Below are 144179 nucleotides of genomic sequence, written 5' to 3' on the forward strand. Positions count from 1 at the left end.
GTCGAGCAGGGTGCTGGTGTTGTGGTCGTTGTTGTTCTCCAGATGGAAGTTGAGGTCTCCCAGGAGGATGTAGTCGGCGGAGGGGAGGGCATGCGGGCTGATAAAGTCGGCGATGTCCTCGCTGAATTGCGTGCGTGGTCCAGGGGGTCGGTAGATCAGGGTGCCTCTGAGGGTGGTGTTCGGGTTGGTGTGGATCTGGAAATGTAGGTGTTCGGCGCTGGTCAGGGTGTTGTCGGTGCTGGTCGTGAGACGGATGGTGCTCCTGTGGATGATGGCGATGCCTCCTCCCATCTGGTTGGCGTTTCGGTCCCTCCGGACGATCTTGTAGCCCTCTGGGATGGCGATGGCGATGTCGGGAGCTGAAGAGGCGTTCATCCAGGTCTCCGTGAGGAAGGCAACGTCTGGAGCTGTGGTGTCAAGGAGGTTCCAGAGTTCGATGGCATGTCTGTGGACGGAGCGGGTGTTGATCAGGATGCACTTGAGGTGGGTGCTGCTGGTGTTCGGCTTGGCGGGTGCTGGTGCGAGGCAGGTCCGGATGCAGGTGAACTTGCAGGCGTGGCAGCTGAAGGGTCCGTGGGTGCGTCTTGGGGTGGCTTGGTGGCATTCTGGGAGTCGGCCGGTGTTGAGAGCGAAGAGGGTGGCGGCAGAGTACGTCAGGCGGGTAGGTCGGGGTCTTCGAGGTCGAGGTCCAGGGGTCCTGGCGCTGGGCGCGGCTCGGTCGCGGACGGGCGCAGACGGACTTACCTTTGGCGCGCCTTCGGCGCACAATCGGCGCGCCCGCTGCGCGTTACCGCTGCGCGTTCGCACGGTCGCCATTTAAGGCGAAGTGCGCGGGTGGGCGGGGCAGCTGGGAGGCGGGAGCGGGGAGGGTTACAGAAGTCAAAAAGGGGCGGGGACAAGCGGCGGTGGCGGGAAGGGAGGGCGGGGGGCGACGAGGTAGGCGGACAACAAGGAAGGAGAGCAAACACTGGGTCTTTACTGTTTCCAGGTAGCTCCGAGATACCCTGCACACCACCCACTACCTTCTTTCTGGCTCCCTTCCCTGCGTCCATCTCATCCCTGCTGGGTCCTACTGTCCACAAGGGTCAGGTGGGTACAGGGGCGGGCGCTCTTGTCGTCTCTGCGGAATTGCTTCACAAGCAGAGGTAAGTCTTGTGGGGCACTTGACAGTGAGTGGATGGGTGTGTAGACCTAAGAATCAGTAAGTGGGTATGTAGTTTTTGGTGTTGGAGTGTCTATGGTTTTGAGAATGGCAGACTGTAATTTAGAGTGGGTGTATCAAAGGTTATATTAGGGTGAGAAGATGCATCAAATTATCACATGGATGATGTCATCAGTGATGTCATTTGAGATGTCATCAGTGATGTCATCAGTGATGTCACTGACCATGTCATGAGTGATGTAATATGTGACGTCATCAGCAGTGCATTGCGGGGGTGCGAGTTATAGTTAGCTGAACTATCTATAACGGGGGAATTTCACTGGTTTTGTACGAGTGAAATGTCCAACTAACTATAACGCCCCTGAAACCTATGTTTTTTTTCTGTGAATTTCTAAGGTTTTTTTAAATGCTAGTTTCTAACTAATTTGCAGAGAATTCACTTACTTTTTGCTCCTTTTTCCAAGTGAAGCCTCTATCCTAACTGAAGGAAATTAAAAGGAAAAAAGGACTTTCGGACTTCCTGTTAAGTGAGCTAAAGGAAACTAAAAGAAAGAAAGGACTTTCAAACTTATGTTTTATGAAACAAACAACAAACTATCAAACTATTTTTCTAAAAGCAACATGCAAAAAATACTCAGATGAACAAGCAAAAGACCTCTTACTAAACCTTGTAGGTGATGATGTTGAAGACTTAATAACTACATTTCCAGAAGAAGAAAAAAACACCTATGAAGGAATTATGAGATGTCTGAATGCAAAATTTGATCCTCAGAGAAATTTAGATTTTGAAAGGTATAATTTTAATATAGCATGCCAGCAAGAGAATGAAACAATGGACAATTTTGTCACGAGACTAAAAAAATTGGTTACATTTTGTGAATTTGAAAAATTTAATAACGAAGAAGCTATTCGACTAAGAGTGATACAAGAATGTAACTCAATACAATTTTGAAAAAAACTCTTGGAAAAAAAAATGATTTACAAGAAATAATTTGCATGGCAAGAACAGAAACACAAGCTCAAAAACATGCTACAAACATGGAAGAAGGAAGAATCAAAGCAATTGAACAAATTAGAGAAATGACAAAAAAAACAACGGTTGAAAAAAGAAATGAAACACAATTCAAAGGTAAAAGATCGTGCTACAGGTGTGGATTTCAGTTCCCACATCAAAAAAAATGTCCAGCAATAGGACAGCAATGTAAAGAATGCAAAGGATACAATCACTTTGCAAGCGTCTGCGGATTTAAAAAAGAAAACAGAGAGAGTTGGAAACAAGTTAATCCAATTAAAAAGAAAATTAGTAGCGCCACATATATAAGACATATGGAAGAAATTGAAGGAGAGTCTGAAGAAGAAATTGAGCAATCAGAAAAATTATATATGATGCAAGAAGGTAACATAATGCAAGAAAACAACATTTGTCAACAAATCAATATGATTAAAAGAGAAAATATTTTAAAAAACTACATCTGTAAATCTATTAGTTCGGTCACAGGAAGTCCCTTTTGTATTGGACAGCGGAGCAACATGTAACATAATGTGCGTAACTGAATATATGAAATTGAAAAAACAACCTATTTTAATGCCATCAAATGTTAGCATTTTTCAATGGGCTGCCAAGCATCCAGTTCTGTGCCTGGGAAAGTTGAAGAAATCCTAAAATATGGAAATACAACAAGCAAAGAAGATGTGCATGTATTGCAAGGTGAAGTACCAGGTCCTTGTTTATTAAGCAATGTAACTGCTCAACTAATGGGTTTATTAGCAATGAATTGTAGAATTTCAACAGGTCATCTAATTTTTTTTAAAAATCCAAAATTATTTGAAGGACTAGGTAAATTCAAAGGAAAGGAAATTACCCTACACATAAATGAAATAGTAAAGCCAGTAGCACAAACGCATAGAAGAGTACAAATCCATATGCAAGGAAAAGTTGAAAAAGAAATAAAATCACTACTTGAGCAAGACATAATTGAAGAGGTAAAAGGACCAACGCCTTGGGTAAGTCCTATTGTCATAGTTCCAAAAAAGGATACTGATGACATCAGGATATGTGTGGACATGAGGATTCCTAATACTGCTATCGAAAGAGAACGTTATCCAGGTCCTCATTTAAATAATATGATAAGTACCATAAATGGAGCAACAGTAATTTCAAAACTTGACCTATGTAAAGGATATCATCAGTTAGTAATTGATAACCAGTCAAGGTACATAACAACATTTTCAACGCACCTGGGATTATTTAGGTATAAGCGATTAAACTTTGGAATTTGTTTTGCAGCAGAAATTTTTCAAGAAATCATAAAGAATGTCATAAGACCAATACAAAATTGTATGAATAACAGTGATGATATTTTAGTGTTTGGAAAAACGCAAGAACATGATCAAACATTAGAGAAAGTATGCCAACAACTGGAAGAAGCTGGATTAACCTTGAATGAAAAGAAATGTGAAATAAATAAGAATGAATTAACATTTTTTGGCCACATATTTTCAGAAAAGGGGATGAGTCCAGATCCTATCAAAATAACAGCACTGAATGCAATGCAAAGACCAAAAGATATAGCAGAAGGGAGATCTTTTCTTGGAATGGCAAGTTACTGCGCAAGATATATAAAGAATTTTGTGACCATAGGTTCACCTCTGAGAGAGTTAACAAAGAAAGGAAAAAAAATTCACTGGAATATTGACTGTGATCAAGCATTTGAAAAAATAAAGTTGGAAATAACGAACGCAGCAAATTTAAAATATTTTGACCCACATCTATGTACAGAACTAATAGTGGATGCCAGTTCTGTAGGTTTAGGTGCGATTTTGGTACAGCATAAAACTGGAAGAGAAAGTCCGAGATATGTAGTCTCACATGCCAGTAAAAGTTTATCTGAAGTAGAACAAAGGTATTCACAACCAGAGAAAGAAAGTTTAGCTGTTGTGTGGGCATGTGAACATTTTCATGATTTCATCTATGGAAAGTCATTTGTGATTGTCACTGATCATCAGGCACTAGTCTCTATCTTTGTAAATCCTAAAACGAAAATGCCCCCGAGAATTGAAAGATGGGGAATGAGGCTCATGGATTCTGACTTCAAAATTATCCATAAACCAGGTAAAGAACACAATCCAGCGGATTATTTATCAAGGTATCCAACCAAAACAATAGATGAAGACCAGTTAGAGGTGGAAGAATATATACATTTCATAATAAGGTCTGCAGTTCCAGGAATTGTTAAAGAAAGTGAACTAATAGAAGAAACAGAAAAAGACAGTACTCTCCAAGAAGTAAAAAAAGTCTTACATGAAAACAAGTGGAGATTAATAACAAATGGAAGTCAATTTCATAGAAATGTAAAGAAAAATGATATACTAGCGTTCAAAAACATAGGTTCAGAACTGTCCATAACCTCATCAGGAATACTACTCAGAGGAACTAAAATAATAATACCAGAGAGTCTGCAAGGCTGTGTGATTGATCTAGCTCATAAAAGCCATCGGGGTATCTCAGCTAAAAAAACTTTCTAAGAGAAAAATTATGGTTTCCCGGATTAGACAAACAGGTAGCAGAAAATATTCAATCTTGTCATGTCTGTCAATGCACAGTAAAAGAAAAAGGTGTTGAAGAGTTACATATGTCAGATCTACCAGATACTGTGTGGTCAAATTTAGCAGCAGATTTTTATGGACCATTAGACTCTGGACATTATTTTCTAGCAATAGTAGATGAGTATTCTCGTTTTCCAATTGTAAAATGTATATCTTCCACTTCAACGGTACTTCCAGTACTAGATGAAATATTCTCAACATGGGGAATACCTAATATGTTAAAGACAGACAATGGGCCACCGTTTAACGGAGAAGAATTTGGAAAATGTATGAATTATTTAGGAATAATACACAGAAAAGTAACTCCAATGTGGCCTAGAGCAAATGGAATGGTAGAAAGATTGATGGCAACTATTAAAAAAGCAGCACAAAGAGCGAAACTTTCACAAATTTCTATAAATCAAGCATTATGCCAAATTTTAAGAGATTATAGGAATACTCTGCATCCATCAACTGGAAAATGCCCATCAGATTTAATGTTTGGGCAAACAAGACGAACACGTCTACAACAGTTACCTTCAATTCCTCCAAAAGTACACAATGAAGTCCTGGAAAAGGACAAAGAAGCAAAAAAGAAAATGAAATACTACGCAGAAAAAGGAAAAAAATGTCAAAGTCAAGATTATCAAGTTGGTGACCTGGTATAAGTTCGACAACAGCAGGTTAAAAAAAACACAAACCAGATTTCACCCTACGCCTTTGGAAATTACAAGAATACGAGGTACAGCAATGACCGCAGAAAATGATAACAGAACAATAACAAGAAATAAATCTTTCTTCAGGAAAACTACACCACAAGGAATTACACACCCAAACAACCAACAGGATGAATGGATACAGAGAAAATCAGAAAGAATTTCAAAAAGACCGAAAAGATTTATTGAACAATGTTGATCTATTTACTTTATCTATGTTATTTATTTATTTATTTTTCTTTTCGCTCTGGTTTTAGGTGGGAGGGGGGAGAATGTAGTAATGTGTGAATGACATTATGATGTCATTAGTTCCAAAAGAATGTTAGGACTTAAGAAATGCTCAAGGGGCATTCAACTGATATGCTAGGATTGAGATAGGAGCTGATTTACAAGCTCCATTAACCCCTTCAGTGCCCATGACGAGCTGGACTCGTCATGGGCTGCGGTGGCGCTGTGCCCATGACGAGACCAGCTCGTCATGAACTCCGCCCGCTAATGGAAGGCGCGGCACTGGGCGGGGAAAGGGGCGGGCATGCAAGGGGTTAAAAGACATTGATAAACTATATTTATTGTCTCTGGATGACTCTTTTACAGATGTAAAAAGGGGCGTGGCCTCTGAACATCTCTCTGCAACGCAGCTCCCTGGCGCATACTGGAGGTTCCTGGTGGGCTAGTTGGCCCCCAGGGACCCCCAGTATTCAAGGGGAATTAGTTGTCCATCTGCAAATGCGCCAAGGGGGCGCATTTTCAGAGTGCTGCAGGGAGGGGACGGGGCCTCCGGCGCGATGCCGGTCTTTTAAAAAAAATAATAATAATTAAGAAGGGGGGCTGTGGGGCCCCCCTTCTTTTCCTATTTTATTGGCCCTGGGGACCCCATCCCCCAGGGCCTGACCTCTATTTTATTTATTTTATTAATTGGAAGGGGGCCGCGTGGCACCCCTCCCGAGGCCATAATCGGCCCCGGTGACCCCATCCCCTAGGGCATGGCCATTTTTTTAGGTCTCGCTAGCGTTGCAGCGCAAAAGCGCTGCCATCGCTTTGCGAGGCATGCAGTATACACTATAGTGTGGAAGCTTCATGGAAGCTCCACCCACTCTCCCACCCATCTTCTTCATTGGCTTAGGTTATAAATGCTGCATTCCGATTGGTTTTAAGATAGTCCCACCCCATGACAGCCATGTCAGTCATTTGTGTCCTTCCACGGCTATTGGCCCCTTTACTGCACAGACTACTTTCTTCCCATGTCCACACCCTTCCCGTAGTCCAATGCCCCCAACCTACATTGTAATGCTCTGTGTTTTTATCTCTCTCTATTTGTCTCGACCCACCCCGAGATCTCGTTTATTTATTTATCATTAAGTGATATAGCCCACGCGAATCCTGCTCCTCAGCTGCAAAGTCGGCAGCGTTATATGCTGAGCCATCTCCTTGCTTAAAGACAAGCCCCTTAAAGGGCTTTATTGCTGTTTCCCCTTCACCGAGTCACACGCCCACCCACCTTTAACCCTTTCCTCCCTCCCGCTTTCCCTGACCTCCCCCTTAAGCTATGAGAAGTGTGTTCCCTTCATTCCACAGAAGTGTAGAAGCGCTTTCACTTTCAATGTAAACAGCCTCTGAGCTTAACTCTCTTCCAGAGCCGCTCGCTGCCAGCCCTTGCAACATCCACGCATGGTGCATTAGAAAATGTAATGGTTTTAGTGTCCCAGAGTGTTCGGTTCGTTCATCGGGTGTCTTGTCCCTGGACTGATGTGCCTGTGGTGAGTATCAGCATCTCACCGAAGATTTATATAGTGCGAACTCGACCCATAGGTATTGTTCCAGTGGCCCTCAAAATATGCTTATCAGCTGGAAATTGTGAGGTAATGCTACTTATGCTGTGTGGTCACAGGTTAGCCCCAAGGAGGTGCAGGACATTGTATGGTCACTCAAAATGCCTTTATTGTGTTTATATCTATAACCACCGAGAGAGCGCCGGGCAACACGCTCCGAACGCTTCCCTCGCGCCGCGCGAACTCAAACATGCGCAGTAGCGTCCAATATGGCCGCTACGCGCATTCGCGTCCTGACGTAGTGCGCGTCAACTACATATCTCCCCCTTTTATACCATACAATACAATGTACCCCAACCGGATGGTCAGTCCATTTCATAGTCTCTAAACTTGGATGGTCTCACCACTGCTCGCCCAACCCGGGTGTGTCTTACCGGGGTGGTATGTCCTTCTTGGCCTCTTTCTGCGACCAGGCTTCCTCTGCTTCCTTCCAGAGTGCCTTGGCCCTCTCTCTCTCCATTCTCACCGTCTTCCCAGGTCTTTTCCTCCATGGTCCATCCTTCCACTATGTCTCTCTCACCGTTTTGTTCTTCACCCATGTTCTCTCCACACTCTCCCTTAGGGGCTCCTGTTTCCCTTGTCGCCCCTTCTATCAGTGTTGCCCCTTCCGTGTCCTCTCGGGGCCATTGTAAGATTTTGTTGCACTTGGCCATGCGATCGTGGGACCACACGTTTCCATCACTGAGCAACGCTGCTCGGTCGTACACTTCTTCCACTCTTAGGGGAGGGGAGTACTTGCTCTCTCCCTTTCGCTTCAGAACAGCCAGCTTCACTCTGACCCACTCCCCTTTTTCCAATACTGTCTCCTTCACCTTCCTGTTGCAGTTGTAATGTTCAGTGTAAATGCGTTGTGCCTTCTCTAGGTTGTGTTGTACCACCGCTGGAGACCACTTGCTGGTGATTGTCTTCTCTTGCCAAGCAACATTGTCTCTGGTGAAGGGTTGCCTTCCTCGTAAGATTTGGAAGGGGCTGTACCCCGTACCGGTGGGGGTGATGCGATATGCCCAGATTGTGCTTTGTACTTCTTTTTCCCAGTCTTTGCCCCTCGTGATGGCAGCCTGTATGGAGCCCATGAGCACCCTGTTGAACCTTTCTACTTGTCCGTTACTGGCCGGATGATATATCGACGTGTGTCTGAGTATGATGCCGTTCCTTTCTGCAAATTTGGACCATTTGTCCGAGGTGAATTGGGGACCATTGTCACTGATTATGGTTCTGGGGATGCCTTCCCTGAGGAATACTGCCTTGAGGAAGCGCAGTATTTCGTCTGTGTCCATGACCTCGTGGATGTGTACCTCTGGCCACTTTGAGTACTTGTCCACTAACACGCATAGGTATTTGGGTATCCCCTGATCATCCAGTATAGGTCCTAAGATGTCCACTGCCACCTCTTCCCATGGGTTACTGGGATTCGTGAACTTCCCTAGAGCCGGCCTCATAGGTTTTAGTATCTTGTCCGCTCCTTGGCACTGCGCACAGTCTCTTACGTGCCTCTCTACTTGCATATCCATCCACGGCCACCAATACGTTTGTTTGGTCCTGGCTTTCGTCTTCACGATTCCCAGGTGTCCTTCGTGTATTATGGATAGTAGATCTGGTATTATGTTCTCCGGTGGCACCACTCTGTTTCCTCTGTATATGAACACCCCGTCGTTCCCCACCGACAGCTCCTCTCTAACCTCATAGAACTGCCGGACGTTGGGACTCTGTCGTCTCCTCTCTGGCCACCCTTGTACAATGTACTTCTTGATGTCGTCCAGATCTCCATCCGCTGCATACGCGTCTTTCCATTCCTGTCTACTGATGGCCTTTTCTGGGTCGTCCGTCAGGGCTACCATCTCGTCTTCTTCCTCAGTGCCGCTAGAGGCGCTTTCCATTGCGGACGCCTTGCTGAGGTAATCTGCTATCTTGTTTCTCGAGCCCGGTATGTACTCTACGTCGTACCGATACTCCAGGAGTTTAAGCGTCATTTTCGCTATCCGGGGTGTGGCGCTAGCATGGCCGCAGGACGTCAATACCTTCACCAGAGGTTTGTGGTCCGTTTTCACTTGGAATTGTGTGCCCCACAGGAACTGGCGGTATTTTCCCATGGCCCATACCACCGCTAGCATCTCTTTTTCGATCACACTGAACCTTTGTTCCGATGACGTCAATGTCCTGGATGCAAAGCTGATCGTCTCCATCCCGCCTTCTGGTCTTTCTTGAATGAGCACCGCTCCTAACCCTTTTTCGCTTGCATCCGTCATCAATATGGATCTCCCCAGGGGATCGTATCCATGCAGCGGGATCGCCTGGCTGATTTCACGCTTCACCCTGTCAAACTCTTCTTGCGCCTTCTTCTGTCCATGCGAACGCCGTCTTGTCCCTCGTGAGTTGTCTCATGTTGTGTGTTTTCGTGGCGAAATGGTGGACAAACTTGCTGTAGTATTCCGCCATCCCTAGAAATGACCTTACTTCCTCCTTGGATGTGGGCGGGGGTGCATCGCAGATGGCCTTCACGTTCCCTTTCTTCGGTGTAATCCGTGTTCTCCTATCTCATGCCCCAGGTATGTGACTGATGTCATTCCGAAGTGACACTTCTCCCACTCAGCCGTCAGGCCGTTTTCTTCCAAGATCTTTAATACCGCTTCCAGCTTCTCGTCGTGGTCTTCTAGCTCCTTCCCCATTACTAGGATATCATCCTGGAAGTACTGCACTCCCTCTATACCCTTGAATAGGCGGGCCATCAGCTTTTGGAACACAGCCGCTGCAGATGCTAGTCCGAAGGGCATGCGGCAGAACTGATAACATCCAAACGGCGTTATGAATGACGTCAGTTTCTTGCTCGTGGGATGCAGCACCACCTGGTGGTATGCCGATTGTAGGTCTATGGTGGAGAACCATTTCACGCCTTTCGTGCGGGCCAACATTTCCTCTATGCGTGGTAATGGGAATTTTTCTACCACGATGCACTTGTTTAATTCTCGGAGATCCACACATAAGCGCACCTTGCCTGACGGTTTCATGGCCACTACCAGTGGCGCCAACCACTGCGCGCTGTCGATCGGTTCGATGATTCCCCCGTCCTCCAGTCGGTGTAGTTCATGTTGCACTGCCTCTCTCACTGCGATCGGTATGTTCCTTACTCTGTGTGCAACGGGGCTGACGTTCTCCTTGAGGACGATCTTGTGGGTAAACTTCCCTAGTTTACCGATTTTGCCGCCAAATACTTTCGGGTGTCCGCTCCGCCATTTCGCTGCCGTCGACTCTTCTCCGTCTAAAGTCACCAGCACTTGGGTGTCCCCTCCTGGATTCAGCTGTACGCCCAACTCTCCTTGGTCCATCCACCCTAGGACTGATGGTCCCTTCTCCGCGACGTACAGTTTACAGTGGGCGCTACGTTCTTTGAACTGGAACAGTAGTCTCCTGAATCCTACCATCGGAATGGGTTCCCCTGTGTAGGTGACCGGTCGTATGTCGGGTGGTTCCAAACGTGTGCCAAGTGTGGGTTTGAACCTCTCGTTCCACACCGATCTCTGGACGATCGTGTAAGGAGACCCCGAATCTGCCACTATAGTGATTCCTACTCCGCCAATGAGCATGTCGCACTGGGGCTTGCGCGCTCTCCTCTCATCGATGCCCAGTACCTGGTCTTCCACGCACAGGACTTCGTCATCTACCTCCTGGCCGTCGTCCTCTTCTCCTATGTCCTGCGCCACGAATTTCACCGCGCGTTGTTTCCCTTTCCTTCGACACACCTTCTCATAATGGCCGACCAGGCCGCAGAACGCACACTTGGCTCTGAAGGCGGGGCACCGTTTGTCGTGCGCCGCGTGGCTCGGGCTTCCACATCTGTAGCACCTCGCCGTTTCTCCCTTTTCTTGTTTCCACGTTTGTCCCGGTTTTCCTTTCCCTTTGTATGTTCCTTTGTATTCTCCAGGCGCTGTTTTTTTTTTTCCGCCCTGGTCCGTGTCGTCCACCTTATTTACCGTGAGTCTCGGGGCTTGGTCTCTCTTTGCTGCCTCTGCGCAGCGCTTGGTCAGTTCTGCCCTCTTCACTATGGCAATTACTTCTTTCAGCGTCGCGTCTCCGCTCGCCCACAGTTTATCTTGCACTGTCTTGCTTGTTGTATGCATTACAATTTGGTCCTTAATGAATTCGTCCTGAAACGCTCCATATTTGCATGTTATCGCCAGTTTCCTCAGCGCCGCCACGTAGTCATCTATCGTTTCCCCCGCTTCTTGCGTCCTCTGCTGGAAATTGTAGCGGTCGATGGAGGTGCACACTGCGGGACGATAGTGGGTGTCTAAATCTTCAATGGCGTGTTTGAACACGTCGGTGTCCGCTGCCTGTCTGGTGACCGGTGTTAGGTTTTGGAATACCCGTATGCCTTCTGGTCCCAGATTGTGTAAGAGTATCCTCTTCCTCCTGGCACTAGAGAACGCCTCCTCGTTCTCGTCTTCCAATGCTTCTAGGTAATTCTTGAAGTACTCCCTCCAGTCTTCCCATTTCATTTGGGGTTCTCCTGGCCTTGGAAGGAACGGGATTGGCGTCGTTAATGCCGATGCCTGCGCACTCATCTTGGTTTCCACCTGTTTCCTCGGGCTACCTGGCGCTTCTGTCCTCTCCCCCCTTCTTCGGGTCACCGGGATCTCGTCGGAGCTGCCTGCGCCGTCTCCGCCCGATTCCGCCAGGGTCTCTGCTGCCTCACTGCGGGTTGCCTTTGACGTTCCTCTACCTCATGGCCGGCACACTCCCTGCTCACGTGCCTCCCTCTGGTGTCCGTCTGCCTCTGCCGCGCTCTCCCGGTGCGTTGGTGTCCGTCCGTGACCTCCCCGGTCTGCTTACCGCGTGGGGTGTCTTCCCCCTGTGTAGGTCTTCCTCCTATGTGCAGGGTGGGGGGCACCTCCTTCCTGGGTATCACAGGGTTCCTCTCCTTCCGAGCCTCGTCGCCACTGTGGTAATGCTACTTATGCTGTGTGGTCACAGGTTAGCCCCAAGGAGGTGCAGGACATTGTATGGTCACTCAAAATGCCTTTATTGTGTTTATATCTATAACCACCGAGAGAGCGCCGGGCAACACGCTCCGAACGCTTCCAGCGTCCACTATGGCCGCTACGCGCATTCGCGTCCTGACGTAGTGCACGTCAACTAGACCGCGACACTACAAATTGTTAGAAATGTAACCTTAAAATACGATCACAGACATTATTCGCGTCAATTTTTTTTTTTTCCAGTTTTATATTGCAGGAACTCGACCCATATAGATTGGAGCGCTTTACATGAGCACCAGTTACGTAACATAAAGACACACAATCATTTTTGATGGGCACGGGGAGAATTAAGGTTTTGCCCAGAATCACAGGACGTTCAGCGTCATTGCCGAGACTCGAACCCAGTTCCCCAGCTTCTAAGTCAACAGCTCCGGCCGCAAGGCCACAAACTCTCGTTGTTAGTACTTACTGCAGTTTTTATGTTGATCTATACAATGGAGCTAACGAAAGAACACAATTTTAAACCTCCCATAAGATTGTTTATAATTGTGAAATACGTGTTTATTGTAGGCTTGTGAAGTATGTTTAACAAATATTAGCATTTTAATACAATAAAGACGCTGATATCCCAAATATAGAACATTCTTTGATAAAACTTAAGTTGTTCAAACTCAAAGAGCCAGTCATCTGCCTGCCTATAGGGCTGTGCTGTTTTTTAAAAAAAATATTTATTTACGCAAATTTGACATGTGCATTAAAACGCGTTATAATAGAACCAGACGCTACAGGTAAGGCACATTGATATTGAGTGATTTGCCCAGGATCACAGAATGCGGAGTCGATCCCGGGATTCAAACCTGTTTCCTAGTTTCAAAGTCTCAAAATTTGGACGCCCCTAGGACAACACAGAAGCCCTTGAAACACAGCAACCACACCGTCCATCTTTACTGGTAGCAAGAGTATTTAGCATTTAGGTTACAATTAAAAATACATATAACTGTTTCTCCCTGCATCGTTATAAAGAATCCCAATTTCAAGAAACCCCTAACTTTTCTTAAGTATAGTTTTTTTGCAGTTTCATATAGCCTGAACTCTCCCCTAACGTATTGGAGCGCTTTAGCTGAGCACAAGTTACATTACATTACACTGCCCAAGGACACATTAATTTTTGGTAAACACGGGGAGATTAAGCAATTTAACCAGAATACAGGATGCTGAGCCGACGCCAAGACTTGAGTCTGATTGCCCACTTCCAAAGTCCGCAGCTTTGGTCTGCCGATCTGATAATATTTAAATAGCTATTACCTCAATAGACAGTTCCCTGAAAATGCGACTAAATGTGAGTATACAGCCAGTGTCTGATTGAGTGATTGTGAGAGAAATGCTCACTTCGGGTGGTCATGACTCCTGAGGGCTGACAGCAGCTTCATTAATCACCTCCACTTCCACCTCTGCACGGGGAGGGCTCTGCGATGTCCGGTGTCTGTATCCTCCATTCTCTCTTCCATCACAGGGCACCGCATCCCACCAGTGGGAAAACCAGCATTCAGAAAAGAAATGATGGCTTGGCACTCAACAGAGAAGGCGAGTGGTGACGCTTCCCGCCTTACAATTCTGCCAAATGGCCCCTCCTTGCCAGCCCTGTTTTTCCAGCCAGCACGAGTTTGCTTTCTGGGTGTTGTAGTTCGAGTTTCCGTTATAGAAGTTTGGCTTTAGAAGTCCCGGTGTGCAAAATCTAGTTAAAAAACAATTTCTCCATAGCAGTTGATGTATCAGATTTAACTGTCCATGTGCAAGATAGGAATATATGCATTAATGTAGGTCCTATAGTCTATTACTATATACAGTGAGATAATGATTCTGCTATAGTGACCTGTCTGGGAACATCTCCAGAGCTCCCAAGTGTCTCCATGTCGTCTGGTATTTTCAGCCATTGGTGACAATTTATCCAACATAATTAGTCATGCTGTGTTCTTGAGGCTATGTTTACAGTGTCACAAGTTCCACTATGCAGCATATCTTGGAAAAAAGCTCGGCCTAAATGAAGAGGCCACGCATGCATGGCCACTGAACACCGTGTCTTTGGCGAAATTCATATTCCTGCAGGACCGGCTCAGCCATGTATAATTCTAAGGTAAATGAACTAGCATTAGAGCCAGTGCTTGTCCTATGATGGATACAGGACCATCAAGATTTTGAGTCTGCCCTGTGATATTTCATAATATGCGAGAGGATGTAACCCCATGAAGTAAATTCTAAAGATGTAGCAAGTCTTCAAAGAATCGTGTCCTTCCTTAGGGCATAGAACTCTAATGCAACTAGTAATACTTTTCCACGTAAGAGGGCGGTATTTTATTTACTGGGTCACACCTTCAACCAAGTCCCTGTCCCCTATGCGATCCTTGGTCCCTTTAACTTTTCTTGTCAAGAGCTGCTCTTGTTGCAGGTAACCTGTAATGCACGTTAGATGTGCTGTACATATAAGCACGCCAACGAGTAACTTGGTATTTACTGCAAACACTTGTAAGCTGTTCAGTTCACTCCGTCAAATGTTCTGCTGGTGAGGTGCACTTTCCTCCCTGTCTGCTGGCTCTGTGTGTATATGGGATTTGTAAAGCACCAACCTAGACAAAAGGCACTGGAGCGCTGTACATGGGCAAACGCAAGTTAATGGAAGGGTAGCTGAGATCAGAGGGTGGAAGTGACTACTTCATCCTGATGAAGTGTCCTTTAAAAAAACTGCATCACCCTGTAGTTCCTAAAATGGAGCATGGCTGGGACGGGTCTCGAAATCCATAGGGTAGACTATGTTATTTCTTCTGGTTTGTATTACATTACTTATGTAGTGTTGCCGTTTCTGCTCTGTTCTGCACACGGGGCACAGGTAACACTGCTATAGCAGCCGTGCTCTGCATGCGAGATAAAGTTAACACTGGCACTGTCACACCGTTGCTGCAGGTAACACTGCGCCTTTCACCCTTTGCTCTGTGTCTAATGCTGGTTGTTATTTTCATGTCACTTTATTGCTGCACAAAATACTCGGGCAGTACCTCTGTTGTCACACTGTTCTCGGCTGGCATGAATATACTGCCTGTGTTTTGCTGTTTGCATTCGCCTGGTGCAACACTACAGTGGTGTAACATTTGTACATTATAAAATAAGATGATGTGCAACAAATGCAACATGAGAGCTATTTGAACCTTAGAGTCCGAGTGCTAAACCTCTGTTCAGCTACATCAATGTTTTTCAAGAAAAAGCGGCGCCAGTAAAAATACAAATCCTACACCTTTCCTTTTTTTAAATGTATTATAAAAACCATACTCTTAGATAGCTAAATGAAGATGTCCTTCATTTTTCTAAAACACCTTAAGTAAACCTTCACTGCAGTGCTTCAGGTGAGTACCATGGATTGCCGACCAGCCCTTCATTCCTGATAGAGATCTGGCAGGTTTTCAGCTAGTTAAATGGTCAACTGCAAGCAGACATTGTGATTTGTTAGTGCGATGCACTGAACAGGACTGAAAACACTAGAACACAGTGTAGCCCTTTGCTGTGTCCCAAATACAAGTAGAGTGCATCAGCGGGAGAAGAGCCCATGTATTTCTGAACACCGCCACATCTGACATGTAGTTCGAGGTCCTGCCTGCCATCCTCCGTTGTTGTCCTCACACTCCTCCCATGTTATGTTGCTTTCCCCGTTCTCACCTGTGTACTGCACTGTATGCCAGGTCATGATCTCCTTGTTTTCTATTGCAGTGTTTCAGAGCAGCCTTTGCACAGCACTAGCAGTATCCCCATTCCTAAAGCAATTCTGAGTTGTCTGCTAAGGCACAGCACCATACTTGCTGCCTTTTTAGGGCGACCCTATACAGCGCTTGCGCTGTTAGTCTAGCTGTTGTCTGTACTTTTTGGGGTCTGACTCCTCCCACACTTTGAGTTGGCTTTTGTGTGCATCTTTAAAAATTGTAGCCTTCAAATAGCTAACGGTAGGTGCATGTTCCATCTTTCCTGAGAAGTTCACTCCCATGGAGTATTGCCGTGGGTACGAGCAGGGACGCGCACGTAGTCCCTGCATGCAGTCTGGTGCATTATTACTGCTGCGGTTCCGATCGTTATCAGGATCGTGATCAGGAAGCAGTGCTGAAGCTGTTTAACCCCTCCCAACCCGGCCCATACTACAGCTTCTTCCCTCTCTGCCTACAGCTTTTATTTCCTTCACAAATGTGAACTTTATCAATTGACAGCTAAATAATACAGGAACAAGAATCAAGCGAATGAAGCTTTCAAATCCAATGAATTAGTTACACTGGTTGGTTGGTTACTTTCATTGCCGCGCTATGCTGATGGCATTATTCTCTCTGAAACACACACGGCATTCACATTTTTTTCCCCATATACAGGCAAGTGTTAAACCCCGCCCAAGCTCTCACAAAAACATGGAATCAGCACCCATCAATAGTATATATATTTAGAGTTCATTAAAAATTAGTTGTCCATGATGATCTGAAGAATATGCCAGGCCCAAATTTTCTTATGATCTCAAAAATTCCTTTATTGATGAACATACAAAGTTGTTAAAATCCACTATTCAAAATTCATTTAGCCAATGCGTTTCATCTCAAAAGAGACTTCTTCAGGGCTTAAAATTAAGAGCACGTTATATGTTCGTATTCTAATAACCGAGAAAAGTCCAAAGACACAAATAAGTATAGTGTATTTATAATCACCTTGATACGACGATAATTGTGCAAGCATTAACATTGAAAGGCAGGGCGGCCAGAAGTAGTCGTTTCTGCGTCCCAAGCTCTGTTATCACTGTCCAATCAGAGCATCCTTTGTTTTAGGGAGCAAGCTTTGTTATTTAATAACAAGTGTATCACTTAATCTGGTTATATTTATACATAGTTTTTGACTCCGCTTACGTGTGCGGTTTTCCTTAATAGCGAAAACAAGCACATGAAAAGGCATTTTTATTAGTGCACATCCGCTAAGCTCCTATATTCACCCCACTGAACTTTCACTCTTTTATAACTACCATCTTTCTTCTCTAGTATTTCAGATTTTTATTTCTGACATTACCTACACTGTTAGTTCTCAAACATTCTCCTTATTTTATTTTGAAACAATACGTTCGCAATTTGTTTCACAACAACTTTTCACATTCTACCCTCCACTTCTTTCTCTTATTCCCTAATTTTCATATATTTTCCTACAATTCACAATATCTGTAATATTCATTTCTATCCCTTTTGCACTTCCTCTATCACCCTTTCTCTTCCTCCACTTTCTCTCCTCTGTCTCTTTCCAATAATCCTCTCACCATGCTTTTCCGGAATACTACTCTTTTTCCTCTCAGTCTCTACTCTTCTACCTTCTCTCTTTCTGTATGTCACATTTACCAACACTCGTCCTCTATTTCAATTCATATCCCCTACATTTATTCTAAATATAACACACACTATTTATTCCCTCCTTCATTTTTAATAATTCTTGCTGTTGCTTACTTCAGTGACGTCAACTTCCATCTTGCTATCAACACACACACACACACACACACACACACACACAACCAACTCCTTACTCATTCTCTCTCGTTTCAAAACAGGCTGACATAGTTGACAGCAGCCACACTGCTCTACATCATAGCTTAAACACGTTGGCTAAGTCAAGAACTCAAGCTAAACACTTATAAGGACCCAAAGGCGAAACCTATTGGCTATGCCAATGCTTGTATATGTTACACACACTTTACTATGGAGTGTTCACACCTCATGATACATAATAGAAGGGAGCTACACAATGGAGACAGACCTGCTGGGACAAGAGGCAGTATTCCAAAAGTGTGTCTGGCTACCAGCCTGCTTTGTTATATCAAGCAGTAATTTAGATTTTATCAAGCTGGGCGCACCTTGGCCTGCTTTTGTTTCTTATAATTAAACTAGACCTGCAAGCATCCTCCCATAGCCCAATCTTTCTCCCCCTCATCCTCCCCTCAAACACCCACAAGGTGAGTATCCTTAGCAGTCCAGAATTCATCACCAGGGTGACCACTTCCTACCCAGGGGACATATTTGAGGCCTCAAGCTCCACATAAACTGCTGTACCGCAAGCTTCCTCTCACATATCCTCAAACACAAAATAAGCGAGCTTAGCAGTCCAGAGCTCTTCTGTCAGGTGACCTCTCCCCAGCCCATCTTACATGTCTTGGTTTCTCTTGCTTTTTCTCTCTCTCCCTATCTCTCTCTTTCTCTCTCTCTCTAAACATTATTTCTTTTTCTTCACTCTTTCTCTCACTAATCTCCACCTCTCTCTACCTTTCCCTATACACCATCTTATTCTTCAATCCGTGCAGCACAGCTTTATTTTCAGCTTGCGTTTTTAACACTTAACTATAAAACAATAAAAAAAACTTCCACATAAGTACATTAACACATGTACCCTGATGCCACACATAAAAACTGCATTAAAAAAACCTTCAGTTTCTGTGATAGTTTACACTATAATCACATGTATGCTGCCATGGCAATGGCGTTTTAAATTGGTTTAAAAAACAACAATCTCCTTTATTTGGTCACAGTTAATTAGCAAATCTTTTTTTTTCAAGACGATGTGTTTTGTTGATTTACAATTTGAAAAAGCACCTGTCCTATCTTATTTTTTCATTATAATGTGACCTTAACAGTCCGGAGCTCTACAACAGAGAGACCTCGCCCCAGCCCTGCTCGCATATCTCAGGCCTACACCTGCAAACATACTACCATGGCACAAGCTTCTTCCCCTCATCCTCTCCCACACATCACCCACAAGGTGTGCGTTCTTAGTAGTCCAAAACTCTCCTCCAAGGTGACCTCTCCCCACCCCAGGGCATATCAAAGACTTGGACCTATAGAGGTTTCTGAACAAGGGCAAGCTTCATCCCCTCATCCGTTGGTACAAATCATCACAGTCCCACAAAATAACCGTCCTTACCAGGCCACAGCTCTGCTGCACGGTGACTTCTCCCCAGTCCAGCAAACATACCTAAAGCCTAAATCTGCAGAAATCTCTTAAGAAGTCCCCTCATCCTTCTCCTCAGCTTCTAAACCACACTTAAGTTAAGCATCCTCAGCAGTCAAACGTTCTTCTCCAGGATCACCACTCCCCACCCTGCGGACATGTTTCAGGCCTCAAACTCAATGCATCTTACCAGAAACTTCCTTCCTTCATCCTTTCCCACATGTCCTCAGAATACCACAAAAAAAGCATCCTTAGCAGTCCAGTGCTTTTCTCCAAGGTGACCTCTTCCCAGCCCACCTCGCATGTCTTTCTCTCTCTCTCTTTCTTTCTGTAACTTTCTCTTTTTCCCTATCTATACCTTATTTCTCTCTCTTCACTCTCTCACTTTATTACTAATTCATATTTGTACAAAAATAAATTGTTTATGGTTAACAAGACTTTCGCACTTTATCTTCCATGCGCACATTAGTCTGAGTCTGTTTGCTACAATTAAACTTTGTGTGCTCTGGCACTTCTCTGGTTGATGTGTTTTTGGATAGCTTGTAGTCAAATATTAAATATATTAGCATTTATGCGATTTCGGACAATGTGTTTTTGGTTCCACAACCAGTCAGCATGATCTTTTTATATTTCAATGTTATACACAACTAGTCATTTTTAGGTCGACCATTCGAGACCTCTTGTATATACTTTAGTATATACTTATATATTAGTATATACATATATGTGTATGTACTTTGTGGGCTCTGGAGATCAGCCCTAGAACTTGTCTGCTTCCGCTTAAGGACTTTTTCTTTTTCTGTTCAACTGCCTCTATTTAACTGTCTTAATAAAATAGGACCAGTAGAGGTCAGTAAAATACTAGAATTGCTTTCTGCTGAGGGACTTTCTTTTTTTAATATTTCTGGCAACTGCCCTTATTTAACTTTCTTAAAAGAAAACGACCAGCAGAGGTCAGTAAAATACCAGAATCACTTTAGCATACTCTAGATTCCAGTCCATAGAAATTGTCTTCCACAAGCACCCGTAGACAATACTATAATTTTCAAATCTTGTATTTTCAGTGATATGACCACCGAAGGCACTGATTTTATATTAAAAACAGAGCTTTGGACTATACCATTTCCCATGGAAAGGCAATATTTCTCTTAGTGTGTTCCCATACCTGGCGTGTCACACAGTTTGGTGCTTACATCTTAAAGAACAGTAGATGTTTCAGCGCCCAGGCTAATGTGCTGCATAGCTAAATATATATGAGGTCCCAAAGGCGAGACCGATAGCATTGCAAATGCTTGTTTTTACTGTATCATCAAAGATTGTCTCCTTCTCACCATCACCGTGGCCCCCGTCCACTGCCTGAGTAACTTGGACTGCTTCCAACTCTATCATTTAGGACCTTACCATCCTGGGAGTAGATCCGACTCGGGTCGTGCCCTAGTGCATTCTGATTCAGGCCTCTTTAATGGCTGCTGTGCTGCCAGAATGAGGGGACACGTGACTCCAATGTGGCCTAGAGCAAATGGAATGGTAGAAAGATTGATGGCAACTATTAAAAAAGCAGCACAAAGAGCGAAACCTTCACAAATTTCTATAAATCAAGCATTATGCCAAATTTTAAGAGATTATAGGAATACTCTGCATCCAACAACTGGAAAATGCCCATCAGATTTAATGTTTGGGCAAACAAGACGAACACGTCTACCACAGTTACCTTCAATTCCTCCAAAAGTACACAATGAAGTCCTGGAAAAGGACAAAGAAGCAAAAAAGAAAATGAAATACTACGCAGAAAAAGGAAAAAAATGTCAAAGTCAAGATTATCAAGTTGGTGACCTGGTATTAGTTCGACAACAGCAGGTTAAAAAAAACACAAACCAGATTTCACCCTATGCCTTTGGAAATTACAAGAATACGAGGTACAGCAATGACCGCAGAAAATGATAACAAAACAATAACAAGAAATAAATCTTTCTTCAGGAAAACTACACCACAAGGAATTACACACCCAAACAACCAACAGGATGAATGGATACAGAGAAAATCAGAAAGAATTTCAAAAAGACCGAAAAGATTTATTGAACAATGTTGATCTATTTACTTTATCTATGTTATTTATTTATTTATTTTTCTTTTCGCTCTGGTTTTAGGGAGGAGGGGGGAGAATGTAGTAATGTGTGAATGACATTATGATGTCATTAGTTCCAAAAGAATGTTAGGACTTAAGAAATGCTCAAGGGGCATTCAACTGATATGCTAGGATTGAAATAGGAGCTGATTTACAAGCTCCATTAAAAGACATTGATAAACTATATTTATTGTCTCTGGATGACTCTTTTACAGATGTAAAAAGGGGCGTGGCCTCTGAACATCTCTCTGCAACGCAGCTCCCTGGCGCATACTGGAGGTTCCTGGTGGGCTAGTTGGCCCCCAGGGACCAAGCACAGAACTTCTGTCTCTGATGTAAGAAGGGAGCTGGTGAACATTAAGCAAGCACCACAGTCTCATATTCGCGGTCATCCGACCCTCTACAAAAACCGGGACATCTATTTATTTTTTTAAAAAGTGATGGGACCCCGGAAAAGTCCGTGAAAAACTGGTCTGTCCGGGAAAATCCGGGATATCTGGTCACCCTAGACTGAATGCCACGATACTAGAAGTCATGCATGGGCGGCTGGTGACATTTGAAAGTGGTGAGGCGTAAAATCATTGTCATACTGCACTGTAGCGAGCGAGCTCAGCGAGCGCGCACAACCTAAGCGGGTTTCGGGGGGGATTCCCCGTGAGGAAATTTTGAAAAAAGAGTGGCCAAATGGTGTCTTTTCAAGCAAATTTGAGAAAGCAGGAAGGTTAATAAAGCAATTGTGAAAGTGCAGTTATTACATGAATAAAGAGATGTCATAACATAGGTAGCTGCTTATTCAGTATAACCACAGAGCTTCATAACATACTATGAGATACAATGCATTTCTGAATACAATGTTCAAAATGTGCACCCACCCCAACCACCATGTATAGTGACCACACACATAGCCCTAACTGCAATCTAAAAAAATATTGTAGCCGGGGTGAAAGCGCAGCCAAGGAAGTTGGGGCCTCTTGTTCTTCGCCCAAAAATTGCCCAAAAATGATGGTATTGGTGGTCAGGCTTTACCAGGTGCTGACAATAAAAATATAACAATTTATATTTGAAACATTAGGATAATCAAACAAAGACTGCGGGTAAAACATATTAACGCTGTCATTTTTACCTTGCAGTTTGCATGTATTTCTTAGATGACAGTTAATAGCTCACTGTTCTATGTTAGGATTTTAACTTACAAACTGCAAGTAACACAAGGATCTCTCTGACAAAAGCAGTGACTTACTGACCTATTTACATCAGGTGAATTTTGTGATCTGCATCAGGTACATGTTCTTTACAGCAGGCACATTAACCTTCTGCGCTACCTTTCCATGAGTCAAAACTTCCACTAGACAAAACTCTGATCTCTCTCTAGGAAAAACATTAACCATCAGCGTTATCGTGACATTTTTATTGTTTCTGAAAATTGCTAGATTTAGAACCATAATATACTTGCAACTACTCCATTCAAATTACGCACTAGACAAGACAGAGAGCAATATGCTGCCTAAATAAAAAGTACCACATCCTGGAAAAAGCAAAGTAAAGCATGTGAAATGTAAGCAGGAAGAACATGGTTACCAATCCACCCATCAATCAGTCATTGCAGTACCCCACGATTGGTGCACTTCCCCACCCGGGAAAACAATGCTGTTCAAAAAAAGACAAGAAAACAAAACAAAAGTACTGCTTCACTGGCAAACTCTAAATGCATAAAACCTACCCTGCTGCACAACGAGATGGGACATGTCGCTGTATTCTATGTTAGTGAGGCATAAAAAATTTAGTGTAAATCCAAGTGCATCCGCCCTAGTGTTGACTCTAGAAACCCCTCTATTGCGCAAATCCCAGTAATGCACTCACATGTAGTATCGGGCCCAGGTGTCACGGAGCCCTTAGCTAGGGTCGCAGACAGATTCCATACTTGCCACTTTAGTTTTGAGTCAGATAACTGTGCACTTTGCCAAAACGCAATACGCTTTTATAAAATCTGCCACCAGTGATACTAAGAAAACGCCTTCTGTGATTTTCATCTCGCAAGAGCAGAATCGGATTGTTCTTTCTAACTGTAACGCCACATGGCGTGAAGCTTACTCCACAATAGAACGCAATGAAAAGCACTGTCTTCACTAAGACAACAAGCAAAGACTGTAGTTCTGGCTTATGACTGAAAATGCCTATGTATTGTATTGCAGATGGATGAATGCAACCATGAGTAAATGGACAGATGAATGCATGCGTACGTGAAACAATGAGTGACACAGTACATGCATGTTTCTTTTACAGGCACCTCAAAGGAGAACTAATTAAATATTCCACGACACCATTCTGCCACCGTATCAGGAAATACTCTTTTTTAGTCAGATTTTGCCAGTGAACAGCTCCCTCTGTGAAGGGAAGTTTAAAGACTAATAAATGAAGTGAGAATGAAAAGTGTCCAGACTCACATTGTCCCGTGTCCTACAAATCCGAGTATTCAAGAAAGAGGCACACGTGATCCGCTGTAATTCATTTCTAGGCAGCCCTGGTGTTTGGCAGTGCTTGCATTTCGCGGCAGAGGGATTCTAACAACAAGCATTTACAATGCAATGGTCTCGGCATTGTTAAAGTTAGAGCTGTTGCCATTGCTCATGACATTATTTTTGTTTATGTTTTTGTTATTAAAACATTTAAAGAAACGGCATTGTTATTTACAATGTCAATAGCTTAATCCCTCTCAAATGCGAGACCTATTGCATTTGCACCCACACACAGAGCCACACACACAAAGCCACCCACACACACACAGAGCCACCCACACTGGAGCGGGAGACTACCGATTTCGGGGTTTCAGCAGCCAGGGCTTGGTATTGTGTAATGTGCTAATTCTTCCAGCAATAGTCAGTGGCGATGCAGGGGCTCTAGAAGGGGTGAAAAACCAACAAAGCCCCATTAACGAGCGAATGGTCTTTTAAAGACCTGAGAAGTACTCGGGGTGGCTCTGTGTGTGCCCGGGGTGCCACACACGGTGGGGGGGGGGAGGGGGTTGGTGTATGCACTGCCAGCAACCTTCCAGGCCAGTGCACAACACTTGCATCACCCTCTCTCTGCCTGCCATTGCGTTCCATGCTTCTAAAAGGTAAGAAAAAAACGTGCATTTGCGTTTCAAATGTCGACAAGAAGCGAAGCTTCCAATGAGAGAAAGTGAAAGGTCATGTTCTATTGAATGCGGTAATATGCTGAGTGACAGCCAAATGTGGAAACGTGGCGTCCTACCCACCTGGGGTGATCTGGTAACGCTGGGAGCCGCACGCACAGCGTCTGCCGCAGACGCCTCCTCATTCATTCATTCATTGAAGAATGAAGCGCGCCCCAAAAACGTGTGCCTTATCGCAGGAACTCCAAAGAATTCTAAAGTCAAACACCCCTTCCGGGTGGCCAAACCCATTCCTCGCAGCTCGGCTGCCATCTAGATAGACAGAGGCGTAGTTGTTATTCGTGCAGCAGGTGCAGTAATACCGGACACAGGAGTTTAAGGGGCCCACTTCACCCATTTAGTGGCTGTTTTTCCAGCATAACGAGGACAGAGACCTGATGTAATGCTTATGTCATCCTTGCTACGGCTCGGGAGGCTGCTAGGTCCAGGCCCTTGGTATTTTCCAGATCTCTCGGTGCCCCCAGCATTTTAGTTTTGTGAGCCCTGTTAGAAAGTGTGCAGGGCGTTTTTTGCTGCGGCCTAGGGCGGGTGCTCGCGGGGACAAAGTATAGTTTCGATTTATAAAGGCGCGCAGGTGCACTGCAGCTTTGCTTCGTACATTTTGAGCCCATTAGTGAAGTCCGTGTTGGTGGAAGCGGTGTGTAAAATTGCAGTTAAACCGAAGCAACTCAGCAAAATGCACTGTAAATGGATGATGGTCGGGGAAAACATGGCGGCCAGCTGGTCTGCGGTTCGCGGGTGAGCATCGGAAATCACAAGCGTTGGTTGATGTGAACGAAAGATAATAAGGAGGAAACTCACCAGTACACGGCGAGATATGGGGAAATCCAGGAGCTAAGTGTGGTCACCGGCAGCTGCTGCTTCTTGGGGACGCAGTGATCAGGTTCGGCAATACGGCGGCAGAACAGCCGTGGGCGAGCGCGGCGCAGGAGCTGCACAGGGGGCAACGTGCTGCTACCAGAATTCTCTTCCGGGGCAGAGGAGGGGGAGGCAGGGACGGGGCAATCCACTATGGGGGAGCCTGCAGCTGTGAGCAGGCAGAGATTGGCTCAAGCAACAGGGATAGTGCAGAGTCCCCGATACAACCGCCAGAGCTACTCCAGGAAGGGGGTCCAGCGACGGATTACACAAGAGGAACAAGCACACCACTGCCTTTCTCCGAGGCGAAGCAGAAATGCCTCGGAGAAAGGCAGCGGCGCTTTCGGATTCGGGGGCATGTTCTCCTCTTGCCATTGGCTGGAGGAGATAATTAGAAAAGTTGAAAAAAACACGCCCCCGAATCCAAAAAGGACGGGGCCTGTTCGGAGTGACGAACCTCTTCTCCAATGGCTGGCCAGCATTCAAGAGGCCAGCCAATGGAGAAGAGGGGAGAAGAGGGGCGGGTTCAAGCCCCTCTTCTCCAAGTCATTAAATCTCGCGAGCGAGACTGCGCAAGCGCAGCCTTCGCTAGCCGAGACCTAAAAACGGGGCAGGCACAATTGGACATAGGGAGGAGAAGTATGAAACATCCATCGTTTGTGGAATTGTTTTTTTATTTGTGAGCTTCTTGTGTTGAGTGTTTAGCTTGCAAGAGTCAGAGACATTGATTTTACAGGAAACACCACAAAACATATCCAGCTGACATACTGATAACAAGAGATGGCCCGACAACCTAACATAACGTGGTATTTCGAGAACGTTTTCACATGACATCAGACGTGTGTTAATTTAGCCCTGTTTATGCCCCTTGGCCTTCAGGTTCGGCCTTGTCTTGCACTGCAAGAGGTGCCTTTGCTACTCAGCGGAATGTTACAGCTATAAACGTATTAACAATACAGCAATAACCTTTAACCGCGTGCACAAATTAAGCGCTGTCCAAATGACTGTATGAACAGGGATTTGTGTGTGGTTCCGACACTACAAAAACCGGGGGCAGACTTTTCTCTGAGCTGTTACCAGGATAGTCCCTTATGAGGGCCTGTCTCGGCGCAGGTGATTAGTAGAGGAGATATTGTGTACAACTACTATCCCTCGAGCTACGATTGATTTTACACAGTGCGCAGGGGCATGGAGAGAAAAGGCTTGTGGCGACAGGAGGTTTGAAGTTCAGTGGCAATGCTCCAACTTCCGGGGGAAATTATAAAACTGGGTTAGAGTCCAGACCACCATTGCACTTTCCTTATGGATGGTGCAGTAGAGGAAACTGCAGGGTCTCACGGTACCCCCGGATTTACTTATGTCCAACCCACCCCCCAAAACAGAGGATGAAACGTCTAATTCGCAGATGCTTGGAAAAAGCACCAAAAAAAACTTTAATGGGCAGAATGGCATTACATTAGTGAGAGAAAAACACCCCAGCAGGAGGCACTTTCACATAGCGCTATTTATCTTATTTACACAAGAGCACAAGCAGTGTCTGAGGTACTCACATGACTTCTAGATTTTTGCAATGAGCCCCGCTCTGGATGAGCTCCACATTCTGAATGTGCTTGGGGTGGATGAAATTAGACTCCGTCTTTATGCACTGGCAGCGCAGCTCCGTTCCCATTCTTGCCAATGACATGCCTAGAAGAAAATGGTAGGATTCCAAGTGTTAACATAAATCACGATTCAGAAAGCGCACATCAGATTGAGGTTTCTAGGCATGTACTACAAGCCCCAGCATGCTTACTGGATGAATGAAAGTCTTTGAATGGGTGAAGCTCGCCCTCGTGATATGGAGCATGCTGACAAATATGCACTTTATTGAATATATTTAAAAATTGCAAGACTGTCCGTAACTCTCATGGGTGCGAGTGCCCAGTCGCGGCTCGCAGTACTCGCAGGGGGGTCACGCGGGGCTGGGGGGGCCGAGGGAGAATACAAATTTCGAAAACTTACCTGACCGCCTCTGCTCCTGGTCTGCGTTGGCACCTCTTCAAACAGGAACAGCACTGGAGTGGCAACCCCTCAGTCAATCCTGGCGCTGCTGCAGCGCCAGGATTGGCTTAGGGCACGGTTACTCTGCCCGCCGCCTGCCCGTTAGGAGACCGAGGGGCTCCTAATGGGCATGCGCAAGCCAGTGCAAACACAAGTGCGCATGACTAGGCACGGGCGAAAAATTCGCTCACCTTCCCCACTCATGCGCACTTGTGCTGCTGCCTGTCCCTGGCTGGTCTGACAATGCATGTCAGTCAACATGACGCGGGACCGCCCACCCCCTTCAGACTCAGAAGGGGGGGGGCGGTGGGACGTCATGCTGACTGACATGATTGTCCGTTGTCCCTCGGTGTCTCTGAACTTAAGTAAACTGAGTCAGTTTACTTACGTTTTTTTTTGTTGTTGTTGCATATTTATATAGCGCGAACTCGACCCGAAGGTATTGGAGCGTTGTACATGAGCACCGTATTTACATTTCACATTCTGGCATGGGGAGATTAAGTGATTTGCCCAGAATCACAGGATGTGGACGCGACCCCGAGGCTCGAACCCTGGTTTCCAGCACCGAAGTCGGCAGTTTAGCCGATGGACCACATCCTCTTCCCAAGTTCAGAGACGCCGAGGCAGCTGCGGGCAAGGGGGGGGGGGGGCAACGCCCCAGTAGACACACCGCGCATGTAAACAACATTCATCCCAAAAGGTTTTAGAATGTTGTGTTGCTCACCTGGCGTTAACTTCTCTAGTAGTGAGCACGCGCAGATCTTTTTAACACCTGTGCGCATGCTCAACCCTAGACAGTACCTCAACACCGTGACTTTAATGCAATTTAGGGTGACCAGACGTCCCGGTTTTGCCCGGACGGTCCCCGTTTTTTGTGAAATGTCCCCGTGTCCCGACACTGTACTCCAATGGAGTCAAATGTCCCCGTTTTAGAACAGTGTCCGGGTTGAACAAAGAAATGTCCCGGTTTTTTACTGTTCCGGTTGCGCGCATGCTCTGTTTGCACAGCTTGGTGACGTCACTGAGGTGAGCGCTGTAGCAGGAAGGGAAATCCTTTGAAGAGAGACATGTTCTCTCGGGATTTCCCTTCTCTTTGTCTACACAGCGCCACCTACGTCATCATGCAGCTGGTTAGAACCACCTGTGACCGGCATGACCCTGATTTTACAGCCTGCAGCAATCCACCGTGACCCTGCTCTGCCTTAAAGCGAGCGAGGGTCGGACAGTCTCAAACTACAGCAGAATCCAGCAGCAGCTTCGTGACGCCTCCCCAGCCCTACCAGCACCGTCGGGACACTGCCTTGCATCAGAGCTGCATCATCCAGGAATCCTTGCCCTCCCAGCCAGCAAGCCCGCAACGTGTATTTTAACCCTGAGAGTTTTATCCGCACCAGTGCTGGCTTCCTGGGGGCGCCGTGTAGCGTTTCTTTCCCCCAGCAATTACCAGGCCTCACATAAATGTCAAGAGTGTGATTAATTATCTTCCTGGAGACAGATCAGCATTTTGTATAGTTGAGGTTTTGACTTGGCTGAAGTTAGTGCAGAGGGTTAATATGCCTGCTGCAAAGAACGTGTACCAAGTAGATTACAGAGTGTGTATGATGTAAACAGATCAGCAGGGTTACTGCTTTCAAAAGAGACATTTTTTTGCTACTTGCAATTTATAACTTAAAGTCCTAATATAGAATAGTGAGCTATTAACTTTCATCCTAGAACTGCATACACACTGCAAGGTATACATTATTAGAACATTGATTAATGTTTCAAAAAGGGTTAATCTGGCTAGAAATCGATTCTTAATATTAAAGAAAACTCCCAACTATGCTGTTTCTTTTTCGACTCTGCGTTTGTGCTTCTCCACACCAAGCACTCTTAAACTATACTGCCTACCAGTATGGATGACATGTGACTCCTACACTTTCAGTCCTTTGGCTTATGTAACATTTCCTATACACTGATTTACACACGTATGATTGATTGTCTCTGTGTAATGTGTGTGTGATGCAAAGTGCTTGGACACCCTACACTGGTATGAGTGGCGCTATATATAATGCATCTGATAGAGTGTGGTTATGGTGACTTGGTCACTGTTAAAGGGTGCTAGTGAGAGAATCCGTGGTGGAGGTGGTCATTGGGGGGGGGGGCGCCAACAAACACTGTCGCACAGGGCGCCACCAGCACTAAAGCCAGCCCTGTCTTATATGTTCTAAACTATTTACTATGCTAATGTGCGTAAATGTTTCCACGTAAATAAAGCAAACATTATTTATATTTCAGTCAACTGCGCTGAACGAAGGGGGAGTGCTTTATGGGAAGGAGTATTCTACAAACAGCAGTATCTGATTTTGACGATGACAGAATGTGTGTGTGTGTATATGTGTGTATATATATATCTATCAAACTCGCTAGCGATGCACTCGTTCACTTCCTCGTGGCAAAAACAAGAACACAAACTCCTCTTCGATTGTGCAATTTTCTTTATTGTTCAGTTAACAATCCCAATATATATACTTATCTAATAAGAAAACAAACTTGGACTAAAGCAAATGTTGAGGCAAAGTCTGTTTAAATGGAATTAATGCTTACTGCCGATAAAAGACCTCTGATTTGTCATCTGTAATGCTTCATCTCGGTCTTGGAGGGAGCTGTCGTAGTCCTTTTTCTATGTTTATCACAGCTGTCAAATAGTCCTACTTTTATGTCGGTGGTTACTGCAAATCGTAGTCCTACTTCTATGTCTATGACCTGTCCCCGTTTTTTGTTTTGAGAATCTGGTCACCCTAATGCAATTTGGTAAAAAGTGTCGGGAAACTTCTCCAAAAACCGACACCGTCCGGAAAAACCGGGACGTTTGGACACCCTATCGCAGCACCATCACGAATTTGTGGAAGAATTTTTGGAAATGAGCGGTGTCGTCGAGTCACTGCTGCAGTTAACAGAAAAGAGTATGTCGGCAAAAGGAGTTCCCACCAACACCAGTAAGTATCCATGCTTCTCTTTCAGTGCGCCCCTCTTGGGCGTGGATCTTCCCCCACCCAACGCTTTTTATTAATTGTTGGCCATCTTTTTGCCCAGCCAACGCTTTCTATTAATTGTTAGCTTGCTTTTAGCGGTGTATGGGCACAGATCCACCCCTCCCCCTTTTCTGGACGCACAAAAATGGCTGCTTCATAGCACATAGGAGGAGGAGGCATTACGGCTTATAGCACATAGGAGGAGGAGGCATTACGAGCCTGGAAACCGCCATCTTTGTGAGTCCAGCTGAAAGGGCAGGGCGCTCTGCATGTTTTGGGGCGTGGCTATCCACTTATGTTAAAGCCTGTCATTTTGCGTTGGTGTCGCCATATTTGGGAGTACGTGGTAGGGCATGGGGCCAGGACTTGAAAACCACTTTTTAGGCCAGTAATTATTTAAATTTGAGCGTGTTGTGAATCAGAGCGCTATACCGCCAGCCTCCTCTTTAAACTCAAACTGGAATGTTGACATGGGAGAGTAGCTTTTCTCCATACATCGCCCGTGTTATATTCGTCTGGAGGATGTGACGTCACTGGCCAGAGTTGCTAGTTTTGGAAAAGAAGGAACCAGGGTCTCCGCCGAACAGCTGTGATTCTGGGCAAATCACGTAATACTCTGAGCCCAAAACATGAATGTGATCGTATGTAGTATAATTGTTCATGCAAAGTGGTCCAATACCTTCAGGTCGAACTGCGCTATATACAACTGCAAAAAAAAAAAAAAGCATTTAAAATGCAATCGGTCTCGCCTTTGGGAACTTTATTTAGCGATGCAGCCCATTATTGCAATGAGGCTGGTTTTGTTCATGCTTGCCAACTGCTAATAAGGACTATTAATGACAGCATCACCAGCTGTGACAACGCTCCGTGTTGGCCTGGTGATGACATTAATAATTTATGAAAGTCAGGTCTGTTCATGTGATATCAATTTTGGGGATGTCATAATTAATTTGCTATCCTGCATGAACAAACCATTAGAAGGACTACTACCATTATAATAGAAATTGCATTTGAACCCTAATGGTCGATTTAACTTTCGGAATAATTATTTTTGCTGCATGGCTTTAGCTTTTGACCTTGCCCGATTGGAAAACTTTGAACTTTGAAAAGTAGACAAAGTCTTGAGTGAAAAAACTTTGAATAATGTCACCCTCTTGGCTTAATCGGCCCATGCTCCTTCGCAGTTTGCCTGAAATCACAGCTAGGTCCTGTTCAGCTGCGGAATAGTTCTTTAAAATTGCTGCTTTACGTTTTCTAGATATTTTTGCCATTGAACTATAAATATTCATGTCTCTGGATCCCCTTAACCAAATTTGCTTATTTTGTTTTATTTTTGCATGTTTTCATTCATTGAAGTTTTTTTTACTTTATAATTGCTGGTATGATTGAATTTCAAACATATTTCTTGGGCACTGCCTTCTGCTTGTGCCACAGATAGGGGTGAGCAGCTTTTAACCAAGAACTGTGTAGGTTAGGCTGCTGCACCAAATTAATAACCACTTCCCGAATATTAGCAATGGTAACATCTGTGATGGCGCTTGGAAACTGCAGAGGTGCGGTGTGGAACGCTATATATATTAACTACTTTATTGTTGTGCACCAGAAATAAAGGAACCATTTTTTCAACAACGTCAGCAATTTATATTTTGCAACAACAACTAAAATGCACACCGCATGTGCAAATTGTTTTTCTTAATAACATGCAATTACTCTGATGATTAACACGGGCAGCCCACCACAATATACTCTTTCATCAGTATTTCGCCATACAGTTGAAATTGTGAAAACCGAGGCACAGAAAGTCCCCAACGAGAAGCCATCCATTGCCCCAGCTGAACTCGAGAGGCGAATCGCTGCACCACAACCCTGAAAGCCAAGTCACCCACAGGACTTGGGTAGAAAAGAAAATTAAGCGCAAGATTACCTATCATTAAGGAGCCATTTCTTTCACTCAACAGGTTCGTTATATGAAGAAATTGCAGCACAAAGCAACTCAGCAGAAACATTTAGACAAAAGCTTTGGAGTGCTGAAACCACTGCAGAATCCCAATAGCCTGGGGGCAATGAAAGCAAATGGGCTGAAAGGAACAGCTTCTTGTGTTTGCCCACAGAGGAAATGCGTGCTCTTTTGTTAAAACTGAAACCACTGCATCTGACAATTGGGGAACTCAACATGAATATCGGAAACAAGATTGCGCCTTAAGTGATTCCTATAGCAGAGGGGGCAGCCTGCTTGGTTTTCCGTTTGTGGTGGCGGCATTGAGGTCGGCACCATATTTCCAAGCGCCAAGCCCTACCTCTGGGTGTGTGAGGGAGGGCAGGGTCGGCATGGTTGGCATGCAGGCACATGGGGGGAACCGCTCGTGTTTCCTCTTGTGGCGGCGGACCAGTAGGAAAAATGAAAATAGTGCTCACAGTGTAATAAACACGTACTGTGTAACACCAGAAGTAAAGGAGCCAGTAGCCACGGGAGGTTACAAATGAAGAAAAGGCGGCACTAAGGAGGGACTAACAAACCGATTACTGAATCAGAAGCCTGCATTTACAAAGGACAGACAGACAGACGCCTGTGACAAATATGGGCAGAGAGTGGGCGGGGCTTCTGTTCCATACTCCACTACAGCATTTCGCCAGAGCAGCGCATGCAGGTTGACTCAGGCTCAACCTAAAAATGTGTGGAGAGCCAGTAGAACCCTCCCACCCCAGCTTCTACCAGCCTCCTTCTGCTAGTGTTATGTGTCCATGGGCTATAATATAAAGGGGCTAAACTAGCCATATTAAAGTATGTTGCCCAGAGCTACCAAATAGATGGATGGGAGAGAATGTGGCATAAGGGCTAGAGTGGCTGACTTTGAAGCTGGGTAACCTGGTTCGATTCTGGCGGGAGGCTCAACATCCTGTGATTCTGGGCAAATCACACAATCTCCCCGTGCCAAAAAATGAATGCGTCCGTCTGTATTGCAACTGAGGCCCATGTAAAGTGCTCTGATACCTTTTGGATTGAGTTTGTGCTATATAAACATGCAAAAAAAAAAGAGGTGAGAGGGCACTGGGCCGTTATTTCAATCTGCCTCTGGTCAATAGATGTTTATAGTAACCTGAGAGGTAAACATCAATTCAATTTTCAGGTGACAGTCTGATCTCTACAACCACACAATAAGAGTATGAATCAATAAATGTAGTTTTAAAGGTTATTACAGATTCAAAGGCAAGCTGATGTAAATGAGTCTTAGAAACATATTATGACAAACACTTGCAATGCAATAGGTCTCGCATTAGTGCAAGTTTGAGCTATTGGCGTTGCAAATAATATTTGTTAGATTTTTTTTTTGTTGTCAAAAAATATCCCAGTGTAGCATAAGTAATAAAACAAAATCCACGAAGCAAGGAAAGGGTGCAGTACCACAGGCTGTTACTAGGTGTCCGCGTGGTGTTGTAAAGGGACCCCTATTAGCCCTTAGTACAATAATTAAAAAAAGATTGCAGCTGAGCATATGTTCCATTTGTTTTTATCGGAGGTGAGATGCTAAATAAACAACAATGGTGCATTTTTAAAATGCAAGCTAACAAAAATCTAATTTCCAATAAAAACAAATGGAAACATATGCTCAGCTGCAATTTTTCTCTTTATAATCGCATAGAGGGTGCAGTACCTTATGTGGCTAATAGAGATCCCCACAGGGACACCTAGTAACAGCCTGTGGTACTGCACCTTTTCCTTGCTTTGTGAATTTTCTTTTATTACTTATGCTACTGCTGGGATATTTTCACTGGCGGCTGGTGTAAACGAGCGAGGGGGCGTGGCCCTACTAGCAACAGGAGGATACAAAAAAGAGAGAATGAAGACTATGAAGCAGGTTAAAAAAAGGGCTTACTTCTTTGTTTTCCCATATAAAGCAATGACGTTTTTTTGGAGGACGCGGGGAGTCCCCCCCGCGCATGTGCTGGCCGGGCGAGGACTATCGCTCGTCCTCGAGACCGAAGAGAGTGATGCCACCTAGAGGTGAGTGTGGCCACACAATGCTTCAGAGGCTACATTTTAATGGGGTGTTTATACTGTGGCCCGGGGTGGGGTCAGCAGAGCACTATTCGCATACAGGGTAAGGGGCGGTGCAGTGGGTGGCACCAATTGAATCACTCCCTCGCATCCGGGCTACTGTTTATGCTTCCTAATTGGATAATGGAAGCTGGGGGCGTGGGCTGTAGAAGAGATCGGCTGCGCAGCTCCAATTTTGGGGATAATCAGTGCGCTGCAGGTGTGCTGTTGTCCATGTGTTGGCTGTTTAGCGCAGAAAGGTGGCAGTGACGCCTGCCTTGGCTCCACTTCCTGCCTCCTGACAATTGAGGGAGAGGGAGACAGGAACCTTCATGAGGTGCCTGTGTCAAGGTGAGGTGAGAAGCATTAGGCTGCAGTCTACTCTCATAGCCTGGAGACGGCCGACGTTAGGACGGTGCAGCTTGTGCTCGTTTGAGGATCCTGAACGATGGCCCCCATCAACATCAGTGCTCGTGCCTTTCTTCCTTCTTGTTGACCTCCTTTGACCTCCTTCAAGCAGAGGGTCGCTACCTGATAAGGTGTTCCTCTGCCTGCCACACCTGATGATATGGCACTCTTTCCACGTATGTCTTTCATCCAGCTGCTTCATTGCAACGCCAAGGTGCGCTCCTGGGAAGCCACATTTTTGGGTCCACTCCCTAGCTGGAGGGTGGTTGGTTGTAACAAACCACATCCCACTACACCGTAGTTGTGCTTCAATCAGCTTGGTTGCTCTGAAGGTGTTTTGGGGCCTAAAAGGCGCATTGTTGGGGTTGCTGGGTAGCAAGGGAGAGAACTTTAACCTCCTTTTGCCATCAAGGAGTGGTACTTTTTTATTGTAGCCTAGCCACACCTCTGACGTCAACAATTCTTGATACATTTTAAAGTCCTTTATGGCTTAAATGGAGCCCGCGATTTCCCTCAGCCCTTACAGTAACGATTGCAAAAAAAATTGAGATCGGTGAAGTTAATCTCTGCTAGAACTTGCCATAACACTAAATCAAAACCCCATAGAATCTTAATCAAGTTTATTTATTGTGTTAGCCTGACATAGACAGGTCATACAATATACATAGCAAATATAAACATTTTGCGCAGCTTCTCTATATGAAGTAAGGTTCCTGGAGCGTTTTGATCTGAAAACATGTACCACGTGGTCTTCCTTTAGAAACATGCTCTTTGCATGAACACTAAGCTCTCGCCAGTTATAAGGATCTCGCGTACTTAATGCAACAATACAATGTGAAATGTTAGTTTTATTTTAACAGTGATGCTGTTTTTTTAAATCGCAGAATTGTAAGCTTTTGCTATTGGGAATTAGAGGTTGGCCATGCCACCAAACTAAGAGAGCGAGTCAAAGCAAGGCTCTGGCTTGGCTCCAAGAGCAGAGCTGTAATTCTTAAAAATAATTTAATAATTTGCATGTAAATCAAGCAGCAGATAGCATGATAAAGACTGGTCAGAATTCAAAGTAGGGTATTTCATTCGTAAACATAGGAAACATGGCTCCTCAGTACACCAAATTATATCACAACATTGAGAAGCATTTGATAAAAGAGAACTTTTTTAACGATTATTTTTAGAAACCAAGGGCCACATGTATCAAAATTGTAAATTGCGAATTCCTGAGAATCGCAATTAGGTAATCGCAATTTACAATGTATGATACTCAAAGAATTTCAGATAGCGATTCTTAGGGGTTCACAAATCGCTCTACTTCATTAATATTAATGAGGTAGATCGCAGTTTGCGACCCCCTAGGAATCGCAAAAATCATGAGGATGGTTGCCTGCTGGGGTCAGCAGACCACAATGTTCGTGATTGCTTTTAAATAAAGCAATCTTTATTTTTTATTTTTGTAAAGCAGCCCGTTTTCCTTCAAGGAAAACGAGATGCTTTACAAAAAGTAAAATGAAAAGTTATCTTCATTTTTTTTTAGAGTATGCAGTGGTCCTCGGGACCACTGCTTTCTCTTAAAAAACTCTGTAAAAACATTCACAAAGGGGAAGGGGTCCCTTGGGGACCCCTTTCTTAGGGACCCCTTCCTATTTGCGAATGGGTTACCACCTACTTAAAGTAGGTGGTAAAATGCTAATGTTTTGCAATCGCAAAACATTCCTACATACAGATGCGATTCGGTATTAGGAAGGGAGGCCATAAACATGCCCCTGCCTAATAGCGAATCGCAAACCCATTTTACGATTTGGTAACAGGTTACCTAATCACAAAATAGGGGTTGCTCCATCTGAAAAGCATTGTTTGCGTTCACAAACGGGCTGTTTGCGAAAGCAAAAATGCTTGATGCATGTGCCCCTTACCACTAACCGGCAAATCAGTTGTCAAGAGCGGCCTATTTTGGGCCTAGATTGTTATAATAGATAGCAGCACGCATCGTGAACTCATATATTTGAATGTGCTTTCACGTGTGATAGTGAAGAAAAAAGTGAGACACGTTGAAATAATGTTTTTGTCTAGGATCACATAATTTGATCAAACGGGGAAGCCAGGGTTGAGCCCAGGTTTTCTAGTTTCATGCTGTGTAATTCAGCCACAAGATGGGTATCTATACCTCTCTGGTTTTTCTTTCACATCAAACGTCACTGCTTTATTTTTATTTCTTTGTGCATGAAGCCAGCGGGTAGGAGGTTCAGGCAGAGGCCGCAGGAAAGCTCCGTTCGGTTTGGGCTTGAGGGTCTGGCTTGCCCACCTCTACTGAACATTAGGTAATGCAATGTTATGTTTCTTCTAAAGGTTTTCTTGCGTTCTCTAAGACAAAATGCTGCTCTCAAGCAAATCTGCATACCCTCTGGCAATGAATGTGCCCTGAATTGAGGTGCGAACCTTTGGCAAGGGTGACACGAGGTCAGGCCTTTAGGTATAATTTGAAGGGTTTATTTTTATACTAGTGGGACTGGATGCTTTCTCCTATTTCTGCACTCCTAATTGTACGTGGTATTCACCACCTCTCCACGGCCCTTCTCTCCAAGCTTCCCTCCGTCTTCTTCACATCCCAAACAGGGCAAAATGTGTTTAGGATTGCTTAATGACTTTGAGGAATATCCTGATTGTTTTCTCTCCAAAATTAGCTTTAAAATGCATTATTTGACCCTCTGTTCCTCAAGCTTTTCTTGGAGGCTAACACACCAAACCCTCCTTATGTTAGTCATGCTCACTTGCTTCATTTGCTGTTGAAATGCTCTTAAATGAATGCCACCCTGCTGATGCAGAGAAAGTCGCTAATAGATATGCAGAGAGAAAAGCAGAGCGTTAAATAGCTCATTGAGACCAAAGGCTCCTCGATGGAGAGGACTTCCCCTTCGAGCAGCACTCCTCAGATGGAGCATGATGCGGGGACACCTGGAGCATTGATTGGCTGATTTCGAGCCACAATTTGAGGTGGTGAGGCTGAAGTCTGATAAGAGCAGACAATTTGAAGATTGTGAGGTAGCCATGAAATCCCTCTTAGAGTTCTAAGTTGAGAAGTTAGAGAGTGATGCAAAGGCTTGGATTTCAGGGCGGTCGACCCTAACTGATACTAAGAATTTAAAACTAAGTTCAGCAGTTTCTTAACAACGTTTTCATTTTAGTATTTAGTGCTAAACATTGACTGAAATAAGACTAGTACTCTTACCCACAAAAGGCAGTGGTGTGGAGACATTTCTTTGGGACTGTGGGGAGACTGCTGGTTCAAGATGGAGGCCAGACATGTGTTTTCCCATCCTAGAGCAGCAAAGGAATTACTGGACTCGAAAAAGAAGGTCGATGGGTGGTGGAAAGCCATTGTGCGCTGGCTGGAACAGTGTTTTACATACGGCTTGAGCTACTTGGCTTGAGCTACTTTGCCTGAACCCTTCCTTGAACTGTTCAGCAAAATGTAATTTCTTTTTTCTTTTTGGGTGACGCCGAGTAAAACAAGCGAGCCCGAACGAACAGTGATCCCGAGGGAAGCAGGAAATGACGTCACACACAAAACAAGCATTTGCAATGCAATCGGGCTCTCATTTGGGACCTTATATGTATTTAGCTATGCAGCACATATTTAGATATGCAGCCTGGGTGCTGAAACATCTACTGTTCTTTAACATGGAGGGAAAGTAAGCACCAAGCTGCGTGACACGCCAGGTATGGGAACACATGGAGAGAAATCTTGCCTTTCTGCCGGAAATGGTATAGTCCAAAGCTCTGTTTTTAATATAAAATCAGGCCTTCGATGGTCATATCACTGAAACTAAAAGATTTGTGAAAAATTTTATTGTCTACAGGTGCTAGTGGAAGAACATTTCTATGGACTGGAATCTAGAGAATGCTAACGTGATTCTGGTATTTTACTGACCTCTGCTGGTTCTTTTCTATCAAGAAAGTTAAATAGAGGCAGTTGCCATAAAAATTAAAATAAAGAAAGCAGAAAGCAATTCTGGGATTTTACTGACATCTACTGGTCGTTTTCTATCAAAATAGTTAAATAGAGGCAGTTGAACAGGAAAAAAAAGTCCCTAAGCGGAGGCAGACAAGTCCTAGAGCTGATCTCCAGAGCCCACAAAGTACATACACATATAAGTATATACGAAATTATATACAAGAGTCTTTCGTATGCTTAAATCAGCTGTTTGCATCTACCTGCCTGCAGCTATTTTACCTATTTTATTTTAACTAACATCCATCTGTATGTTTGGAACAAGCGATGGTACATAGAATATGGCCCTGCATAGAGTACAAGCACTGTGTTTAGACCTGGCCATTGGCAATGTTGTTTCTAAACAAGGTCCACGGCAGCAAAACAACTTGTTTCTCCAGTACTATACAGAAGTGCTAATGGAGAAGCACTCTAGTAACAAAACAGGGCAACCCAATTATCCCCAAGGAATTAGCTAAAATACATGTATTCTCACAGAATATCCCTTGAGGAATTATTTATGTACTAAGTTTAACTGTTTCTCATGGTCACTAATTTGATACAATATGTTTACTTATAATACAACAAAAGGTTATCATCACGGATGTAGTCAAGTGTTTTTACTTCATTTATCTCATTAAGATTAGTTCATTATACAAAACATACAAACTGTTTTGACGCAAGCATTATATACAAACCGATAACAACACTGACAAGACCCAAACAGTCCCTACAATTTTCAATTAATTTTCTTACAGGGTTGATGGGTGTGTAATCACCCTATTTCCACTTAGGACAATGCCAATAAATCTAACAGTCCATTAGATCAAATAGTCAGATATTTTTACCAATGAATTGTCAATCCATTAACGATCTCTTTCAAAGAAATAAGGATACGTTTGTTGACGTTTCGGTCTTTATGTGGCCAAAGCGGTCTGCAAGAACATCTTCAGGACTCCGCTTTGCACAGGGAAAGATGGCTCCTGAAAACACTTGCCTCCTTAGAAAACTTCAAAATCCATTCTGGGCAAAATATACATCTAATACCGACTCCCAACAAGTTCGAGTCAGCTCATTATTAATTCATTTATGCAGTAATACATCCAACACACCACAGGAGGTGATGATAACCTTTTTTGTATTATAGGTAAACAAATTGGATCATATTTGTGACCATGAGAAATTGTTAAACTCAAGAAATATTCTGCGGGAATAAATGGAGAGGCACAGCACCAAAATCTAAAAATACACAATAAATAATTAAATAAAATAAGTGTTTCAGGCTTCTCTGCCCAAGTCAGGGTGCCATGCCCCTGAAAAACTAACCTTGAGGGTTTGGTGTGAAAATTTAAATGTAAGAAATAAATGAAAAAATATAATGGCATTAAAAACTAAACTTTAGGCAACACCGATGTGCCAACACTCTAAATTTAAAACCGAATTAAAAAACATATTTTAAATGAGGAAGAGTGCATCAAGGTGATATGTTCCGTAATGGCTCTTGTCACACACTACAATAAACAATATTGTTTCAGTTAGCCTTAATAGGAGGCTGGTAAATAATAAAAAAAAAAGCAAAAACATTCAAGCATGGTTAAACAAACTATGCCACTCGACTAGCAGGCACTGAAAACTTAAGGATGGATCATACCAATTTTCTGCTATATGGCCTTTCAAACTCTACATATTTTAAGGTCTAGTCTCAATATAGACACCAATCTATTTTTGAATGCAACAGAAAATAAAGTGCTATTTTGCATAGTTGTAAGGCTACCGTGCAAAGAGTGCACATTGCATTTCACAAGGACGACAAGTTAGAACACGATCAAACTAACGCTCGCGTGCATGCAAAGTACCTACCTTTTAAACATGCAAATAGATTTATTTAATACTAGTTTTCCACGTAAAATCTTCCTTAATACAATGTGTCCTCTTACCAAATGTTCTGTGGTCTTTCTCATCCAAAAAATCCCGAATGCAGAGGCCACGGGCCCACTGTAAGTGTCTGTATATGGTCACCAGAAATCGAAGCGGAGCCCGTGGCCCAAGCTTCGCCCGCTTGGAAATTTAATTTGGCAATCTTTCATGATTAGAGTGTCAGCCACCGGGCACGCTCCAGGCCCCTCCCGGACATCTGCAGCCCTGGTGACCCGGCACACGCCAGCCCCACAACAGAGGCCACTCCAAGGCCACACTCCACTGAGCACGGCCATATGCTTGAAGGGTCTGAGGCACTACACATATTTCAATAACAGGGACATTCAGACAATGATGCCCATGGACCTCCCGGGAGCATATTAGCTGGCCCGACCCATTCATGCTCGCAGCACAAAGGGTGAAAAGGTTTGAGACGGGAAACTTTTACCGGAGACCAAATCCAGTGCTCACATTGCAATTCTTAGTTTAAAAGTCACAATTTTGGGGCAGGGAGTTAAAGTGCAATGGAGAAGGCTGAAATAATGGCGCTCACAAACCCAGTATGTGTTCCCCGTGTCGTGATAAAAAGGAAACCCTGATTAATGTCCCTTGGAGTCGGTCAAGTATATATGTTTGAGTGACGAATTTGGGAGAATTTAAGCAAAAGTCTATTTAAAACAAGTATTTGCAATGCAATAGGACTCGCATTACGCAAGACCTATTGCATTGCAAACGTGAGTGCGGGCACGGGAGTGCAGGTGGGCGGGGGCGAGAAGACACGGACTGCAGGGGGAGGGGTCACGGGAAGTAAATAGTGCTCACAATCTAAACAAAACATACTGTGCAACACTCGAAGTAACAGCCAGTAGCCGTGGAAGGATGCAAAACATGACATGGCCATAATAAGGAGGGACTAACAAGCCTCATAATCAATCAGACGGCAGCATGTAAGAAAGAAATGACAGGAGCCAATTAAAAACGTGGGCGGAGAGTGAGCGGAGCTTCAACAGAGCTTCCACTCCATACTAGATAACTGCATGCCCCGCAAAGAGAGCAGCGCATGCACGCTGCCGCTATAGGCTCAACCTAAACAACGGTCAAACTACTGAGTTGTATGGTTTCGTAAGTGAATACGGGGAGCCACACATAAAGAAAGGGGCAAGGCCACCATTGTAAAAAGTGAAAGCACGGCATGGGGCGCTAAAAAAAAGACTTTGGTATTGTGGCTGGACACAAGTGGCACAAGGCGGAAAACAATGCACGTCTCTAAAGATGCCACACTTTTGGTAACTGTAACAGACATGCTCCCTGAAATAACCATTCTAGATAGCATTCGGAGTAAAAGCTGTTATAAGTATTGTCTTTCATACTGCTAAACAACTGCCGATTTCCAATACAAACATCCAGTGCGAGTCAGGATTACTCCACAAGCAATAGGGAAGTGGGTAGTTTATTGCGGGATGGTGCAGAAACCACCACTGCTATGAGCAGAAGCCACCGCCGAAGGGGGCCTAAAGGGCCGGCGCCATAACCGACGCTGTGCCCCCCCGGACGAAACCAGTTTTTCGCGCCACAGAGCAGGGAGCTCCGGCGTGCCCCTCCACCCCCACCCCCCCCCCTGCTGCAGCCGCCATATAGTCGCCACCCACCCCGGCCAATGGGGGCTCAGGCATAATACAAACCCCAATGGGGGGTACCAAGCCAAGGTGGCCCAGCACCTGGGGGGGGGGGGATATATGCACTGCTCCCCCAGGAATGCTCCTATCTGTTGGGGAGCGGGGGAGCAGCACCGAAAATCATTGTGGGAGAATCGTGTCGAGGGGAAAGCGGCGAAACTCTGCCGGCTAGCAGGGTGAGCGGATTTCTGGAGGACGACCCGGTGAGGCGGCGGACGACCGGGAACCCACCCCAGCCTTCTCGATGCTACTGACACCAGCGCCGCAGCTGAGGATGACCAGGAGCTCACCCCGGCCTCCTCGACACTACCGATCCCAGCGCCGCGGCTGAGGACTACCAGGAGCCCACCCCGGCCTCCTCGACGCAACCGACATCAGCACCGTGGCTGAGGACGACCGGGAACCCACCCCAGCTTCCTCGACGCCCCCAACGACCAGCGCCGTGGCTGAGGACCAACGCAGCAGCTGCAGACGACCGGGAGCCCACCCCGCCACCAAGGACGCTGCTTACAGCACAGGACCGAGAGCCCAACTGCGGCCGCGAGGTAAGCTGCTCGAACTTACTGCAGCGGCAAAGCGGCTGGCGGCTGCACACCGCTCCCGGCTGTCTGTGGCTCCCCCAGCTTGTGTGCAAAGCAGCTGGCAGTCCCCCGCGCTGAGCTGCAGTAAGGGGAGAGACTGGAGCGCACAACTGAAGCGGGCGCCAGGGGAAACCCCTTAAAAGGACAGGCACCAATTGTGGGATAACCCACCAGCGTGGAGCAAAGCCACCAGGAGCGGTGGCAGGGCGATTTTCCAGCAAGAGCAACAACGTCACTGTGGCCTAATGGTTAAGGGCTGAGACTCTTACTCTCAAGCTTACGTGTTCAATCCACGGTGTTTCTATTTCTACAATTAAAGGAGTAAGCCGGTATAACTAACTTGACTAAGGTTTGATTTGTTTTGGACACAAAACAAGGGGTATTGGCCACAGCTGGGATCAAAGGCTGGGCGTGAACTCAGCATATACGGAGATATAAGGGAGCCAACGCTCGCAGGGCACACACTCCACGAGGGCTTGGAGCTCTTAAAACATTACGGTCTTTCATTGCTCAAAGACAGTGTGCTTAGAGTAACTACTGTGGAGGTGTCTTGGTGCATACGCGTGCGGCAGCACCCCGCAGCATAACCAGCAGCGTCCAACCCCACTCAAGGGGTTAGGCAACAGCGTTTTTGGTGCATTTAATTGCGGCAGCACCCCGCACACAGGCAGCAGAGGCAGCGTCCAGAAGGATGGCAAAAAGGGGCAAGAGGCAGCAGGAGGACCTCGACGACTTGATGCGGCTGATCCGGGCGGCTTCCGAGGTCCACGGACACAACTGGCTGCACACCCGCCTACAGGAAGATGGCGAGGAGGGGCCAAGTCACCAGCGCCAGACGGTGCCCATCGCACCAGCGGCCAAACGACAGAGGAGGGTGCCGGCCAAGCTCGCGGAGTCGGGGGCACCTAAGAAGGCCCCCCAAAGGAAGACCCAGCCACCTGTAGCCAGCACAGCGGCGGCGGGGCCGACCAGGTGGTCGACAGACACAGCGACTAACGGTGAGCATATCAGTGCAATTGTACAGGAATGTTTCAAGACTCTGGCACCAATGTTTCTGCAGGGGTTAGGCAGGCAAGCTGAGTCACCAGGCGCGCAGGCACAAGGTGGCATGGGAGGGCCAGATGGGTTGGTGGCCCAGGCAGAGGAAGAGAGCTCGGGGCTACCTTGGCATCTGATAGACCCAGGCCACGTACGCCGGCAGCGATTAGGGGGGCGGAGCTTCATAGAGGGGCAGAGCGAGATAGGGTCTCCCACGGTGGCCTTGGGGAGTACTCCCCCCGGCGCCCATCCCGCCCCCCACACTAGCGGTACCCAATGCATATATGCGCCCCTCACCAGGCCCAGCATCATTAACGACCAGGGCCACAGGGCTAGCTGGCCTCGTACCACTGGTGGTCAAGGAGAGGATTTGGAGGAAGGAGTTCATTGATATTTTTTCACTCCTGGAGATATAGGGCCATATGTATCAAAGGGTTTTACCCATTCTGTGTCTATGGGAAAATGTGTTCATACATATGGCCCATAGTTAGATGGGCTCGACTTGACCACCTGTGATAAGAAGGATGAGGAGAAAAGGGAACGGCGAAAAGAGCGTAAGGAGAGAAGCTTTGATAATTGGCTTGACGCATTCCGGATCATGGCCTGCATTATAGTGGAGAAATTCCCACGCTGCACAGCCGACCTTTGGTTATATGAGTCCAACATCCACAACGCGCAGAGACAGTTCCCAGGTGATGCATGGCTGGAATATGATCAAGGGTTCAGGCTAAAAATGCAGACACACCCAGAGATGGAGTGGAACGAGGAGGATGTTTCAGGATTCATACACAAGATGATGGTGGCGCGGGAGGCCAAAGCATGGGTGGGTAGAAACGAGCAGTCCTTTCGAGGGCCCTTCCACAAGGGGAAGGGGAGGCCATTTCATAAGACCAAACAATTCAGCTTGTGGAAGGCGCCCCACAGTAGCAAAACACCAGCTATCTGCTGAAAGTTCGAGGCCAATGAATGTACCTACGGGGCGGCATGCAAGTTCCAACACATCTGCTCTTCCTGTGGGGGGGGGCACCCAGCGGCGGGGTGCAAGCACAAGAGAGACCACAAGGGGGATAAAAAGGGGAAGCAGAAGCAGTGACTTAGGCGCGGGGGTCAACAGGTGTACAAACTTATAGGCTAGCTCGATCCCCCGTGAATACACACCTATTGCGCAAGCTGGCCAACAGTTACCATATTAAGTCCAACGCCGAGACCTTGGTTCGCGGTTTCGAAGAAGGTTTTCCCATCCCATTTACAGGCCCCCGCCCGCGGAGCAGCAGCAGGAACTTGAAATCAGCGTTGCTGCATCCAGGGGTGGTCACCAAGAAAATAGAGAAAGAGAGGGCACTGGGTAGGATCGAGGGCCCCCTGCCGGACCACATGGCCAAGGAGCTAGTGATCTCTCCATTGGGGGTAGTCCCCAAGAAGGACCAAGGCCAATACCGGCTAATCCATCACCTATCGTTCCCTGACAGAGCTTCAGTGAACGACGGGATTGACGCAGGGGTGTGTTCGGTGTCTTACTCCACAATAGATGATGCCATCGACTTAGTCAGAGCAACGGGCCCATGGGCTCTCATGGCGAAGGCGAACGTCGAGGCTGCCTTCCGCTTACTCCCAGTCCACCCCACAAGTTTTCATCTGCTAGGGTTCCAATGGGAGGGCGAACTATACTTCGACAAAGCTATGCCCATGGGGTGCTCGGTGTCATGTGCCTATTTTGAATTATTCAGAACTTTCTTGGACTGGGCATTACACGTAAGACACCCGGCAGGGGGGAAACTCCACTACCTGGATGATTTTCTGTTCATGGGCCCCGCAGCATCCCCTGAGTGTGGCGACACCCTAGCAGCATTTGTAAAGTTGGCTGGGGAACTAGGGGTACCACGATCAGCTGACAAAACGATAGGCCCAGCAACAACAATCACCTTTCTGGGAATAGAGCTCGATTCCGTCGCTGGCACATCCAGGCTCCCCCCAGAGAAAGGGAACCTTTGCGGGCAGGACAAAGCAACACTGAGGGTAGCAAGGTAGCGAGTAATGGGCTAACTCCGGGACAAAAGCTACACCCCTGCAAGGGAAAATCCAACCGAACGAAGCAACGACCCTGTAGGGCCAATTGACAGTACAAGCCTGCAAATGACCTGTGTAACGAACTGTCAGTCTAATATGCAATTTGTCCAATGTACATATGATTTTTGCAAACACAATGTATAACGAGATGCAAACAAAGCAAGACACAGGATGACTGCTCAGCAATAATGATTTATGGCAGGATGTACAACAGTAGGGAATATGTATATGCAGGTATGCATAATAAACTGCGGCCAACAATGACCACCACAAGAACAAGTCTACGTTGGCTTATTTATGATAAGGAATACAACTATGGAAAGCCGGGAGTGGGGCAAATGCGGGGCTTATGCATTGAATCAGCACAAACAAAAGGAACTGTGAAGGTACGCAGACAGGAAAAGCTAACACTCCTGTGAGAGTCGCATTCTGCATGCAAGTTTATAAGTCATCCAGAAAGAAGTGGAGCTCATGCACACCGCTACTCCAGTATGCTGATTCTTGTGGCCAGAGTAGCGTCTTTCTTTGTACATTATAGTAAAGTGCACTATAAATCTCTGTCCAGGAGCTATGTTTGGATGGCTGCTGGGATTGTCTTTGTGAATGATGCATGCTTTCAGGGCCAGGAGCGGGAGAACATGGAGGCTGCAGCTGTGGCGGAGAGACGCTGTCAGAGAGGAGAGAGAGAAAGAGAGTATAGAGGTAGAGTCGGGTAAGGTGGGGGTAAACACATTTAAGAGGAAAGATCGAGTGCAGAGATGGGAGAGAGAGGAGATGGTAAAAGTGAGTAGGAAAACAGAGACACAGAATCCAGTCGGTAGGAGGTGGGAGGGAGAGCTACAGAGAGAGAGGGGAGAGGTACAGATAGGAAAGGATAGGGACAGGTAAAGGAGAAATCATGGCGGTAGAGTGATTAAAGACACAGCAAAAGATAAACAACCAACGCAGGTACAGGAATAGTGCAGGGTAGAAGCACCCTGTGGGGGAGGGGCATGCGAAAGATACATAGAAAGACCGAGTGATCATTGGACAGAGCGTGAAGGTGGGATGTAAGTCCCTTTTGAGATATATTTATTGCCAGACAAGGAATGGCAACTCACATTAAAGCATCTGATAACCTAATAAATGAGAGGAAAGGCAAATCATGGGGTATCGATTGAAAATACTAATTATTTAAACCTATGTATAGCATATGTCGTGCAAGGAAAGTGAAATAAACTATTTTTCGCTGTTTGTCCGAGATTAAACCCAGCACAGTGCAGGCATGACCCAATGGGGATACCAAATACTCTGTACTTAAACATATTCTGGTGAATGTAAAAAAACAATATCCAAAGATTCCACCTTAATTAGAGTTCAAGCGCCCCATCGGGAAATCACTCCCGTCTCTGCAAGGCTAATAGAATGTTCAGACTTAGCAAAACATCCCTCTCGAATGAGGGGAGAGGTAACTCACCCATGCTTTTAAAGAACCGTCAAAGAATCGGTTGTCTGTAAAAGTAGGGAAAATACATGTCACATTACAACAAACATTACGGCAGTAAAGTGTCAGACGGAATACAAAATGTTCCGCTATCGCGACAAGAATTTTAGATTCTATTAAGGACACGGAGGCGAGGATTATGCTTACTCAATTTCTTTACTGACTCAACAGCAGCCAATGAAAAATAAACTACATTTAGTAAAAACATAATTTCCCATGAGGCTTTGAACCACGCTTCCTCAAACAGCCAATAGCAACACATCATAGTGAACAAAATAGAGAGGCACCCTCCTGGCCTCCTCTTTCTTTGCAAAACCAGTCCATAATGTCTGAACGAAAAACAGTTCCAACTTTCAATGGAGAGACAACAGCAGAGTCCAATTCTCAACGGAGAATATAATCCCAAGAATCCTAGGAGCAGCATCCATCCTCCAACAACGAGGTGGTCCATCTCCAGCTGGAGCAGCAGCTTAGTTCTGTTTAGAATCGTTCCCTGGAACAGAAACAAGTTTGAAACTAGCGAACCCACAAGGTTTGACTTCTCAGGGTGGATATTAACAAATTATGAATATAGAAATCATACAACATAACAGTTGATATTAACTGTACCAACGGGGGGGATAATCCTCGCCTCCTTGTCCTTAATAGAATCGAAAATCCATGTTGCGATAGCTGGAAATTTTGGATTCTATGTCAGGACCAGAGGCTTCTGATTATGCTGGTTCAAAGCTCATCAATAACAACAGATAAAACATGCGAATCGGAAGACCAGTCAGCAGCTTTCAGGATATCTTCTAAACGAGATACTAACATGTATGCTTTAGAGGCCATGGCGCCTCTAACGGAATGAGCACCATACACAGAAATATCAATGCCTGCTTATGACATTACCCATCTGACCCACCTAGCCAAGGAGGCAGCTGAAACCGGTCTAAAAGGTTTTTGAACCGCTAACAACAATTGACCCAACGGTTCAGACCTATGCGCAAGAGTGCGTTCCTCATAAACCTTTAAACATTGCAAAACACATAATTTAACATTGTGTGGAAAAGCAAGATTATCAAACGAACGTGACATTGTTTTTGTCCGGCTCGTAATGATGAAAGAAACACCCTGTGTGGAGAACATTCTTACCACCAGATCCAGAGCGCGCACATCAGACACTCTGTGACATGAGATTAAACATAACAACATGGTGAACTTGGCGGATAACTGTTTCAAAGATAAATCTTTATTATCCGGCCAAGATTCGAGTAAGGAGAGAACCTTAAAGGCGTCCCATAACATTGAATACCTGGGATGAGGTGGATTAGCCACCCTAATACCTTTGAGTAATTTACACACTAGGGGATTCATCCCCACAGGTTTACTATCAATGGACTCGTGGCCTGCCGAGAGTGCTGATCTGAAGTTGTTAACTGACCTCTATGAAAGACCAGATTCAGCACACTCTGACAGAAAATTCAAAACTTCTTTTACATCTGATCCCACGGGATCCACCTGCCATTGAAGGCACCAACCCACCCATCGTTTCCAGGAAGCTGAATATCATTTGCGGATAGATGGAGCCCAAGCTTGGTGTATAAAGCCGGCAGCTGCAGGTGAAAGGCCTTCAATACTCTTGTGTCTCTGGAGAGCGTCCACACCATGAGGGACATTTGGTTCTGCAGGACCAGCGGATGGGGTGCTCCTACTGTGTCCTGGAGAAGCATCGGCAATGCCGGAAGTTGAAAGGGTAGATCCACTAACGACTCCAATAGTGTGGGAAACCAGGACTAAGTCTTCCACAATGGTGTCACCAACACTATCGAAGACGCCTGTCGACGGACCAGGGCCGCCACTCTCAGGATCAGAGCAAATGGAGGAAAAGCATAATTTCTCTGAGACCACCAATGCCGAAGAAACGCGTCCGTTCCCATGGCCATCGGCTCCGGTCTCCAGCTGAAGAATTGCGGGAGATGGGCACTGAGACGAGAGGCAAAGATGTCTATCTTGCAGGGACCTTGCATACTCATGATCTCCACAAACTGGGAAGGATGAAGCCTCCAGTCGCTGTAATCCGTCTGGAATCTGGAGTTCCAATCCGCTACCTGATTGAGTTTGCCGGGCAGGTATTCCGCTATGACATTGATCTTGTGATCCAGGCAGAAATGTCAGAAATCCTTCACAATGTTGGCCAACATACGGGACCTTGTTCCTCCTAGGCGATTGATGTATCTCACCGCCGACACATTGTCCATCCTGAATACGATGCAACAATTGCTCTTCAGAGGAGATATTGATTTTATGGCAAATGATCCTGCTAGTAACTCGAGGCAGTTGATGTGCAACTCTAACTCGTCGGCTGACCAACGTCCGCTGGTGGCAAAGTCTCCACATCGAGCGCCCCAACCCCAGCGGCTTGGATCAGACTCAACATTGACGTCTGGGGAGGCGCCAACATTCGCTCTTCCGTTCCAAGCTGCCATGTGCTCCAGCCACCAGAGAAGCTCCTCTCGAGCATCTGGAGATAAGGGAATTAGGTGAACGTAATGAAACCTCTTTTGTTTGTAATAAATCTTGAGGCACTGTAGGGCCTGGTAGTGTAGAGGACGTGGAAAGATGGCCTGGATGGAGGAGGCCAGGAGGCCCACGAACCTCGCCAATACTCTCTATGAAATCATCTGTTTGAACAGGGTATTCTTGATTTCTCGTTTGATAGATCTGAGCTTGGTCAATGGGAGAAGCAATTGCGCTGCTAGTAAATCTATTTGAAAGCCCAGGAGGTCTATCTCTTGTCTTGGAATGACCATGGATTTTTTTATGTTTATGACGAAGCCCAGTTCCTGTAATAGGGACATCGTCCACTCCAAATGAGTGAGGAGAAGATTCTGATCCTGAGCCAGGAGTAGCATGTTGTCGAGGTAGACAATCATGCGCACTCCCATTTCTCAAAGATGGGTCACAACCGGTTTTAAGAGTTTGGTGAAAACCCACGGGGCTGACGACAGGCCAAAGGGTAGTGTGCGATAACGGTACCATTGCCCTTTCTATTGGAATTGAAGGAATTTCTGATGAGAGGGGGAAATCGGAACTGTGAGATAGGCATCCTTCAGGTCCAAGCGAACCATCCAGTCCTGTTCTAACAGGAGACCTCTCAAAAGATGGATGCCCTCCATCTTGAAATGCCTGTACATAACAAAGGGGTTGAATTCTCTGAGGTTTAAGACCAGTCCCTGACCTCCCTCTTTCTTTTGTACCAGGAAAATGTTGCAGCAAAACCCTCCGGAAATGAAGGGTCCTACGGCAATAGCCTGCTTGGCCAAAAGATCTTGAAGTTCAGAGTCTATAAAATTCTGTTCTTGAAGGGAAAAAAGGAGAGGCCGAGGAGGAATCATCTGACACGGGGATTCTAGAAGTTCTATCTGGTAGCCCTGGACTATGTGAAGGATCTACGCATCTGTGGTCAGACGTGCCCATTTCACAACGAAATGCAACAATCTGCACCCTAGGGGAAACATCGGAAACAAAGGACTTACCAAAGGATTGGGAGTCAAAGTTTTCGTAGCCTCTGTTAACACCCGTGTTGAAGCGTCCCCTGAAGCCTCGAGACCTGGATGGGTAGAAGCCTGCTTGGTCTGGTTTTTGGGTGTATCCCCTGCGCCTGGGAGCGAACCCTCTCTGAGGACTGGGATTGATGTAGCGACTGGTCTAGTGTCCCCTGCCACGCCCGCCCTACCTGAGACCTAATGGAAAACTCTCTTCAAAGAAGATTGTGACTTATCCAGGGAGGCGAAGGTACTCACAATCTTGGCAATGTCTTTAGCAAACTTCTCGCCAAAAAGTTGTCCCTCAGCTAGCGGGCCCGGTTCGGACGAAGCTAACTCCACAAGCTGTGGGTCAATTCTGAGGAGAACGGATTTGCGGCGTTCTAAGGACAAGGCGCAGTTAGCGTTACCAAGGAGACAGAGCGCCCTTTGGGCCCACCCTGCCAAGACCTCGGGGTGAATAGAGACCCCACTCTTCTGCACCTGTAGGTCTAGCTCAAGAATTTTGGCATGCCTGGAGGGCGCAGTCGATCCCTTTTTTCGGATTTTTTTTGTATTTCTTCAAGCAGGTGGTCATTGACGAGTCTATGTCCGGGGTAACTGCCACCTTATGCGCTAAATGAGGGCGTGGAAATTCTGATTTAAGGCGAGCCCTCACATCTTTGTCAAAACTCTTTCGCAAATGAGTTTGCATGTATTCCGCTACTGCAAGAGGAGGGATCCGGTCAGCTGAGAAAGGTTGGACAATGTCGGAAGGGTCGAACAAAAAAGGGGAAGGGTGGACAGGGGAAGAGGAGTGCTTGCGTTTCTTAGCGCATTTACGAGGCCTAGACTCCTGGGATGAGTCAGTGTCGGTAGTGGTATCCGGGATCTGGATAGGTATGAGCATGGGCGGGGGAAGGGCCGGGGTGCCATCTTGAGCCTGCTCTTTGGATTTGTAGAGCTTAGAGTATGTGTGCACATGGGGCCATGGAAGACTGGGGGGTTCCGGGGGAGGGAGGGGCGCCAGTGCAGGAGAAGCACCATAAACGGGAGGATTATTAACCACAAGGAGTTCCAGTCGTGTGATATAGGTAATAAGGCGGAGGAGAGCACCTTATCTAGTTTAGCATCAAGCTTTTTATCTATAATGTCTTCCATGGACTCATCATAATAATATGTGTCCTCATAAGGAGCATCGCACGCAGCTACCTCCTCCTCGTAGTCCTCGCAGTCTGACCTGGTTCAGCAGAAATATATATATATAAATATATATCAGTCAAAATCCCCAGAGGGAAGCACAATTTAACCAACCCAGAACCCTCTGAAGGTCAGGGTGGCAGATGGGAGCAGAGCCGGGGCAGTGGAGCCACAAAGATACCTGGAAAGTTCGAAGCGCAGGACTAATGGAGGGTGGTGAAAACCCCCACGTGCCTGAGCAGAGCAGGGGTGCCAAAAATTGTATCCCAGCAGACCTGGAACAGCAAGGGTTAAGTTCCCCCAACTGCCATCTGAAAAATGCTGCCAGAAATATATAAATATTGGCCCGGTATCCGCTCCAGACTGCCAGCTGCGTAGTCCACGATCCAGCCCGAGGCGTCTGTCCGGCACAATCAAGGTGCTGCACGCGCACACTTATGCTTGCAGGCTCCTGAGACGCATGCAGGCCGGCCGGGCGGGCCTCCGCGAGCGTCTCGCTCCCTATGGGGAGGCCAGTCCCGGCCCGAACTCAGAGCGCGAGCGGGCAGCGACGAAGGTGCTAAAGGCAGCAGCGCACAAAAACAGGGAAAAGAAGGTGAGCCTAGAGCGCAGCACACACTCATAGAGGGAAGCGAGAGTCGCTGGGGGCGCGCTTGAGGAGTAGCGCGAGACAAGCAACAATAAACAAAAATCAACAGCTTCTCTGCAATATCGCTGCGCAGATCATACAAGCGATTAATTAGTCAAATAAATCCATTACAATCACATAATAACAATGCGAGTAGCAAAAAGTAATCAGAAAACAATAATTGGAATGAAGGTAATAGAAAGACACTTATCTCGGCTGCGGAGCAGCAAAGAAAGAGGAAGCCAGGAGGGTGCCTCTCTATTTTGTTCACTATGATGTGTTGCCATTGGCTGTTTGAGGAGGCGTGGTTCAAAGCCTCATGGGAAATTATGTTTTTACTAAATGTATTTTATTTTTCATTGGCTGCTGTTGAGTCAATAAAGAAATGAGTAAGCATAATCAGAAACCTCTGGTCCTGACATAGAATCTCTCTACTCACTAGAACTAGTTTGCGCGCCAGCCGGAAGGAATCCAAGCCTCAGAAGTGCAATGCTATGAATGCATGAGTGTGCACCTGACATGCATGCATTTAGGGGGTTGCGGTTCCCAACTATTGTTTAAAGGCATACTGCCTACCATCTATGCAGCTAGATTATACTTGTGGTGGCCAGAAAGAAAGGATATAGTTTGAACAAGACAAAAAAGCAGAGAGAGGCAAAACTTTATCAAAAAAAAAAAAGTTCCACTAAAGCAGATGTTAACTGATAAGAGAAGAAGATCAGGAACACACATTAGTAAATGGAGGAAAATATGCTACAGCCAATAGAAATGGAGGAAAAGTAAGGAGCATGCACAGGAACCTATGAGAAGCCAGGAAAGAGAGGAAGTGGGATGTAACTCCCTTTTAAGTTTGTAATAAAACAATCAATTTCACGCGCTGTGCAGGGGAAACGTAAAAAGGAAATAGTATCGCCTGGAAAAGCATGTAGCATAAGGACATAAGTAATGCATCTATGCTCCAGGGGATGGGCAAACATACAAAGAGGAAGGAAGCCTACGTAAACTGACACATAAGAAGCAAGCAAACGAGAATGACATTGAAACCATGCAATGGTAAGAACTGGACGGCTTATAATGCAAGCTGTACCTTCAGTATAAACAGTATAACTAGTTAATCATAAATTTAAGCTAAACGAGAACTGTAACTGGTCACATTATAATCAAAGCTTTAAACATACACACTTCATTAACCCTAGTGAACGCACTGCATTAAATGCATTTTAGTGCATCACTTTACATTCTAAATCTATAAGGATTATAATAAATACATATCAAGAATAAAAGTGATTAAATGACTGTCCAAGGTTATAAGTCTAATGAATATAATGAGACACATGGAGTGTATATTATGCCATCACATGTAAATAGAATGTTTCTGTGACGTGTAAGGGTGGAGCCAAAATTACGCAGCTCCTGAGGCACTCTGCCCTCCACCAACCTTCAACCTTTAGAAGCGGAGCTATCACTTCAAATAATTGTCAGCGCTATCCTTAGAGCCAAGACGAGAAAATAGGTTGATAAATTGTACTTTTCAAACATATTGGTAGAACCTAATAGTATAACAGTAAACATGTTTTAGTGGATTTGACAATCTTTATACTGACAAAGATCTTTGGGTGACTGCATTTTGCTCTTTCACAAGGAGCACATCCACACAGAAGCTAGTTCCCTTCTGTGCCAATATTTTTGTTTTTAAGTTATTGCTTTGAGAGAATCAATTTGGAACTGTTCTGTATCAAGTTATCAAAAGCTTGAATGTAATACACGTAAATTCATAAGCAGAAAATCTTCATAATTCCTTTATTCTGGACTCCATTTCACCAGTGATTCTTTAATAAACTTTGCCTAGGAAGGAAATCAGCCTTTATCATGTTTAACTTGCAGCACTTGTAACAATTTTTCGTTCTTTCTTTCTTTCTTTGTTTCTTTCTTGTTTCTTTCTTTTTTGTTTCATTTCCTGTTTTTCTTTCATTCTATCCTCCTTTCCTTCCCTTTTTTCATTACTTCTTTATTTTCTTTCTTTTCCTCTACTTTCAACCCTTTTTTCCTTCTTTCTTGCTCTCTCTCCTTTTTCTTTGGTTTCATTCCTTCTTTCTTGCTTTACTTTTTCTTTCATTCCTTCTTTCTTGCTTTACTTTTTCTTTCATACCTTCTTTCCTGCTTTCATTGTTTTTCTTGCTTTCATCCCTCCTTTCATGCTTTCCTTATTTCTTACCCTTTTCCCTGCCTTTTTCCTTCCCTTTCTTTCTCTATTTGGTTTCTATTTCCTTCTCTTCTTTTTTTTCTTTTGCTTTAATGCCTTCTTTCTTACCTTCCTACTTTCGTCCTTCTTGCCTTCTTTCCTGCCTTCCTTATTTCTTGTCTTCTTTTTAGCTTGTCTGCTTTCTTTTTTCCTGCTTCCTTCCTTCCTTCCTTCTGTTTTTAGGTCAAAGCCTAAAAGACAGCTAAAGACATCTTGGAGATATTCAGAAAGTTTCCCCTAGAATGCATTCTTCCCGTTTCATACCATTGGCTTTGTGGTTTGTAACTCACATTTTATGGCTTTCTATTTGCTGGCTTTATTTGCGTTAGGCTGTCTAGCTTCAGTTCGTCTCTCCAAAGGAGGAAAGCCTTTTCGCACTACCTCTCCTTGTATTCTTCCACAAGTGCTCCTTTCTGTAAAAAGGCCTGTAAATCTTGTTCTTATCTTGTCACATTTTCTGTTCATTCAAAGACAGAGGTCAATGCCAGGCCCTGTCTTCCGAGGGAGTTTGGTGTTTACTTTTCTTTCTCTGACTTCAAAGTTAGAGGATTTAAGTGACGATCTTGCTGGATACTAGGGTTAGGAAAGCGTTCTTTTCTAGCACACAACATTTAAATAAACTGAAAGCATTTCAGAATATATCAGAATTTTTTTAATTATGAAGTATGTTGCGAAACAAATACTTTAATATGATATAGTTTTGTTAGTAAAACTGTATATCTGTGTAAATGTAATGGTAATTTCAATTGAAAATATATAGTCTGTAATGGCAGTATGATACCAGGCCATGCATACTCCACGGTATGCCACTTTACTGTACTCTGCACCACTCCACGCCACAGCATTCTACTCTGCACCACTCCACTTTACACACTTAACTTTACACCACTCCATGCCACTGCACTCTACTCCACTCTCCCCCACTCCCCTCTATGCCACTCTACTCTGCACCACTGCACTCTTTGCCACTGCATTCTACATCACTCCAGTCTAGGTCACTCCACTCTACGCCACTCTGCTACAGTGCACTCTAAGCGACTGCACTCTATGCCAGTACACTCTACGCCAATGCACTCTACTCTCTACCACTCCTATCAATGCCCCTGCACTCTACCAATCGACTGTGTCCCTCTAATCTACTCTGAAACACTCACTCTAAACCACTTTACTCTAGGCCATTACACTCTACACCACTCTAGTTTTCGCCATTACACTCTACCACTCCACTCTATGCCACTGCACTCTACACCACTTTACACTATGCATTTAACTCTTCACCACTCTACTCTACACCAGGGCACTCTACACCACCCTGTACAAATCCACTCTATGTCACTGCACTCCACGCCACATTACTCTACACCACGGCACTGTACTCTGCACCACTGTACTCTATGCCACTACTCTCTATGCCATACTACTTCATGCCACTGCATTCTACACCACTTGTACTCTGACACTCTACTCTGCAACACTGCAGTCTCCGCCACTGAACTCTACACCACACCACTCTGCACTACTGCACTCTAAGCCAATGCACTCTCCTCTGCATCACTGCTCTCTATACCACTGCACTCTGCAGCACCCCACTCTACGGCCCTCCATGCCTCTATACTCTACTCTAGACCACTTTATGCCACTGCACTCTACGCCATCTGACTCACCACTCTGAATACCACTGCACTCTATGCCACTCTACTCTGCTCTGCTGTACTCTACAACGCTGCATTGCACGCCACTGAATTCTATGCGGCTGCACTCTGCACCATTATACTCTGCAATACCAGTGCACTCTACACCGGTCCCCTCTTCTCTACGCCACTCCACTCCACTCTACTATACTCCACTTTAGGCCACTGCGCTCTACTATGCACCCGTCTTCTCTACGCCGCTGCACCCTATGCCAACGCATGCTGTCACTGCACTCTACACCATTCCACTCTACTCTGCACCACTGTACTCCGTGCCACTCTACTCCACACCACTCTACTCAACACCACTCTACTCAACACCGTAATACTCTACTCTGCAGCACTGCACTCAATGCCACTGAAGTCTACGCCACTCTACTGTGCACTACTGCAGCCTACGCCAGCGCAGTCTACGCCACTCTACTCTGCATCACTCACACTACTGCACTCTATGCCACTGCACTCTATGCCACTGCACTCTATGCCACTGCACTCCATGCCACTGCACTCTACTATGCAACACTCTAAACTATGCCACTGCATTCTATGACGCTGCATTGTATGCCACTGAATTCTATGCCGCTGCACTCTGTGCCACTGAACTCTGCAACACTCTATGCCAATGCACTCTACATCCGTCCACTCTACGCCATTCCACCATGTGCCAGTCTCCGCCACTCTCCTCTGCGCCACTAACTTTTAGCCAAGCTGAATAGCAGCCGTGCTGGTGTACAACATGGCTAAGACACATTGGCAAAGCCAATAGCTTTTTTAATGTCTTTCTTTCATTTTTTTCTGCTTTTTTCCCCCTTAAAGGCAAGAGGCTAGCAGCCATTGGCTTTTTAGGTCTGTGTTAGCCAAGATCTTTTGAATTTACTAAATTATGTGTATGACATATTTACTTAGAGTGGGTTTTAGCCACACTTTGTCCATTTGTCTGTGGTTGTGTCATTTTTCTTCAAAACACTTGATCATACATCGAGGGACGATGTGTCACACCACTTTAGGTATTGGCTGACTTCACTGTGAGTTACGGCATGCTGCCCTTTCATAAGGAGCACATCCACACACAAAGTAATTCCTGTGCCAGGGAGTATTATGGCAATGTGTGATTTTTTTAGACCAAAAAAACGTTTGCTTGTAGTCGATTATTTTTAGATTGACAATTGCCCAGCAGCCTCCCAAACAATACTTTTTTTGCAAGGGCCAATACAAAACAAGAATTGCCATGCTTGGTAACATTAGGACAGTCGTAGAAACACGAAATAGCAGCTAAACATAGTTGAAATGTTAATTTGAGACTGTTGGAATCCATATTGCATATAGGAACAGTCTTTGCTCGTGGTCAGCAGGGGCACAGATCAAGACAGGTCATTTATATGTAGCACAGACGTGAAATGAGCTTTGTTTCTTACACTGGGCCCAGGTAAGAACAATAGGCTGCACTCCCGTGTCCCTTGCCTACTTTGGATTATGTTGGTCCCTTTTTGGCCAGACCTGCACTGCTCAGCTTCCCAGCATCCTGAGGTGGGGTTCAAGTGATCTCCTTTAGAGTCACAGAGCCGAATAGGGAACTACAGTCTTAAACATGGAGGGATTTCCAGATGCTGATGCTGGTCTGCAATCTTGTTGTTTTATCAACCACTGAGTGTTGTTCTTTTCTTTAGGTCAGAAACACCCACTAAAGAGATTGGGAATTCTCCTGGCGGTTATTTTGGCATTTTTGCTTGTCTTAATCATTGCCTTGTCAGCGGCCCTTGGAGGTGAGTTGTAGTAATAGCTTATTGTATAGATTATATATTCATTTACAATGCAGTCCATCAAATTTGACATAACAATAAAAATGTTAAAATAGATTAAACTTAATCACCTGTTAACCTAAAAGATTTAATAAATAACAGCATCTGAAATAGACTGTTAATCATGACCCCATAATAGTAAAACATTATAAAATTATCAGTGAAGTGCATAATGTGAAATACTTTTCCATAGAAGCTTTCCCAATTTTTTTTCCCATCAGTGTGGTATACTTTAAAGTAATTAACATCAAATTACATTACAAAAGCATAAGAATGTGTTACAAGTCAGTAGTTTAATATTTCTCCTAAAACACTATTCCAGAGAGATTCGATTCCATAGTAATATGTCTGTTACGTTCACCTTTAATGCAGATTGTTATTATAGAACTCTACAGTTCAACACCGATATGTAGGGTATCAAGCACTTAATGTTTTCCCATAGTACAAGTAAGTCTGGGCATTTACATGTTATATGCTGGGTTTTTTATCAAGCGATTTCGTTCAAAGCTAGCACTTTTCTTTCAGTGGAGTCAGGCCATACCCTGCTGCTGTTAATTGCAACAAGGAAGTGTATAGTAGGCGAAACTGTAGAAAATGAGACTTGACAAGAATTCTTTATAAGGAATCTAAATAAACTTGTCACCCATTGAATAGGAGCTTTACAGACATCTTACATTTATGTACACTGCTTTTGTTTCAGATCCCTATTCTAGGCAGTTTGTCTTATTCTTTTTGAAGTACCTATAATGTAAAGCTGTTTCTGAAGCAAGTTTAGTTAGGTTAATACTTGGTGCACACACACTTCCATGTTAACTATAAATTAACCTGCTCACACGTTTCTCTTTAGTAACTCAAGGCTGCTTACAAAAGTTAGTAACTACTAAGTGGAATCTTTTCTCCTGTTGGATACGTTTTCTGTAGAAACAAAAACTTGTTACACTCGCGACACATGGTCAGGCTGCTCCCGGGGCAGACTCGCGACACAAGTGCAGGCTGCTCCTGGGTCAGACTCGGGACACAAGGGGCCGACTGTTCCACAGTCACACTCGCGACACAAGGGCAGGCTGCTCCCGGGTCACACTCAGGACACAAGGGCAGGCTGCTCCCGGGTCAGACTCGGGACACAAGGGCAGGCTGCTCCCGGGTCACACTCAGGACACAAGGGTAGGCTGCTCCTGGGCCAGACTCGAGACACAAGGGCAGGCTGTTCCCCAGTCACACTCTGGACACAAGGGCAGGCTGCTCCCGGGTCACACTCAGGACACAAGGGCAGGCTGCTCCCCGGTCAGACTCTGGACACAAGGTCAGGCTGCTCCCGGGTCAGACTCGGGACACAGGGGCAGGCTGCTCCCGGGTCACACTCAGGACACAAGGGCAGGCTGCTCCTGGGTCAGACTCGGGACACAAGGGGCCGACTGTTCCACAGTCACACTCGCGACACAAGGGCAGGCTGCTCCCGGGTCACACTCAGGACACAAGGGTAGGCTGCTCCTGGGCCAGACTCGAGACACAAGGGCAGGCTGTTCCCCAGTCACACTCTGGACACAAGGGCAGGCTGCTCCCGGGTCACACTCAGGACACAAGGGCAGGCTGCTCCCCGGTCAGACTCTGGACACAAGGTCAGGCTGCTCCCGGGTCAGACTCGGGACTCAGGGGCAGGCTGCTTTCGGGTCACACTCAGGACAAAAGGGCAGGCTGCTCCTGGGTCAGACTCGGGACACAAGGGGCCGACTGTTCCACAGTCACACTCGCGACACAAGGGCAGGCTGCTCCCGGGTCACACTCAGGACACAAGGGCAGGCTGCTCCTAGGTCAGACTCGCGACACATGGGCAGGATGCTCCCGGTTCATACTCGGGACACAAGGGCAGGCTGCTCCTGGGTCATACTCGGGACACAAGGGCAGGCTGCTCCTGGGTCAGACTCGGGACACAAGGGCAGGCTGCTCCCGGGTCAGACTTGGGACACAAGGGCAGGCTGCTCCTGGGTCAGACTCGCGACACATGGGCAGGCTGCTCCCGGGACAGACTCGCGACTCAAGTGCAGGCTGCTCCCTGGTCATACTCGGGACACAAGAGCAGGCTGCTCCCGGGTCAGACTCGGGACACAAGGGCAGGCTGCTCCCCGGTCACACTCTGGAAACAAGGGCAGGCTGCTCCCGGGTCAGACTCAGGACACAAAGGCAGGCTGTTCCCCAGTCACACTCGGGACACAAGGGCAGGCTGCTCCTGTGTCACACTCAGGACACAAGGGCAGGCTGCTCTCGGGTCACACTCGGGACACAAGGGCAGGCTGCTCCTGAGTATGACTCGGAAGCAGCCTCTCTTTGTGTCCTAAGTGTGACTAGAGGGCAGCCTGTCCTTATTTCCCAAGTGCAACCCGTGAGTAGCCTGTCGTTGTGTCCAGAGTGTTAACCTTAAGAACAGCATGCTCGCTTGTCCTGAGTGTGTCCTACAAGCAGTGACTTCATGCCCTGAGAGTCACTCAGATGCCGCAAGGCCTTGTTGGTGTGACCCAGCGGCAGTGATATGATTTGTGCTGACGGCAACTCAGAAGCAGCCTGCCCTTGTGTCCTGAGAGAGACCTACTTTCTGGGGTGTCTCACTGAAGCAGTCTGCCCTTGTGCCCTGAGAGAGGCCTTGCTTCAGGAGTGTCACACAGCAGCAGCCGGTCCTTCTATCCTGAGTGTGACCAGTAGCAGCCTGCCATTATGTTTCGACTATGACCCGGGAAAAGCCTGCCCTTGTGTCTGTAGGGAGACCTTGTTTCTGGAGTGTCACACAAAAGTGGCCCACCTCTGTGTCCTGAGAGAGACCTTGTTTCTGGGTGTCACACAGTAGCAGCCTGCCGTTGTCTCTGAGAGAGACCTTGTTTCTGGGTGTCACACAGTAGCAGCCTGCCGTTGTCTCTGAGAGAGACCTTGTTTCTGGGTGTCACACAGTAGCAGCCTGCCCTTGTTTCTGGAGGGAGACCTTGTTTCTGGGTGTCACACAGTAGCAGCCTGCACTTGTGTCTGGCGAGAGACCTTGTTTCTGGGGTGTCACATAGTAGCAGCCTGCCCTTGTGTCTGGCGAGAGACCTTGTTTCTGGGGTGTCACACAGTAGCAGTCTGCCCTTGTGTCTGGCGAGAGACCTTGTTTCTGGGGTGTCACACAGTAGCAGCCTGCCCTTGTGTCTGGAGAGACCTGGTTTCTGGGGTTCACACAGTAGTAGCCTGCTCTCTCTGAGGTGCAAGGCTCACTTCCTTCCAGACCGTTCAAGCACCTGTCTTTGCACAGGTCACACACTCATTAGCAGTGATCATTGTATCATGTGCTTCTTATCATAAATAATTCTAGTTGTATCCCTGATTTATAATTCAGTTTCTGCTTTAACAGTTCTACACACAAAGCAAAACTCTGCTCAGCACATCCTGACCGACTGTGTACAAAGCAGCGTGGCAAAGAACGGAAAGGACAGTAAAGTGCCGCCCCCTTGTGGCGATGACTCGATCTGGTACCAGAACAAGTGTTACTACTTTTCTGAAGCTGAAGGAAACTGGACGGTGGCCAAGGACTCGTGCGCTGTATTGAACTCCTCCCTGGCGATGATTGACACCCGGAAGGAACTGGTAAGAGCACACTGTCTGCTGTGAACCTCTGTTATCTTCCAAATGCTGAATTGTCAACCTTCTTGTTTCCCTATGCCTGCTGAAGCTGCTCTATTTCCCACTGTGGCCTTCCCTGAGGAGAGGGAGGCACAGATACTGCGTTCATATGATTAGTTCTCAGGGCATGGGGCTGGGACGTTTTTAAAATAAGAGGTCAAGGATTTAGGGCACGGGGGGGCGTTTAGGGCTCAGGGCAGAGTGGGGCTGGGGTGTTTTTAGTGTTGGAGTGGGATTTGTTTTTAGGAGTTATGGCAGGGTGTTGGGCTATTTTTAGTGCTGGGGTCTGGGTAGAACCCAGGGCAGGTGGCTGGGTTTTAGGACTCAGGGCTGCTGTTAGGGCATAATCTTAACCACACATACGATTTTACCAATTGTGCCATTACAATTAAATTCGTTGTAAAGGCATGCATGGTAAAGGTATGCGTGGTTAAGACACTGTCGTTATTACGACTGCTGCGTTAAGGCAGGCGTGGTTAGGGAATTCGTAGTTCCGACATGCAACCTTTTAAGCTACTAGGTGCCCACTCTCCCATTACTGGCAGGATGGGAGGGAGGAGCTTGGCCCAGCCTCACTTACACTTGATTAGGCTGTTTCTTGTTCCCACACAAAGCGCTTAATGACCCTGCGTTGTCACTTCAGTCAACTTGCATGCAGGGCATGTGAGGTAGGGAATACCATGCATTTCAAAGACACTGTCTAGAAGCTTCTCCCACCTTCCAGAACCAGGGCACCAGTGTATAAAAGAAGGACCTCAGCCACCCCCACTTCAGTGCACTTCTGGACCCTCTCCAGCGTAAACGAGACTCTTGGCACAAAACCTGAGAAGGTAAACCACCAGCAGGACTAATCTGGGACTGTATCCGACCCACAGTCAATCGTGGTCGGCTTGAACTTTTGACTTCGATCAGGTCCAGCGCGATCAGATGGCGGCGGTTGGTGCTTTATGTTTTAGGCGCAATATTGCAGTTTATTCTTGAAAAATTCCTAACTCCGGCCTACTGATTGGATTTTTGTCATTGTTGTCTTGTTTTATTCATTAAATTAAGCTCTATTTTTAAAGCTGGTGTGGGATCTTTTTGTGTGGTGTTTACACTGTTTTACTGTTTACCTTACACTTTATTTCTAAGTTAAGCCTGACTGCTCTGTGCCAACATACCAAGAGGTTGAGCACCTGTTTATTTGGAGTTTGCTTGAGCCTTACACTGACTAATATTGTGGTTGCTGCTTGACCCGGGCTCACGCCCTAGTTAACCAGTAACCCAATTTCTAACTCTAGCATTTGATTTCACATTATATTTTGAACATAAACTTACCTTTCACATTTTCGCTTTCAGGGTTTCATTGTGCGTCTCAAAGGGCAATTCGATTACTGGATTGGCTTAAGGAAGGCCCCAGATGACACATGGAAATGGACAAATGGCAGTGAATTTAAGAAGCTGTAAGTTATAATTAGTGTGCAACAGCATCAAGTATATTTCATTGCCACCATTTTTAGATAAATATGATCTTCTCACTATTGACACCTACGTTTTGTGTGTTCAATGCATCGAAATCATGTCAGTAATGTAGTATTGAAAGACACACAAATGATGGACGGAATGCAGAGCAAATCAAACATTCACCCTCAATCAAGAGATCTGGGTTAAATCCATCATTCTTTTGCTCACCATACCACCCCAGTTTAGAGCCAGCCATATGCATATCAGTCTTGATGCTGTGCCTCATTGGAACAGTCCAGCCTGAACTGGCAAGTCAGGTCCTCCTGGGACCGAAACAAGCATCCTGGGATCGATTTTGGGGCTTTAGGCTTCATCAGGCAGGCTAGCTTGAATCCAGTAGCACAGTAAGCCTGGGACCTACGTCTGGGCATACCCGGTGCACTTAGGGCAAGAAAGCAAAAGACACACAGATAATGGATTGAATGCAGAGCAAATCAAACATTCACCCCCAGTCAAGAGATCTGCGTAAAATCCATTGTTCTTATGCTCACCATGGCACACCAGTTTAGACCCAGCCATATACAAATCACTCTTGACCCTGTGCCTCATGGGAACAGTTCAGCCCGAACTGCCAAGCCAGGTCCTCCCTAGACCGGAAACAAGCATCCTGGGACCGGTTTCGGGGCATCATCCTTGATCAGCCAGGCTAGTTTGAATCCAGTTGGCACAGTGAGCCCGGGACCCACGTCTGGGTATACCCAGTGCAGTTAGGGCGAGAATGCAAAAGACACACAGATGATGGATGGAATGCAGAGCAAATCAAACATTCACCCCCATTCAAGATATCTTGGTTAAATCCATAGTTCTTTTGCTCACCAAGACTGATTTGCATATGGCTGGGTCTAAACTGTGGTGACCCAAGTAAGGCCTCAAAAGGTATAGTTATATATGTATGGCACAGTGAATTTTAAAGCATTGAACTAGTTTTGTCGAATAAATCTGGGAAACTTAATGCCCTGGACCATAAAAGATGATGGAATCCAGCAATGCAGGGGTAAAATAGTAAATGCTTCCCCCCTCTCTCTCCTGTCCCAGTAAGTACCACCCATATGTTCAGAGTTTCACTGGGAATACATACAGGGCAGCGGTCATGTTCTGTTCTGTGTCCTAAAGTCTCTTTGTCTGTCAATCATAAAAAGTAGATTGCTCTATTTTTTCAATATGTTGTTAGGCGGTGTCCTGCACTACTTACAAAAAACGTACTGTATTGAAAAATTAGAGTTTGGTGAGTCGCGCAGAAGAAAAGAAATGCGTGGCTCGCCAAACTCTTTTTTCCAATATTGTACGTTTTTCGTAAGCAGCGCAGCTCGCCGCTGTGCCACACTGCCTACTAAAAGTATATAATATTGACAAATAGAGTTTGGCGAGCCGCGCCATAGAAAAGAAAAGTGCTGCCGCCGTTGTTAAAGATAGAGGCGTGCCTCGCTATGTGTGCAGGGTGAAGCAGGAGAGCTTGTCGTGCCTGCAACAGCAGCGAGGAGAAAGCCTTTAATAAAATAGTGCTCACAGACTTTAAATAAAGCATACAAAGTAACAACACATGTAAGAGGGCCAGTCCTCATGAGCGGTTACAAAAGGAGAAAAGGCGGTACTAAGGAGGGACTACTAAGCCTATTCACAAATTAAAAACAACCATTTTGAAAGGACAGTAACAGGAGCCTACTGAAAAAATGGGCAGAAAATGGGAGGAGCTTCAAGTCCATACCAGAATACAGCATGTCTCAAAGAGAGAGTGCAAGCTCTGCTTAGGGGAGACCTAAAAAGGGTGATCGGGCCTATGCACTGAATTATCGGCCAATTAGCCTAATGGATGGCGTATAATCTTTGCACATTTACTTCTGGCTAAAATTCAGATTTCGATTTCCAACAATAATATGCTTTCCCCTTTCCAAGCTGGATTTCTGAACAAAACTAACACCTTGGACCAGGTCTTTCACTTTTTACTCTTGTATTTGAAGGTTGTGGAAATTGGAAAGGGTTCTATGTATGTGGCTTTTGTGGATCTAAAGTAAGCTTTTAACTGAGTTCCACATAAAAAAATATGGGGTATCCTTTTGGCTATGGGCATGCCACCGGTCTTTTTAAATCTTGTGATACACCTCAGTGAAGCTAATTTTGCACAGTTACAATGGAGTACCCAAGGTGACATTACTGAGCGCTTCCCTATAGGTCGTGGTGTTTGGCAAGGTTGCGTTTTAGCCCTTGCGTTATTTATATTCATTATTTCTCAATGACATTTTTTATTTTTTTTGTCCCTCAGTACCACTGATGCCCCTATAATGGCAGGTATCAAAATGCCAATATTATTATTTGCGGATAATACCTTGTTAATTTCTAAGACACCAGGGGCCCTGCAGCATTTGCTGCTTCTTTTTGAGGAATTCTGCAATGCTTGGGGTCTCAAGATTAACACCTAAAAAATGAAATATATGTTGTTTAAGCAACCTAGAAGTTATAGAGGAAGAATAATGTTGGGAGGTATGCCACATGAGTGTACACGTGTGTATCTAGCTTGGTGTTACTTTGACATCTGATATGGCTTAGAAATCCCAAGTGGATGCTGCACCCTTGAAGCTCAGGCAGATTAGCAGGATCATTCTATGACTGTACACAGTAAAAGAAATCACACACCATGTGGGGAATTCTCGATCCATATTTACCAGTGGCAGTATTAGTGCTTTTAGTTCTGCCAGCTAAGCCGTGCAGTCTCCAAGAGACTGTGTTTTTGTGCAATTTGGATGAAATTTTCCATCCTGCATCCGTCCTTTAACGATAGCACACACAACGCTATATTGCTGTTTACTCCCTATGGCCGGTTTCACAGATCCATCAGTATAAATAATGTATTCTTACTGATCTAGAGGCATCATTTCATTTGGTAGAGGATGTTCTTGTTCGTATTGCAGAAATGCTTGCGTTTTTAAATTTGGGTTGTACCTGTATTCTACATCTGTTGCAGTGAGAGAATTAGCCCATTTTATCCATCTTGGATGTAAGGCTTTTGCATGGCAACGCTTGCCTTTGTTGCAGCCTCTAAAGCTGGAACTGGGGTCAAGACTATTATACGTTTCCTTTGAGCAAGGGCCCTTTCTCTGACTACAGCAGTCTGTACTGCTGTTAGAATTTTTTCTGTAGTGCGAAACACATCTCAGCATTTGTGTACCAGTGAGATTTATATGCTATTGGTACTTTTTCACCTTCATTATATGTTAAATAGGTGTACCCTGATTGACCCCCAACTATTCTGATCACCAGGTTGCGTACGTTTACGCTTGTCTGTAAGTGTTTGGAAGCTATCATGACAGCTTATAAGGCACGAAGTGTATTTGTGTGTTCCTGTATCCATTGTCTAACTGAAAAGTCAGGTTTTATTAAATCGTAGAAAGGTTTAACTCTTTCTGTGTAATCCAAAATGTATGTTCTGCCAAAATTAAGGAATCCTAGTATTGGTTGTATGTTTTTTAATGATTTCGAAGGTTGGAGCAGCGCACACTTTTCTAAGAAGTTGGCTGTTAGGCTTTTTCCTTCACTTGAAAGCTCATATCCTTGGAGAAGGCCATTTCCGGTGGGCTATTTTCGATTTTTTTAAAGTTCAATTTGTAACCCTCAGAGGCAAATCCCAAAATGATGGTATTCACTCTGTTCAAGTGTTCCTCCAGGTCATCGTCTGTTAAATAAATATCATCCACAGAGGACAATGCCTCTTCATCCAGATTTTGAAGTAATTCAGTTACTCTGGCTGAAAACAACCCCGGGCTGTTCTTATACCCCTGGGGATACCGACAAAATTGCTGCTGAGACCCTAGTGCTGAGAATCCTGTCAAGTATCTGTTCTCAGGTGCTATATTTTGGCAAAAGAATCCATTTGAGATATCTATTGTGTTTTGTATTTCTTCCGCACAATGTTATTCATTAATGCTGCACTGTGTGCATTCTGAACTGCAAATGTTTAAATGTCTGTAATCTAAAACTAAACAATATGAATTGTCTGCTTTTGATATTGGAAACAAAGGGTTATTAATTTGACTGGTGCAATTTTCAATCACCCCTTGATATTCAAGTTGATCTAAGATCCTCCTGACCTGTTGTTTAGCTTCTTGCTTTATAGGATACTGCCTTTGTGCAGTTGGAGTGTTTTTTAGTGGAATAATGTGGTGGGTTGAATCCTCATCCCATCCAACATGGTTTTTGTATAATGCTGGAGCATTGGCTACTGCCCACTCCTGTGCATATGTATATTTTAAATGTTTTGGAACGTGGTCGGAAAATGCTGGTAAAATTAACGTTTCTCCCCTAGGGCAATCCATGATGAATGCCGGTGGCCAATCTTGTTCAGCTAACAAAATGTCATTGCCAAATGTCAGGTTCTCCCAAAAGAGACCTCTAACTGTCCTACCTTTGTCCCCCTCCATCTGAAGTGTTATTTCCTACAATTTATGGGGGACACTTACCTTAGTATCAGGTGTTTCCACCGTGATATTATCATTCAAGTCCGCTGTCACCAGAAATTCCATCAGGTTTTGGTGAGCTATTGTTACTTCTGCCACACTGTCTAGCATCGTCAGAGCCCATTCCCCGTTCAGTAGTCGAGTCCTCAGAATTCTGGGCATGTCTGATCTTTAGACCTGCAGCCTTCTTCTTTTTGATCTGTGGTTTTGGCTTGGCCTTATATTCTTTTTTAGAAGTATAATCTTGAGCGTTCTGCTTGTCTCTAGAATTGGTACGCTCTTCTTGTCTGTACGACCGTCCTTCTCTCTCTGAGTTTTTCGATGAACTCTGAAAGGAACAAAAGGAACGTGTATCAGTACCCTGATACCTGTCAGGTTTCCTAATGTTATCCCTATTCCTAAGGTTATACCTCCTTTCAAAGGGGTCCTGTGTAGGAGATCTACCTCTAGATTGAGATCTGTTTTCTTTAACCCCTTCGGCGCTGCACACATTTTCCTGCTCTGTGGGAGAATTAATGAGTGGGTGTGTTTCGGGCGGCCCCCGGCCATCCTCAGCACATGCCCACCGTGACGTCAGACGGCCGCGGGCCGTCCTGAGCACCGAAGAGGTTAATATTTAGTTTTTTGTTATTGTCCCACTTCTTTTTAGAAGAAGTAGCTGTCTGCTTGAAAGTCTCCTTCTCGGAGCTCCCCATGAGTTATGGTTTTAATGCTTACCCACCCAAACATGTTCCTGCCTAACTCTGCATACGCAGTTTCAATTATTTTTGGCAGTTCATGCTCCTGTTCTAAAGGACCGAACTCCCTTAGGCGCTGATGGATTGCCACTGATACTGCTTCCCCTTTAATATTTGCTAATATTATAGTTGATACCTGGGCATAGTAACCTAGTAACTTCATCCCTAAGTTCAGAGCAGCATCTGCTCCGTACTCATTTTGTATTTGTCTTAACATGTCTGGTACTATTGCTAATAACAATAATAATAATACAGCCATTTATAGAGCGTGAACAGCTACCTCCAAAGAGGTGTCCCGGCGCTATAGTAACAGGTGGCAAGCGAGAGTCGCGTAACGACCAAGGATCCCAGGAAATTAATGTAGGTTAAATAATAACCTAATGTATTTGCAATAGTAAATAATGCCCTATGCAATAAATTATTGTAGGTAAGTGCCCCTTTTTGTATGGTCACCCCCACTTTTTGCTCAAATATGCTCATGGTAATGACTCTGCTGTCCAGACCCCAATGTCTGTGCTCTCTTCTAAAACTGTCATGTTCAACTTGGTAATCCAAATTGGCAAAAGCTTTACCTCCTTATAAGTCCCTAGCATATTCAACGAGGGGTGCCCATGGCATTTGCAGTAGAGGGGTCAGACGGGATACCATGAGATCTGGTATATATGGCAGTGAAAACTGTACCCCACGAGGTACAGTCCTCTAGTTATTGTGTGATCCCCATGGGCAAGCAGATTGTTGGCATTCTGTGTTTTTCATAAGGACTAGTATTTGGGAATACTGCTTCTAGCGGTTTTATTTTCTGAGCTGTCCAGAATGTCATTTGTTCACGTTTTGTGGGCATTTTACCCATTACATCATGTAACGTTTGTGATGTAATTTTAGTTGTTGTGTTTTGAACTTGAGCTGTATTTGTTGTTGCCATTGATGGCTGGACTGTAAATATCCTCATGACGTATTGCGTCATGTTTCTGTAAAACATTATTAATTCTTTGCGAAATATGAGTAAGTCTGGTCCTGGCATTGTTTCAATGTCAGGATGTGGTGTATAAGTTGCCAATATTGGCCATGTCGCTCCTTCTCTTCGAGCGGACCGAGTCTTACTCTTCTTCTTATATGGGGTGGGGAACCTTTAAACCAGTATAAGTGTTCCTGGTACATAAGCGGAACCTCTATGTCCTCAAATGGATAATAGTCCGCTGGTGCATCACCTTCTGTGTAGAAGTGAAATGTTTTTGTTCTTGCATTTGCTGCTTGTAATATAGCCCACGAGTAAAATACCTTTGTTCTATAAGATTTGTGTGCCTCAATCACAAAAGCTACTATGCCACCCCTGGCTGTTACACCATGGGCAAGCAGTTTCAAGGTGACTGTGTTTCTAAAATTCTCTGCAATCGGAATTGCATTTGCATTGTCTTCATCATCTGTGAGGTGCAAGTTTTGCACAACTCCTCCCACGTTATCTGCGTCTTCAGTCATTGTTTTAGAGACAAAGAATTATTCCAGAAAGTTTAAGATAAAGTGTTTGCACAATTTTAGGAACTTTGTGTCCTTCAAACTTGATTAACCTACAGCCAATAAATAGGATGTTTGTCTACTCAGACGTCTCTGGTGTTTTGTGAATAGGGATTTTTGAGAATAGCACGACTGAACTACTCAGATTCTACTGTTAGATAAGTACCCAACCAACGTCAGCAGCACCATGTTGTGTAGTTCCTATAGAAAATATGCAGGATCTGCGTGTTTAGACAACATACACTGTACAATTGGTGTCAGATGAACTCTGATCACCCCCACCGGGTATACTGGACTTTCTGTATCAGCTAGCTCACAGTGCCACTATAATCTCCTCTTATCAAGGAGAGATAAGTTTCTGCCAACCTCAGAACATGACAACCCAGATCCCTCAGGACCGTAGAAAAAATGTACTACCTTTCGCTTGATAGCGAGGAAGGAACAAGCGCGCTGAGTCAGAGAGTTCCACCAAGTGCCTGTGGTGGTCTGTTCTTAGCGCTGCTGCACCTGCAAAAAACGCTGCTTTTTTTTGTTTTTTTTTTAAACTGTATGAATTGAAAGCTTTTAACCACTTTTAAATTGTACCTTTGCACATGAACGCTGCACTGAGTTCGCCTCACTCCTAGCTCCCCCTCACTTCCGCTTTGGAGCACTTCCGATTTTGTGACGGCCTAGTGTCTTCAGGAGAGCCAGCCGCTGCACAGCAGGGCTGAGTGTTGGGTAGGAGGAGTCACACGCTTAATAGCGAGGAAGGAACAAGCGCGCTGAGTCAGAGAGTTCCACCAAGTGCCTGTGGTGGTCTGTTCTTAGCGCTGCTGCGCCTGCAAAAAACGGTGCTTTTTTTTTTTTTTTTAAACTGTATGAATTGAAAGCTTTTAACCACTTTTAAATTGTACCTTTGCACATGAACGCTGCACTGAGTTTGCCTCACTCCTAGCTCTCCCTCACTTCCGCTTTGGAGCACTTCCGATTTTGTGATGGTCTAGTGACTTCAGGAGAGCCAGCCGCTGTACAGCAGGGCTGAGTGTTGGGTGGGAGGAGTTACACGCTTAATAGCGAAGATGGAGCAAGCGCGCAGCGGGCGCGCAGCAGGCCTGTCTGCGCCCGACCGGGACCAGGGGCCAGGACCCCTGGATCTTGCCTCCTATACTCCATAAAGGAACTCTAGCTCCTAAACCAAGGTACGGCTCAACGCAATAATAACGTAGCCACCACACTAAGGTCTGAAGGGCTACTGAGAACTCATATGGACACTTAGAGCCTAAATCACACTACACACTATCAGAGGCCGGTGCGGACCGATAGCCCACAGGGACTCAGGATCGCTACCCTTAACACACGCTCACTGCAGAAACACAATCTTGAGGTATTCTCGCTCCTTCAAGATGACACCCTGGACATCTTAGGTATTACAGAAACTTGGCTCGAAGAATCCTCATACCCAGACTTAGCAGCCGCCATGCCCCCAAACTATGCGGCAGTATGCCACAATCGACCTGGTAGTTCTAGAGGGGGCAGAGTGACGATCCTGTACAACTGTCAACTAAAGGCAGAGACTCTCTGCGCTGAAAGCATTGAGGGGGGTGAGGTGTTGGAGGCCAAGTTCCACTCCAAGACAGCATGCCTAGTCATCCTGGTATTCTATCGTCCGCCACGAATGCCACCTAGGTTCATTGAACGTTTCACAGAACTAGTCAACGACTTCCGCTCTCGCTAACAACATGTGGTGGTGATGGAGGACTTCAACCTGCACTGGGACCAGACCCCCAAAGACAGCCAGGCCAAACAGTTAGATGAGGCACTGACCTTCCTAGAACTCCAGCAACTAGTAAACGGGCCCACTCACGACAAAGGCCACACACTCGGTCTGGTCATCCCTCCCCTCCACTTGTCCCATTCCTATTAACCCCTGCCCCTGGTCTGACCACTTTATACTTAGCGGCCGGTTCCCACTACCTAAGCAAGCAGCCAGCCCACCCTCAGATTGGAAAGTGCTGCGGAGCTGGAATAAAATGAGTGCCGACGACCTGGTTACTACTCTACAGGAATTAGCTACTTCCACGCTTATACAGGGAAATCTTGATTTAGGAAGTGCTGCCCTAACGGCAAGGTTACAGAATGCTATTGACAGGGTAGCCCCAACATGCAGGGTAAGAATTGTGGACAAAGGTAAGGGGGCCCCCTGCTTCAATGATGCTCTAAAAAACCTGAAACAAACCCTCCGCCAATGCGAGAGAGCCTGGCGGAAAGCCTATGACCCAGGTGCCCGGTCAGAATATAATGCTACGTTTGCAACCTACAAAAAGGCAATTCACTCTAGGAAAGCAGAATTCTACGAAGCCAATTTACAAATGTGGACAACACCCAAAAAGAGACGTTTCGGATCTTGAAAGAGCTGAGACAAGTCAGGGAGCAGAAACCCTCCTTCTCCTCGGAAGACTGTAACAACTTCCAGTCTTTTTTCGCAATGAAAGTGAAGGACTTACTAACGGAAATCCACTCCACCCCCAAGCTCCCGTGCATCTTGGCGCCAACACCACCGCCCCCCATCTTCGACAATCACCACCTTTCCTACTCCTACGCATGACTCCCTGTCTCAGCTAATAGGACGGGTGAAGTCAGGGTCGCCTGCAGACCCCTGCCCACCCAGGATCTTCAAGGTAGCCCTACCAGGGATAGGAAACGAGGTCCTCTCACTCCTGAATCAATCCTTTGTAACAGGACATGTTTCCTCCAACTTTATGGAAGCACGTGTCATGCCACTTCTGAAAAAACCTGGGGCCAGCACAAAAAACCTAAAAATGTTTAGGCCGATCTCCCAACTCTCTTTCCTGGCAAAAGTGCTGTAACAGCTCGTGCTAAAATCCTTGTCCAACCATATAGAAGCCAACCACCTCCTACAATTCAACCAGGCAGGGTTCAGGGCGCATCACAGCACAGAATTGGTGATGCTGTCTGTACTAGACGAATTTAGAATAAGGGGCGATAAGAAAAAGCCATGTGCCCTGGTTTTACTGGACCTATCCGCGACATTTGACACGGTCAATCATGACCAATTAATGTCGCAGATTTTGGAGCTGGGCATCCAGGGCACGGCCCTTGTATGGCGGACCTCCTTCCTCAAAGACCGCTCCCAGAGAATACAGCTGAACGACCATGTGTCCGACCTAGGACTACTCTTGTGCGGGGTACCGCAGGGCTTGGCACTATCACCCCTCCTTTTCAATGCCTACCTTCAGCCCCTGATAGCGGCACTGAACCAAATGGAGTGTCAAATCTACAACTACACCGATGACACTCAAATCATCATTCAGATAGATAATGCCCCGACCGCCCACACAAGATTTCAAAACATCCTGAAATTCACTGTTAACTGGATGACGGCCAACTCCCTCAAAATCAATCCTGATAAAACTGAAGTACTGGCCGTCACCTCAGACTCCAACCTTTGGAGGGAACTTTTTTGGCCACAAGAACTCGGCACATGCCCGGAGTCGGCCGTGGCAGTAAAAAGCCTGGGCATCAAAATTGATGCCAAACTCTCCATGACCCAGCAGGTATCAACAGTGGTGGGAATATGTACAGGCATGCTGAGACAGCTGCGCAAGCTTACCCCCCTTCTCACCTTCAATACACTCAGGATGGCAGTGTCTGCTTTGATACTATCATGCCTCGACTACGGTAACTCCTTGTATATCGGCCTCCCGGGTACTCTGCTGGCCAGATTACAGGTTATCATGAATGATGCTGCTAGACTAATCTTTAGAGTGCCCAGGCGAGCCCATGCATCACCTCTCCTTAGACAGTTGCACTGGCTCCCGGTTAGACAGAGAACAAAGTTCAAGGGCCTCTGCATCGCACATAAGGCCATCTATGGCCAAGTCCCTAGCAATATCAAAGACCGCTTAGCCAAATATATTCCCAGCAGGGTGCTACGGTCCTCTGATGCCAGCCTTCTGGCTTGCCCCCGTTTCAACTTCTCCTCGAAAGGAGGAAGAGCATTCTCTTCATCCATCCCACATATATGGAACAACCTGCTAGAGAAGGTATGCAAGGAATACACCCTTCTCCCGTTCAGGAAGAAACTGAAAACAGTACTCTTTGCGGAGGCCTAGGCCGTAATCTAAACTTCCACACTCCCCCACATGCAAGGGAAAGGATCTCTCTGATAGCGCTTAGAGACCTGAAGGTGATAATGCGCTCTACAAATAACAATTAAAAATAACCATAACAATTTTGCTCGGTCACCCGTGCTTACTTAGTTTGTCTCCGAGAGATGCACTGATTGAAACAAGCTGGGCGTTTTCAATAATCATTTATTGAACAGTTGTTCTGGTGTAGAATAGATGTGCTGCAACAACCGTTAGACAGTATAAGATATGAATGATTAACAGTACTATGAAAGTAAAAGGATGGTATAGTTCTACCATCTTACTAAAATCATGAATACATTTGAGTAAATAAACACATGATAAAAGATGTGTACTACTACGATGCTTCCCTATCTAGATGTACCTAAATGTACCTAGCATGGGTGTAGGTGTTAAGCCAAGAAATTCCTCTAGGATCTAGTCAACCCCATTACCTTAAGTGAGAGTGTGGGACCCCATCCTGGTCTAGAGTTGGACACCCCGCAATGGATGTTAGACCACTGGGAGCTGGAGCGCCTGCATGCAGCAACCTCAGCATCTCTGGTCAGTGTGTCGGCCGGAAAGTCTCGGTCTCCTCTAGCTATCTTAGCAAGATGTGATATATATATAACCGTAGGTCTCCCCAGGGGTCCTACCTTGCTGTATTACTGTGTCGGCCTAAGGATGACGTCGGAATGAACTTTATACATAGATTTTATACAGGAGATGGCTGTCCTGCTGTGCTTCCGAGAACCCCCATGCATAATGTATGAGATTTTGAACTTATGAAAACCTGCGTTCTGAGTGCAGTGTAATATCTAGGTAAAAGATCAGTCCCTGTAAACCGTGACAAGTGTAATGTAGGGAGAGAATATAGGTGAAGGGTAACGAGTTTACCGAGGCATATATTATAGTACCTATATGGAATATAACCGCTAGTAACAATGTTCAACCCTAAAACACAGGACCAGGGGCCAGCTGTACAAAGTTTTTTGGGGGTCGCACATGGTATTATTGTAATGTACAAAGCCCTGTTTGCGATTCGGTAACCTGTTACCAAATCGCAAATTGGGTTTGTGACTCGGGATTAGGAAGGGATGTGTTTAGGGTGTCTCTTCCTCATACTGAATCTCAGTGGTATGTGTAAACGTTTTGCGAGCGGAATGCAGTCACAAAACGTATACACTAAAACACGTGCACAGTAGAGAACTCCCTACTCCATATTTCCAAATCCAGGAAAACACCCCATGGGCTTAGACTATCAATATCCCATTCACCCTTATGCGGTCAGTCACTACCACATCTCTCTACAACAATGGCATCCTCCTAATTCAATCCTTTAATGTGAATTTAGCAGTACTGGACGATATTTTCCCTATCATAAAAAGAGCTGTGAACAAGAAGAACCCAACCACTATCCAAAGACACCCCAACGTGCCTGACATCAACCCTGCAACCCTTTGTACACCCTCTACTACATTGGCCTCATCCAGCTCTTTCTTGTGTGATAATCCATGCCCCCACTCTCCATCTCTGCCCACCACTACCCCCGACTCCTCACTCTCATTCCGGTCTGAGTCCCTCTCCTTAAGTCGACGTTCCTGCCCACACACCAGATCCCTTCACAGCCACATCCATGAAGTCCTCCCTCCAGATCCTATTCCCGCAATCCCACCTCTGCTTCCCGAATCACTCCCAACTAGCCCGCCTGACATCACCTCATCGCCTAACAATACTCTGACAACAAATATACCCGTTTTGTTACTCCCTGACAAGACGATCCATACGCCTTCTAGATTGCTCAATCAGCATACTTCCTCCCCCATCAGCATCGCTCAGGCTATCGCTCCTACCAAATTGACAATCCCACTGCAGGATCCATCTGACCTTCAAATTATTCCTTCACTCATTATTAACGCCTCCTCCCAACCTTACCCCGCACCCAACCCATAACCATCTGCCCCTTCACCTCCTCAGAATCTCAACTTGACGAGCTCTCACTTAACCTGCTACATCGTAAGGAAGATATTCTAAGACTTCCCTCCTTAACCACTGAGGTGTTGCTCAACCAAAGACATAACAGCTTGCAGATGAAGCGAGCTGGCTCCCAGCTCATCCTGCTCTCTAACCGCAAACCTCACACGCCTCAGTTTAATTGGAACTTGCGGTGAAAAAAGTAACTCTGTACGCTTCAGAAAGGTAGGAAACTTCGACTTTATTCAGAGCCAGTAGCGTAAGGGACACTTCACAGCTGACCAGTCGAGCAACTGACATGAGAAGAATTTTCACACAGGAACAACACTAGAATCATCATGAAGAGTTCTAGATGGGTTGGGGAATAGGGAAACAAAGAAAGGGCTATAACATTCCTTATGAGTACAACACAACTCCCTTTCCCTTAGATCTCCTCTCGACCGAGGAGATTGACCAATTGCCTCTCAGACAGCGACATCCATGCACTTCTCCTTTCATACACCACAATGAAGACACCACCAAGTTATGTTTGGTGCAAATAAAACCGTCCAAAGTAATCCATGCAGAGTATCGAGTCACAATGCTAGAGGGATTAACAGTGCTAATCTCAAGCCCATCAATCCCAATCGGTTTGTTACAGTCCAATCCAATACCCTCCTGAAATGCATGCTAATTAATTGCAGATCAGTTGTTAGTCATGTATCTGACATCTATAACCTCACCTGCACTCATGAGCTCGACCTTGTTATCCTGACAGAAACCTGGTTAAATGACTCTTTAGCCCCTATTTTAGACCTATCAGTTCCCCCTAGTGACAACATTATTAGACTGGATAGAACTCAGAGAACTGGTGGGGGAGTTGCATGCATTTACCGTAATACCCTAGAGGTAATTAATGCAGCTTCGGATGCCCTTCCTGTGGAAGAATACTTTTGTATCAATATCATTAGCAATGACAGACCTATCTGCAAGCTTCATCTAATTTACTACCCTCCCGGAAAGAACCTAGCCTTCATAGAACATATCATGGAAGTCATCTCAAACAACGCGGACAACAAACAACTCAGACCTTCCATGGAGACTTCAACCTTCACTGGAATGACCTGAATGACCAATTAGTCAACACCTTCAAAGCCTTCCTATCAGAACTCGAGTTGACCCAAATCTGTAATCGCCCCACTCACAATAAAGGCGAGACCCTATACCTAATCATCACAGAACGGGACTCCACTACACTGGAGTCCATTCTGCCTTGCAATTGGACAGACTACTACCATATTACCTTCCTCATTAACGCCAATGTGACCCCAAAACTAGCTCAAGTAAAAAAACAAAAACATTGGAAACAAAATCTACAGAATGTAAACCTCGTAGACCTATCAGCCCTTAGCCACAACTACCTGACCCCCAGGTGGACATGGTGGACGTCCAATGACATAACAGAGCATTACAATACTTCCATCTTATCCACCAAAATTTCTAAACCCTGGTTCAACAAAATCCTCAACAATGAAAGATGCAATTTGCGACTAGCAGAAAGAGCCTGGTGATCCTCTACTTCCATTGAAAAATTGGACGGGCTGAGATCAGTGAGAAACATTTACAACAAAAGAATCAAACTCCTAAGCCAATTCTTTAGAACCCAACTGGACCAAGCAAGAAATTGGCCCAAAAAACTGTTTGAAATTGTCAAGCAACTATCCAACAACCAACCCTACCCACCCGGTACCGGTTCCAATAAGCCTCCTAATTCTGAAGAATTTGCTTCCTTCTTCATGGAAAAAAAACAGTCATTATTATAAAGGAGTTACAGACCATGTGGGAGCTGATACCATCTATCTTCCCCACCATTAACCTTCCATCACAGTCCACTATCCCAATTGGTCACCCTGAGCTCTCCCCCCCAAAAAGTGCCTCCTGGCACACATTCACCCCTTCAAGGAAAGTGACAGTCACTACTTGCTCACATTACTCTAACCATCGAATCACTTCATCGACCCTTTACCTCTGTTTATCTTTAAGGAGATCAAATGGTCTATCCTCCCTCTATGGACTTAGATCGTAAATGCCTCTCTCCTCCAGGACATCATCCCTGATTGTCTAAACGTAGGACAGGTAACCCCTTTCCTAAAAAAAACTAAGGCAGACTGCGCAGACGTAAACAATTTCTGTCCAATCTCCAAAATTCCCACTCTGGCGAAGCTTATCAGGGAAATGTGTACAGATCCAACTCTGCAATCACATAACTCAGTACCAACTCCTAGACCAATACCAGTCTGGTTTCCTCCAGGACCACAGCACAGAAAGAGCTTTCACACACACACACAGTGGACGACGTCCTATCAATGCTGGATCAGAATGAAGCATGTCTTCTCATCCTCCTTGACTTTTCCTCAGCATTTGACACTGTGAAACACGTCAATCTTCTAAACCTCCTTGAAAGGAGAATGGGTTTATCAGGGACCGTACTCCAATGGTATACTTCATTCTCCATAACAGAACCCAAAGAATCAAGGTCAACCACTCTCTGTCAAAGCCCTCTACGTTCACTTTGGGAGTCCCACAGGGATCTGCCCTCTCTCCCATTCTCTTCAACTTATTCATGGAACCTTTAGCAGACTTCTTAGCATACTCCAACATTCATTACCATATGTATGCAGATGAGACACAACTGTACCCGAAAAGTTCCTCTCCTGATGACCTCAATACCTTCAACATTATTAGACCGAATACTCAGAACTGGCTTGCGCTTAACCATCTCAAACTTAATACCATCAAAACGGAATTCCTCCTCATTACCCCACCCAAACACAATCTTAAGATCGACCTTTGGATAAAACATCTAACTGCTCTCAATTGTACTCCTCACTTTGTAGACTTTGCAAGATCTCTGGGAATTATACTAGACAAACATCTGCACATGTAGAACTGCAACGCCACCAAAGGAGCAACTTACCAGATGAGCATTCTGAGGAAACTAAACTCCTTCCTCCTCCCGGATGATCTTAAATCGGCAGTCCAAGCTCTAGTCATCCCAAGGCTTGATTACGGAAGTGCCACACTCAGTGGCCTTCCCAGATACAAACTGGCCCCTTTACGGTCCACCCTTAATTCTGCTGCCAGACTCATCACCGGAACAAAACAAAAAAACAATCACATCTCCCCTGACCTGAAATCCCTTAACTGGCTCCCATATGAAGCACAAATTCATCTAAAAATCACTTGCATGACCCATAAAGCCATACATTTCAACACTCCCAGATACCTAGCACAAAAGCTGAAACTATCTGGCGGATGTAGATCATTGCGAAGCAACAGATCCATGCTGCTAAAACCGCAGATTTTTTGAAAGTCCGCAAGAAGAAAACGCACAACAGAGCTTTCTCAGGCACTGCACAGAAAATCTGGAATTCTCTTCCGAAGGAAATCCATCTGATTCCCTTGACCACCGCCTTCAAATCAGAACTGAAATCATTACTGATGTCTAAATGGTTTGACTAAAAGTTGTCACCATACTACATATTAATCGAACTTACCCAATGAAGTCTTATTTTGTTGATCACGACCACCTTCGTCTGATCTCACGAGATCTCGCTCCAAGATTTGAAACTCTCATATGTTTGTATTTATGTCGTAAATGCACTTTATTACTGTCTATTACTGATGTTCCCACTCCCCCCCACCTTGTAAAGCGCTCTCATACCCTCATGGGTCTTGTTTGCGCTATACAAAACTTTATAAATAAATAAATGAGATGGTCCTTAAAATTCCTAAACATAGTGGGTCATAATCCAACCTATCTCATTAATATTATTGGGGTAGGTCACAAATTGGAATTTACTACGATTAAAGCCCACACAGGGATGGTGGCCTGGTGGGGCCAGCAGACCACCATGTCTGTGATTGCCTTTTAATAAAGTAAACTTTTATTTTCTACCTGCAGCCTGCTTTTAAAAAGAAAAGGTTACATTTCTTTTTTGTTTTGTTTAAGAGTTGGAGTTCATTGCTGTACCAGTTCTTTTACAACCAGATTTTGGTCAGAATACATTGATACATTCAATACCATTTCAGTATTTGGAAGAGGCACCTAGCACGCTCCTTCCAGATACCCTCTCTGTATCAATTCGAAACTCCATTTTTAGGAGTCAGAAAACCTTTTCTGACTTCTGAAAAGGTATTAGTATATAAGAAAAACATTTTAACAGTTGTAGATGCCAAATTAGAGGATTTGTAACCATCAAAATGCATAGTACATCTGGCATATAGTATAGCCACTGACTTGGAGCCAAATTGGGTCTCCGGTTTACCTTTGTCTCCTCTGCTAATTTCCTTCTTTGTATCCTCCCACTTCCCTCCCCCTGGAGCTTGGGTTCCCCTCATAGCAGGTGGTGGCATTTCCTGTTCTTGGCGTCTTTAGAGGTTGGGGATCCTGTGTGGTTGACCTGGAGTGTTACGAGGCCAGTCCGACCCCTTCCTCATCATAGTTTCCTTTGGGGAATGTTGTTTCCTGACTTACCCCTTCTCTTGTTGTCGTTAGTTTCTTGAATCACAAAATGTTTTTGGTTACTGTTTATGTACCTTGAGACTTTCACCTCTGATCTTTCTTGGACCCGGTCCTCCTTGTGGATGGTTGTGTAGGTTGCCTGCCTTAACCAGCTTGCCTCTGAGTTATCGCAGTCACACCTGACATTGGGATGCTGGAATAGTGTCTTATATTGGCTGCCCAGACATTATTAAGCCAGAGAACATTTCATGGTGCAGAGTAGGGTGCTCCTGTTCATTCTCAAGAAGCTAGGGTACATTCTGTTCCTCCCCTTTGTCTACTCTGATTTTCGGAGCTTTGTTTAGGTTGCTCACTCCACATCGTGGTTGGCTTGTGACCTTTGGGGTGTGATCTTCCAGTGTTGAGTGTAGTTAGGTGAGGTTGTTTTGGGACTCATTCCCTTGAACGGATGGCAGATTGGCCATTTTTAATTTGTCAGGATTCCTGAAACTGGTGATGATTTTCTCCATCTTGAGCATGAACTGATAAAAACCTTTCGATCCTACCAGTTCCACCATAGTAAATTTGGAGTCCATGATGGCCAGTGTTTGTCTCCTATCCAGGAAGCTGCCGATATCCACACTGATGTTAGTCCAAGTTGACATTGTAGTCTCTTCAGTGATGACAGGGTTGGGCCGCTTGGCTCCCTTATTCAGCCAACATGCCTGACCCTCCAGCACTGCCACTTCGACAGCATCATACATCCCAAGCAACCATAACTTCTCAATATGGTCATGGCTTCTGCTTGATTTTCTGCGTGCTAGTGCCGCTACTGAGAGACCACTATCTTCTGCCCTGGGAAAATTAGTTCCTCCTTTCTAGTGCTCAGTGGTGTGTGGGCTCGCCAAATTGGGGAAAGCATGTTCCTCTTCATCTGCTTGGGTGTGCCAGGAAGTGTTTCCTGGAGTGCTTTTTTAACATTTTGTAGGCATTTGTCTTGGAATGACTTGGAAGCCAATGCATCAAATGTCATGTCCTTGGGCAGACTGCTTGAGAAATCATTTGTTCGGTGAGGATTCAGAACATAGGGGGTCATTATGATGGCGGAAGGCCCGCCACCACCAGCCGTGCGGTGGCAGGCCCACTGCCATCTGACTGCCAATTTCCCCCGCCAAATTCCTATGGTGGGGGAATCGTTCCGCAAGCGTGGCTGGCACAAAGACCGCCTGCCAAGTTTCCGCCACAGGCAATCATTACGATTGCCTGGCGGAGCGGACAGGACCGGTAAAATGGTGGTGGTGTCTAGCAGGCACCATCCGCCAGATTACAATGCTGGCTTCAGTCAGCCTTTCCTTGGCGATGAAACCACCATGGAAAGGCTGGCGGAGATTGGATTAGGGGGCCCTCTGTGTTGTGGGGGGGATGCACTGGGGGGTACCCATGGTACACCCCAACATTTCACAGCACTAAGTGGCAGGCACCGCGTGGTGCCTGCCACGTAGTGCAGGGAAATGCACTGCATGTCATTTTAACATTGCGAACGGTGCTGCAGCCCGCAGCACCGTCTCAATGTTAAAGCCCCGGAATGCGCCCGCCATACTGGTGGGTGCATCGTAATTTGATTGGCGGGACCACCGCATGACTGGCAGTCCCAACCACTGCAACGATGGCGGGCGTACTCGGGTCCACCTGATAGCGTAATGACTCCCATAGGACTGAAACTGCACTTCTGACGGTTACCAATGAGATCAGGTTGAGTTTGGACTAGGGCAGACCTGCTGTCCTCATCCTGTTCAATTTTTCAGAAGCCTTCGATATAGTGCACAGAATATCGAGATTCAAATGTCGACATACACAAATATCGAGTTGAAAATATTGTGATACAGAAATATGGACAGCAAGAATATCGTGGTCAAGAATATAGACTTGCAGGTAAGAAATATCGTTTTGGGAAATATCAAAGTTAATATAGTTTTAAATATTGATGTTTTAATTAGTGTTATTTATTTTAGTATGTATTGTAAAAGTATGTGATCTATTTTTTGTATAAGAATTGCTTTTGTTTTTTAATGTGTTTATTTTTTAGTAGTTAATTTTATTTTTATTACATTTTGAGCTTTTTAGTTCTGTAGCAGGGTTGTGTTTATAGGGGAATAGGGTGGAAAGTAATTCTAATAAACGATTTTTTTTAAATGGATTAGTATTAATTTAATTTAGATTTTATAGTGTTAATTGTGGGAATTAATTTATTAGTAATTATTTGTTAATTATTTATTAATTGGTTATTATGTTAATTGTCTTTTTTTAGGAGCAGGTTGTGGGTTTATTGGTGAATAGGTTAAGAACTAATTTAATTACAATACATTTATTAATATTTAATATTTATTAACATGTATTTAATTTATATTTTATAGTGTTAACTGTGGGAATTAATGTATTATAAATGATTTATTATTTGGTTGTTAAATATTAATTAATTGGCAATTGTGTTAATTGTGTCATTTTTTTTTAGGAGCGGGTTGTGGGTTTATAGTGGAATAGGGTGGGAAGTAATTTGATTATAATGTATTAATATTTTTTATTATTTATTTAATTTATAATTTATAGTGTTAATTGTGGGAATTAATGTATTAATTGATAATTATTAATTGGTTATTAATTATGTTAATTGTGTCGTTTTTTCAGGAGCGGGTGGTGAAATTTATAGGGGAATAGGGTGGGAAGTATTTTATGTATAATTAATTAAGATATGTTTGTTAATTAATGTTAATTACAATTTAAATATGGCAATTGTGTAATTAATTTTAGATGTACGTTTTGGGGTTTAAAGTGCTAAAGGGTGGGAATTAAGTTCTTTTAAATTAATTAATAAGTTGTTGGTAATTGATATTAATTCATTAATGTAAATTTATTTATGGATATTGTGTAATGATTTTTAGGTGTGGGTTGTGGTGTTTATTGTTTTAGAGGGTGGAAAGTAAACATTTTAATTGATAATTAGTTGATTATTAATATTAAATCATCAATTGATAAATATTTATGGTAATAGTTTATTTTTATTTTGTGTGTGGGTTTTGGTTTTATAGGGTTAACGTTTAGGGAGGTACATTTTTTTAAACATTTAGATATGTGTTGTGAATTGTGTGGTGTTATAGGGTAGGAAATAAAAAAGATTACATTTATATAATTAATGTTTTTGTTTATAAATAATTTCTATAAAAATAGATTTGTGAATTATTTTTAATTATTTTTAAATAATATTTCTAGGTAATTGTTAGATCTTTTTAACATTATAATCTGTTTCTATCTTTTGTAATATTTAATATTTTTATAATGTTTTAATTTTGTGTTTTTAAAATCTTTTGTGTTATTTTGTTTGTTTTTAATTTTGAACTGACTCCAGTGGAAATATAAATGTTTACCCCTCTGCTATCCAACACTTTCCCTATTGTTACACTCACTGGAGTGGGAATAGTCATTTTTACTCCTCTGCTATCCAAAACTTGCACTTACTGAAGTGGGAATAATAATTTTTACACCTCCGCTATCCAACACTTTCCCTACTGTTGCACTCACTGGAGTGGGAAGAGTAATTTTTACCCCTCTGCTATCCACCACTTTACCTACTGTTGCACTAACTGGAGTGGTAATAGTAATTTTTACTCCTCCTCTATCCAACACTTTCCCTACTGTTGCACTCAATGGAGTGCGAAATGTAAGTTTAAAGACTATTAAATATTTTAATATTTTAATTTATACTGTAATTTTTTATTAGACTTTGTTAGAAGTGTATGTAAATATATATATTTATTTACAATTGTTTATATATTTATTAAATAAATTAAAATGAATAGTGTTTTAATTGTTTTAAAGTAAATAGATATATATTAAATTTTATATTTGTATGTTTAAATATTTTTTTAATTACATTTATTTCTTATATTTGTTAAAATGTATATTAAAACTAAATAATATTTAATATATTTAACATTAATTTTTATATAAATAAAAATCGATATTTTGTACATCGATATTTTTTACATCGATATTTTTATACTTACCATTATAAATATAGGATGTCGATATTTTTGACATCAATATTTAAAACTCGATATTTGTGTATGGAGATATTTCGGGTGTCGATATTCTATCAGTCTTCGATATAGTGTCACACACCAAAATGATCAGAAGTGTGCATACAGAAAGGGATTTTCTTTGAGCTCCACACTCTTTAATGTCTATATGGCACCAGCAGTCACTATTGCTACAGCCTTCAGACTCAAAATGTTATCATATGTTGATGATACCTAGCTAATGATATAAATTGCTAATAACTCAGAGTACACCAGAACTAAATTCTGTGTAGGCTCTGTAATGTTTCCCACTGGATACCCCTCTATTGCAGGGAAACAATTACTCAGGCAATCCACTAGTCACATGGATTATGGAAATGTCCTCTTGGTGGGCATTGATGAATATATACTAACTCTACTCCAAACCATTTAAAATCCCACATCCAGAATGGTGTCGCCTACCTCCAAGATCTGAGTCAATCTTAAATTCTGCTTGACATTTAAATAAAACTGTAGCCAAGGCATTTCGTCCACACAGACTTCTTCAGGGCAACAAGAGTATGACTATACTCCTGTCTTGACATTTAAATGTGTTGTAGATGGCCCATTTTTTTGGCACGTTTCGTGGTAATTGAAATTATGATCTCACACATTGGTATTCTTCCTCTAATTGGCAAGCAATTTATGATGGATATTCAATTAACTGGTCTTATGATGAGACCTAAGCCAGGGCATAACACTATAGTCAGTGTTGCCCCATTTGTCCACTTCTAATATGCGGTTGCTGTAACAACGCGTATTCTCGGTAGATATAGGCTATGGTTTTATTTAAATGTCAAGGAGAATTTAAGAATGAAGAGACTGAAACTCACCTGCTGAACAGATGTTGTGTTTTATATATGAAGAAAACAATACTTTTGTAATCTACATACAAATGCTTTCATGTGACATTTAATGGAGTGCTGGATCAAATTGTCGAATTTTGCTATTGTGGGACTTTATCACAGGAGGCTTGAGCTTCTGATCCGTTTGACCAATAGATAAAGGACATTGCCTCACTAATATATAGGTGCAGTCACATTTGCCTTAATTCTCATAAATTGTTTCAAATGGAGAAGTAAACTTTTCACCATGCTGTCCATTTCCTTGATCGCAGTCATTATCTGGAGTGGCCAACAAGTGATCCCAACTTTCTTTTATTTATCCTATTTTCTGCTCTCTGCCGCAGGGTGCAGTGACTTTGTGGCTTACTATATCAATTTCCAGACAGAGAACTGACTCTTTGCTAAATCTTTTTGGAGTGACATAGTTGTCATTTTGCTTGAGGCGTGCTCACTTAACATGGTTGGCATCAGACCATTATTAAAGACCATAGTGAGCTTTTTTCACACTGAAACCTCCCAATGCTTCTCTAGTCCGCCCCAGAAGCTATTCATCTTCAAGCGAGGCTAAGGCTCCAGCCAACCTGCTGCAGAGACTCTTATGGGACATTCCATCTCCCCAGGACTATCGTGTACCCAGGGTCAAAGTTAGGGACACCCCCAATTCCCAGACCTGGGGTGATTTCCTGGTGCCTCTGAGTATGAGATACACGATCACCCCATGTCTTAGGTGAGGTTCTTAGGGCCACGATTTGAAAGTCTAGGATATGCTTCTACTCCATTCTAAGTTACTTATACATCAGTTTCTCAGATTATTACTTTAAAACTATTACTATTCCCATATTGGCGTCCCAATCTAAGCCCCAATACGTTTTGGAAGAACTTACATTTTTAGATTCAGTCCTTAATTATCTTTTTGAATACTTACAAATGGTAAGGAACCTTGTTGTATGCCCTGACGGTAAAAAAGTTCACTCTTTGTGGTGTGCGTCCACTGTAGATAAAACTCTTATGGTAAATGTTTTTGTTTTCTTTTTACTTTCTCCCCTTCAGGACTGATTCTCAGTGGGATACAGGGGTAGGAGATATGGTTTCAGCAACTGTTTCACAGTACTCCCTGATGGTGGGCTGGATGGGTTACGGTGCCTGGTTCATGGTAACAAGTGATGTATTAACCATATGACACTATTTTGCTTTGTTAAACTAGGATTTAAAGGATGCCAGACCCTCCCTTACTATAACAGAGTTAAGGGATTCCTATTACTCAAAGCCTTGGACATTTTGTTTGGGGTCAAGGCGAAGAAGTATAGTTTTGTTCACCCAGAAAGCAGAATCAACCGGTTGCAGCACAAACCTTTTGCTTGCCCCATATCGGTGTCACCGAATGGTTGTGGAGAAGAGGAATGTCTGCTGTTAAGGCAACATTTGTGTAGAATGTTCAAAATTGTATAAATGATTCATTAATGCAAGGCATTTACTTTTACACCATACAGTCTTGTGACATACAGTGAGCTGTAAGGTTTCTTTCATCGCCAGAAATGGTTCCAGTATAACAAAGTTTATGCATTTTTGCAGAATAACTTTCAGAATGACTCTTCCCTAAATAGAAATACACATAGAAGAATGAAAGTGAGTGTGTCATGCTTTATTACGGTGCCGATTCCAATCGGGTAAAAAAAAATCCCGTACGACTCGTATCCGTATATTTTTACGTACGAATCGTACAAGTCCCCTACAACCGGTGAAGTACGATTCGTACGTGAAAAATACATACGAATCGCTTCGGGAAAAGGGTACGAGAGGGAGCCGGACAGTTTTACGTACAAATCGTAAAACTGAAGTCCGAGCACGCAAGTACGATCCGTACCGCCCTTCCGAATACACAAACGCATGGAAAACGCCCCGTACGGAGCGAACGCAGTACCACTCGTACCCGGGTTATCTTGTGCCCGGGATACGAGTTGTACAGCCCTCCCCATCCCCCGCATAGATCAGCACCGTACCCCCGTATGTCAGCACCGTACCCCCCCATGTCCGCACTGTACCCCAGCCCCGTACGTGTATGCGCCGTACACCAGCCCCGTACATGTATGCACCGTACCCCAACACCGTACCCCAGCCCTGTACATGTACGCACCGTAACCCAACACCCTACCCCAGCCCCGTACTTGTACGCAGGGTACCCCAGCGCCGTACCCCTGCCCCGTACATGTACGCACCGTACCCCAGCACTGTACCCCAACACCGTACCCCAGCCCTGTGCTTGTACGCACCGTACCCCAGCACCGTACCCCAGCACCGTACTCCAGCCACGTACATGTACGCAGCGTACCCCAACACCGTACCCCAGCCCCGTACATGTACGCACCGTACCCCAGCACCGTACCCCAGCCACGTACTTGTACGCACTGTACCCCAGCGCCGTACCCCAGCCCCGTACATGTACGCACCATACCCCAGCACCGTACACCAACACCGTACCCCAGCCCCGTACATGTACGCACCATACCCCAACACCGCACCCCAGCCCCGTACATGTACGCACCGTACCCCAGCACCATACCCCAGCCCCGTACTTGTACGCACAGTACCCCAGCGCCGTACCCCAGCCCCATACATGTACGCACCGTACCCCAACACCATACCCCAGCCCCGTACATGTACGCACCGTACCCCAGCACCGTACCCCAGCATCGCGTATGTACGGACCTTACAACAACATTGCATATGCGAGCACGGTACAACAACATCGCGTATGTACGCACCTTACATACGCGAAAACGACTCGTACTGAACCAAGACACTGTAAAACAGTACAAGGAGGGTCAATTCGACTCGCACAACACCACAAAACACGTCTACAGTAGAAAATACATCTAAATGACTGACCTGGCACATCCAAACAGGCAAACAGAGGCCTAAACTCACAACCACCTCTTATAACACACCCACCAAAATTTCAAACCCAGCCACACCCACAAATGGACCAATAAAAAAAGCCCACACACACAAACCATGAGCCTTTGCAACAGACCCACTGCTGACAGACCCCACAGACAAACAACTGCACCCATACACCTTAACTTACACACCTTCACACAACCTCCTTCACAAAGACCCCCTCTTCACATTCAGACCCACACCGTCACATTCACACCCACACACCCACACCCCACACCCCACACCATGCCCACAGACAAGAATCCAAAGTTCATAAGGGAGGAGCTGGACATCCTTGTCAACGAAGTCATCAAAGTCGAGCCACAGCTGTTTGGAACATTGGTCAGACAGACCAGCATAGCTGAAAAATCACGCATGTGGCAGAGGATCGTCGATAGGGTGAATGCTGTTGCGCCCATCAGAAGGACCAGGCATGAATGCCAAGCCAGGTGGTACGATCTGCGGAGGGCAGTCAAGCGCAAAATGAACGAGGACTACGCCCAGAGCAACATCACTGGAGGTGGGCTGCCCTGCAGACCGGTACATTACCATCCCTGGGAGGAGAAGGTGATGGCCCTGCTTCCGCCGGTGGGAGTACACAGAGTCAAAGGAGTCGCAGAGCCTGGTGAGTACACAAACAACTTACGTAACATGGGGGTAATGGCATCCACACCCCAACTACACGCAACTACCCCCAAGCCCTCACTGGACACAACCACACTCAAAAACAATGCTCATGCCACGAACATGTCCATGCCCCGTTCACAAAGCAAGGCCATGCCATGTCCCAGGCTACACGAACTACAAACCCAAGACTGGATGTCCGGGATGCTGGGGCTCACAAAAAACATTGTTCAACTCAGAAGCAGACACCATTGCCCTCAGCCCATTTGGCCCAGGTACATACCCATGCACCATGCCCAATGCACAGGGACTCGCAAAGTACTTACAAGGTAGCTGACACTTGGCCCTGCTGTAGGCAGCACAAGGCCCTCCTGTGACCACTGTACACTCAAACACCAACACCACAAGCTCAGATATCTAGCACAGGAACTCACACTCACTGTCATGCCTGCATGCTCCATGAGGGGACAGACACATCACCTGGGAGACCCAATGCCAAATCACACTATACCCAACAGCAGGCCCTGTCACACACACCCCTTATACAAGCACACACCCCCGGGACAGGCAACGGATTCACCCACTCTCACAATGGACATGTGACACAACAAGATCAATCCATAGCCAAATAAGCATCCAAGCCAAAAATCTACATGTCAAACACTCAGGAGAACATATCAATCTATCCCCCGCAACATACCCATCCACAAGTGAACATTGAGAGGCATCCAACTACCTGGAGGAACTGTGCCAACTTGAATATGTATGAAACATGGATGTCGCATGAAACAGCATTAACATTGTCTCTCTCTCACACACAGGGCAATGTAATGGATCTCCCCCCAACAATGGGGGGGAAGAATCACAGTCCCTGGCTCGGCAGGAAGCTGATCCCACCGGCAGCGACGACTCTCAACACTCCGTGGATGACCCCAACCAACCTGGACCCTCTGGTGCCCAAGCACCTGCTTCAGGTACATCTGTGCCAACCACCACCCCCATTCCTGCCACATCCCAGGAGACACCCTGGAGCCCTGCCCACACAGAACAACAGAGCCAGTCTGACCAGGAGGGACAAGGTTCTCCGGGCACCCAGGAGGAGGCAGACAACCCAGCAAATGCCATCCCTCAGGGGTCCCGTAGACCCGATGTGCCCACAACGGCAGACCAGGCTCATGTGGGCAGGGGTGGTGGGAGTGGAGGCAGGCGGAGGCGCGAACCTGACCAGCCAGCTGAGGGAGCCGGTATGTCACACATACGCCACATCCTGGACACATACCGGCGTGACACCAGGGGCATCAGCCAGGTAGTGGAGACCCTCAACGAGATTAAGAACCAGCAGGCCGAGCAACATGCCAGTCAACAACAACACCAAGGACGGATGGAGGCAAGACTGGCTGAGCTCCTGGCGGTGCAAACGGACATGAGCCGTTCACTCCGTCGGATCGCCGACAACATGGGCAACCCTCCCTGTGCCCCCAGGTGAAGACCCCTACCAGCCACAGGGAGGGAGGAGGAGTAGGAATTTTCTGACGGAGCGTCACAAACATCGTCAAGGCCTGCATATGAGGGTCCCGCGAGGAAGGTGGGTCGTCCACGGAAAAGACCGTTAGAGGCAGTGGACCATCCACATCTCCCAGGTCACCTGACCTGGCACCTGGCCCTCTGGCGCAACAGCAGCACCTCATCCAATGACATTCTCTGCCACATGGACTTGCTGGTCACAGTCTGACCAATGATGACCAACACTGTGGTCTGGACTCTGATGACTTAAAATGCCAAGGATCCTATCTACCCCTGTGAACTTTGGATTCTATGCACACTGTATAGCACCTATTTGTCCACACTAAACACGCCCCCCCACCGAGAATAAATCTTAATTTCTTTAATTATATGTTGCAGTCATTTTGCATGAGTACACAACCTACGTGTGGGGAAATGTCAAACTATGCCTGAGTGTTGAAGTAACTCCAGCCATCCATACCCTGGGATCTGAGTCTGGTACAGGACACACATGGGTCACAATGTATCATCCAATACAGACATGGAGCACAATACTCACCCGTGATGGCCTCAAGCTGCTGAGGGGGGCTTGCAATACTCTGCGGACAGACCAATTTTGAAGAGTGTCATTAAGGCGTAGAGGTCATGGCTCATGGGGATGTTCACGGGGAGGGAGTACCAGGTATGTTTTGCCAGGTGGGAGAACTATGTCCTGCATGCTGGAGTACGGTGGATGGGAAGAATGGTGGCCAGGGCAAGGTTGGATGCACGGAGTTGGCCCAACGGGGTCTCGGATGACAGACGTCCAAGGTTGGTTTGGGGTCTGGGGTTGTGGACTGCCTCCTGAGTGTGGGTGAGGAGTCTTAAGGTCATCCTGCAGCAGACAGTGATCCATTGCAGCGATCTCTGCTGGACGGTGATGTGGCTGGGGCGCGGGATGTGGAAGCTGAGGTGTGCAGATGCACCCTGGATGTGGACAAGTTCCCCGTGAGTTTTGATGTACTTGCTCCGTAGAGGGCGGGGCAGTAGTTGACACGGCTGTTGTCGTGGACCTGGGGGATGTTCTGTCTTTCCTTGGAGTGGATCTATCTGTGGATCATGTGCATCATGCAGAGGGTGTTTTAGCATGAGGTACAGATGCTGGTGATTTGCATGGCAAATGTGAGCAACAAATCCATGATGCACACCATCTTGTGTGCGTGGCCACTGGGTGCTTGTGCAGGGCCCTGGCGGGTGGGACACAAGCAGTTGACCCAGCTGTAAGGGGACAATCCTCAGATGATTACCTCAGTCCTGTACAAGTCCAGCCTCAGGTGGCTGATGTTCAGCCATTCGTCAATGGACCTCATGCCTTCTTGAATGTTGGGACTGGCAATGGCTGCATCTTTGGTGAGGGTGAGGAGCACCTGGCTGTCAATGGCATACGAGCTGATGATGAGGTTCTGTGCGCATGTGATGGTGGAGAGGGGGGTCCTGGACACATTGAAGATTGACACGCTGAGAGATGATCCCTCGGCCATGTGCCAGATGACGCCACTATACTACATGCTGAAGGCTTGAGTCCCACTCCCATGGCCTTGCTGGTGTACGGAGCTGTTGGGGAGTAGGAGGGACATGACCTGGTTGGTGTGACAGGGCCTGGAAGGCGGGGCAGCGCTATGTAGGCAGTTGGATTTGCACACTCAGCATGCAAAGGTGTCGTGTGTGCGCTTAGGGTATGCCTGAGAGCAGGCAGTTGATTTTCGGATGGACATTGCTTGGAGGTGGCTGCAACATCAGACTGTAGTGTGATGTGGGTCATGCAAGGACATGAGGGTCGTCCAATGTGCACGTTGCATGCGCTGACGGTCCTGCCTTTGGCACCACGTGGCCGCAACAGTGGCACAGACAAGCTGATGACAGCCAAATGAATGGGTGGAGGGAGGAAGGGAGGGGCATCTCTGAGGCGTGTGTGTTGTCGAATCCGGCAACGTTGTGGGCCCTTGCTGCAGGGGCCACAACAGCAGGCTGCATGTCCTGGAAACTATGCCAAAAGTTGCACACAAAGACAAGGATGTCAGAAAGGACAACTGCAACAGGCGTATGTAAAGGAAGGAGTGTCCGGTTACCCATGGCACACCCAGAGAAAATGGATGCACAATCACCAAAGATGACTGACACAGGATCAGGAAACTGAAGGCCGAGCTGCGCACAGGAGACACACCCTCAGCAGGTGTTGAGGGCCCGTTGTGGGGACCAACATGCCCAAATACATACACAACCATGGACTTCATGCACAATAGAGATTCTAATCCATGAAGAACTGCATGCATGTTGCTAAACTACACATAGACTCATATGCACAATCTTTGACAACTATGCCAGAGATGCCGCATGCAAAGTGGCAAGAGACCTGCATTGACAGAGATGAGGCACCTTGGAGTGTGAGGAACACCTTTATTACTCAGGCTCACACTAAGGGAAATGCATCAATATGAACAGACTCACAGGTCATTTGGCTGAACATGTGGGACCTACACTGGACACCCCCTTCACAACACAAATCCAATTGAACTGGCACACAAGTGAAGGGGGTGAGCCAAACACCCCCTTCTGCACACGGAGAGGCTGCAATTCCCCATTGAGCCTCTTATGGGGATGTCCCACACTATGTCCACCCGTAGCATCCCGTATGTTTCTGAGGGAAGTTTTACACACATTGATGCCTTCATCAGAATCCACAAACCATTACAGATGACTGTCACGAAGGGTGACTATCAATTCATGGGAGTCATGCTACATGTCACGTGCCCCATGGTGAGTCGACATGTATGCATGGTAACACAACATGCACAGGAGCAGTCCCCACACATTCCAAACACGTACCACCCCCAAAATGCCTTGCTGCAATCCTTACCCAAAATGACTTTTCACCATGTCCGTGCATGGAACGCTGATTCAGCACACGTTGCAATACTCATGAGGAATAGCAGGAGGCCAACGATGACACGAGCAGACAGCATGCGCAACAACCTGGGGATGACAGACACACAAGGAGTCAGCGAAAAGATTGTTATCCGCATACATGGTCATTTACTCTACAGGAATAATGTCACCATGCTAATTTAGAATTTAGTGTCGCAGCTAAAATGTGTGGAATGACATCACTCGAGTGACACATCAGAAAACACCTCTAAGTCACTTAGCATACAGTCAGCTGGACACACAAATTGCAACACATGCCACACAAGGCTCTAAGCGTGCACACTCAGACCGAGTGATTCACCATTATGAGAAGAAGTTGCGTATGAGCTGACTCCGGATGTCCTCCTCCTCCTCCTCCTCCTCACTTGCCTCGTGACCAAGCCCTTCATCCTCCACGGGTGGATGTTCCTGCTCATCCGGATCCAGGATGAGTGGCACTGCCTTCTCCACTGCCATGTTGTGCAGCATGCAGCACACGAGGAAGATTTTGCAGACCTTCGCCGGTGCATATGGGAGGGACCCACCTGTCTTGTGAAGGCACCGGAACCGGCTCTTCAGGAGGCCAAACATCCTCTCAATCACTCGCCTGGTCTGCCCGTGGGCATTGTTGTAACGGTGATCTGCAGCTGATCTTGGGTTGCGAAGAGGCGTCATCAGCCATGGCATGTTGGGATAGCCAGAGTCCCCTACATGGAAACATCATGTGAAGAAGTGGGTCAGGAGATGCCGTAAGATACAAAGATACCGCTAAACACAGGACAAACAGAGTATACCCACCAACAAGACATGCTCGTTCGTTGTGCAGCCGCAGCATCATTTGTGGCACCCTGCTACGCCTCATGATGTAGGCATCGTGTGCTGACCCTGGAAAACGTGCACAGACATGGGAAATCAGCATGTTAGCAAGACACACCACAAGGGCATTAATAGAGTGGTAATGTTTACGGTTGCGATAGGCTACCTCCTGTGCCTGTGGTGGTACCAAAGCCACATGTGTCCCATCAATGGACCCAATTACATGGGGCATCCCTCCCAGGGCATTGAAATCACCCTCGACACCTGTCAACTGCTCAGGAGTTGAAAAATGGATGAATTCATCCAGGTGCTCCAACATGGCTTCTAAAGCATCATGCAGGACACGGCTGAACATCGTCTGTGACATGCCACCAACATCAGCTATGGTGAATTGAAACGTACCTGTGGCAAAAAAATGTAGGGCTGCCATCACCTTCATCTTGGGGGTCAGCGCAGTAGGATACCTGTGTCGCGGTTGGAGGTGTGGTTCCAGCTTGGCGGTCAAGTCCTCAATCAACTGTTGAGAGAATCTGTAACGTCTTATGCAGTCACGTTCCCTCATGGCACCCAAGTCTGGCATTGGTCGGGGGAGAGGCAGTGCCCTGCAGAAAATTGGAATGAATAACGAAGAGTGAGAGCATAACAACATCAATGTCAATGAACTGAGCACATGCTCAACTGCTAATACACATCTGCTAAATACAGAGTCTGGTCTGTGCAATACATCCAGGATACGTATGCCAGCCAGGTGATACTCCTACAAAAAGCCAGCTACACCCGTTGATTGTCAAGTCTACATGACATGCCCTGAAACGAGCTGTGGGCCACTGTAAGTGAACAGCCAGAGACATCACAGGAGTGACATACATCCACATATCTGCATTTGAAGGATGTCATCTCATACAGACAGCTGACGGCAAGCTAGACGCACAGGTCACATGGAATGTCAAATGTACAGATCACACATATTGCGATGAAGGGGTACACGTGAAAACAGAAAACACAGAGATTGAGATGACGCAGATATGTCCTCATGTCAAAATATCATGTTCGATGCATCCAGACACACGTTATGTGTGAATCCACATGTGGCATGGTGTGCGTAGATGTGTGCCATGCCCATCTACACACAGACACATGTTGGATGCAGCAACAGCAGATGCAGTTGACGGAACACCAACAGCTAGCTCATGGGAACACATGACACACACATGACATAGTCACATCGGGGCACGCTGGTAGTTAGATGTCAGTTGTTAGTGTCCCTGTCCCTGGCATCAGGGGACAGTTGCGGGTGTTGGTGACTGTGCCATACCAGTGATGCAGTGCTTGACACGTTTGTACTACATGCACACATGTGCAAAGTGTGAAGGGGAAGTGTGCCACATAGTGCCCCATCACACATGACATGTGTACACAGGTCATCACACATCTATTGTGCTAAAACATGAGGAAACATGTGCAATATCACTGCCTGACAAACCTAGGCCCTGCACATGAAGGACTGCAATGACTTGATGTACAGCCTTGTGCGAGTCTGAGACCTCCATTGATTTCGTGTGCGCCTCCTATCACCAGTGTAAGCGTGTGAAATGCACCGTACACACGCTCTGAGGGCGTGTGTACGGTCCGTACACACACGCGTACTCCGACGGCACCACTACTATAGTGATAAGGACCATACACGCTCTGAGGGCGTGTGTACGGTCTGTATCACTATAGTAGTGGTGCCGTAGGAGCACGCGTGGTACGGACCGTACACAGGTACGTCTACTACCTTAGTACACGTACGTGTACAACTAGTGCGTACACATACTTGTACACGTACGTGTACTACCAGTGTGTACACGTACTTGTACATGTATTTGTACAAGTACGTGTACGCACTAGTTGTACACGTACGTGTACTAAGGTAGTACACGTACGTGTACTACCTTAGTACACGTACGTGTACAACTAGTACGTACACGTATGTGTACAAGTACGTGTAGGTACTGGTAGTACACGTACGTGTACACGTACGTGTACAACTAGTGCGTACATGTACTTGTACACGTACATGTACAAGTACGTGTAGGCACTGGTAGTACACGTATGTGTACACGTACGTGTACAACTAGTGCATACACGTACTTGTACAAGTACGTTTAGGCACTGGTAGTACATGTACGTGTACAAGTATGTGTAGGCACTAGTTGTACACGTACGTGTACTACCTTAGTACACGTACGTGTACAACTAGTGCGTACACGTACGTCTACCAGTACGTGTACACACTGGTAGTACACGTACGTGTACTAAGGTAGTACACGTACGTGTACTACCAGTGCCTACACGTACGTGTCAAATGCACTGTGCAACTGGTGCCGTAGGGGTACGTGTGAAACGCACCCTACCTGTGTGGGGATTTGAAAATTACATAGGGGACACATAAGGGACAAGTATTAGGGCCTAAATGCATGCTGGTTGTCATGGATACCGAGTTTCTAGTTCAAATTTTTCCATCAGGTGGCCTGTAAAAAGCAGTTGGCCACAAAATACAATGTTGCAAAGTGGTTGTTGACTTGACATGATGCTCAAAATTTTAACGATGCAAATGCTGTCACTGGTGTATGTTTAAAGGGATTGGAGGAAACGTAGGATGCAAATGAGTCTGACCAATCACTCTGTACTCCTGTAAATGAAAGACCCCAGCAAGGCAGATATAAGTCATCCAGAACCCATGAGAGGGCACTTGCCTGCACAACCTTTCTGTCGACACCACTGCTGCTGTCTGTGCTTCCTCTGGCACCATGTCAAGGTCTGTGGAGAGGGCCCAGCCATTCACCCAGGAGGAGAATGAGGCATTGCTGGATGTCATCCTCCCACAGTACCCCAGCCTGTATGGGAGACCAGGGGAGCAGGTGAGTGCTGACTCCACTACCTTTGACTGTGCACCTTTTTTGTGACTGTCACTTCTGGCATTGTGTCCAGGTGTGAAAGACATGCAATGTTGTTTAGAGTGGGTCCCGGGGGGGAATGGCTTATGTCTCTCATGCAGAGCATGATGTAGTTCATGTGTGCACTCCTCACTTGCATTTTACTGTGACATTCACTGCATAGTGCATGACACATTCAGCCTGGCTAATCCTTAGTGGCATTTTTGTTCTATAGTCCTGAGGTGATTCAGTGGTCCCCCCGGTGTGACAGGTGACTGTACCCACAGATGTGTGTGAGTTGAGTGGAGCTGTGGTGAGAGTGTCCAAGTGATGTGTACACCCCCTGGACATTGATGTGTGTGAATGTTCCTTGTCATGTGGGTGAGTGTCTATGTGGAGTGTTGCACCACAGCTGCATGGAGGAGGCAACAGCTATACCCATCTGATGTGAGAAGTAAGCCGTGCTGAGTGTCTGACTGCTGTGCTAGCCCCACACCTGTGACACCCCACAGGCAAGTGGCACATGTGCAGAGTGAGGTTTGTATCCGCTGTTGCCAATGGCAGGTAATTGATCTGTGCCTGTGTGTATCTGTGTACTCTGCTGAGGTTGTGTCAGTGGCCTGGGGCATGTGACTGCTTTGAGGTGCTGTCCATCAGCCTGGTGTTGCTTGTGATGCACAGTGTGTGCCATGATCAGGGAGTGTGTCGCACCCCTCATGCCACCTGTGTACTTTCAATGCCATGTAGTACATTGGGGCTTCCACAGAGGCCAATGTCCATATGACAAAGATGCTATTCCTTGGCAGCATCCTATGCCCTGTTCAACATATCAAAGATGTTCAAATGTGTGTCTCTGTGACATGGAGCAGGTGTAGTGATGTTGTCGCACTTTGTCATCCTCACAGGTAACTGCCTACGAGAAGGGGAAGATCTGGAAGCAGGCCGTCAGGGCCGTGATATCGCCGGACGGTCGCAGTCGGCGCCTAGCCCAAGTCAGAAAACGATGGCAGGACATCCGGTGCTGGACCCGGAGGATCGCCCGGGTCCAGCTAAAGCTCTCACCTCCACGCCCCTATGGCGGGCGCCGACGCCTGACCCACCAGATGAGGCGTGTCCTGGCGATGGTCTTCCCTGACCTGGATAGGCAGTTCCAGGAGGGACAGCAGCAAGGAGGTGGTAGGTACATGTGTGTTTGTTGTGTGTATCCCCAGATTTTGGAAGTGCTCTGTCACCTGGATACACTGACAGGGTTTATATGTGCAGTGCATATCCTGTTCCCCAAAGTCAACCGGTGCTCTTATCCCTCCCTTCCCCTCCTTGACATGTGTTCCCTGGTCTGTCTGTAATCACTATTGCACATGGCCATCTAGGCAGCCAGTTACTCCAAGTGCACGTTGCTTTCTACATCATGTGGGGGGGGGTCTGTGACATGTGTTGTTACCTTGCCTGTGCCCTGTCCTGTTCAGTCATTTGGGGGTCCATATTTGTTGGCACTGATGCTGAGTCTCAACATAGGAGTGTGAGGTTTCAAATGAAAACACTTGCAGCATGCATGACCGATGTTGTGGCCTCAGACATGATGTGCATGAGTGGGAGATATGCATAGTGCCAGGACGGTTCCTCATGTTACAGTCAGATCATTCCAGGACCATGGAGCAGTGTGCCCACTACAGTCACCTGAGACACCCTTGCCTCGTAATCATGTGTGTCATCCAACACTGTGCCCATTCTCTGTGTGTTCATCATAGGTTGGCCTCTGTGGCATTGTTCCCTGGCCTCATTTGTATTTATCTAAAGTGTGCTACATGTGTCCACTGGACAGGGAAACCACGTTTGGCTTGTGCATACTCACACTGGGCAGTGCCTGTGTGTCTATTCACAACTACCTGTTGATGGTTGTTTGTCACAAATATGTGTTGTCAGCCTCACGAGGTGATGTGGAGTACATTTTGGAATTCTTGCTGCACATTTTGGCAAACCCTGATTAAGAGGTGTCACTTCTTGATCTGTCTCAATCACATTGTCTCAGGTATGGGGGGTTTGTGCGGGCGAGGCCTAAATGGCCAAACCTTATGTCTCCTTGCCAGGTCTGACCTGTGTGTGATAATTGGCTGGACAGAGACTCAACATGCAGTGACCCAGTCATGTTGTGCAGGGTTTAATGTTTGTGCTTTGCAGCATGTGTCAATAGTTAAAATACACGATTCCTGCTCATACAGTTTTTGGTACCAGTGTGTGGTCCAGATGCTACGTAGTTTTGTCTTTGTATGCTAACATCTGTGTGGACATTCAGGCTTGCCATGAGGGTGTCTCCTCAGTGCAGGTATGCCTCTTTCCAATACAATTGCAGGCACATTAGCTTATGCATTGTCCTGTGTTTGGACATGTGTGCCACTCCACATGACAGGCAGTGGGTCAGATGTGTTGGCAACTGTGTCATCATGGTACGGATGGCCATGTGACAAGTGGCATAATTCAAGTTGTTAGTCAAAAAGTATTGTACCTTGGCACTCACTACACTTGTCAACACGTCTTCATGTTTTCAATGCTTGATTGTGATGTTTTGTTGTGCAGGACAATAATGTACCTGCATGACAGATGTCTCCCAAGGAAGTGCACAAGAAAAAACCTTTACACTTTCAGGGAATACGCTGGCACATTTTAAAGAAAGGCACAGTTCGAATAAGACTGTTTTTCAGTTTATACATATCCATGTTCCCACAGTGTTGTGGAATTTGGGTAAGTCCTTGGTTGTTGGTGATAACAACTTACGAGTGTCAAGTCATCCAGACCGCCGTGGGCCCATGTATATGTACTTTCTGCGACACCATTTCTTTATAACAGTGGCTTCTTTAAATAAGGCTGGCAGCCTATACAATGACTTTGTAAATGTAGTTTTGTGTGCACCTCCTTGTGAGGCTTCTTTTATACAGGCACATGTGTGTTGTGTTCACAAAGTGGCACATTCACACATTCTAAACATGTCGATTGTGTAAAGTGGTGTGATTCCCAAGGGATCAAAATGTATTTCGTTTGGGTTTCCAAAGTACTTACAGGTCTTTGAGTGTGGGGACACCTTTAGCATTGAGGTCTGTCATTTAGCCTTGGGTGCACCAATACTGTTTCTTTCCCAGTGAACAAGAGGTGGCATGACTTCATAGTATTGCTGTGCTCAACTGTTCCCAGACACTGGCTTCTCAGTATATTGCTCATTCAAGTTTTTGGCTGGTGTGTCCTATTTTTCCTTGTTTCCAAGAGGCATGGTGGGTCAACAAACTGGGGAGTACAGGGCTTACATATGTGCGTAGTAATCTAGATGTTACTCATGATGCATTGCCTGATATGCACTGTGACCTTTTTTGTTTGCACTCATGTGTCAGATGTATACAGGTGACTGATTTTTTTCTGTATCTTCACCTTGCCCACAGCATCATCGGAGGAAACCGAGGGAGACACCTGCACGGACCCGGAGGAGGGATCCAGCACCAGTGCTGGCGAGTCTGCGGGAGCAAGTGGCACGGAGGGCGAGGGGAGTCAGTCGGAAGACCTGTCTGGTGGCAACACCAACTACGACACTGACGGGTCCGAGGCTGACCTCATCGAGGGGGCGGATGCTGCTACAACACCTGGCAGCAGCACAACATCTGTCCCCGCCTCCTCCATTCCCATCACCGCCCTCCCAGTTGCTCTGGTCCCTTCTTTCTGTGCAGGGCACCACCATGTCTCCTTCGTGCCAGGCACCGCACCCCCTGCCCCTGTCACCCCTGCTGCCCTCACTGCAGAGTCTGTGGACATTCAGCGGCAGTTGCAGGTTGGGCAGACATCGATGCTGAATGTCCTCCATGGCCACACCAGACTGCTGACACAGATGGTGTCGTTCATGGAGGGCATGTCAGCAACGATGTCTGACCAATGGATGTTGCTGCGGTCCATGGACTCTTCACTGACGGCAGCAGTGAGTCTCCTGCAGCGCTTCGTCCCCCCCCCCACCCCAGCCCCATCCACGCTTCCCACTCCTATACCTGTCCCATGCACACCCAAACATTCCAAAGCACGCACCACACCAGACACAGGCAGCACACCACCACGTGAGGGCAAGCACACACCTCCTGGCACGCACACTCAGGGGGATAAAGGCACACCCACTGGGTCTGGGGCACACAGACATACACGCAGCCACAGTCTGAGTCCGCATGCCTCACAACCCAGTCCCTCCAAAAGCACTCCCCTTGACTCCCCTGCCACACAGTCAGACAAGGAAGTCTACTTGTCTGTGCTGGCCCTCAGCCCCACTGTGTCACCACCCCGCAAGCGGGCGAGGGACTCCACGGGCAGGGGAGTTGAGTCCCCCCCTGTCTACCCCCTCCCCCAGAAGCGCTGCACCCCATCCCTCGGACCCCCCCCCCCTCCTTTGTGCCTGTGGTTTCTCCCGGTGCAGGGGACACTCTGGACGACCTGGCAGAAGTGTGCAGCGCCGTGCTCACCTCCACCTGTGGCGCTGCCCCACCCCCTGTGGTGGAGGCGTCAACCCCTGCACCCACCACAGCTACCCTTACACCTCCTGTCCCTGCGGTGCCTGCTCCTTCCCCACATGATGCCCCCCCCGGTCGACGAACCTGAGTGTTCCACTGTGCAGGCAAGCTAGGGGAGACGCGTGCCCATGTGTCCCCCCAAGGACTTCTATTCTGGACTGGCCTTTGTATATAGTGTTTTCTCCCAAATTTTGTTTCATGCTGAATAAAGCATTTTATTTTTACTTTGAACACCATTGCATTTCAGGTATTGATGTTGGTGCTGAGGCTCCCGGAGTTGGGGTTGTGGTAATGTGTTATGTTTCTGGGAAATGTTCTATTGTGATGGTCATGAGGTGGACCATGGGATCTGCGTGCCATCACAGGGTCTCTGCAAAGAATCTTTGGTCGTGTGTGTTATTTGTTTTTGGAGACATTGTACCAAGGAGTGTTCCTTCCTCTGTGGCACCTGACATCTTCCCTGCATAGAGTTGCACAATTGTTGTGTTGACCTGTGTCTACATTTCCTTTGTTGGTGACAGATCCCTTCAACTCTGGCCATGCCTGCTCAACAATGTCTCCGGCTGCATCGTCTGTGCCATCCTTGCTAGTCACTGTACTTGTGTATTGAGTATGTTGAAATGCCTTCATGGAGAAATTCCCCCTTTTCAGCACTATGCATGTGTGTAATCCCAGCCTAGCACACATATGGTACTTGTTCTGCAGGGTATTTGGGCACCTGACTCACAATTGTGGGCATTGTATCTGTGGGAACTCCACCATATTCCTTCCATGAGAGACAACATCTTGGTGGCTGTCCCAGCACCTGTACATTCCTATCAGTCCTGGGATGTGTGTGACAGTGTTTGTTCCCTTTGGCTCTCTTAGTTTAGTAGGCATTGAAATGACTATACAGTCTTGTGGCATGATCTCAGTGTGTGTATTGTGCTGCATCCGCCAGGGGTGGGTATGCATGTGTCATTTGTCCTCACACCCACATGTGGTGTGTCATGCAGTGGGGGAAAGACATCCATCCTCATGGGAGTGGGACACTGCTGTCAGTGATGTGTTGTTATGGCACTATCAACATAGTCGAAAATTAGGGATGCGTACATACACCCATGGAGTTGTGGTCATCTGATACTGATGTACACACCCCCATGTCTCTGTCCACTGCTGGTATTCCTCTGCACCCACCCCTCACATGTCTCTGTCCACTGCTGGGAGTGATAGGCACCCACCCCTCACATGTCTCTGTCCACTGCTGGGAGTGATGGGCACCCACCCCTCACATGTCTCTGTCCACTGCTGGTATTCCTCTGCACCCACCCCTCACATGTCTCTGTCCACTGCTGGTATTCCTCTGCACCCACCCCTCACATGTCTCTGTCCACTGCTGGGAGTGATAGGCACCCACCCCTCACATGTCTCTGTCCACTGCTGGGAGAGATGGGCACCCACCCCTCACATGTCTCTGTCCACTGCTGGTATTCCTCTGGACCCAACCCCATGTCTCTGTCCACTGCTGGTATTCCTCTGCACCCACCCCTCACATGTCTCTGTCCACTGCTGGTATTCCTCTGCACCCACCCCTCACATGTCTCTGTCCACTGCTGATATTCCTCTGCACCCAACCCCATGTCTCTGTCCACTGCTGGTATTCTTCTGCACCCAACCCCATGTCTCTGTCCACTGCTGGTATTCCTCTGCACCCACCCCTCACATGTCTCTGTCCACTGCTGGTATTCCTCTGCACCCACCCCTCACATGTCTCTGTCCACTGCTGGGAGTGATAGGCACCCACCCCCATGTCTCTGTCCACTGCTGGGAGTGATAGGCACCCACCCCTCACATGTCTTTGTCCACTGCTGGGAGTGATAGGCACCCACCCCCATCTCTCTGTCCACTGCTAGGAGTGATAGGCACCCACCCCTCACATGTCTCTGTCCACTGCTGGGAGTGATAGGCACCCAACCCCATGTCTCTGTCCACTGCTGGGAATCCTAGGCAGCCAGCCACCCACCCACCCGCACCCTTGGTGCAGTACACTGCTGTCCTGGGCATACACACTCCCCAATATACTGGCATTATGCTGCACCAGGCTGTAAGCCAACATTCGTGGCATGTGTACGCCTTGTATCAAAAATGTACTGGTGACGTAGGGGTACGCGTGGTACGGACCGTACCCACGCTCTGAGGGTGTGGGTACGGTCCATACCACCATTGTAGCGGTGACGTAGGGGTACGCGTGGTACCGACCGTACCCACGCTCTCAGAGCGTGGGTAAGGTCCGTAGCACTATATTAGTGGTGCCGTGGGGGTACGCATGATACGGACCGTACCCACGCGCTCAGAGCGTGGGTACGGTCCGTAGCACTATATCAGTGGTGCCATGGGGATACGCGTGGTACGGACCGTACCCACGCCCTCAGAGCGTGGGTACGGTCTGTAGCACTATATCAGTGGTGCCGCGGGGGTACGCGTGGTACGGACCGTACCCACGCTCTGAGGGCGTGGGGACGGTCCGTACCACGCGTACCCCTACGTCACCACTCCAATGGTGGTACGGACCATACCCACACCCTCAGCGCGTGGGTACGGTCTGTACCACGCGTACCCCTACGTCACCACTCCAATGGTGGTACGGACCGTACCAACGCCCTCAGAGCGTGGGTACAGTCCGTAGCACTATATTAGTGGTGCCGTGGGGGTACGTGTGGTATGGACTGTACCCATGCTCTGAGGGCGTGGGTACGGTCCGTACCATGCAGACCCCTACGTCACCACTCCAATGGTGGTATGGACCGTACCCAGCCCACAGAGCGTGGGTACAGTCCGTAGCACTATATCAGTGGTGCCGTGGGGGTACGCGTGGTATGGACCGTACCCACGCTCTGAGGGCGTGGGTACGGTCCGTACCACCATTGAAGTGGTGACATAGGGGTACGCATGGTACGGACCGTACCCACGCTGTGAGGGCGTGGGTACGGTCCGTACCACCATTGGAGTGGTGATGTAGGGGTACGCGTGGTACGGACCATACCCACGCCCTCAGAGCGTGGGTACGGTCCGTACCACACGTACCCCCACGGCACCACTAATAAAGTGCTACGGACCGTACCCACGCTATGTATGTGTGAGTACGGTGCGTAGCACTATTGTAGTGTTGCCATAGGGGTACGCGTACACGTCCACTTCTGTTGTTGCGGTACGCAGGGATTGGTGGACATGCCCCCCCGAAGTGACCAGACCCTGGAGGTAATGTATGTCAAAAATATTGTAGGTTTTAATTTGGGTAGGGGGTATGTTTCCTGCCCCTCACCCCCCCCCCCCCCCCCTTGACCCCTGGGGGTTGTTCTCACCTTCTGCGGCATCTGCGTCGGTTTCTGTGCACCAGGTCATAGGCTAAGAGGGCCGGGATGACACGTAGGATGGGGTCCATGTCTGTCCGTCACGTACCGGGGCTCCTTTTTCGCGTCGGACTCATGTTTCCGGCTCTTTTTAGCTGCCGTAAAAAAATAGCTGTGTGGAATGACGTAGGGACGAATTGTACTTGCTGGTCCGTTAAACGCTGCCTGACTCCGTGCGGACGTCGCGTACGCGCTGTCCAGGATCAGAATAGTAGGTATTTTTTTGCCGGTTGGTGTTTTTTACGATTCGTGCGGAAATGGTATTTCTGTACGAATCAGACTTGCTGGTTTATAAGGTGGTTTTTCCGGGTACGAGTCGGACGGAGAATACGCTCCGTACGACCATTCGTACCCGGGTTTTACAGGATTGGAATCGGCACCTAAATGTTTAAAATGATATCATGCAACAAGCCTCTGTGTCACTCCCAGTCTTACATCAGCCGAAGAACAGTGTTCTTTAACTCACTCTAAATTTAGCCCCCATTCCCCTTCTGGGTTTCCTTCTACCAAACCCTTAAATTTTCCCCATAGATGGTAAGGATAGAGTTCTAAAAGCTGTCTCATATAGCTTCGGCTATGAGACGCAGATGCTTTGTGTAGCCACACATTTACCTAATATTCTTTGGTAATGTGTTCTAACTAGGTCACAAAACACAGGTAACTTATAAGTGTACAAACGCGTAACTTCATTTGTCCACTCGAATGCTTTCAAACGTTTCTAAAATTTCCCATTTGACGCTACCAAGGAACTATTGGACTGTGTTCCATTGTCACAGTTAATTTACTTTTGCAAAGTAACATTCTTATAGGTGGATTGACTTCTTTTTAATCTTTTTCTTTCAGTTTTCCCATAGGCGGTGGTTCCTCCTGCGCATACTTGAATCATTTGGGGGCCAGCTCTGGAATGTGTCGTGGTACAAGACATTGGATCTGCACCAAGGAATCAAAATATTCAAAAACAAAAAAAGCTTGAAATGTGATTCTCGTGTAGGGGTGGCTTGGCAGCGCAGCTGTAGCTAGGACTTTGGCGAGCAACATCAAGTGTGTGCTTCAGCTCCAAAATAGTGCTTGTTTTCCTCTGATTATGCTCAGTATGGTAGGCCTGACGTAGTTGTGATGACAAGCCAATGACAAAGGTGTAGGCATGATAGGTTCATTGGGAGGAAATGCAATTGGTCGGATCTGTAACTACCTGTGTGAATACAATAGGAAGACATTTGCATTATGAACTTGTTACCAAACACCAGGTGAAGGCTTTACATTATGAATCCTCTGGCAAATGGGTATGCTCTTGAAATTGCAATATTAAGGGATCCCAATGTGTAGTTCCAACTGCAATCTTGTAAATACCAATTATTTTTAGTGTAGAATTTTAACTAAATGTCCATTAAATTATTTATCCTTTTTGAAGAAAAAGCTTTGGCTGGACGTTTGTGTTTTCCTTCCTTTGATTTTCTAGACAGCAAGACCTCCCTAGGTCAGCCTTAGACTGCTCTGCCTCAGTACAGTCAGGTTTCATGAACTCTCTGACCCATTCAAAAGCAAAGTGTTTTACATTGAGAACTCTTTGACAACTACAATAGGAAGAATGTCCCGTTGTGAAGTTCTTGTCAAATACCCTGTAGGGAGTTGCTGTACATAGTTTAACACTGAGACATTCTACTCAGATCTCTAGTTTGGGTGGTGCTGTAGAGGTCTCGTTTTCATTGCGTGCATTTGTAAACTTATTATTAGCATTTACTTTTGTGTGAATTAGATCACTTTTTCTTTTAAAAGTTATAATTAGACATTGCTTTGTTAAGAATTATTATTCACTTTGTGAAGTCACTTAGTATTCATGTAACCCTTTTAGTAGCTTTTTAATGTGTTCCCTCATCATTAGTAACTTTGACTCTCGCTTTTATCTTTTGGCAATGTCTGGCTTTAGTTACATGCTTGATGAACAGTATCATTTTGAATTCTGATAAAACAGAGGTGTCCTAGGGAATCATCCTTAGACCTGGATCTCTGTTCAGTAGTCACTGGCTTTTAGCCCACTCCCACCTCCTGATACTATGACTTAAAATGTCGATGCTATTATCAGCACTGATCCTACCTTCTGCCTGCATGTCAACACATTACTTCCTATTGCAGAGCTTAAGGAAAATGTGTATTTATCTCAGAGTTGAAGGTAATCCAGAGATCCCTCTCATCCTGTTTGAATGATAGGAATTCAGTCTTGCTTGGGTGACCTAAATACCCTGGGACAGATTTACAAGAAACTAACGCAGCACGGTGCTGCAACTCATTTTGCTTTTTGACAAAAGATTGGGTTAACCTGTATACCCTTCTGGGCTTGGGTAATGTACTGTATCAAATATGGGAGCCTGCAAGGAATATTATCTTGGCCTCAATTACATTTCTCAGAGATTATACTTATGAATGTGTTACATTTTAATTCCAGCACAGTAAATTAAGACTGAAGAGTAATCACAATAACTTAATAATGAATTAAACTTTAAGGCAAAACAGACAAGTTAGGGTGTATTAATTATTTTGTATAATTGTATGTTTTTAAGAAGGTCATAGGGTTACAAAAATCTCATAAATACATAGGTGATAGACAATGAAGATTTTAAAACTAGTTGATCATCATCACAAATGTAGTATAGCCCATTACAACATGAATCCTATTGAAAACAGCCTATACATAGGACATAGTTTTCATAAGCATGAAGGTTCTATGGTAGATTGAAGAAATGGGTTGGAGTGTCGATATTTCGGTACGAGTCTGTACTCTTCATAGGAACCACCATGTCCTGAAGATGGTCTTATAGATGAATCACGCAAAAGACTAAAACGTCAACACTTCAACCCATTCCTTCAATCTATCATAGAACCTTCATGCTTATGAAAACGATGTCCTATGTATAGGATGTTTTCAATAGGATTCATGTTGTAATGGGCTATATTACATTTGTGATGATGATCAACTAGTGTTAAAATTTTCATTGTCTATCACCTATGTATTTATGAGATTTGTGTACTCTATGACCTTCTTAAAAACATACATTTATACAAAATAAGAAATACATCCTAACTTGTCTGTTTTGCCTTAAAGAATAATTCATTATTCAGTTGTGATTACTCTTCAGTCTCTGCTAGAATGCGAATTTAAAGGCATTCATAAGTATAATGTCTAAGAAATGTAATTGATGCCAAAATAATATCCCTTGTAGGCTCCCTTACTTGATGCAAGTCATTTTGCTGCGCTGCGTTAGTTTCTAAGCACAGGGATGCAACATATTTACAATATGTCACATCTCTGTGCTTCCCCCTGCGCTGGCGCACAAACTGCTGCCATGCGCCGGTGCAGGCACCCTTGCACCATGGTGCAAGGATGCCTGCATCGTGAAGAGATTGTTTTTGTGCAGGAAGGGGTACCTTCCTGAAAAAAACAATCAATTGAGGGGATTTCCTCTTCCAATATGTGCTGTAGAATGCAGCACGCATTGAAAGGGGAAAAAACAAGTGCACCACGCTACGCCACCCCTAGGGTGGCGTAGCATTCTGATGCATTTCCAGATTTATGATTTCTTGTAAATGTGGAAATGCATCAGTGGACATGGGTGTTGCGTGGGAACACACACAGCAACACCCATGTCATGCCCCTAACGCTCAAAGTGTTGCGTGAAAAGGGGCGATATTTACAAGAACAGGTAAAGTCAAGCAGGGTGGCTTTACCTGTGCTTGTAAATATCACTCATCAGGTTGCGCTGCTGGTGCGTCACACAACGTGCATTCAGCATGTTCAAAAGGTAGGCGTCGGGTCTCAATATGCTTCTGATAAATTCCAGTTGGGCTTCCCCCTCATGTGACTAGTGAATAGACGGATCTTGAATAAGACAATTTGCAAGGTGCACAAGTCCTTGTTGGCAAATGTCCTTAGTATTTAAGCTCTCAGCATCAGCTCTCTGTGGCCTCTCACATGCTTCTTTCCTTTTCTTGTGCACCTTCTGTTGGGCCCATATTCTAATGCACCTCAGCAGTAGACATTCTTTCTTGTTCTTGCTCCTACTACTCATACACCTGAGGTAAAAGACTCACCCCATGTGATGGCAATGTGAGTGGAGTGCCTGTGAGAGTGCAGGGTGTAGCACATTAAAGCCAGACTTCTTGGCATCATGTTACTTTCCAAAATATTTTTGCTACTTTTTCACTTTTCTGTGACAACCTACCATTAGAAAAACACTTGCTTATTCTAGGATAAGAACTTTATTTTTGTTTGCAATGTCTTGGTACCACTGAAAGGAAGAGACTCAAAGGAAGTATAGATAAGCATGTTTTGGTTTTTAGTTTGATTTTTGTGTTTTCCTCAGAGGACTACTTTGAAGATATTATAAATTTGTAAAATTGCAGTTCTTCGATTGGTAAGCACTGAGTTGCATTGTTTAATAGGTTCTTTGCGGGTAATACATGATTCTGCATACACCTGCCATCTAGTGTTGGGCTCAAATATTTTCAACTTGCTTTTCTTCGATGAAGTTTGAAGTCTCAAGACCTATTTTCCCTCCCCTTAGTCCACAATGCACTGGGACAAAGACCACCAGAGATTGTTTTCTTCCACCATTATGTTCACACGTTAAAATGCTAGCTTGAGGACTGAAGCATTCTTGGCCCGACCAGCCCTTCAATCTTCCAAATCAGCACCTGTGAAAAAATAAAAACTTCCACTCTGGCACCCATTTGGAGGTTACTTCACCGACTCCCGAATGCCCTTTTTTATATACCTTGTCCAACAGCTTCTCAAAGCATTACAACAGGACGCTCCCACCAACAACCATCAACCATCATTACAGGTACTTCTACACACTTCAGTTTGTATTCCGGAAAATGTGTGTGGGGGAGTGGTTATGTAATGGGCACCGTGCCAGTTCTGCCCTGAGTGCAGTGCCCACTACCCCTGGTCAGACCAAAATGCCATTCTCGCCTGTCACTGAAACACAACAAGGTGTCTTGCCACATCTGCCGGGCATTCTGTTCTAAGAAAACCCTTCTGCACTGAAGAGAAAGACATTGGGGACATCACAGAATGAAAAGCCAAGTCTAACCTGAGGTACCAGACCCCTTTGGGCAAGAAGACTGTTGTGCCCTGTGACACAAGTAGAAACTGGTAGCCAAGTAAAGTTCATAAGTACCTTTATTCAGTAGCTGGTCCAAGTACATGCAGATGGTACACAAGTTCAACAGATAGTCCAGGTAAACAGGTGAAGTAGATGTAGGTTAGCCAGTGGTCAACCCTTAGTTCCATGTAACAACCAGGCGCAGCCTGCCTGCTGCTCAGCCCATCTCTAACTGTCATTCCTCACTCACACAGACACCCAACATTCCGTGCATCACTGAATTCCCAACATTCTACATTAAACATGCACACTGGCTGAGCAGCAGGAAGATAGATAAACTACAAGATAGAAGTAAACTATGCAGGGCATAACACATGCCCCTCCTTTGAAAATGAAAAACGAAAGTTGCAAATACAGGTAAAAATTAAGAGAAAAACTATACACAAGAAAAATTACAAATGCAATAAACAGTTCAAAACCCAGGGATGTGTAATTATGTAAACATCACAAGAGGGTCAGAGCCATTTAAAACGGAAAGAATGGATAGCTTACAACCAATAAATTGAGTAAAATAACGCATCCTCTCCCAATAAATATAATGCAAAAACTTCATTGCAAATGCAAAGGGCAAAAACACACCCCGCAACTTCGATCCCTACTGCAAGGGAACAAATGAATAAACAAGATTCTTCACAAAAAAGAATCTTACAAACGTTGTGAAGATGGAGCTGAAAACCAATCCTTCACCCCTCATATGAGGTACAAACACTAGGGATTACGACCCAATAAAGTCCACCCACCTGTATAGGTCTAAGACTTTAACTATGCATATGGGACCATCAATCAAGAAAACACACCCTGTGTAGGGGAACCGTACCCATAAACCAAAACCAACCCAGTGTAAGGGTTACATGTAATGTTAATTGGAGAAATCTCCATAAACATACCCAGCGTAAGGGTTACTAAACGAACAACTGTCAAGGGAATCGTACCCACGAACCAAAACCAACCCAGAGTAAGGGTTAAATATCATGTTAATTGGTGGAGACCCAATAAACATACCCCATGTCAGGGTTACCAAATAGAACAACTGTGAATGGTAACCATACCCATGAACCCACCCCTGAGTAGGGGCTGCGTGTAACGCCTAATGAGAAAGAAACTCATATTAACCCACCCCTGTGTAGAGGCCACGTGTAACGCTTTATGAGAAAGGGACTCGTTCCCAAAACCATGCTCATCCCCAATGTAAGGGATAATGTAGTGCAGCTACCCACTTAAATAAACTAGATAAGGACGTCCTAAACTGTGGCAACTGGCACATATAACCTGTAAGCTTAAATCCCACAAACATGGTAACTAAACCACAGAAACACATTGTACTAGCAAGGCAAAAACTTTACTGTAGGAAGCAAAAAATATAACCAGAGACTGCACCGGTGAGCGATCTCTCACCCCGATCATGCTAGTTTTAGCTTAAAAGTAAACAGCAGACGTGGAGATTAATTTCTACCCGCTTAACTGCAGCGGCAATTCCGCTGCGGTGCTGCGGTTTGAAGGAGTGGGCGGGGCCGCGTCGGCCAACAGACGTGCGCAGCACTACAGAGGTAGTGCTCGCGACGGCTGTTGGCTGACGCACGCATGGAAGGGGCTACTATATAAACGTCACATTCCAACTTGGCACTAGATGGCAGCATAACACTAGGCAGAGAACACTTAAAAAAATCAAAGACCACAATATTGAACATATTCACACTGTACTTGCAAAAGAACGCCACCACCAAAAAAAACGAGTCACTGTTCCTGTTGAAAATTCACCAACGCTCCGATAAGTCTCTCCATCATATTCTGCCGATTTTGAATAAGGAAATTTCTTCATGTTAGTCTTTCTAAAAGTCCACGTGAAGTGGCAACAAGACAAACCGATACTGTCACCGGATGGCAGTCAATAGAACAAAAATAAACTTCCACTCACCACGGGTGTCCAAAACTGCATCCACAGTCCTCTGTCAGATGATTAGACAAATGAGATCATCAGATGACCCTCTAGCGCTGCATGAAAACAGATGAAAACAGATCGTAGAAACGATGAGGAGACTCGTGGCATCTAATTCCGCACCACCGAAAAAGACGTAATGAAGATTAAGACGTGGTTGGCGTTTTGAATGCCAATCAATGGCAAACACACGAGGCATGTTCAACCCCAAGATGGCAGCACGTTTTTTCACGCTGCGCCGCGTGTCTCTCAGCATCAGCGTGCGCCAAAACGACACAAGGCTTCAGCTAAAGCATGAAGAATGCGCATTGGACGTGGGGACTCTGACGAAACTGTACGCGACAAACAATACAGACAAAGGTAGGCGCGAGCGCTGCTTGGCTCATGTGACATTTTTTTAATTTGAAAGCGGCGGTTAAAAATCACCGCAGACATCAGGTCTCAGCGTAGACCAACAATCAAAGCTCAAAATGTGTCTCACCTGAGTCTGCTCCTGTAACACAACCTGGCACCATGCCGCTAGTCACTGTCAGGGAGAACCTCACAATTGCCCAAAGCTAGACAGTGAGTCTCTGTGTCAAGTCCATACATTTCCTTCATGTGAATTCTCCACAATAAGAAAGTCCAAAACAGCCAGTGCTCCTTTACAAGTCCAAATCGTTGTGTGAACCCAACAGCAGAGATTTCTTCATACTTGGAAGATACTTGTAGAGCTAAACGTCCTTTTCCTGGCACCTCCAAAGTATCAGTCACATCCAGTAGCAAACAGACACTGCGCAGGACAGATCATCACATGTGCACCATACCAGCACAGTTTAAACATGTTTAAAGGAACACTCTTCCCTTGATTGTGCAGGTCTTGTGGCAAACACACAGTACACCATGCTTTCGTTGGGGCTGTCCGACGTACAGGACACTGGTGGGGTTGCTGAGTATGCTGCACCTGATTTTTTTGTTGCGATGATTCCTCTTGTATTGCTTGACGTGTTGCCTCTTGTATGCTTGATATAGCGTTGTTTCTTAAGAAATAGGTTGGTGGAGTGGTGCACCGCTTATTGAAACGTCAATGACAGTCAAAGAATCAAATAAGACTTAGTAGGTGATATATCCCTTTTATTTTCCAAGACAAAGATTAGCCAGCCAACGCGTTTCGTTCATGTAATGAACTTCTTCAGGGAAAGTGTAGGCGCTCTTGTCAATTTCCAATAATAAAAAAACTAATTATAGGTGGACACAGTACAGCGCGTTGGCCACCTTGATAAGGGCCTAGGTGCGCAAGGGTGGAGAAAACATCAACCCAGCTCTGAGTGACCCAGTGTACATACAAGGTCAGGTTTCACCTGACTCACCTATGGTGCACATGGTGCACAAACGAGCCTTGGTACAGTCATTGGTTGATGTAATATTTCCCGAACAAAGAAGGCAAATGGATTGATGCTGCTGGCAATCGTGTTGCTGTGCGGGGCACCACAGATTTGCTTAGCACCAACCCCATAGATCTGCTCTTTTGTTATGATATACACCACTGCAAGGAAATGAATGAACTTATCAAGCACCTCCATACGGCACATAGGAAAATGGTAGAAGAGCTGGTTGCAGGCGGCAAGGTCATATCTAATGACAATATTAGATGTGCCTTGGATGCCACAGACACAGCCTCAAGAGGTATAAAAAACAATTTCCTTTTACGCCGTCATTCATGGCTTCAGCCTGATTTTCAACAGCACTTTATCACTGTGCCTATTGATGGGGAGCTTCTCTTTGGCTATCAGGTTGCGATGCTGGTGAAAATCAGAATGGACACAGACATAGCTAAATCAATGGGTAGAGTCCAGTCCGCCACCCCACCTTTCAGAAGTACCAGACCAGAGTCAGGGGCCTAGCTCCAGCATCCACCTAAAAGCAGGGATACAATCACCAGCTTTTCATGGCACATACTCCCTAAGATCTTTTCACCAAGTGGTCACAGAAGCATAGGCTGAGGAAAGAGGGCACAGCGACTCCAACTGAGGTACCTCAGCCTGAAGGAGGGGTACTCTTTCCATTCTTTCCAGTCATGCAACAACTATCAATGGAAGACCGACAGCTCAACCTGGCAATTTGACATCTGACGTCCCAGAGTTTGAATACCTCAAAATCCTGGAGGAGTGTATGCTAATCCTGGGAGAGGCAGGCAAGCCTGTCATGCAGCAAACTGAAAGAGATTTGTCCAAAACTGCATCGCTAAAATCATAGACCCACTGAAAGTCTCTATACATGATATTATCTACTACTTATTTGCATTTGCAGAAGGCTGGTTTAGCATACACTTCAATCCGTGTTCACCTGCCTGCAATTTAGACATACATGCAGCACAGAGAACATCCCTTTTCAAAATCTCTGTCATAAACTCTTCATGGAGGGCATTAAGACATATACTTTCCAAAACACCTCTAGCCATTGTATGAACTTGAAAGTCTCTTTCACACGGTTCCTGGGTCCAACCTTTAAACCACTCCATTCCTGTGCTCTGCATTTCTTTTCATGGAATGTGGCTTCCCTAGTAGCAATCACCTCCCTTAGATCAATCACTGACTTGCAAGATTTGATCATAGAAGAACCTTGTATCCAGGCCCAACGGAACTGAGTGGTCCTCAGAACCCATCCCAAATTCCAACCAATGGTAGTCCCACATTTTCATATTAATCAAAACATTGAGATCTACATCTTCTTCCTGCATGCATACTCCATAGCAGAAAGCCCTTTACACACTCTAGATGCTAAGAGGGCTCTCATATGCTACATCAACAGGCCTGAGGGCCAGGTTTAGAGTTCAGTGGATGTTTATGATAGGGTACCCTGTCCACCAAACCTTAAGTTCACCTACTCATTTATGAGTCCGGCAGAGAGTGATATTTCTGATGGCAGTGCCCTCATTGCCTCTGCACTTGGAAAACGTACTCCGACATCACCACAAAGTAGGTGCAGTGACAGAGTGAGGGCATTTGACTGTCCGCTCTATTTGGAGCTAATGGTCTGATGTTCTTTTTTAGGTCTCGCCTGGCGTAGGCTGCGCAGACATGTGCAGTCTCGCTGGCGAGATTTAATGAGTGAGGGTAGATTTCACTAGCGGGGTTTAAGCCCGCCCCTCTTTTCCATTGGCTGGCATCACCGTTTATGGTAAACAGTGGCCAGCCATTGGAAAAGAGCTTCCAATGACGTACACTTTTCTCTTTTAGAGCCGTCCCAGTTGGACTGGCTCGCTTGCCTTATGTTTGTGGTAAAAGGTTTCTTATCTTTATGGGGCCATGTGTTTCAAACATATGGCCCCATAAGGACAAGAGATCGGCAGCAGCACGGTCCTCTTTCACTTTCGGGACGACGTTGCTCTGCCTTGTTTTTACTTTTTTTTCCTCTGCTCGTGGAATTTCTTCAGAGATGGGTGAGAAACCGGACTTTCCTCAAAACACCAGAAAGTCTCGAGAACTCGTACTAGTCTAGGCTAGCAGAGGGCAACAGACAAACACTTGTTTGCAAAACTCAATTTCCTTTCTGGGCAATTATCGCACAATTATATTCCTGAAGGTTGAGCTAAACAGCGTAATTATTGCTTACCAAAATGTGTTTGTGCGTGTGCAGAGTTACATTTAAACAACCATCGAAATTACGTTTTTTCCCCTCTTCTGGAACGCGAGAGCACGACTGCTCTTGCTCAGAGAGGCGAGGAAAAGGGTCCGCACTCAATCTATAATTACAGAATTACAGAGCGCATCGCATCAGAGGGGAGGCGCACAGTGCTACAAGGCTGCTGGAGCGGTACGCGCTCTACTTAAGATGTCAATTAACCGCTTTGGTAGCTAAAAAAACTGTTTATTGCTTTCTTGCCTGTAAACTGAGAACTTTACACATGAGGGAGGGACGTGGAGAGTGAATCACATCAGAGGATGTGGTCCGTCGGCTAAACTGCCGACTTTGGTGCTGGAAACCAGGGTTCGAGCCTCGGGGTCGCGTCCACATCCTGTGATTCTGGGCAAATCACTTAATCTCCCCGTGCCTAAATATGTAATGTAAATGCGGTGCTCATGTAAAGCGCTCCAATACCTTCGGTTCGAGTTCGCGCTATATAAAAGATGCAACAAAAAAAAAACGTAATCTGAAACGGAAACTGTTTTCCACGTCTGCCTGGGGCAGTGGAAGTGACATCCCATGCCCCCTGACCTGCAATGACGTAACACAGTTTGCCTCTTCTCAAAACCTTCAGTCGTTCTTTTTGCTGCAGTGTGGCTGTTTGATGGGCAAGGAGTGAGAAATACAGAACTGAATGAAACTTTATTTCCTGTTCATCCCGCGAGCAGGGGTAGGAAGGGCTGCGACAAGGGTACCGCGACAAGCCAGACCCAGTAGCTGCTACCTCCGACTGTCCCTAAAGGGCATCGGTGATGCTTTTGGAAAATAGAAAATATATTTAAGGATCGGTGAGGGCTAAGACTGGGGAAGTGGTGAGACAGGGAATGACAGGGCGTCACGCTGCTGGTTCTTAAATCTTCATGAAAGCACTAGTAGTTGAACATGTACTAATGTCTCATCTAAGACTTCAAAATCGCCAGACACCGTCGTCCAAGCAATGGTCTACTCCCCATGGCCACCACTAGGATTCAAAGACCATAACAGGTGCATTAAGCAGGTCAGGCAATGGTCCGCACCTCTATTCAACTGCAATCATGCACTCTAACCACCTGAATCAGTAATCCGGTTAATTGCCTAGATTAATCCGCAATCCTGTTCTTTAGGGTCTTGGTTTGGTTTTGCTGGATCCAGTTTAATTTTCCTAAAGCATCCTGGTGGCTCACAGCAAAAAAGGGCAATTCTTTCTAGTACAGATCGCAACGCTTTAACAGTTCAAGATGCTAGTCTAGCCTCTTGCCAAAAATGCATTTTCATGCATTAAAGTGGGTTTATTAAATTATTGGACATTTTGTATGATGAGGTAAAAATATTAAGTCAGGGAGCGAGATGCTCATGTTACACATAAAATACCCTGCAACCCTTTTAGATAATACTGAGATACGCCAGCGGTGCTCTAACATTAGTCTACCAAGAAAAAGTCCATGCTTATGAATATCCACATAAGAAATGTACATCTGGCTTCAACAGGAAATCATGTAGCCTTTGGTTATTCTGCATTTATGGAATGAATATGGGTCTTGCAGAACAACCATAGATAATCCTGCTTCATGGCATCGTTTTTAGCAATTCATTGCAACAAAAAAAAGCATTTGCAATGCAATAGGTGTCGCATTTACATGAGTTTAAGCTATTGGCATTGTAAATGACAATGCGTTTTATTTATGTTTGAAAAACCAAAACATAAATAAAAGGCATTTTCATTTACAATGCCAATAGCTCAAACTCATGTAAATGCGAGACCTGTTGCATTGCAAATGCTTGTTCTTTTTTACATTGACAGAAAAAAATAATGACCCCCTCCTCCCACACCCTGGACAAAAACTCATATGGTGATGGAGACATTTTCTTTTTGTTTTTCAGAAAGTTTGGTGCTCTTCCATCAAAGGCATGGCAAATAGGCACCAATTGTTTGTGCGCTCACAGGAGCCACTATGGCAGCAGCTCCTGTGAACAAAGATATCACTGTCGGTCAGGAAGTTACCTCTAGATATGGCAGGCTAGAGTCCGGCCAGGGTGAAGGAGATCATGACCTCAGCCGATCCGACGAGGAAACCTCTGAATTCTAGGCCCAGTCCCCTTGCCTGGGCCGACTCAGCGCCTCCCTGAATTTCCGAATGCCGGAGTGACCCCCACCGAGATGAAGGCGTTCTATGATTCCATGAGCCTAATTTTTGGGCTGTCCAACCCAGTTGACGCGCCTTTTGGCCCTGCGAAGTCGGAAGGGGGTTCTGCGCCTGTGACTTCAGTGGGGCCCAAGAATACATTCCTGGATTCAGACCGATGCCGGTTGAGCTTTCTGGACCTACCCCAGCACCGGCCTTGATGCTCCCGGCGCCCCCCAGTGGCTCCTTCCCCATTGTCATTCCTGACATGGAGCCGGAGGGTTGTCACTCAACGCCGACTCGGACTCCGATGTAGGCAGGAGTCCTGCCTCCTTCATCGGAGCCTGAGCCTTATTTTTATCAGCTTGGCCTTGGGGAAGACTTAAAGGGTCTCTGGACTCTTTAGAATACCAGCCCTATGAAGAACAAAGTGTGGACTGTTGTGAGGACCTGGGTGAGGCCAACGGCCTGGATACCTCTCCAGATCCTGGTATGCTTTCTTCCCCTACTGTGACTACAGAGGAGGGAGATTCTTATGCAATGGTGGTGCAGAGGGCGGCAGAGGTCTTTGATCTTCAGCTCCCCACTGTGGCAATCAAAGTCATCTCTAGACAGAGGTGCTGCAACCAGGAGTCACCACGTCAGAACCCTTACTCCTATTCAAAGACAAGCACTGACATCCTGTTGAGTACCTGGACCAAACGCAAAACAGGGGCTCCTGTGAGAAGGACTATTTCCCGCTGCCATCACCCCACCCCTGGGACCCAAATGTACTTGCGCAACACCCTACCCCTGAGAGCTTGTTTGTTCAAGCCTCCACCTCCCAAGGCATCTTCCCTACTGCTCCAATCCAAAAAGCTAGACTCATTTGAGAAGAAGATGTTTTCTTCCACCAGCCTGGCATTGCCGCCTGTGAACATTGCATGCCTTTTGGGCTGTTATTCCCACACTCTCTGGGATACAGTTACTCAAGTGCTGTCACAGGTCCCGGAGGAGGCCCGGGCTGTACTCTCCCAAGCTGTTGTTGATGGGAGAGACGTGGCGAAGTTTACAATTCGATGTAGACTTGACACAACCAACTTGATAGGCAGAGTGGTTTTAATGACAGTGGCCCTTAGCTGCCACACCTGGCTGAAAATGACTAGCTTCTCGGTGGATGACCAGGCATCCCCTATGGACATGCCCTTCGATGGCACCTGTCTCTTCAGATACCAGGCAGATTCAGCGCTCGAGCGCTTTAAGGATTCTTGTGCTCTGGCCAGTTCCTTAGGCCTAACTGTGGCCCACGTACACCCCTCTCTGCCCTTTTGCTTTTTGGTGAATGCAGAAGGTGCTTCCAGCAGCACCAATTGTAGCCACCATGCCACACAGGCTCCCCAGCCTCTGCGTGTCCAAGGGCACGGTACCCACAGACCTCGTACATCAGGTGGCCAGCTGTTTGGTCAGTCTGCCACCACCACAACTGCAACAGCCTCCAAATCCGCCTAGTCTGCCCCTTTATGACCGTGGGCACCCAGTTGGTGGCCGGAATCACCATCACCTGCCCAGCTGGCAGTCCATAACATCAGACAGGTGGGTTTGCAGATTGTCTGAAGTGGCTACTCTCTCCCTCGAGACTACCCATCACCCCATGCTAGCATCTCACAATCGGCTGACTGAGGATCATCTGTCCCTTCTCTGGGAGGAGGTCATGGCTTTCATGGCAAAGAGAGCCATAGAGAGGGTTCCGGTGCCAGAAGTAGGCCGTGGTTGTTATTCCAGTTACTTTCTGGTTTCCTAAAAGAACAAGGGCCTTTGTCCTCCTCGATCTCAGAACTCTCAACCTCTTCCTCAAGAAAGGAGAAATTCAAAATGCTCATGTTGGCTCAAGTCTTGTCTGCCATGGTCCCTGGAGTCTGGATGGTAGCAGTGGACTTGCAGGACGCCTATTTTCACATACCAATCCTGCCTGTCCATTGGCTCTATCTGCGGTTTAAGGTAGGCCACAAGCATTTTTAGTTCACCGTGCTCCCTTTTGGCCACCAGTGCTCCTCTGGTGTTCACAATGGTGGTGGTTGCAGCTCATTTTCAGAGATATGGGGTGCCAGTCTTCCCCAATCTCAACGACTGGCAGTTGAAGATGGACTCGTCCCTAGCTGTCTTCTTCCACCTCCAGACTACGGCGAACATCCTGTACTCGCTGGGGTTCATGATCAATGTGCCGAAGTCACACCTGACTCCCTCTCAGACGCTCCCTTTCAGCAAAGCTTTACTGGACACAGAGCAGTTTCAGACTTATCCTCCTGAGTGGTGAAACCAGGGTATTCAGGCTATGATACCGATATTTCTACCTCTATCCTGAGTTTCGGTGAGAATGACTCTGTGGCTGCTCAGCCTAATGGCTTCCTGCATCCTGCTGCTGACACATGCCAGGTGGGATATGCGGGCTCTGTAGTAGGACCTGAAGTTCCAGTGGGCACAACATCATTGGAGTCTCTGCGACATGGTCTGGATCTCGGAGTGATCTGCAAACAATCTGCGGTGGTGGATAACAAACCGCGATTGGGTCAGAGGCAGACCCCTCTGCCTTCCCTAAAGGGATCTCACAGTAGTGACAGATGCATCGTTCCTGGGATGGAGCGGCCATCTGGGAGAGGTGGGGATCAGAAGCCTCTGGTCTCTCTGGCGGAATCTGGGCTCCACATCAATCTGCTGGAGCACCGAGCTATCCTACTGGCATTAAAAGCCTTTCAACACTTCATCAAGGCAAGGCTGATGGAGGTGTTCATGCACAATACTACCGCCATATGGCACTGCCACAAGCAGAGCGGGGTGAGGTCGTGGACCCTTTGTTGAGAGGCCCTGTGCCTCTGGACTGGCTGGCGCACCAGGGCTTTTCTCTGGTCGTTCAACATCAGGCCAGTTCTCTAAACGCCAGAGCAGACGCAGACGAACTCCGCAGAAGATGCCTAGCAGAGCATGAATGGCATCTCCATCCAGCTGATGCAAGGTCTCTTTAGTAGTTGGGACGGCCTTGGTTAGATGTGTTTGCAGCTGCAGAGAATGTGCAGTATCAGCAGTATTGTGCTCTGGAGTTTCCAAGGTGGCACTCACTCGGAGACGCTTTTCAGCTCGAGTGGAGCTCAGGCTTCCTGTACTCCTTTCTGCCTATACTACCCGTGCCCATAGTTCACAAAAAGATCAGGAATGACCCGGCCCAAGGCATCCTTGTGCCTCCGGACTCGGCACGGACACTGTAGTATCCCGAGCTTCTGAGCATGGCCATCGATCCACTGATCAGGCTGCCCCATAAGGAAGATCTTCTGGCGCAGCAGGAGAGGAGAGTTGTCCACCCAAAACTGTCCACTCTCCTTTTTGCGTGGAAATTGAACAGTGACAGTTGACTGCTTTCTACCTTCCTCCCAAAGTCAGTAACATTATCTTGGCAGCCAGGCATTCCTCTACCAAGATGGTTGGAGGAAGTTTGTGGGATGATGTGCAGAAAAATCTGTTGATCCCCTTTCTGCTACTCATTCTGAGGTTATGCTTTTCATTCTTTCTCTTGCCCAGCAGGGCTCTGCTCTGGGCACTCCTAAGAGCTATCCGTCTGCCATTTTGATCTTCATCCGGTTGCCTGATCAACCCTCTTTGTTCAAGTTCCCATTTGTACATAGCTTCCTTAAAGGTCTTACACATCTCTTCCCTCCTTCACCATTCATTATGTCTCAGTGGGACCTTTTTTAATGTGTGCTCCTTTCAACCCTCTACGCAATTGTCCCCACAGGCTTCTCACCTTGAAAACAGCCTTATTGTGGTGATTACATCTGCCCGCAGAGTGAGTGAGCTGCAGGCCTTGTCATCTAAGTTGCCTTACCTCTCAAGTCTATCCTGACAAAGTAGTGTTTTGCACTCTGGCCTCCTTCCTGCCAAAAGTGGCCACTCCTTTTCATGTAGGCCATCCCATCATCTTGCCTAATTTTTTCACTTCTCCACATCTCTCTAAGGAAGAGGAGCGACTCCACCGTCTGGACTCTAGACTCAAAAAGAACGTCGTTGTTCTACCTTGACTGCACTAAAGAGTTTTGGGGGATGGCCAACTCATCGTGGGATATGCTGGTGCGAAAAAAGATTGGGCAGTGCAGAAGCATACCATCTCCAGATGGGTCATGCTGTGCATCAAAATCTGCTACGCACTGTCCAAGAAGAAACCACCTGAAGGTTTGTGAGCTTATTCCACCAGAGCTAAAGCAGCCACCATTGTGTTAGCATGCGGAGCTCCGATCCTGGATATCTGCCAGGCAACAACGTGGACTTTACTGCACACCTTTACCAGACATTACTGTCTGGACAGTAAGGTCCACAGGATGGGCACTTTGCATGTTAGGTCCTGCAGGACTTTCTCCTTTGAATTTTGTTTGCATACCCTCCTCCGGCGATGGTATTGCTTGGGTATCTATTCTAAGGTAAGGATTCTATGGCTAGAAGAGTCTGTCAGATGAACAATTTACTTACCTTTGATAACGCCTTATTTGGTAGAAACTATATCTAGCCGCAGGTTCCTCAGTGACCCACCCATCCTCCCTGCCCTGGATTGCTAAGGACAGGGGATGACCCCTTGCAGGGCCCTAGTTTTTGGCACATCAGTGGTCAGTGTTCTTCATGGATATGTGCTTCTGGCCTGAAAAGTCGTAAAAAGAAACTGACATCAGTGCACCTGGGTGGCAAATACATAGTTACAGTGACATCCCTTCTGGCACGGACGACGCTGACGGCGGATGCAGAGCCAGTCGACACCACCAATCGGAGCACAGAGTACTGCTCATGAAAAATGTGCCGGATACAGGTTGACACCTGGGGAAATTCTGACGTAAGGAATCTGCATCTAGATATAGTCTCTACCAGTTAATGCATTACTGAAGGTAAGTAACTTGATGCCCAAGGAGAGTGTCATATCTGGTGGAGTACCTGAAATAGCTTTGGCTGCTTTTCCAATGAGCCTCTCATCTGCACCAGTGAGTGCATGTTTAATCGGGTGTCTTGATAAGGAGAGTATTACTTCTACCATTCATGAGACTTTTTTAACTGGCCTTGTCCCTCACATTCTTGGAGACCATGCCCTGGTTCTGGTTACTTCCCATAGGCTCAGCCTGCTTAGGCTGGTATGAGAAGGCTTGGTTCGACTTGCTCACTTCTGCTGTGTGTATTCTGTTTTTCCATGTGGGATTATGGTGACCTTTGAAATGTAGTCTGTTTTGGTTTCGGTAGATTCTGTGGGTGGTGCGTAATTAGGTGCACATGTTAGCTGGTTCTATTCTTTCTTATGTTCTTTTTTCTATATGTTATTGCTGTTTGCTACTGGATGGGAACATAGTGTATTTGGACTCTACAGCAAGCTAGAGGATAGTCTTCTATTGGATGTTTATGTAGTATGTTTTTACTCCTGCCATTTGCAAGTCACTGTCCCTTGTGACCAGACTTTCCCCAGGTTCCTTATCATTTGATTGCTCTGCGTATGTTTGGTGTATTCTGTATCTGCTGTTTCTCCTGTCTGTGTGTGGTGGCTGTTGTTTTGGATGTAATGAATCTTCCTTCATTGGTATCAGCAATCCAGTGATCACACTTTTGAGTGCATCTGGGAAGGAATAGTTGTCTTGATCTCGCCCCTCTTATTGATTAGATTCCGCATTATTTTCACAGGTTCCAACTACATGTGGTGGTCTTCCTCCTACTGCCAGCATCTGCTAGATTTGATTTCTTAGCAGCTTAGTTATGTATGTACATATTATTTATTACTGGTTGCTTTGTGGATTTCCCTTATGACCTTTCCCTTTTCTTCAACTAGCATGCTTACTTTTTCTTCTTGTCCTTGGATGGTAGGACACTGCTGTACAAACAAGGGTTGTTGCTGTCTGTTTGAGTTAATAGGCACCCTTATTATGATCCTTGTCTCTGGGTGTGGTGTTGTATTTAGATGGCTATTCAATCTTTTTACTTCCTATTAAGGGGGGGGAGTCAGGTCTGAGGCATAATTTCTTCATTCCCTTTAGGTGACCTTTGTTTTCATTGTTAATAGGTTGGCGTCACCCAAATTATTTTCTTGCTAGGCTTGTTTATTCTACACAATTCAGTATTATTCTCTAGGCGCCTTACTCTTCTCTCATTTTTAGCTAGTTGTTATGGGTGAGAAGGAGTACATTCGTTGGTATGATTTTAGCATCATTTTGGTGATGCTGCTGTTTCGGATACTTTCAATCTACCCTTAGTCTTCTTGTGTTTTCAGAATGCACATCTACAGTACACAAATGCTCAATATTTCTACATATTGATCCCAAATGTTGTGACCTTGCAACCAATAAAGCTGGTTCTTCAGCTGGGGTACTACTTTTTGAGGATCTTTTTGTTAAAGAAGTCTCCATATTTGTAAACACCTTTAGACAAGGCCCAAACAGCCCTAAAGATGGCATTTCAGCCTACCCTTGAGTCAGGGCTGGCAAAGATAGTTGCTGCTACACTAGATGTTTTCATACCAGGCTCCCTACCGAGGATACCTGCATCATAGAGCCCCCCTGGAGCAAAATCTAAAGAAATACACTCTTCTTCCCCTCCTGGGGTAAAGGTCACAGAGGACACTTCCCATGGGAAAACATCCTTGGAAACTCATCAAATTATGCCTTTCAAGGTGAGTCGCTAACATTCTTTCGCACTAAACCTAGGAGAGAGAATTTGTCATTTCTTTTACATTTGGCAAACGTTAACAAATGATGCATGGATTCTCCAAACAGTTTTAGTCTTTCTTCTAGAATTCTAATCTACTCCCATTCAATGGAACCCCTCCAACCCCCCCAAAAAGATTTTCTTCACAGAACAAAAAGAGGAATTCATAGATCAAGAAATCCATTCCCTTATATAAACACAAGTTGTCACCAAAACCTCTCTTTATACCAAGGATTTTCTCAGCAAGGTTTCTCTTGTAGACAGAAAAGGAGGAGGTTTCCATTTGGTGATAAACCTCAGAGAACTAAAGTCTTGGATTGTTTACAGACATTTTAGGATGGAAGGAATCCATCTTCTAAAAGACCTTTTGAGGGATCAAGACTTCAAGTTCACTTGGATTTGAAAATCCTTACCTGTCATTTCCAATTTTCCCTCCTCATTGACGATCCCTTTTGTTTCGTTGGAAAGATCAAATTTACACATTTCTAGCTCTCGGTATTTTTCTGCCCTTTGGGGAGTTACCAAGCTGCTGAAAATGGCTACAAAATGCATGAGTGCCAAAAACGGCTTTGTTTAATTATTTATCTAGACTATCTACTGATAACGTCTCAAGATAAAGAAGTTGAGATGATGTCTATAGAAAATCCTTTGTTCTGAAGAATTTTTATTTTATTGTCCTCATATAACATCAATATAGGTATTTGGAAGCTTGGATCTAATAGAGTAAGTAGATAATTCCGCTAACCTTCTCGCCCACCTTGGTAAGAGTCGCAGAATACAATCCTTTTCCAGCTCCGCAACCAGCTAGTTAAATCTTTCTTAGAGTGAGACCTTCACTCTACTTCCACCCCCATCGAGCTCTTATAGTCCAGCAACCTTGTTCTCTGAATTGATGATACCCAATCTAGTTTGGTTGGCGCTATTGGCAACACCCATTTAACACAGATCCCTCTCCTTGCCAGTAACATAAGTATAAATAATAAGGATTTTTGATTTCTGGATAGTTTGCTTCCCTCTTCTTCTACCCCAAATATAATCATTTGGAGGCTTACCTTGATGTCTTGACTTATAACCTCTTTAACCACCTTACCCACTTCCAGCCAGAAGGGCGCTATCAGAGGGCACTGCCAGAACATATGGATATCATCCGCCCTTTCTTTTCCGCACTTTGGACACTTCTTCAGCTCTTGTTTCCCAAGTTTAGACAGCTTTCGTGGCGTCCAGTACGCCCTATGCACTGTAAAGAGATGATTTTTCTTGTGAGGTGCGGATTTCATAGTCGACCAGTGTGTCGTCATCGATACTTGCCATATATCTTCTATCTTCGAATTCGGGAGGTCCCTCTTCCAGATCCCTTCCAGCTTTAAGTAGGGTTCTTCCCCTGTCTCAATCATTACCCAGTACCATTTTGAAACCTCCTTTTTCTGATGGGGTGTTAATTGGTATTCTTTTTTAGAGTCTACATTATATTCTCTTCTTTTCTTCAGGCTGTTCACCCAACTCAACAATTGATAATACTTACATTTAGATAGGTGTCCATCTGTAACCCTTTCTAGTACTTCCCATGGAACCACTCCGTTGTCTTGCAAAAGTTGATTTCATTTGTTCATTCCGGCTTGCTTTATTGGGATGGCCAGTTTGTCTTTAAGTCATGGAGGAGTCCCCGGAGAGTCCCAAACTGGGGCAGAAGCCCAATAATAGGGTATCCCCAGTAAACGTCTGAACTGGTACCATTTGATACTTGCTGCCTTCAGAACTTTTAGTCTCACTTTTTTGTAGTATTTGGGATGGCCATATTTATAAAGGAAGAAGTTTGCCATATTTTCCTCCTCCGTTGTTAGTGCTTTTAAAAGCGGGGTATAGTTAGCATTTTCCAGGAGTAGGGATCTAAAAGTTTCAATTTGGAAGGCTTGACAATAAACTATTAGGTCAGGACTAGCAATTCCCCCATAGATCTTCCTCCTACAATGTTTTTTCCATGCAATCCTGACCCCTTTGTTTGCCCAGATGAAACTTCAGTGTTAATTGTAGTTTTTCAAGCACACCCAGATCGAAGCCCAGCGGAATTGTGTCGAAAATAAACGTATACTTTGGCAGGATGGACATTTTCAGTAAGTTTGATCTGCCTAAAAAGGATAATGGAAGACAGTGCCAGGCCTTCAAAAGATTTTCTGATTCATTTTTAACCTTTATAAAATTCGTATGAGCCAGGCGATTTAGGTTATGGACCGCCTGTATCCCCAGATACCTGATCTCTTTTTTCACAAAGGAGCTATAGAAATTTGTGTTCCGCTCCATTATCTCAGTTTTTTGTTGATTAACTGAGTATCCGGAATCTTTACCATAATCTTCAAGCGTTTTAAGAATCTCGGGATAAGATATCTTCATTTCACTAGTAAAGATCAACAGATTGGCTGCATAGAGTCCCACCTTTTTTTCCCAGTATTTGTATTTAAAAGGAATTATATTGGATTTTGCTCTAATTTTCTCCACCAGAGGTTCGATATATATATTAAAAAGTAAAGGGGAAAGCGGACATCCCTGACGTGTCCCACGTTTGATTTGTATCTGGTCTGTAAGATTCCCATTTACTAAGACTCTCGCTGTCGGGTTTTTATATATCCTTGCGACTGCTCTTAGGAAATTCTCCCCCAGATCATGATTCTTTATTAGCTGCTGTAGGAAGGGCCAGCTAACCCGATCGAAAGCTTTAGCAGCATCAAAAGTAAGGATCTTCAGGGGCATGTTGTGGGTTGTTGCTAGATCTATTGTACCAATCAACTCCTGGGTTAAATTGTGCAATTATCTCCCCTTTATAAAACCTTTTTGGTCTATATGTGTTAATTGGTCGATCACCTTCTCTAAACGTTTTGTCAAAATCTAGGTATATATTTTGTAGTCTGAATTTAAAAGGGAAATCAGTCTATATGACTCACATAGTTTAGGGATCTTATTTGGTTTTAATATGATGCTAATCGTTGCTTCTTCCCATGAGCGTGGTGAGTCCTCCCCTTCTAAGAAAATAACATTTGACAGCTCTGTGAGCCATGTGGCCAGTTCTTTTTTGAGACCTTTATATAGCTCATTTGGGAGGCCGTCTGGGCCTGCGGCTTTCGCCTTTTTCGTTCTCCCCATTCTAACATCACTTCCTTTAAACTAATTTTTTCACAGAGAAGATTCCGTGACGTGGGATTCAAAGAAGTAGAATTGATATCCTTTAAGTATCTTTGTATTTGCTCTTCTGTTGCCTCAGTGTCTTCTTTGTATGGATCCTCGAAGAACCGAGCAAACGCCTCCCTTATTTCTTTATCCTCTTTATAAAACCACCCTGTTTTAATGTGTAACATTTCTCAAATATTATTCGTATTTGTATCTACTTTTGTTTTCCACGCCAGCAACTTCCCGTAGCCTTCTCCATATTTGTAATGGGAAAGTTTGCTTGCCTCCCATTTCTTTTTAATTTCTTCTTCCAAGAAACTCGATAATCTATACTTTACCTCCTTCCAATCCTCTTGTTTTTATTTTAGTGTTTGTGTGTTCAGGGGATTCTCTAGTTCCTTAGATGATTTAATTACGTTATCTTCCAGTTCCCTGATTTTGGCCTTCCGCTCCCTATATTGGTTAATGGAGAGGCTAGTGCATTGGTGCTGTATGTTTATTAATTTGGAAAAACTAATTTGTCTCTTTTTTTAAAGATTTTAATCAAACTAACATTCAATAGGATTACCCGATTCAAAGTCCATCTTGTTTGTGTTCTTGGTTGATTAAATGCGAGGACTACGCTAACAGCTTAATGGTCCGATAGATGTTCTACCTTATGTTCTATACTTACAACTGTATTAGGTAGTCTGTTGTTTACTAAAATAAAGTCAATCCTTGAGGAGTGCCCCTACTTTTTATTCTTAAATGTATATCTATTACTCTTACATCCTTTTTCCCTCCAAATGGCATTTAAGCATAAATCTACCATCATATGTTTCAGGAAGACTCTCATTTCTAGGGTGTTAGCTGTGTTCCTGGTCGATGATTTATCTAGAGTTGGATCAATCAAAAGATTAAGATCGCCCCACATTATAATGGGGGCATTTATGTCCAGAAGAGCATTCTATAGGCCCTGAAGTGGGTCTGTATCGTCGATGTTAGGGCAATAGTACCCTACAAATTGCATACCAATTGTCATATAATTTAACCTTAACTATGAACCATCTTCCATTTTTATCTGCAATACAGTCCCCCAAGTCAGCTTTAATGGACTTCTTAAAAAGAAATGCCACCCCTTTTATGCAACATTCCTGATCTGTGCAGATATAATGTTCTATCCATCTTTGATTTTTTAGTATTTTACTCCATTCATCTTTCAGCAAATGTGTTTCTTGTATTATAATTATTTCGCTCTGTGATAGCTTCCAATACTCCAGGATTTTTCTCCATCTGCTAGCTACCCTAAGCCCATTAACGTTCCAACTTACAATATTCAGCGTTTTTCTTTTTAATTCTTCAGCCATTTCCTAGGATTTATTTCTAATCGGGGGTAGAGGTTTTTTTATCTGTTAGATTCAAGCATATTTTTACTACATGAGGACTCTCTTTTTTATTTTTATTTTAACCCACATGCTCCCCACGCTGTGCAAAGTATATACATATTTAGGTGTGAAACGTGTACCCCCCTCACCCTCCCCGGGGAACCCTTTTATCTCCTGGTGGCCTTAAGATGGGCACCCTATGTTATTTGCGCTCTTTCGCCATTTCGGGCTTCACAAAAAACAGGAACAAAAAAGAAATGATTTACTTCTGGTGTGCTTTAATCTGCTGGATTAACTCTTCAACCTCTCTTGGGTCTTTAATGTAGTGCATTTTGTTGTTCCACATTATTTTGAGAGTGGCTGGAAAGCGCATTTGGACTGTAGCCCCTAAAGATCTCAGCTCCTGCATATGGTTACCCAGCTCCCTTTGCCTTTCCTGGGTCGTTCTGGAGATGTCTGATCCTGAAAGACCAGTCCCCTTTTCTATATGATCCCGCTTTAATGGCCTCCAATAATATTTTTTCCTTCAATAGATATGTTTTAAAATTCACTAGGATCTTTCTCTGAGTTTTCCTAACTGTTGATTTGCGGAAAAGGTCACGATCAATACGTTGAATATCTTCTTCCAAGTTGCTGCTTTCAAGATCAGGTATGAACTCCTTTAATAAGGCTATTATTGCTGTTTTTATGTTATCCCCTTCGAAGCCTTCTGGAATATTCAAAATCCTTATATTGTTTCGTCGCGCATTGTTTTCAAGAGTCTCAATCTAATCTTTCAAGTCTTTTTCCCCTACTTTCAAAGAAAAAAATTATTTTTGGTTTGTCTGCACCTCTTTGCCTAGTTTGCCTACAATGGTTTCCATGTTTCCCATTCTTTCCACTATTGAGTTCATTACCTTCTAGAGTCTCACACATTTCATGAATTCTTCCTTGATTTTGTCTGATTTATCAAATCATTCTTTAATTTCACCAAAAAGTGATGTTATTATTCTTTCCATCTCTGTATGTATCTCGTTCCCTGTTTGCGTGTGGTAAATAGCCTGTTCTGTACACTCAGGAGGAGGGGGAGGAGGAAGTAACCTCTTTTCTTATAGAGACTCTCCTTCTTTGTACGCAAAAACTTGGTATCTATTTGGAGACTCTAAAGTACCCACCAAAGTACTGAAAATGTTATCTTGACCAAAATCCGCCATTTCAGGGCGTAGTTCGCCCCTATTAGGTTTGCTGGGTAAGTCTGTTATAGATGTCTGGCTCATCTGCCCCTTTCCCCGAGCTTGAATTTTGAAATAAGATCTCAAGAACGGTGTTATTTTAACTCGAGCAGAGAGTTTCATCTCTGTTTTCCCTCCTGCTCCTTTCGCTGTTTTATGACCTACGAATGTACTTTCCTGAACTTCTTGAAACTGAGGGGAAGTATAGGTAGTGATAGGTATCTGTTAAGCTGGGGCTACTAGTCCAGTATCTTCTAAAATGTGTTTATTCCTAAGGGCATATCTGTTTACCTGCCCTTTTGAGAACCCATCCAACCTCCTTACCTCAGTCTTAGGGTTGGTGATTGGGCTAGTCGCTTTTTTCCTTAGAGCTGGGGAATAATTTGGCATTCCTGCTGTTTTCCTCCTGACTTTTTTTACTGGTTACATAAATATTATTTCATCTCTTTGGAAGATATATTGGTTCCTTACTCGATTCTCTCCGGCTGCTCTACTTGGGGCTCCTCTATACAAAATCCTGCCCAGATCTCTACGATCTACTGAGAGCCCTGTGGCAGCATCCACCCACGCTCTCACTCCGCACCGAGCGGCCATGGGAATTGCTGCCCCTCCTAGATCTCTCTCCACCACGTCCTCCCCCGCCGCACACATCCGCTGCAAGAGAGCAAGGGGCACCGTGCACCTCCCTCGTCCCCCACTTAAATAAGATCCTCCCCTGCTGCGCCGCACGCCAGTTTACCCCGAGTGGCGAGAGAGCTTCTCAACTGTCTATCCGTCAGCCGCCATGTTCCCCCGCACTGTCCGTCTACATTCTAACTTTTGTTCAAAGGAATCAAACGCAATCATTTTTCAACAACAACTAAACTTAACTATATCCCTTCCTCAAAATCTAGGATTTGTAATAGGAAAAAGTCAGATCTCATTCCTTCAGAACAAAGTATTTCTTAGGATTTTCTAAGCGCAGCATCGCAACTTCTTTATCTTTACCAGTTCAAAAGATTTGATCTATCAAAAGAGAGATCCGCCTGGTTCTCTCAAATAACTGGATTACCCTTCTTTGGGTAGGTAGATTGGTAGGTCTACTCGCTTTTACAATTCAGGCCATCTTTAGATCGGTTTACATTATCATACTCACTAAAGATAAAAGGTTCCCTATTTAGGGAAAGGTCTTTGCCTTTTCAGACCAAAGCCAACTCTCCTTGGAAGTGCGTTAAAAGGGGCAATGATGTCTCTATCACTTGGAATAGGAGGGCCATTTTTCAGCCTTGTTATGAATATCGTGATCGAATCAGGACCTAGCCGATTTGGTTGGGGTGCAAGATGTGGGTAAATAGGAGGCAGATGGCCAATGGAAGAATCCTCTCTCATATAAACTATTTAGAACTTTTAGCAGGATCATTTACAGTTTGTTCTATTACCCCCTCCAAGATCCCACTGTTGCATCCTTTTGAAAAGGGACAACGTTGAAGCTGTTCAAAATGTCAGCGATCTTGGAGGACCAGTATCCCGTCTTTTGGCTTTTACCAAGGAATAGCCAAAGAACTTTGCCACTGCAGCCTCAATCACAATATTTCTGTTCTAGCGATGTATCTACCTGTAAAACTTAACAAAGTTGCAGACTGGAACTCAAGACTTCCCAAAAATTCCAGGGAATGGAAATTGAACTCGTCATTATTTTCCATAAATAATGCATATATGGGGATCTTGTCAAATAGATTTCTTTGCCTTTCATCTAACATTCCAATTCCCTCATTTTTTCCATTGGAGACTGGATCCATTTGCTCTTGTGTCAGATGCTCTTCAACAATGAAAAGTGTTGAACTCCTTTTGCAATTAATTTGAAAGAAACCTTTAAATTCTTGAAACAGAGATCAGAAGCAATTTTAATCACTCCACTTTGGAGAACTCAGAATTGGTTCCCAGTTCTTCTAGAGTTGTCTTGCCAACACCCCTGTGAACTTCTTAGTTTTCATGACCTTTTTCTGAATCCTCCAGGGCAAGTTCCCACCCATTAGTTTCTGAATGTCCACTGCGTTTATTAGCCTAGAGCCTTTCTGTAGATGCTGGCAAGTGCCATGACTTTTGGAACAAGCTAGTAAATATATCGACAAAGCATGGTCTGACTCAACTCACAAGAAACATCGTTCAACCTGCAATAGATGGTCTAGCTGGTGTTTGTAACAGCATTGGGGTCCCGTGGCAACAGAAGTCCCTCTTTATCTTTAGAAGATCTATCATGCAAAATATTAAATGTTTATAGTTCAACAATTTCAGCAGTTCATTTACCAATGGCATATCATCTTATGGGTGAACATCCATTACTTTCCAAATTACTAAGAGAAATTAGATTGACTACTCCTCCTTGCCCTAAATATTTAACACTTTGGGAGGTTTATATTGTATTAAAGATTCTTCACAATCTGCCAGATTATAAAGATTTATTTAGGAAACAGTCATTGTTGTGCTTGGCCCTCTAGGCCTCTCTGCAGGGGTCACCCTCATATTTGCATTTACCCTTTCTGGTTTCTGAACTGGTTTTTGTTAGCTTTAGGTCTCTCTGCAGTCTTCCACTGCTGAACAGTGCTAAATTGCTTGTGCTCTCTCCCTAAAACATGGTAAAATTGGCTTACACCAAATCAGCATATTTAATTTATTTATGAATTCCTAGTAAAGTGATACTACATGTACCCAGGGCCTGAAAATTAGAGGCCACTAGTGGGCTTGCAGTCCTTATTGTGCCACCCACTTAAGTAGCCCTTCAAAACCTGTCTCAGGCCTGCCATTGCAGCCTGCGTGCAGTTGTAAACTGCAAATTTCACTTGACAAAATAGCTCTTTTGCCAAACCTAAACCTTTTTAATACATATAGGTTACCCCTAAGGTAGTGTCATGATCCTATACCAACCAAGGGTTAAGCCCTATCAGAACAGACATAGTGTCTGTGCCATACATGGTTTCCTGCTCTGTACAGAACAGTACATTCCCCGATTGAAACCCTCCCCTGTCCCGTGCATCCAGCACTCCAAAAGTGTATTGTGTATAATTTAAAAATCATGCATGATTTATAGTGTGTCAATGTTAAGTGTTAGCCTTGTACCTTTAATTCTTGCCAATGCTTGTTGTTGTGAAATGTGCCTTGTACCTTTAACTCTTGCCAATGCTTGTTGTTCTTCATATACATTTCACTTCTGCAGTTATGATAATTCCACTTGTGCTTCGAGCGATATGTTTTACTTATTTGCTTTCAGACATTCTCACAGAACTTTCAAAGTTATGGACAAACGTTTGGGAACACGTGCGCTGACCTGCATTCACTCATTTTGCCAAAGCAACCGCACGACGCAGCGTGTTTAAACACGCACGACGTAACGGCTGCACTTGGGTGTGGCATGGCTATAAAATGCCACACCCAAGTTCTAGAAGGTGCTTAGCCTTCCGATTTTTGACTCGGCAACAGATGTTCTTCTGTACTCAACTTACCTGAAGACGACAAAACCTCTGGTTTTCTTCAATCCTGATCTTCTCTACCGGATCAACGATTCCTGAAAAAAGAAAGAAAGCTAAGTGAACATTTCTTTAATCTAAAGGCACCCATCGCAGGAAAGCAGCAAATAAAAGCGCAGCAGTTAGAATTTATAGACAATTTTGGAAAGACTTTTCTGATTCAAGTAAAGATATTTAGAACTTTAAGAGACCACAGCAACAAAAGACAATCCGAATAGTTACCATTTGCAATCGTTGTTTTGTTCACTTTGTTCCCCTTTCTTTTTTTTTTTTTTAAAACCGCATGTTGTGAAGGAATCAATACAAGCGGGAAATTGGAGAAAGTGAACAATTATGATGTAATCGTAGAATTGAATGTTATATTAAGAACACCTTTTGACTAAAGGAATAGAAATACTTATCCTATGTTTTTTACTCATAGAGAAGACTCATCATCATATAGAAAACAAAACCACTACATCACCACACCGACCACGCCCTCAGAAGACAACACCCTGACTCACAATCCGAACTCACGACGACTTCCAGGACGCTAAGCCCATTCCTGTAGATCGTAGGTAGGACGTTTATGCTATACATACTCCCAAATTAAAGTAGGAATTGTAGTGCTAAGTAGAGATGTAAAGTTAGCAGCTTTAAAAAGGTTAACAACATAGCTCAAAGACCCACACCCTCAAAATACTTCTTGTTGCCTCACAGGTCGACAACAGGAATTCCACAAGCGTCCGAACCCGGCCCTCTATCAAACGGCCATAGTGTTTAATAAAATCAATTGTTGTTGGATAGGGATCCTGGGAGGTTGGCCCATAGCATCTCTGCGAAACCCTACCAAGCACCTTACAGGTAGGAGAACAGTACCTTTCAGGTAAGAGTGCATTGGTGAATCTGACAGAAGGCTAAGCCCACGTATTCAGTTTCGCCCAGACGCTATGGATCCATCATCACAGGTCTCATTACAAGATATCGCTACAATGTTAGCAGATATTAAAGCAGAAAACGCTGAGTTACGTAGAGACATTTCTGTATTACATACTAATTTGCAGGCAGCAAATGTCTCCAGTCCGCCTACATGGACTTTTCCATCCTCAAAGAAACCAATACTTAAACCGTCCACTTTTCAGCCTGCTATGCAGACTTTGTATAGCAGTAATACAACCCCCACGCCAACACAGATACAGGTTGCAACCCCTGTCTCTGTTCCTTTGGCTCCCCCCGGAAAGATTTTATGGGGATAATAGTAAATTTACTATCTTTCTAAATCCATGTCATCTGCATTTTGTAGCCAAACCTGCCGCATTTCCTGATGATTCCTCCAAGGTTGCCTTTATTTTATCTTATTTAGGAGGAGATGCGGCTTTATGGTCAGTACCCTACGTGGAACGAGATTATCCCATTCTTTATGATCTTAGATGTTTTAAAAACACTATGGAAAAATTGTTTGCAAAACACGTATTCGTGCAATCAGCAGATCACAAATTACTTAATTTGAAACAAGGATCTTCAGATTTATTACACTACATTTCACTGTTTAATAGATTAGTAATCGAAGCTGAATGGCCAGAAGAGAAACGTGTTTCTCTTTTCTATCGTGGTCTTAAGGAAGAATTAAAGGATATGGTAACACAGATTTTGGACCCACCAACTGATTATGAGGAGTTTATAGATTTAGTAGTGAAATTAAATCACCGTACAAGTTTTATACAGTCCCAAGAAGATAAATCTAGGTCATGATCTGTAGACGCATTAATAGAGTCTGAAGCCACGGGCAATTTCATAGATACGCAATTACTGCAAGATTTAGGTTTAAAAAAGGTATTGAAAAAAAAAACAGAAATAGTGCGAGCTGTTGATGGAAAATAGCTAACGTCAGGTCCCATACGATATCATACTGAAACACTTAACATGACGTGCTCCACGAAACATACTGAAGAAATATCCTTCGACATTATAGACGCACTCCAGTTCCGTCACATATTAGGAATTCCATGGTTAGTTCTACACAACCCCTACATTGACTGGACACAAAAAACGATATTGTTTAAATCAGACTACAGTCACACAAAATGTCTTCAACATCAGATATCGGAACTCCTTATACAAGGTTATGAGTTCCCTAAAGATTCAAAGAACATCTTATTAATAGAAGGAGTCCCAAACGAATATGCCGATCTTGTGGATGTTTATGACAAAAAGAAGGCAAACACCCTACCACCACATAGGGATTATGATTGCCGTATTGACTTGATGCCTGGGGCAACCTTACCATGCAGTCGCATTTATGCCCTTACTGAAAATGAGAATGAACATTTACGCAATTATCTTGCTGAATACCTGGCCAACTGATTCATTAGGCACTCTAAGTCCCCGGTCTCTTCTCCCCTCTATGCTTTCCTAAACAAGCATTGGCATAGCCAATAGGTCTCGCCTTTGGGACCTTATAAGTGTTTAGCCATGCAACAGTTGATTTGTTGCACCAAGGATATTGTGCTGGATAACTAAACACTTATAAGGTCCCAAAGGCGAGACCTATTGGCTATGCCAATGCTTGTTTTTATGTTACGTCTAAAATTAGCTAGTGACGTTGAAGGGCTGAGGTGAGTGATATTTAGGGCTGCGTCTTGTGGAAATGTGGATTTTCCTGGTCAGTTATGTCCCCTATCTTGGACCCCAACGGTTCTATGTGCATGTCACAAGTACATGTATGTTCCCTCCAGTTCCAGTTTTGATGACGCAAACACATGTGCGTCCACCGTCAACATGTCCTCTGTCAGATCCGCCATGAATGGGCTGGATATTCGCTTCCTAAGTATGAAAGGCCACCGACTTTATATGGCTCAGTTACTCCATTTTTACAGTTCAGGCGAGTAGGCCCGATTCTGTCCTCAAGCCTTTCCCTGCTCTCTGCCTCTGACAGCTTCAACTTGAGCTCGCATCTGTATCCATGAACTTTGTCCTACTCCCTGTGCGGCTAACGGTGCCTGCCTCGGCCAGTTTTGCCTGCCTGCCAAGAAACTGTATTTCACCTTCGAATTATCTGCTTCCCCCTCAGCCGATGCATTCCTGCCTAGTAGTTTAAGTAAACATTCTTCCAGTTACCAAGCAAAAGGCCCGGCTTCTCTGTCTTCATGCAAGTAATTCATAGCCCTGTTACCATGGAAAGTTTCTGCCCCTTGCATCTCATATAGACACTTAGACGCTTGTACACGCACTCACAGTCAGTATAGAATAGATTTTGTCCGAGAGCCCTTCCCTTGTGGATAACACAGTTCTTTAAACATAGGATATTAGATATGATTTGGGATTAGGTTGACATAACCCCAGACTTTTGTCTCCACATGTAGAGCTAAATGTCAAGTCCCTTTCTCCCTCTAGTTGCACGTCTATCACACGTCATGCTGCTGCGCGCGCATCTCTGCCAAGTATTTCTGCTGACATTGCGAAATCATCTCCAGGTATCCACCCACACATGACAAATTACCCATTATCATCAAGTGGACGCCCACATGGACGCCCACCTTCACGCCTACTTACACGCCCACATGCTCTTATCTCATTCTCTCTTGCTCTCTTGCTTACGTACAATTGAGAAATGTATATATACTGTACTCTGTGAATAATGTTTTGAGAATATTGAGAATACTTTTCAGCCCCGTCCAGATCCTTTTTGGTGATGGAAATATTCTCCCTTTGACTCGAGTTATTGGAATAAAGCCCTTTATGAATCTGATACCACAGACTCAGCCTCTTGCTTTATGCATGATCTTATTGATAATATAAAAGTCTGAGAGCGTAATATTTTATTTACCACAGAATGGCGCCCGAACAGTTTAATCTCTTTCCCCACACGCCGGAGATGAAGGTCCAGTTTTGCCCCCTTCCATGGCCGTGATGGACTTCAAGCGCGCACGTCGCGGGTTTTCCCGCCAACTCCCTCAGGCCAATGAAGGGGACAGACTGCGACCAGGCATCCATACGAGGCGGTGAGGAACGCAGATTGTCTACCCAGAGCCCACCTGCGAGAGAGCTGTGTCCGAGGTATACAGAGGCCCACCAGGTTTTCGAAGTCCCGATGTCCAGAGGGTCCGATGTCCGCAGTCGTCGAGTCCAGTCCATTCTCCGAGGCCTTCCGTTTCAAGGAGCTACCCGGTGAGTACCATCGCCGGGGAGGCGTGTTGACGCGCACATAGGTTGTGCCGGTCAAGACGGATTTGGGTACACAAATCCGGTCTGCACTGTTTAGCAGTGTATATGTACTGTTTAGCAGTATATCAAGTATTCCGAAGTATCTAGTTATTGTCAAGAATTCTGCTTGGTGATTAGTTATGCAGACTGTCATCATTGTTGGTCATTTTTAAAGGTTAAAATGTTTTATGTTCAATGTTTAATGTGTTAAAATGTCCTGCATATTGTGGTATGAATGATTGTTCATTATTGTGCTTTTTGTATTAAGTGTGTTCAAGACCAGGTGTCAGATCAGTTGTCAATATGCCGCTCTTTTCGAAGTTAAGACAGATTACTACTAGAAAAGGGGTGCTTGAAGAAGCAGTTCCTATTCCTCCTAAGGACACTCCAGGGCACTTTATGTATCACAAGCATGGCTTAGACGCCATATTATTCCTTGATCTATGGGTGGACTACACCAAAGAGTTACCAGAAAGTCAGAGTTGGCCCGTAGCTGGGACCTGGGATGCCGAATGTATCATGAAAGTCGAAGAAGAGTTGTGGAAGAGGAAAGCTAGACAGTCACAGAAAGACGCTGTTGAATTATGGCGTAAAGAATAGCATAGACGCACAGAGTAAGCGCTCAGAAAAATAGAGAAAAAGTAGGGAGGATTCAGACAAAGCCCGAGAAAGCGTATTAGTTGAGGAAGGTATCTGAGTAAAAGCAGAACAAGTAGACAGACAACGAAACACTCTTATGAAAGAGGAAATGTAGACCAGCTTGGAAGGATGCCATTGAGTTTTTGGCGCAAGGAGTGACATAGAAGGTCAGAGTAAGTGTTTCACGAAGCAGAGAGAAGTGGACTGGTGTCTGGAAAAGCCAAGGATGAGATGTTACAGGAGGAATTAGAGCTGGTAAAATGAGCGTAGGCTGACAGAAAAAGAAATACTGACGTTGCTGGTATTTATCCCGTCCTTTCAGAGGACCTAGCAAGAGTGGCCCCAGCAGAAAGACCAGTTATAATACATATATTAATTACATAGTAGCCCAAAGGTTCTTGAGCCACCCACCACATGAACAGCGCATAGCTGGTGTTTACATGGTCCAACATTTGACTACGTTGTCAATAGGAAATTGAGAGGGGTGCAGCTAGAGAAGGAGCAACTCCTGTGATTTGATGACACCCCTAATGTACAAAGTGTTAACGGAAAGATAATTAATGAAAAGTTTAGCTTGAAAAAAGAATTGTGGGTATTTTGAATTTGCAAATTGTTCATGAATACAGGTTTGTGTTCTTGGTGGTCCAGTGAGCCAATGTGCTGGGTCAAGTCGGTAAGATTATGACCCCCTGAGAGCAAATTGTATATAAAAATAATTTTTCAATTCGGCGAATTATTGCAGTTTTTATGGAATTGAGTAGTCTTTTTGTCTTTGACAGCTTCAGAGTGAGGAGAAGGTGGGGGCTGTGTAGAGCAGAATGTGATACAGAAATCGGAGACAGATTCTGACCTTGTAGCCAGTGTAGGTGGGGGCCGATGAGAGGAGCAGAACAGGGCACTGCTTAGAAGGCTTCTCTGACATCGCATCTGTGTAATGCCTGCAGCTGGAGAGCCTTGGGGCCAGGAGTAGGAAAAACAAAAAAAGATGGCTGGCAGCCCAGGCTCAGGCCGCGCTGAGGGGCTATTTTTAACTTCTCTGATAAGACAGGGCAGCTGAGAAATGTAAGTCGAGAAAGATTCCCTTGTTCTATTCTGTGCAAAACAAGTGCCCCGAGGAAATGTCTATGGAGAAGATTTGTTTTATTTTTTAGCAATTGTTATATTGCTTCTGGTCAGAAAGTAAAATGTTGCTCTTGTTTGGAATTTTAAGGGCTATGTGCCTATATAAAAACGATTTTCAAATTCAGACATTTTTGAATTGTGGCCACAAGCTGCCACCAGTTGCATTGGATAAATGATCCAGTGGTTACGGGTCTGTGAGGAAAGATGTGAGATGCATCTTCGACTAGGACATAAGGGTACATTGTGTACAAAGATGCATAGCTCATTTTTATAAAAAAAAAAAAAAAAAAAAAAAAAGAGACAGGTTCGTGTGTTCGTCATTTTTTGATTATTATTGCTGATCCTGTGTGTCAGACTTGACGCGGTCATCATTGGGATGACCCACTGTCAGATGGAGGTGTATAGGGCAGGTAAATCAGTTATTGATTATAAACCTGACAAATTAAGCTGGCCAGAATGTTCGCATCTGAGCTGTAGGTACTGTAATTGCGCATCGCTGCTCATTTATATATGTTAGTGTAATTGTCTATGCTTTCTGTGCCCGGTATACTGATGGCTTGGCATATGTATTTTATATATGTTTTGTTTTTGTGTTGTATTGACCAGTCTGTTTAGCGTTTAATACCAAGTTCTCCTGTGCAAGTACAGAGATAGTCGTGACGACGGCGATCTTTGCACAGCGCTTGGCTGGAACTTGTTCACAATTACTAAATTTCACAGACGTGATATTACCTTTATCATGCTGTCAAAATAGCAGACAACACGTTATCAGTGTATGTCTAATTGGTATTGGAGATGAATAAAAGAAGGAAAAGTTATGCAAGACTAAAATATGTATCACATGACTGCCTTTCTCTTATAGACAGGCAGCCTCGGTCATATGTTTCCAGATTGGACATTAAGGAACAATTATGATCTGTGCACTTGCATCTTAACTCTTGAAGGCCTGTTTTAAATAAGGACTGCCACCACAGAGTGACAAATGAGGCCCGGTATTTAGGGTAATGAGAAAATATCTGACAGAATTTCCTTTTTAAAGTTTGCTTTAGTAAGCTCATTCTTGTGAGTGGTGGCCCCAAAAGTTGACTTGTTTTTGAATTAGGCTATTTATTGTATAGGTGGAAATTATTGCACAATGACTGATTTCTTTAGCAGATAAATTATAAATTATCAACATTAACAACTGTTCTTAAACTTGGTTTTCCGAATATTTAGGTAATTTAGCATTCCTATTAGGGCCTCCTAGCATTAATATTGACTTCAGGTTGGTGTAGGTTCATGTAATAGGGACATTTGCATATGAGATGTCATTTGGCCAGCTTATGAGCTAACACAATGAGGTTTGTACATTAATTTGAAGGATTTCTCGCCGTTTCACATACGCTGTGTATCTCCTATAATTTTGCTTACGCCCAGTAGCTACACACAGGGATTAATAGTGTTGACAAGACACAGGGTTTGATAGTGTTTGACAGCAGTGAAATCTGTTTCAGATTTCCTCCTGTCAAAAAGGGGGGGAAGGAGGAGAATATTGGCTTTCTGCTGGCCCCTGAGGAGGTTCGCTTCCCGCTAGCCCCTTAAGAAATTAAGCCCCTTAGAAATTAGCCCCCTTAGAAATTAAGCCGAGGAAATAGGTATGGTGCTTTCCCCTTTTTCTCATGTTTTATTGTGATCTTTCAGGGGAATTAGTTGTGGGCACCGGAACGTATTCAATTGATTTCTGGTTTTTCACAGCCCAAGACACAAAAAGACTAAAGTCCTCAAGAACACACTGTGGCATTTGAAGAATTAAAGAGAGCTTTATGCCAAGCACCAGTTTTAGCAAACCCTGATTACAACAAATCGTTTATGCTTTTTGTGACAGAGCGGGATGGAACAGCACTATCTGTCCTAACATAAGATCATGCAGGAAAACACGAGCCCTGTGCTTATCTTTCTAGTACATTAGACCCAGTAGCACAGGCTTTGCCTGCGTGCCTAAATCAGTTGCAGTAACGGCCTTAGCCATAAGACAAAGTGACTCGATAGTGCTGGGCCACCCTCTGACAGTACAAGTACCACACGCAGTAGAGGTTCTCTTGAACCGGACACAAACACGACACCTGACTGTAGCTAGACTGACGGATTATGAGCCAACGTTATTTCAACCACACATAGAGATCAGACGATGCAACATACTGAATCCTGCTACCCTTTTGCCCTCCAGTACAGAAAGCGTTTCACCACACAACTGTGTTGAAGTAATACATACCGTGACTAAACCAAGACAAGACTTGACAGATGTTGCACTCCCAGACCCCGACCTAACACTATATGTTGACGGCTCATGCATGAGGACAGGGGCGGGAGAATTAGTGGCAGCATATGCAGTGACTGCTGATACTGTAATAATAGAGACTAAAAGAATAGACATATTGTCAGCACAAGCAGCAGAGCTCATCGCCCTGACACAAGCGTGCATAAGAGCTAAGCACCTGAGAGTAAACATTTACACCGATTTTGTGGAGAGAAAGAGGTTTCTTGACCTCTCATGGGGCCAAGATACAGCATGGCCCCCTTATTCAAGCCCTACTGGAAGCAATACATTTACTAACAGCCATAGCTATCCTAAAAATGTAAAGCACATACTAGAGCCACAGATACCATTTCCCAAGGCAATGATCTGGCAGACCGAACTGCTAAACAGACAGCTCAGACCCCACTAGACATGACAAAGTTACAGGTTCAATAAGTGTCCAAAGCCATGACAGTTAGGGATCCTTCCAAGGATGTACAAGACATACAGACACATGCTACTATGGACGAATTAAAGAAATGGTCGGAACAAGGAGGGGTACTGACTGATCAGGGTTGGATGAATAAGGGCAAATCCACATAGTTTCTTTCTGATTCAAGGGTACAAGTGATTATAAATACCACACATAGTCCTGCACACTTAGGAGAGAAAGCAATGATAGATAGCTTACAGAATATATGGTTCAACAAGCACCTGCGTGCAGCAGCGAAACAAAAGGTCAGAACATGTATGATCTGTTGCCAATTCAATCCAGGTAAAGGCATTCCGATGGAACAAGGTGGATTCCATCCACCTGACCACCCTTTTGAAGTGCTCCAAATGGATTACATCCAAATAAACAGATGTAGAGGTTACAAATATGTCCTGGTACTAATGAAGCAGGTGTCCCTTCTGTTAGGGTATACCTGGAAATTCCATTGTGTGCGACATCCTGAAGCAGCAGGCCTTGTAGAAAGACATAATCAGACATTAAAATTTTGCGCAGACAAAGGTATAGACTGGATGGTAGCCCTGCCGGTTGCCCTCTTTTACATGCGAATGGTAGCTCATTCTAGAACAGGCTTATCTCCCTATGAAGTGGTCTTTGTTAGACCACCAAATATGTGGGGCACTCCAATGCCTAAAAGATTACTTATGTTGACAGTAACATGCTGACAGATTACCTGGCTTCCTTGATGTCTGCACTACTCTCTTGTTGTTCGCAGGTTGCTGCCGCCTTGCCTGACAACACCCAGGTCAAAGAATACTCCATCGCTCCTGGATGGAAGGCGCCAAAGTCAGTGCTCTGGACCACGGGGACGGCCGTTAAAGTCAAAAGGCGGAAAGGATGATTGCACCTTCACCA

General features: G+C 45.3%; 1 protein-coding gene across 3 annotated transcripts; it reads left to right on the forward strand.

The window, feature by feature from the left end:
* Positions 1-30089: 30089 nt before the first annotated feature.
* Positions 30090-107215, forward strand: LOC146813013 (C-type lectin domain family 2 member B-like). 3 transcript variants are annotated; one of them, XM_085620035.1, is made up of 5 exons: positions 30090-30455; positions 58617-58712; positions 62125-62357; positions 63732-63835; positions 101307-101701. In XM_085620035.1, the coding sequence occupies exons 1-5, from the start codon at positions 30380-30382 to the stop codon at positions 101455-101457; spliced, it is 660 nt and encodes a 219-aa protein (XP_085476161.1). In that variant the 5' UTR covers positions 30090-30379; the 3' UTR covers positions 101458-101701. The 3 variants fall into 3 exon arrangements, with proteins under 3 accessions (XP_085476161.1, XP_085476162.1, XP_085476160.1); XM_085620036.1 differs by lacking the exon at positions 101307-101701 and adding an exon at positions 106643-107215 and having other exon boundaries at positions 30145-30455; XM_085620034.1 differs by lacking the exons at positions 30090-30455; positions 58617-58712 and having other exon boundaries at positions 62321-62357; positions 101307-102589.
* The last annotated feature ends 36964 nt before the right edge of the window (positions 107216-144179 follow it).

This window comes from Triturus cristatus, chromosome 7 (assembly GCF_964204655.1).
Source record: "Triturus cristatus chromosome 7, aTriCri1.1, whole genome shotgun sequence".
Lineage (NCBI taxonomy): Eukaryota > Metazoa > Chordata > Amphibia > Caudata > Salamandridae > Triturus > Triturus cristatus.

Excerpts from the sequence above, each read along its gene's own strand:
- LOC146813013 (XM_085620034.1), top strand. The coding sequence starts at position 63,793 with ATGACACATGGAAATGGACAAATGGCAGTGAATTTAAGAAGCT. Across the intron at positions 63,836-101,306 it reads GGCAGTGAATTTAAGAAGCT|CATCATCGGAGGAAACCGAG; the intron begins GTAAGTTATAAT and ends CCTTGCCCACAG.